The 144,179-nt window shown below is 40.2% G+C and overlaps 5 protein-coding genes and 8 gene segments (V, D, J or C); 5 read left to right on the forward strand and 8 right to left on the reverse strand.

The window, feature by feature from the left end:
- eno2 (enolase 2) overlaps positions 1-8,320 on the forward strand; it is a gene marked incomplete at its 5' end in the record, with an annotated part of 10,390 nt that extends 2,070 nt beyond the window's left edge. Inside the window, 8 exon segments of the mRNA XM_034215117.1 lie at positions 337-470; positions 661-752; positions 900-1,030; positions 1,554-1,751; positions 1,832-2,033; positions 5,163-5,271; positions 5,806-5,864; positions 7,347-8,320. Coding sequence (XP_034071008.1) covers positions 337-470; positions 661-752; positions 900-1,030; positions 1,554-1,751; positions 1,832-2,033; positions 5,163-5,271; positions 5,806-5,864; positions 7,347-7,416 — 995 coding nt within the window.
- Positions 8,321-8,417: 97 nt separating this feature from the next.
- tpi1a (triosephosphate isomerase 1a) lies at positions 8,418-20,003 on the reverse strand. The gene is made up of 7 exons (XM_034215118.1): positions 19,756-20,003; positions 17,280-17,403; positions 17,053-17,152; positions 12,175-12,292; positions 11,123-11,208; positions 10,656-10,743; positions 8,418-9,337 (listed from the first exon to the last, which is right to left on the reverse strand). Exons 1-7 carry the CDS (start codon positions 19,865-19,867, stop codon positions 9,219-9,221), a joined length of 747 nt encoding a protein of 248 aa, XP_034071009.1. The 5' UTR covers positions 19,868-20,003; the 3' UTR covers positions 8,418-9,218.
- A 29,598-nt stretch (positions 20,004-49,601) lies between these two features.
- On the reverse strand, positions 49,602-56,961 carry gnb3b (guanine nucleotide binding protein (G protein), beta polypeptide 3b). Its single transcript, XM_034215116.1, has 8 exons — positions 56,893-56,961; positions 55,880-56,025; positions 54,403-54,466; positions 53,096-53,252; positions 52,926-52,992; positions 52,322-52,523; positions 50,959-51,175; positions 49,602-50,653 (listed from the first exon to the last, which is right to left on the reverse strand). The coding sequence occupies exons 1-8, from the start codon at positions 56,959-56,961 to the stop codon at positions 50,547-50,549; spliced, it is 1,029 nt and encodes a 342-aa protein (XP_034071007.1). The 3' UTR covers positions 49,602-50,546.
- A 12,683-nt stretch (positions 56,962-69,644) lies between these two features.
- On the reverse strand, positions 69,645-93,929 carry LOC117545375 (CD209 antigen-like protein C). 2 transcript variants are annotated; one of them, XM_034215121.1, is made up of 6 exons: positions 93,609-93,929; positions 91,108-91,218; positions 89,031-89,207; positions 88,034-88,209; positions 87,278-87,393; positions 69,645-71,266 (listed from the first exon to the last, which is right to left on the reverse strand). In XM_034215121.1, the coding sequence occupies exons 1-6, from the start codon at positions 93,715-93,717 to the stop codon at positions 71,086-71,088; spliced, it is 870 nt and encodes a 289-aa protein (XP_034071012.1). In that variant the 5' UTR covers positions 93,718-93,929; the 3' UTR covers positions 69,645-71,085. The 2 variants fall into 2 exon arrangements, with proteins under 2 accessions (XP_034071012.1, XP_034071010.1); XM_034215119.1 differs by having other exon boundaries at positions 91,108-91,236; positions 93,609-93,923.
- A 6,176-nt stretch (positions 93,930-100,105) lies between these two features.
- On the forward strand, positions 100,106-101,888 carry LOC117545376. The segment is given in 3 exon segments: positions 100,106-100,114; positions 100,166-100,241; positions 101,410-101,888. Coding segments are annotated over 3 exon segments (414 nt in total).
- Positions 101,889-103,592: 1,704 nt separating this feature from the next.
- On the reverse strand, positions 103,593-104,292 carry LOC117545370. The segment is given in 2 exon segments: positions 103,593-103,919; positions 104,133-104,292. Coding segments are annotated over 2 exon segments (357 nt in total).
- Positions 104,293-106,040: 1,748 nt separating this feature from the next.
- On the forward strand, positions 106,041-107,835 carry LOC117545364. The segment is given in 3 exon segments: positions 106,041-106,049; positions 106,098-106,173; positions 107,351-107,835. Coding segments are annotated over 3 exon segments (420 nt in total).
- Positions 107,836-109,365: 1,530 nt separating this feature from the next.
- Positions 109,366-110,238, reverse strand: LOC117545372. The segment is given in 2 exon segments: positions 109,366-109,864; positions 110,078-110,238. Coding segments are annotated over 2 exon segments (360 nt in total).
- A 1,677-nt stretch (positions 110,239-111,915) lies between these two features.
- On the forward strand, positions 111,916-113,699 carry LOC117545365. The segment is given in 3 exon segments: positions 111,916-111,924; positions 111,973-112,048; positions 113,215-113,699. Coding segments are annotated over 3 exon segments (420 nt in total).
- Positions 113,700-124,555: 10,856 nt separating this feature from the next.
- Positions 124,556-125,285, reverse strand: LOC117545367. The segment is given in 2 exon segments: positions 124,556-124,911; positions 125,125-125,285. Coding segments are annotated over 2 exon segments (360 nt in total).
- Positions 125,286-134,829: 9,544 nt separating this feature from the next.
- Positions 134,830-135,549, reverse strand: LOC117545368. The segment is given in 2 exon segments: positions 134,830-135,189; positions 135,403-135,549. Coding segments are annotated over 2 exon segments (360 nt in total).
- Positions 135,550-137,314: 1,765 nt separating this feature from the next.
- LOC117545366 lies at positions 137,315-139,116 on the forward strand. The segment is given in 3 exon segments: positions 137,315-137,323; positions 137,372-137,447; positions 138,613-139,116. Coding segments are annotated over 3 exon segments (405 nt in total).
- A 2,789-nt stretch (positions 139,117-141,905) lies between these two features.
- The window catches only part of hivep1 (HIVEP zinc finger 1), a 15,315-nt gene continuing 13,041 nt past the window's right edge, over positions 141,906-144,179 (reverse strand). Inside the window, 1 exon segment of the mRNA XM_034215115.1 lies at positions 141,906-143,511. Within this exon segment, the coding sequence (XP_034071006.1) occupies positions 142,456-143,511 (1,056 nt within the window). The 3' untranslated portion in view covers positions 141,906-142,455.

The following is a 144,179-nucleotide window of genomic DNA, read 5'->3' on the forward strand; positions in this document are numbered from 1 at the left end:
CCAATGATACAACCATTTTTTTTCTTTTTCGTGTGATATATGGTACCACAATCTGTTGTCACAATGGTAAAATAATTGAAATCATTCACATGGAAAATGTGTGTCTCTTACTTCAAACTAAAAGATTATTACCAGATGAATGCATTTAGGAAGAAATGATTAAATAATGACTCTTAAATTACATTTATTTTATTAGTCAGAAGAAATACTGCACTTTGGTTGCAAAACTTTAGGTTGTTCATTGGTCAACATTATTTTAAAAAATCACTTTCGTTGAATATACAAAAATATATAACAATACAGAATTCATTTCCTGTTTTCTATCCTGTCAAACAGCTCAATTTGGGGCCAACGCCATCCTGGGGGTGTCTCTAGCCATCTGTAAGGCCGGTGCTGCGGAGAAAGAGGTCCCCCTGTACCGCCACATAGCCGACCTGGCTGGAAACACAGAGCTGGTGCTGCCGGTTCCTGTAAGAAACTTGCTTTTTGATAAAGTTAAAAATGTACTGGACATATGTACAGGTGTTGATATACTTCATAGGGTGCTAAAAATAGTTTATTATTTGCCTTTTTTCTCTGCTCTCATTGTCAACTTGTTTTTTGTTTCCTCCTCTCATCTCCCCTCTTTCCTCATTTCCGCCCATCTCCTCTCCTCTTCAGGCCTTCAATGTGATAAATGGAGGTTCCCATGCAGGTAACAAACTGGCCATGCAGGAGTTTATGGTTCTTCCTGTAGGAGCTGAGTCTTTCAAGTAAGTGTTCGTTTCCAAATCAATTTAATAAAACTTCTTCGATTTCCTCATGATTTCTTTCTCTCCTGCTGATGTTGGTATCCACTGTCATTTCTTTCTACTCTGTCACAATCTCTCTCCTCTTCGCTCCCTCCATCTGTCTCTCAGGGAGGCTTTGAGGATAGGATCGGAGCTGTACCACACGCTGAAGGGGGTGATCCAGGAGAAATACGGCCAGGATGCAACCAATGTGGGAGACGAGGGTGGGTTTGCTCCCAACATCCTGGAGAACAGTGAGGGTAAGGCTCCTCGGTCAATATTAAATATCACTAATAATGCAGTGTGTACAGTGTTTGTTGTGTGATGAAGCTTAATTTACACTTTGGTACCATTTAATCTCAACTAAACATTCTGATATGTTGAGAAAATTGTTGCATGAAAGAAGCTTTGATTTTTTGATCAGTAAAAAGCAGTCATTGCAAAGATGAAAGACAAAGAAAAGGTTTTAAAAAGCATGTCCTTTGCTTGTGAAATTTGGATACATTTTATGGCAACTTTTTGTGAGAATAATGAAATCACGCATTGTCACCCCAAAGCAAATACATATTGTTTTCTGACCCCTCATAAACATGTCGAAGAGTTATCAACCGTTTTTATTCCTCAGTCGTGTCTTCAGATTTGTCTCTAAGGGTGGATTGAGAGGTTCAGAAAACCCTGTTTTTAGAAAATTCATCATTATTATAATTTTGTATTTCCTGCCTTACAATTCCGTCTATCTCCGAACCTACTCCTAACTCTCCGCCTCTTCTTTTAACTACTCAGCTCTGGAACTGCTGCAGACGGCCATAGAGAAAGCTGGCTTCACGGACAAGGTGGTGGTCGGGATGGACGTGGCTGCCTCCGAGTTTTACCGTGATGGCAAATACGACCTGGACTTCAAATCCCCACCAGATCCAGATAGACACATCTCAGGAGAGGAGCTGGCTGACATCTACCAGGGCTTCGTCAACAACTACCCAGGTGGGCTACGTTGCTTGTTTATGTTGATCAGAGACAGAAAATCTTGTCCCCTGTTTTCACCTCTCTTCTTAATTCCCCAGTGGTTTCCATCGAGGACCCGTTCGACCAGGATGACTGGAAAGCCTGGTCCCGTCTGACGGCCCAGGTGGGGATCCAGGTGGTGGGGGACGACCTGACGGTGACCAACCCTAAGAGGATAGAGAAAGCTGCTGAAGAGCGAGCCTGCAACTGCCTGCTGCTCAAAGTCAACCAGATCGGCTCGGTCACTGAGGCCATACAGGCGTACGTCTGCTTTATTGTAATGTTTAAAGGTTAATTAGAGTGGGTGATTGACTACCAAGGCGATCACAAATCATTTGCATTGTTGAACAAACATTGGAATTTAAATATTTTAGTGGTTTATTAAACGTTTTTTTTAGTACCCCTTCTGACATCTTAGCTTAGTCGGTAGAAAGTGCAACCCAGTGATTTGAAAGAATGGTCCCCACCCAACCACAGGACATCCTGCAAAAATCTGAAATGTTTAGAAAATAGTTTTGCCCGACCCTTTGTAAAAAATGACATCATGCATGCGCAATTGACAAAGTACGAGTCAGCGAGTATCACAGAGAAGGTGATTCCAATGCTGATTCATCTGCGTTTTTAGGAGGCTCCACTAACCCAGTCTCACGGCATTTCGTGTGATAGTCACAAAATGTATTTAATCTATTGATTCGTGTTCACCGACACGATTTTCCCCTTTTTTCGTGTCACACAGAATGATTTTAAAAGCAATGTATTTCTATTGGTAGTATGTTTCATGCCGGCACCACGTCTTTTTGTCCGGTCGGGTCTTGGAAGACCGGAAGCTGTGTGGTTCATAAAAACATCTCTTTACTCAATATCAAGCCACGATTATTGTTTTATTTTAAATTGTATAATGTCTGACTTTTTTTGCCGTCCGCGAGGAAAATAAATTGGGCTCAGAGCCTCAAAATACTGAAATCTGTATTTTTTAAATCTTTTTTTCCTTCTAATTTGTTATTATTTGGTGCAGGCACGAAACATACCACCAATAGAAATACATTGCTTCTCAAATCGTTCTGTCAGAATACTGAAATCTGTATTTTTAAACATATTTTTTTCATAATTTGTTATTATTTACATTGCTTTTAAAATCGTTCTGTGTGACACGAAAAAAAAGGGGAAATCGTGTTGGTGAACACGAATCAATAGATTCATTTTGTGACTATAACAAGAACATAAGGCGCTTTCACACCAAGTACTTTGCCGTACTTATGGCGCATTTCCACTACAGCGCGGAGCGCGGTTTAAGCGTGCCGTGCCTGGCCCGTTTTTGGTTGCGATTCCACTAGGTGTAGTTCCGGCTAGCGGGTACTTTTTCACAGTTTTCTGGCTCTCCAAAATCGAGGTTCTTTCCGGGCCAACAACCAGGCTGAGTATGCTAAACTAGTGAGAGAATCGCTGGTAACTACAACAAAATGAACATATATAACCGTGATTTAATTGTAATACACGTTTCAAAATGATGCCGAAGTAACAACATACTGATACCGGCTAGTAAAAACCATGAATTAATGCTTTGACAAGTCTACAGACAGACGGCAGGCGAAAAACCTTTTAAAATGCGTGTTTTCTGAATGGAGATCGGCTAAGCTAACGCAGTATATGCTCTGACCGTCCACACTCACAACAACGGCCTATACAGACATAAATAAACCAGAGACTGTATTCACCATGACACAGGCAGTCTGTGGTTTGTACTTGTTTAACTTTTGTCTAGTTTCTGAACAGATATGAGGAGCTGTGAGCTCTGAGTGCTAACAGCTAACGGCTGATGGATGTTGGTTTTGTGTTTCACATTGAAGATGACGTCACGGCTCCGGCTACACTGCGTTACTATAGTTACTACCCCAGTTCCTAAACTGTAATGGAAACGCAGCATAAAGTGAGCCTGGCCTACCAAGGCCTAACTATACCGTACTAAGCCGTGCGAGGCCCTGCAGTGGAAATGCACCATTAGTTCCTAGTACTTAGTTCATCAGAACTCTTTAGTTCTGATTAACATTAAAGAGCAGATCACGTTCACACCGGAATAAGTCCCTGAGGGAGGATTAGGCAAATGAAGCCGCTGACGTCACTTCTTCTTCTGCCTTGGGTTTACTGGCAGGCCGCAAACAACTTGACGGCGTATACTGCCACCCGAAGTCCCCGGCCGGAAGTCCCCGGAGTTGGGGACTGGCTTCTACTTTTTAGTAGGCCTACCTCTCTAACAGGGACTAAAAAGGGGGTGAAAAGGTTCTCATAAACTAAGTTCTAGTTCCGGTTTTATCAGAACTATACTGGGAAAAGTACTCCGGTGTGAAAGCGCCTATAGATAGCCAGCTGCTCTGCCATCAGTCACACACACACACACACACACACACACACACACACCACACACACACACACACACACACACACACACACACACACACACAGGCACGCAAACACATGTGTTAGTCACATCACTTGTTACCTGTCAGCCATGTTGACCTTGTGCCTTGAGAGGAGGAGCATCACACCGGCCTTTGCGGGAGATAAACGTAGGACAGGAAATGACAACAGGCTGTCAATCAAATGTTTTGATGCAGCTATAGCATTGACTACCCTCTTGTGAATGTGTGTGTGTCATCAATCTCTGACTTAACAAAACGTCACTCAGGGTTATGAAGCTATCAGTCATGACAGTGTAGCTGGATTACTTCAGGAGGAGGAGGAGGAAGAGAGGAGCACGGTGAAATGAAATGGTGCTGATGAAAGGTGATGTATCGTATCCGTCACATAATGTGGTTAATATGATATATTCCTCTAATAGATCAGCAGGATAAGTAGGAACAAGAGCGAGGGCTTGTTCATTTATTAGAACCTCGAATCTGACCCGAGGCACCCAGAGTCCTAATTTTCATGCTAGCAGGTTAAAGTGTCAGACGAGCTGTCGCCACTAATAAATCACAATCTAATAAATTAACCCTAAGATTGATGAACAGAAGTAGAAACTCCCACAATGGTGGTTTCATACACCCATTCACATGATGGCTACTGAATTAAGTATGAAAGAATACAATACTTTGGACGCTTAGAGGACATATGCATTTTTTAGGTTATTTGCTTTAATGTTCAAAAAGCCTGACTATTCTGCAGCACCTATTTTCACCCTCTGTTTGAAACAAGAGCCCAGTTTGCTCTGATTGGTTAGCTGGCTGGCTCTTTTTTTTGATTGGTCAACCACTTAGAGATGTCCCGCCCCCGTACAAAATGTCTTAGGGAGGTCTCTAAGTTGAAATACAAAAGAACATAGAGAGTGTAAGTGCTTTAGAATTGTACTTAATGACAGTTATTGAGTAAAGTATCCTTCTGTGTGTCTCTCAGGTGTAAACTGGCTCAGGCTAATGGCTGGGGTGTGATGGTCAGCCATCGTTCAGGAGAGACAGAGGACACGTTCATCGCTGACCTAGTGGTGGGACTCTGCACTGGACAGGTAAACACACACACACACGCACGCACAAACACACACTCACACAAATAATACGACTACATTTCACAGGTTCATATTTTCTTTTAGAGTACAGGTTTTTAATTGCTAACAAGCAACTGTCAATACTGATGCCACATTTTTATTTACCAACACACAACTTGCCGTGACATTTCATCTCACTTCGAAAACTAACTGATTCCTCAATACACGTCTTAAAATGACTAACTAAAGTCTTTCTCATAAAACACTTACCTAAAGAACTCTGACAGCATGGAGCATTACATAAATGGCAGACTTTTATCTTTGAAGTTTTAATGATTTTTCACATATTTAGAATAATATAACGAATCAGAAATAAGGAATGTGCTTCAATATCCTTTTATTGTTCTACGTCCTTGCATGTAATAACTCACTTTTCAATAAAAAAAAACATTATTCATGAAATGTTTCCTTCTCTTCATTAGACTACACACACTTCAGTTTGGATGCAATTGATACAGCCTTATTAATTTATATTTGCCTTTTTTTGTCATGCAGATTAAGACCGGTGCCCCTTGCAGATCTGAGAGGCTGGCCAAGTACAACCAACTCATGAGGTAATCTCAAAATGTCTCTCCTGCAACACACAAATGTTTCTGATTTATTCAAATTCATCTCTTCAAATCCTCTCTCTCTCTAAGCACATTTGAGTTCTCCTGATTTGGAAAATGTTTAATACCCAATTAGTACATTCTTTATTGTTATGTCGCAGATTAGTTTTGTTCCCCTCGTAACAAGACTTTAGTCGAGCTAAAACATTCTCAGGATCTAGACTAACATATACAAATCTTAATTTAATCAATGATACATTGTGAAATTGGAAGTTTAAATATTGCATGTTCTCAGCATTTCTTTTACAGGCAGAATTGCTGCTTCAGTTAATATTTCATTCTCAGTATCTTCTTGTGGCTCCAAATTTGGCGGTGGCCCTGCTTCTGTATAACACTGCTCCTCAGGTTCACGCTTTGTCTTAGCGCTTAGCATCACAGATCTAATTGACGTGACAGGTGACAGCAGCGCCAGTGTCAGCCCATGTGTCCGAGCCAGTCAGCAGCAGAGGGAGGAGGGAGGAGGGAGGAGGGAGGAGGGAGGAGGAGGAGGAGGAGGAGGGATTGGCTCAGTGTTGTAATCCCATCGGACCGCTGACGAGATACAAGAAGGTGGAGGGTTGAAAGATTTACAGAGGCATTAACCAGCGATAAAAGCTAATCAGTGCAGTGAAGTATGCACAAACACACACTAAAGTGTACAGACACACAAGAAAGAAATGAATCATTTATACTGTGACAAATTGTCACACATAGGGAGACATGTTTTTTAACAGAGTAATCCAGTGATTTAGTATTGAAATTCCATACATTTGAAGGAGCGTCAAAGTCAAAAGCAGGAGGGGTGACAGCCTGACTTTTACTCCCTTGTTAGCAACAAATAAAACTGGATCTTGCCTTTCAACCATGACAAGTGAACTGATCTGTGCTCCTTTAATCCTTAACAGGGATGGAGTTATTGGATTTGCCAAAAACAAAGCAGGAGTAAACTGGTTAAGCTTTGTTGTAAGCCCTACTATTCCACTGATCAGCAGTTGTTTAAATAGCAAGAAAACGTCTTTATTTGTATGTATTGCCAAGGATGGGTAGTCAGAAATTACGGAGAGATGACATCACACGTTTTAAAGGGGCTCATTTTCAGGTTCATATTTGTATTTTGTGCCTCTACTGTGACATGTTTACCTGCTTTAATATTCAAAAAAGCTCTTTATTTGGCTCATACTGCAGCACCTCTTTTCACCCTCTGTCTGAAACCAGAGCCCATTCTGCTCTGATTGGTTAGCTGGCCGGCTCTGTTGTGATTAATGAGCAGTTTGGAGATGTCCCGCCCCTTAATCACGTACAATGTGTTGGAGCGCTATCCAAAAGAAGCGCAACAAAGTAGTCCAATCGAGATAAGCTCTTTTTTGAGACATTTGTTATTAAAAAATGCTTTTAAGAACTATAAATAATTCTCTCAACTCTTTCCTCGTTGTTTTTCATTCTCTGCAGGATTGAGGAAGAGTTGGGCGACCAGGCTCGCTTCGCAGGCCATAACTTCAGGAACCCCAGCGCCCTGTGAAACTGACAGACAGGAATGACTCACACACACACACACGTACACAAACACACACAACTAACATTGAGCCATGTACAATGAAAGATCATGAAGATTCATGAAAACACACAAGCAAAAGAGACAAGCAAAAAAAAAAACCCCATAAAATGAATTATGCACTGGACTTTGGATAGTTAAGGATGGGATGTGTATGCATACACACTCATAGAGTAAGCAGATGCAGCAAACGCTCACGCACATGCAGGGGAATACCATAGAAATATCTAATTTATAAGCCAGACATGCACTGTTACTGTAGTTTTAAAGGAATTGTTCATGTACAGCCAGAGGATAGACCTGCAAAAATAAAGATTATTGTTGTAAAAACAGAGAGATAAATAAGTACAAATACAATAAGTAGAAATATAATAGAACTATGTAGACTGAAACGCAACTGAAAGAGATGAACAAAAATACAACTTTCAGCACCAAAAGAGGACGATACACCCGCAGAAAGAAACAGCAGTTTCAGGGACTGACTGAAAAAAGAAGAAAACTACACAAACACGAGAACACTTACACACTCAGCTGCGTCACACTCTCACCTGGACACTGAAGTACCTGCACTCCACCCACTTCTGTCCTCATCCCCTCTTTGTCTCCTTTATCTCCTCGTCGTGTCTGTTTCTCAGTTTCTAAATCCCTTTTTCTTCCCGTCCAGATGTGATTCTGATTATTTGTCTTTATGCTTGAAACAAGAAAAGAAAATCTAAACCCCTGAATCCCTTCGTTCCTTCTGTTTCTCCTGAATGTCTATAGAATAGATGTGTTGAAAAAGAAGAAAGAAAATTAAAAAAAGAACGCTTGTCATTGAAAATAATGTGAAAATATGTTAAATAAAATATGGTAATTTACAATTTCAATCACAGTTTTAAGGTTTTTGTCTTTTTTTGTGTCTGTGTTGCTTATTCAGCTCACTTTTTTGTGACTTTTAGCTATCTGAAATAGCAGGGATGCATACACAATCACATGAACCTTCCTTTATTTATCTGAACAGAATGCACACAATTTCTTAAAGAGGCTCTATTATGCAAATGTTCAGGTTCATATTAGTATGTTGTGCCTCTACTGCGACATGTTTACATGCTTTAATGTTCAAAAAGGTCTTTATTTTCTTCCAGACCATTAACATGCACAAAAACCTATAGAACTAACTACAGGAAAAGGTAAACTCCAGAAAGCATAATAAGCAGAGCAAACAATTCAAAACAAGGTAACATATTTTCGTGTTTCACATTTGATTAATTTATTCTTCCAGTTCCTATGATAAACACGGAACACAAAATCACAAAGTGATTACTACATCAATCTTTGGTGCCTATTGGTAACAACTTCACGATATAAGTCTTGACGACTCAAAGCTGAGTACTCGATTTTCAGGTTTATATAGCTTTATAAATCTATATAGTATATAGATATATAAACAGTACAGTCTGTGAAAAGCTTTTATTGTCAAGGGCCCTGAAGTAACAGTTAGTGCATATGGGTGAGAGTGCATCGTTAATACAACATTTAAACAGAGTTTAAGACACAATTGAGAACATCAAAATACTCCGGGGCAATACATTAAAGAGGAAAATACAACATATGACAACCAAAGACCACAAAATATAAAGATATTTACTTTAAATTAATTCTATACCTCTTTCATAACATATATTTAGCAAAATAAAACTTTATTTTCGGACCTGCTGATCAGTCAGCCCAGTTTACAGAGACATGTTGTCAATCTGAAGGGCTGGCTGATGGAGCCAAAGTTGCGTCCGTTAAGCACGTGCATTGATGATTTCAATAAACTCTGGTTTCAGAGAGGCTCCACCCACCAGGAAGCCGTCCACGTCGTTCTGTGACGCCAGCTCTCTGCAGTTACCTGCCGTTACTGAACCTGGTGGACACAGAGAGAGAAATAAAGGGGATTATGTGGGAAATTATCAAATTAGCAAGGGTGCCACCTTCTGTGCAAAACATGAGAAAACAATAGTTCCACTAAATGAATTGAGTACTATATAATTTACATGGAACCACCCGTCTATGTGTGAAGGCCTTTAAGACCCCATTTACACGCAAACTCAAACGCATACGAAACGCAAACGAACCGAATACGATATCAAAAAAGTCTTCCATTCACACGAGACTGCTCGGGAGCGCTGGAGACGCTGTAGTACATATGCCGGGCCTGTAAGTGGCGCTCTGCTTTCGCCACATAATACACTAAAAGCAGCGAAGAAGACCCCCGAGCATGGTTGCCATGGTTGCCCTTTTGCGAAACACAATAGCCAGCATGTGTAGTTCTGGGGGGTGGGGGGTGGGGCTGGACCCGTCCAAGTCCAGTTTTGGATAGTCTGCCGTGGTTACATTCTATTTCAAAGAGCTGTTTGACGCTCGGTGTAACCTTGTCGCACTGCCACTCCAACATCCAATCACAGAGCTTGAGGACTAATCACGGGGTTTGTAAAGGAAAGCGGATGTTGTAGTCCCAAATGATAGCTGAGGATTCTGGGTAGTGTAGTGTCTTCGGAAACTCTGTAGTGTCTAAACTCCGAAAAAACTATTTGTTTCTCCGAATCGAAGGTTAAAAACACAAAAGCATTGTACACAATTTAAACCAATCAATATTGTGTAATTAACAAGGATAAACTGATGTTTTCTAGTGGATGAGTAATGCAGATATCACTGTGTAATCATTTGACAGTGAGGGGAATACTTCCGGTTTTATTATGAAAACTTCGAGACCAGAAATGTTTACATGGACGCCAACTTTACATGGACGCTACGGAAAGACGTAGTATACTACACGTTCTCCTGGCGAGACCTCAAATCATCTTCGTAATATCTATCAAACTGATCCTACACATCCACTGGACGTAGATTCTAAAAGTACAAAATACACTTCTCGCTAGAAATCGAATCAAAAAGCATTTTAATGGCCAAACTATTCCATAATTTAGGATTTTCCAGAGAGGGTTATTTGTGAATAAACGACCCTCCGGAGCGTTTGCAATCAACGGGAGCTTGTTGTTTCTTACACGACCACTAGAGTTGCGACATATTAAAACGTGACTATGGGTCGTAATAAGCTGCTGAACAATCGACCTATATGGTCGTTTTTTGTAGGAGGACAGGCTGGCAAATACACACATCGCTAAGACCATCCAAACAGGGCCTAGGTTAAACTGACATAAACAAAAAAGAATATTACTGACCTCCGTAGATGATGCGCACAGAGTCGGCCACATCGTCTGACACGTTGGATCTGAGCCACGCCCTCAACTTCTCATGGACCTCCTGAGCCTGGACACACATACCACACAAAATTGCACATTAAAATGTGAACCTTAGACAAGGAAATTACAGTTTAATTCCTGTTTAACGGGAAAAAATGTACCAAAATCTAAAACCTTTAATTAATTAACCTTCATTATTCCAGTTCGTTAGTTTATCTGGAACATGGACAACTTTTAGTTTTTACATAAATATTAATTCCATAAGAAATCAAAGATATTTCTTTGGAGCTGACACTGGCTAAATGTCAGCCCTCAGATGTGAGTATACAGTATTGGGGTTTGTTGTGAAGAAATAACTGGCAGTCAGTTTGAATAATAGCATTTTTATTTGTTAAATGGCCAGAAAGAATTAGAAAACAATAAAAAAATAACCTTAAGAATGTTACCTGTTCAGGTGAGGCTGTCTTGCCTGTCCCAATGGCCCACACAGGTTCATACGCCAGCACCACTTTCCCCCAATCGCTCACATTCTCTGGAAAACAGAAACCAATATTGTAAGTATTTCCTGATATTAAAAAAAAGGTAAAATACCCCAAAACACTGAGCCATCTTACACAGAACAGAAGATAATGCTTGTACTGAACAGCTGAATATTCTGAAGTCTATTCAGAGTTGTTTCCCAGTCCCCATTTTCAGAAGGGAAACAATGTAACACAAACAAGGTACATATATTTCAAAATAAGAAACATCCTAAAGGCAAAGCAGCGCAGCAAACATTCATCAAAATCTCACATTACCAGAGGAACAAGACAAATGTGTCTCAAGATATTCCTCTACTACGAGACTACTGACCTACTGTATTTGCATTTTAAATCAGCGTGTAGCCCACTTTGACTGCAGAAGTCGGCTGCATGAAGATAGAGAGCTGACCAGGGAAAGATCATCAATAAAATACTATAAATCGGTCGTAAGAACCTATATGCAGACACATGAGGATTATGTAGACCGGCCACAAAATTGACATTATTTATGGTCAATGTTCAGCGATGCCTTGGATACATACATAAGGGTAAATAATAAATCAGTTAATTCTCTCCGTAGAGGCAAATCAGCAGGCAAATAGTTCCAGCAGAAAATATCCAAAGGAACAACAATGTAATATTGCATACAAATAAATGATAATAATATCCACTAGCATGAATGAAAAAAAAAAGTAATGACATATAAGAAAGTGCCACGAAAAAAAAAAAAAAAAGAGATACTCAAATGTTATTGTAAATTAATGAACATGTTTGTTATTTGCATTTATAAGCATTTGACATGTAGCTTTATCCTATTGCTTTTTGGAAATGAAATGTTAATTTATTTTGCTTATAGAAAGTCTGTTGTATATGTTCGTTCTTATTTATTAAACATTTTTAATAAATGTATATATTTCTTTTTCATTTTTGTAAATCTTTTGAAATTAACTATATTCAGTTCAATTTCCTGTATTTACCTGAAATGACCTGCGTCTGAGCGTAGACGACTTCTTCGGTGGTGCCGGCCTCCCGCTCCTCCAGCTTCTCCCCGATGCAAGCGATCACACTCAGGTCACTCTCCAGAGCGTGGGCCACCTGGGGATCAACCACAGCCTTTACCTGACGTGTTTGCACCATTTAACAACAGGCCGGATTTAACTCACTTAAAAAGATTTGTTGTGGCTCCTATACATCTGGGCAAACAGGTGCAAGTAAACAGCTGTAGAGTCTGACTAATCTGTAGATTATCTTATTTTATTAACTTTAAATAAAAAATAGTCAAATTAAAGCTAAATTAAAGAGTATCTAATATTTTACATCCTTAAAAGGTCACCTATTGTGCAAAATCCACGTTTCATTTATTTTATACATAAACATGTGTCCCCTCTGTGTAAAGAGATTCTGAAAGTTTCAGGAAATAATATTCTCTCTTTTTGTCTTGATCCATTTATATAAAAACCTGTCTGCAAATGAGCAGATTAGATTTTGGCCACTTATATGTTGCAGTGTGCAACTCGATTTTGACAGGAAAGCTACTGGAGACTTCTAGAATTGCGTGAGTAACATTGTGTTTTTAGACTTCTCTGTTTCAGTGTGTGTACTCTGTATCAATGCTCTGTAGTTGATCTGACTGGAATTGTGATTTTAAAACTCAAAACCGCTACAGTATCTGTCAGGCAGAAACTTGGGACAAGTCATTTGACTGAAACCTTAAACGTGAACTAACTGACTGCTAGGGTTAACTTTGATTTAAACATTTGTAGAATACTAAGAGCTTTATTGAGTAGGTGTAACTGTATTAAGGGTTAAACTCATAACTTTATAACTTAGGGTTTAATGTAATTGACTTAAAAGACAATAAGAAATCAGGAGGAAGCCAGTCTAGATTGAGACCCATCAGCTGTGATCTGAGGCCACTCCCCCAACAGAAACTGTATTTAAATCTCATCCTAATCACTGACCTGCCAGTGTGCAACTCGATTTTGACAGGAAAGCTACTGGAGACTTCTAGAATTGTCTGTGAGAACTCAGCAATCAGGTGTCCATTTTAGGTAGCACTTTCCTGGAGTGTCAGCTTCAGCGGCAGACAGGCTAAGACTGGCAAAGACATTAGAGTCCTGCGGGAGTCACGAGGGAGGCAAAGAGCAGGCAAATCCTACTTTGATTGAGCTAAGTATCGCTGGTGTTTTATTTTATTTGGTTGTTTAGCCCCTCAGGCTATAATCATGTGTATTTTCTCCATTCCTGTTCATGTGTCTTCTCGCAATTATCACTGGCCCCGTGTATCTCGCAATCGATATAACCGGCCTGCTCTCATCTATCCCACATGCTCCACTGAGATCCAACATCTAGTTTCAGGTGGCCTGTGGAATTGCCAGTCAGCTGTTCCTAAGGCTGACTTCATCTCTGGCTACGCCTCCCTGCAGTCTCTGGATTTCCTTGCTCTCACTGAGACGTGGATTACTCCATCCAACACATCCACCCCAGCAGCTCTCTCCACTGCATATTCCTTCTCCCATACACCCAGACCAACTGGCAGAGGAGGTGGCACTGGTCTCCTGCTCTCTCCCAAATGGAGCTTTTCCCTCTTCAAACTACCTAACTTCACTCCTTCCACCTTTGAATTCCATGTCGTCACAGTAACCCATCCTATACAGTTAACCATTGTTGTTCTCTACCGTCCACCAGGCGCCTTGGGGGACTTCTTGGAGGAATTAGATAATCTCCTCTCACACATCCCTGAAACTGGCCCTCCCGCTGTACTTCTCGGAGACTTCAACCTCCAGACGGGGAAGATAGATGAACTAACATCTCTGTTAACCGCCTTTGCTTTCTCACTGTCTCCGTCCCCACCGACTCATAAAGCTGGCAATGTCCTTGATCTCATATTCTCAAGGAACTGTGCTACTTCTAACCTCTCTGTAAACCCGCTCCACACATCCGATCACTTCTTCATTTCATTCTCTCTACCCCTTTCCAAACATAACAAACTAATCTCTTCTCATCCTGCACTTGTCCGCCGTAACCTTCGCTCCCTCTCCCCCTCTACCTTTGCCTCATCGGTGCTCTCAGCCCTCCCTTCCTCTGACTCGTTCCAACTCCTGCCTCCAAACTCTGCTGCAGAAACTCTCCTCTCTACTCTCTCATCCACTCTGGACTCTCTCTGTCCTCTCACATCTCGGCAGGCTCGTCAGTCCCCTCCTGCTCCCTGGCTAAATGATGCACTGCGTGCTAATAGAACCGTCCTTAGGGCAGCAGAGCGGAAACGGTGGAAATCCAAACACCGTGACGACCTCCTAACCTATCAGGCTCTCCTCTCCTCTTTCTCTGCTTCGATCTCTCAGGCAAAAAGCACTTTCTTTCAAGATAAGATCCAATCTTCCTATTCCAATCCTAAAAACTATTTTCCATCTTCTCCACCCTCTTGGACCCTCCAAAAGCCCCTCCCCCCTCCTCACTTCTGTCAAGCGACTTTGTTACCCACTTTGAAAAAAAGGTTGATGATATTCGCTCTTCTTTTTCTGACTCACCTTTACTCACCGCTGGGTCACCAGACCCTCCTTCCACCAACACACTAACCTCCTTTTCCCCTCTCTCTCCAAGTGAGGTTCTTACCCTCATTACCTCTGCCCTACCACCTGTCCTCTGGACCCTATCCCTTCAAACCTCCTTCAGACTATCGCTCCTGATATTCTACCGTTTCTCACCCATTTCATCAACACTTCTCTAACTTCTGGTCACTTTCCAAACAGTCTCAAGAAGGCAAGAGTAAACCCTCTCCTAAAGAAACCCACTCTCAACCCGTCTGATGTTATAAACTACAGGCCTGTCTCTCTCCTCCCGTTCCTGTCTAAATCACTTGAACGCGCTGTCTTTAAACAACTCTCCTGTTATCTCAATCAGAACAACCTTCTGGATCCGCACCAGTCTGGTTTCAAGGCAGGTCACTCCACAGAAACTGCTCTCATTGCTGTCACGGAGGAACTGCACACTGCCAAAACTGCATCCCTCTCCTCTGTCATCATCCTGTTGGACCTGTCTGCTGCATTCGACACGGTGAATCATCAGATCCTCCTTCGCACTCTCCAAAAGCTTGGAGTTTCAGGCTCTGCACTTTCCCTCCTCACCTCATACCTGAAAGACCGTACCTACAGGGTGACTTGGAGAGGGTCTGAGTCCGACCCTTGTCAATTAACTACAGGGGTCCCTCGGGGCTCTGTTCTTGGTCCCCTCCTCTTCTCCCTGTACACAAACTTGCTCGGATCAGTCATTAGCCCGCATGTTTTTTCTTACCACTGCTACGCTGACGACACCCAATTAATTATGTCCTTTCCCCGCTCAGAGACCCAGGTCGTCGCACGCATCTCTGCTTGTCTAGCTGACATCTCTCAGTGGATGTCTGCTCATCACCTCAAGCTCAACCTTGACAAGACTGAGCTGCTCTTCCTTCCGGGAAAAGATTGTCCCACTCTTGACCTAACAATCAACATCGGCACCTCAGTTGTTTCCCCGACTCAGACTGCAAGGAATCTGGGTGTGACCCTAGATAACAACCTGTCCTTCACTGCAAACATCGCTGCTACAACCCGTTGCTGCAGATACACGCTTTACAACATCAGGAAGATACGTCCCCAGCTGACACAGAAAGCGACTCAGGTTCTGGTCCAGGCTCTCGTCATCTCACGCCTAGACTACTGCAACTCCCTCCTGGCTGGTCTACCTGCATGTGCCATCCGACCTCTGCAGCTCATCCAGAATGCAGCGGCTCGTCTGGTCTTCAACCTTCCTAATTTTCCCACACCACTCCGCTCCTCCGCTCCCTTCACTGGCTTCCGGTAACTGCTAGAATCCACTTCAAGACACTGGTACTTGCTTAACATGCTGCGAATGGATCTGGCCCTTCGTACATCCAGGACATGGTTAAACCGTACACCCCAGCGCGTGCACTACGCTCTGCATCAGCCAAACGACTCGCTGCACCCTCGCTGCGAGGGGGACCCAAGTTCCCATCGGCGAAAACACGTGGGTTTGCTGTCCTGGCTCCAGGATGGTGGAATGAGCTCCCCATTGACATCAGGACGGCAGATAGCTTACACATCTTCCGGCGGAAACTGAAAACTCATCTCTTTCGACTCCACTTCGAGCGTTAGAACTATTAACGAAGCACTTTTATACTAATAAAAGACTGGCTTACCTAAAGCCAGTTGAGTAGCACTTGAAATGTTTGGCTCTATGAAACCTGATGTACTTATATGATTCTGTTTTCTTCAAGGTTGTGTCTTCCTGGTCGAATGTACTTATTGTAAGTCGCTTTGGATAAAAGCGTCAGCTAAATGCAATGTAATGTAATGTAATGTTATATTTACTTATATGATATCATAACGTTTTGTTGTCTTGTGTAACCATTAGCCAATAACCAACCAAGGTAACCCCCCCCCCCCCCCCCCCCCCCCCCCCCCCCCCACCTTATCACCTGAATCTCCTCCCAGAGCACCATTGTGTTATTTTTAACCAAATATCTCTCAGAGGGGTGTGGGGAGGGGCTCCTTATTTTCATCTAAAGTAACAGACAGAGAATCAGCACTTTTGAAACAGGGCTGAAACAGAGGGGATTATAGGATGCTACAATGATCTGTTTGGTGTTTGGAGCCAAACACTTCAGAGACATGTTTTGTATATATCTGAGACCTATAATATATTGATGAAAAACAGTACAATGGGGGACCTTTAAATCTGACAGGTGTAGCTTATTTTCTTCCCTACACACTTGCCAGTATTTATATTATTATTTTTATATATACTATACAGCGTCCACCTTCACACATTTCCTACAGCAGCAGGAGGAAGAGGCCCACCTTCTGACCAATCAGCTCGTCACTTTCCCCAAAAACATGGCGGCGCTCAGAGTGTCCCAGTATCACCCATTCTGCCCCGCAGTCCTTTATCATGGCCGGACTGTAAGGAGAACAAACATGTGACTTCATGTGATCATTTATTTAAAAAGGCATCAGCCTGCAGTATTATTAATAGATTGGATGCATTGTGATTCATTCATATTGCATTCATCCAGTGGGTGAGATACCTGATCTCCCCCGTGAACGCTCCCTTGGCCACATTGTAACAGTTCTGGGCTGCGACTCCGATCCTGAGATCCAGCATGCAGCGGGCGAAGTCCAGGTAGATGGAGGGGGCTCCACACACCACCTCTGAAAAATTGAGTTAATCGTGACTTTAATTTCATCCTCATCTGTGACTTCTTATATTTCCACTAGTCTCACGTTGATGCCAACATGTGCCTTAGGCCCTGGACTGATAAGGTTAATACAATTACATTTAATTCGGTTACATTTATTTTCAGGGGACTTCCATCACTTATAGCAGCAGAGTGGAAGTAAAACCTACTCCTGTTAAGGCCCTGTCACACTGTCCCGAAATTGACACCCGATGGACACACGATAAAGGAAATGTTCAAATTCGGCTGTGATCGTAGCAACATCGGGCCATTCGTGAGGGCATCTTAAGCCATCGTATGACCGCCGGTGGAGTTTCTCAGGCTCCGGCAGCAACTTCGTGAGCGGCAACTTCGTAAGGCATCGTGAGGGCATCTTGTCAAATCGTGTCATCTTCGTGTTATCATCGGTGCATTCACCCTCACTCTGATCGGGGCGAATGCCCGATGGCACCGATGATAACAAGATGCCCTCACGATGGCCTTACGAAGGGCACAATTGACACACGAATTCAACACGAAAATGAACCTTCGCAAGGTCCTTCGGCAATTTTTTGGCATGCCAAAGATGTTGCCACCGCTCACGAAGTTGCTGCCGGAGCCTGAGAAACTCCACCGGCGGTCATACGAAGGCTTAAGATGCCCTCACGAATGGCCCGATGTTGCTACGATCACAGCCGAATTTGAACATTTCCTTTATCGTGTGTCCATCGGGTTGTTTTATTGCACAACAAAATCATGTAAATATAATATGTAAATAACCCAATTTGTGTTCTGTGAAACTAAAAAGGATATAATATATTATTTTGAAGGACAGTTGACAGGAAGTTGTTGTTGTTATGGAAACAACATTACGGAGAAAACGTAATATTTTCTACATATAACGACGGATAAAGTAAAGAACAAAGTCTGAAGATATCAGTACAGTATCATAGTACTGTAACATAATTGTTTTTGGTACTTTCATTGCAGTTGTATGTCTTAAATGTAATGTAAATGTTGCCTTCGTGTGTGGTTCGGGGCCATCTTCGTGCGAAATTCACAATTCCATATTCGTGTGTCCATCGGGTGTCAATTTCGGGACAGTGTGACAGGGCCTTTAGAGCACTGCACACAGATTTGGGTTATTTTCCCTGTGATAAGTTTCAAATACACTTGTTATTGAAACTATGATGGTGTTGTCACTTTGGTTTTCTACTCTGAATACATATTCTTACACTATTAGTTATGGATGTCCATGTCCACTAGTACAATGAGAATGAGAAGTTCTCTAAAATAATGACTTCAAAATATATCTTATTTATCACCAAATTATTGACCTGTTTATCTCAATACAACAACTTGGTATTTCAAATAAATGACATAATATATCAAAAAGGTGCTCAATACCTACAAATATTGAATCAATATCTTTCAAATATTGACGTAAACTTAAAAAAAATATTTGAGTTTGTAAAAACATACTGTATATGGCCTTGTTCAAAGCATTTACCCAAAATCTGCACACGGTATCGGCAAATATCTCAAAAGAATCTCAGAAATATTGGCTTAATATCTCAAAAATAATGACCGAGCATCCCAAAATAATACTCAGTAGCTTAGGAATATTGATATAAAAATAATAAGAACCTTTATTGATATTTTGACTAAGGTATGATGTATCATTGTGAGCTTCTAAATTATTACTTTAAGATTGTTTCTCATCATCATGATTTACAGGGTCTTTCTATTAGTTTCCAAACTCAATACAACAAGAACAACAAGAACATATAAAATGCAGTGGTGCCAAAATTACATTACATTACATTGCATTTAGCTGACGCTTTTATCGAAAGTGACTTACAATAAGTGCGTTCGACCAACAAGATACAAGCTTGAAGAAAACAGAATCATATAAGTCCATCAGGTTTCATAGAGCTAAAACATTTCAAGTGCTACTCAACTGGCTTTAGGTAAGCCAGTCCTTTATTAGTATATAAGTGCTCTGTTAGTAATTATATCGCTCGAAGTGGAGTCGAAAGACACTATTATAATATTGTACCTTGAGATGTAGTGGAATAAAAGTACAACATGGCAAAAAGTACAGTCAATTGATACTTAAAGATATCAGCTACTTGAGTACATTGACTTAGTACTTTCCAGCCCTGAGGATAAGACATAAACGTCAGAGGCCCTTATGCAACTCATCCTGATCACATGACTCTCATCCGAGCAGCAGTATAGATCTAATTGTCATTCTTTATAGATTTGCATTATCTCTGCACCCTATAACCTGCAGTTAATGTGCAGCAGATAGAATAAACCCACAGACACATGATCCGTTACTTACCGGTCTGGTCGTGAAGGCTGGCGGTGTTCAGGATGGAGATCAGCTCCTCCAGGCTCTCCTTGTTCCCGTTCATCTTCCAGTTCCCTCCCACGAAGAAGTTTCTCTGCGCCATGGCCGGCTGAAGGTGTCTGATACCCGGGGAGGAGAGGAGGTGCAGTCCGGAGGATCACTTCAGCTGCTGGTGGGTATGTAAGGGGCTGTAGGAAATATCACAACTCAACTCCGGGACGGCTAAAACATCCCCTTTCTTCTTGTTCGCTGCACGGTGAATTACCGCCACCTGTTGTTACAAGGAAGTACTGTGGACTTACTAACTAACAAAAGAAAAGGCAACAAAAAAGATAAAAATAATGAAAACACCCCAAACGTGTACATTTAAAAAATATATATTTGTCAAACACAAATGTGGTTTGGTTTCCTTTTTATTACTAATGTTCATTATATAATATGTGTTTATATTCTAGGGAAAAGGTTGTTACATTTGAATGCGAAATTTGCCCATAAATACAATTAATTGTAATAACTAATAATTGAATGTAATATAAATGGTATCTTTCCTTTATATTATCTACATCTACAGAATAATATACATTATAATCTAATGCATGTGTACTGTAGGCAATATGTCATTTTGCAATTGTTCTGTAGCATAGCTTTTCTTAAACATGTAAAATATTTTTAAGCATGCTGTATTCAATGTACAGTAGACTGCAATTCCAATTACCATTTTCAATAACAATAAAAACCTAAATAACCCTGTGCCTACTGTGGGGGAAACTTCTGAAGCAATTGGATCAGGACTCAAAGAGAGACACGATGGAGAGCTGGAGCTTTGATGGCAAACACTGACGGTTTATCTTGGAGCTTCGGCCGGAGAATTCACAAGACATGTCACGGGCCACGAGTTGACCACACGGTTGAGATGCCACAATCAATTCTGAAAAACTCTTCCTCTCGTATGATGTTTTTTTTTTTCATACATAACATCAATAGAACATACATGGAGATGCTTACATCACTGCAGCTGTTGTACACCAGGATTAATCATACATACCCTCCTTGGGCACCAAAAGGACATACAGTTTCTTAGTTTTATCAATTTCTATATTGTGCAAACATTATCAACATATTACAGATATTATCACTCTCCCTCATCGGAAACATGATCGCACAATACCTGAACCATTATGATAGTAAGAGCCAGTGCTTTACCATCCAGATGAAACAAGTACAAGTGCAGTGAATAAAATAAATGAAAAATAAATAAATAAGTAAAGAGGTGCTGCTAGAGATCTGGTGATGCTTGTATTAATGGAGACCATTTTTCTTCGAATTTGTCAGTTTTCAGCTGTCGTCTTGCTGTGATTTTCTCCATTAAATAAACATTTGTTACCCTGTTTCTCCAGTGGACTATACTGGGGGGCTGCGGGACCATTATCATTTTTTTCGCAATTAGAAGAAGAATTCTTAGTAAGAAAGCTACATTTCTGTCCATATCACTGGGCAGTATATCCAGTATATAAAATGCTGGGTCCAAAGTAAAGGTAATGCCCAGCACCCGTTTAATCTCCTTTTGAACATCTTTCCAGAAGCCCTGAATGGTTGGACAGTCCCAAAATATATGTGTGAAGTCTCCCACCCGTCCACAGCCCCTCCAGCACAAATTAGAGGTATTGCTGTATTATGAAGTGATAGATGGGGTGTTAAAATATCTCATGTTCACCTTCCAATCAAATTCCCTCCATGTTGGACTGTTTGTTAATGTATGTCCCACCTTGAATGATTCTTCCCAATCCTCGTCGCATATTATAATATTCGCTTCCAACTCCCATTTTTCTTTGACACCCTTATTGTTGCTGTTACATTCATAATGTAGTACCTTGTAAAGTTTTGATATAGCCCCTTTTTTTGTCTCGTCCCCTGTATATGTCATTAACAGTTCCTCTCGTTTAGATGGGGCTTTGCGAATGTTTTCCCATGTGTCCCAATGTCTCAGTTGCAGGAATCTATAAAAGTCACAGGATGGTAGGTTAAATTCCTGTTTCAGTTGTTCAAATGATTTAATGGTTTGTCCAGTAAAGAGTTGTGTAATATATATTAACCCCTTATTTCCCCATGTTTTAAATCCTGAGTCCATAATAGATGGTAAAAAGTCTGGGTTTGTAGCTATTTTAGTGGCCCTGCTAATAGAGTTTGACAGCTTTAATTCCTTTCGTACCTCTGACCATATCTTCATCGTAGCCCTGATCCACTCATTGCAAGTCCCCAACCCTTTCTGTGCCGTTTCTGTCAAAAATGGAAGTGCTCCCACAGGTACATTATTACATGATTTTTGTTCCATATCAACCCAAATTGTTTCCGTGTCTTCAGTTATCCACATAATTATTGCTCTAATTTGTGCTGCCCAATAGTAATATTTTAAATTAGGTAGATTCAACCCTCCATTCTCTTTTGTACATAGAAGTGTCTTATATTTCATTCTCGGTTTTTTATGTTGCCACAGGAATTTTGATATTATTTTGTCCAGTAATTTAAAAATAGATTTAGGGATCACAATAGGCAATGACTGGAACAGGAATAAAAGTCTTGGTAGTATATTCATCCTAACCGTTTCTATTCTTCCCGTTAGATTAAGAGGTAGAATTCCCCACCTGTCAACATCTTTTTTTATCTCATTTATCAGTTTCCCATAGTTTGCCTCAAATAGCTGAGATGTGACAGGAGTAATATTAATACCCAAATATTTGAATCCTTTTGTGGCCCATTTAAATTTAACCTGACCCTCCTGGACGGTCACCTGAGATCATCATAGCTACAGATTTAGCTTCATTGGTCAAATAACCTGATATCTCCCCGTATTCATTAAGATTGTTCAACAAAGCTGGAATAGATGAGGAAGGCTCACTTATATATGTTAATATATAATGAAATGTTGTGTTCTTCTCCCCCCTTGTCTCTTATTCCTTTTATGTCTTTATTTTGTCTAATTAATTCGACCAACGGTTCGATACTTGCGGCAAATAGTAACGGACTTAAACAATCTCCTTACCTAACTCCTCTTTTAAGGTTAAAAAAATCTGAGCAACAACCATTTACTCTAATACGTGATTTTGGACAGCTGTACACCATTTTTATCCAATCTATGAAGGTCGATTGAAACCCAAAAGCATCCAGTGTGTTGTACAAAAGCTCCACTTGACCCGATCAAAAGTTTTTTGTGCATCTAAGCTTAGTAACATGGTTGGCTGAGGATTGTTTTTAGTACATGATATGAGATTTAATGTTCTACTAATATTATTAGCCCCTTGCCTACATGGGATAAAAACCTGTTTGATCCGGTTTGATAAGTTTGGTTATACATCTTTGCATTCTCCGAGCCAATATATTCGTCAATATTTTGAGATCGTTACAAAGCAAGCTAATTGGCCTATATCCCTCACATAAAGTCGGATCTTTGCCCTCCTTATGTAGGACAGATATAATGGCTTCAGACCAAGTTTTCGGTGGATTACCTGAAGATAGAGCATAATTAAAAACTTTAAATAATATTGGTGTAATCTCTTCTTTTAGACATTTATAAAATTCACCCTGAAACCCGTCTGTACCAGGGGATTTGTTATTTTTAAAAGTTTTTATAGTGTCAGATAGTTCCTGCAATGAAATTGGCTGTATCATTTTAGATGCCTCCTCCTTTGTTAATGATGGTAAATGTAATCTATGAAGAAATTGTTGTGTTTTGGATTCTGTAAACTTAGAGTCTGAGTCATCATATAGCTTTTCATAATAATCTGCAAATGCTCCTGCTATCTCTGATGGGTTTGCCAACATTTGTTTAGAATTAGGGTGTCTTATTTTAGAAATTATCCTATTTGTCTGGGCCTTTCTGAGTTGGAATGCAAGAAGGCGACTTGCTCTGTTGCCCATTTCATAGTATCTCTGTTTTGTAAAACGTAGAGCTCCTTCTGCTTTGTATGTCAGAAGTTCATCCAATGTACATCTGTTTCTTTTTAGTTCAAGTAAGGTGCTATTGTTGGATGCTCTTTTATGTTCTCCCTCCAATTCTCTAATTTTACTCTCCAAACTGTTTTGCTGTTCCAGACGAGCCTTTCTCAGCCTAGATGTTATTTAAATTATTTTCCCTCTAATAACTGCTTTTCCAGCCTCCCACAAAGTTGATGGTGATACCTCTCCATTATCATTAATTTGAAAGTATTCCATTAGATTTTGTTTTATCTCCTTCACCACTTTCTGGTCCGATAGAATTGACACATTAAGCCGCCAATATTTGAAAAAAGATTCTCTTCCCATGTCTATAGTCAATGTTATAGGAGCATGGTCACTTAGGGTTATAGTCTCTATGTCACAATTCAAGACTTTGTGTATATGTTGTTGTGACACACAAAAAAAGTCTATCCTTGAATAGCTACCATGTGGGTTAGAATAGAAAGTAAAATCCTTCCCTCTGGTGTTGTTGTTGTTTCTCCATGGATCTATGAGACCCAGCTCTTTAACAACATTGTTCAACACCTTAGATTTTTTGGAAGTTGGTCCTTGTTATGGTGGCAACCTGTCTAATTTGCCACTCTGTACAGTATTAAAATCCCCTCCAACTATTATCATGCCTTTTCCATTAGTAGTAATAATCTTAGCTATGTTTAAAAAGAAATCCTCGTTCTCTTCATTTGGGGCGTACACGTTCAGTATGGAAATAGCCATGTCTCCAAAAGAGCCAATTACCATTACAAATCTTCCCATGTGATCTTTTATCACTTTCTCTGCTGAAAATGGCAAAGATCTATTAATTAGTATGGCCACGCCCCTTCTCTTGCCATATGAAGCATGAAATACTCTCTTTTTAGCTTTTGGCTTTCAACCTCGACAAGATGGGTTTCTTGAAGCAACGCAATTGAACATTTTAGTTTCTTTAGTTGGCTCATTATCTTTTTCCTTTTTATTGGGTGATTTAAACCGTGGACATTATAGGATACAATATTAAACCGACTCATATTGATTTATGTTGAAACCCCTCAGTTTTGCACCTCATGTAAATCAAAACAACTGTGCAAAACGACACACAGCGAAAAAGGTAAACAATATACATCTCCATCAGAACACATAAACAATGACAAAACAACATGACTCCCAAAAGTCCCCTAACCAGAGAGGTGTGGCGAATTCTCCCTGGGGAAATAGCACTATGTGCACTTGCAACTTCCAGCTGTTATGTAAAGTTGCTACTTACTCTAAGTGAGTTGTGAATTTGCTCTATATTACCAACATTTTCAGTAGTTTGCACAGGTAGTGTATTACTCTAAAAATATCTGCTTGTGTTATGGTTTTATGTGGCATATCTCTAATTGTCTCACGATGTTTCAGGACCTTCTCCTGGTTTTGTATATATTTGTTCTAGTCCTTTTTCTCGTCCTTACCATAGTGATCATGACCGTGAGTTTATTCTGTGACGGCCTGTGGGTCTGGCCCTGTGGTGTGAGGCTGACTCCTCTTCTCCTTCTGTCTCGTCACCATTGTTCAACTGCTTTGTGTTCTCAGCCTCTGTAGTTCATCCCTCTCCTCCTCCTGTACATGGATCCCCATGTCCCTCAGCATAGGCGCAGCCTCCGTTAATGTAGTGAATATCTTAGTCCCTGATGCCAGGAACACTTTTAGCTGTGCAGGATATGGGGACTGTGCCTTGACATGCTTGTCCTTTCACTTTTTTATTACGTCCCGCACCTGCTTTCTCTTTTTCTGAACCTCATTCATGTAATCTTATTTGAAGTAGATGGTCCGTCCCTCATATGTGGTCTTTTGTTTCCATGCCTGCTGTATGACCTGCTCTTACGGCCCGTCTACACTACAGGCATACAAAAATCTTGAAGCTGGGCGTGTCTGAGAATTGGCGATTTCTCGCGCCCAAGGCGACCAACAACCAATCAGGAATATCCCGCCCGCCCCCGGCATACAAAGCAATAGCAATGTTAAAACGAAGTAAACTGGATATCAAATCCCCAAACAGGCGAAAACCTACCAGTTTCACCCACTGTCTCTGCCACCTCCCTCCATGCCTCGCTCCTCCGGTTTGTATCCCGGTAGATGAACAGAGACTGATCATACAGCCAGGGCCGCCCCTCCCTACAGGCCAATCACGCAGGCTGCATGGGGCCCCGCCTTGCGCAGGGGGCCCCGCCCAGAGGGCCTCAGCTGCTGTGCGCAGTTCTCCGCTCAGTTCTCCGCTCAGTTCTCCGCTCAGTTCTCCGCTCAGTTCTCCGCTCAGTTCTCCGCTCAGTTCTCCGCTCAGTTCTCCGCTCAGTTCTCCGCTCAGTTCTCCGCTCAGTTCTCCGCTCAGTTCTCCGCTCAGTTCTCCGCTCAGTTCTCCGCTCAGTTCTCCGCTCAGTTCTCCGCTCAGTTCTCCGCGCACCCCCCGCGAGAGTGAAAGGTGACAAGGGGAGCACGTCTGTAACCCGACACCGTTGCAATTAATCGACATCTGACCAATCACGGCTTTGATACGGCCACTAGTGCAGGTGAAGAGATGTCGGTGAAAAGACAGTTTCAGTCCGGGGCAAGCAAGAGGGGAAACAAAACATGAAGAAACTAGGGCATCACTCGAAGGTGGGTTATTGTATGAGTCAAATGTACAACTTGTGAATGTTGTATAAGTCAAATTGCCAATTGCCATATTAAAACATCAGCTGCAATTCACGACATGAAGAAGGCAGTCTCTGCATAGCATACAGGCTAATGGAGATGCAGTTATTTCCAGCATTCTTTATTTACCATTCATTCAAGTCTTATGCCTTTGATCTGCTAATGTACAGGAGGAAGAGTGATACACTGTCTGTCTAGTTGGCTTACATAACAGTTAAAGTTTGCAGCCTAAAAAACATGGAGCATTTTTTCCCCTTTTATTAATTTTTATGTCAATTTGCACATTTCATGGTGACGCTCAGCCTCTCCCCTTAAGGCAAGGCACGTTTATTTATATAGCACCTTTCAACACAAGGCAATTCAAGGTGCTTTACAAAATGAAAGACATTCAGACAAAGGCATTTAAAAACAGTAAAAGATAATAAAAGAAACATTAAAAGAAAAAATACATGAATAAAAAGTAAACTTTAACTCCTAACAGTCATCATCATGTCAACCACAACACAGAGAAATACTGATAGAAATGTGTGTGTAGTTGTTGATACATTGCTGACAGAGGGAACTACATTTGAATACAGATTTAAGAAATATCAGTTTTTGAGCATGTCATAAGCATGTTTTGTCTTGACTATATTACAACTATATTATAATAAAATAATATATTTATATTATTGAATTGATTATGATTATTATTATTATTAGTAGAAGTAGTTTATTTGCATTAATTATATTTTAATCTTTTTGAGGCTAGTATTTGGCAGGAAATGCAGACGTACCTGTAAACGCATACTGAACGACATACATGCACATTTACCATTTACCTCACTGTATAAAAAAGTAACTGTGTTGATAATAATAATAAACAGGAATTATATTTGCAAAGTAGCCTACTTTGTTTCCAAAAACAACTGTCGGTTGGGGGGGGGCCTCATCTCACAATGTCGCTTGGGGCCCCAAGTTGGCCAGGGGCGGCCCTGCATACAGCACCGGGTGATTCACTACCGCTATAATGAATTTTCCCTCCATTTTTTTGAATATGAGGAAATTACCTGCGTAGTCTCTCCCAGCATACACGCGGTTTGATTGGCTAGCGCTTGTAGCCTATACTGTCAGATTTGCATACGCGGGATTTGATTGGCTGATGCCAAGCATCGAGCCTAAAGATGATGCTCGTGCCGATAGATGCTCGTGATGCTTGCAAAGCCATGCCATGCTCCCCACAATGCAGTTCGGCGAAGTTTTAAAATCTCCTACGTCACCCCATTCAAATGAATGGGCAAAGCGTTGAAAGCATTTTTCGATGCCTGTAGTGTAGACGGGCCGTTACACCCTGTAGTCTAGAAAGCGAACAATTATCGCCCTCGGAGGAGCCGTGTTCTCCTTCGGTTTGGCGAGCAGCGAGCGGTGCGCTCTTTCGATGCGAATATCCCAACCCAGTCTCATGGCATTTCGTGTTCACCAACACGATTTTTAATCTATTGATTCGTGTTCACCAACACGATTTTCCCCTTTTTTTCGTGTTGCACAGCACGATTTTAAAAGCAATGTATTTCTACTGGTAATGACGCTCATGGAAGCACGGCATTCGTTTGTATTATGGAGGTTATTCCCTATCTTTATTCAAGAGCGTGGTGTTTAAATTTGAGAGCATACTTTATGTATTTATTTCCCTCAAACCCTGTCCTCACACTCAAATAGTGCCTGCTTGCACTTAGATGTGCTCTGCTTGTGCTCAAACTGTACGCTTGCACTCAGATATATTGCTGCTTACAGATTTGTTCTGCTCTCAGATTTATTCTGTGCGCGCTCGAAATTTTTGTGCAACAATCCTGTCAAAATCCCTCAACCAATAGGAGGCCAGGTGTCCTTGCGGGTGCGTTCGCTTTACTTATTACAGCGTCCCGTAAGGGCGGTTACTCTTTGGTTTATAAATTCCCGCCCTCCACGGCTTTATAACATAACATGTACTTCACTTCGCTTTACAACTTCTTTTTTTTTTGTGGGGGGGGGTAAGCACACTTAGTATATGTTTATAAAACGGACAAGTCAAATCAAGCAATCTGATGTTTCTTAGCCGTGATATAATGAGCGTATCTCCCGGGTATAATTGTAGTTACTTTTCACAAATCAGTATCCCTCCGCGTCGTCCGTTATGAAACTAACTAACTAGGCTAACTAACAAAGCTTAAGATGGAAACATTTAAGGTTAACTTCGACCTCCGAGTGGCCTTACTATGGAGGAGTGGATTGAGAAGTGCCTATCTCCACAAAAAAAAGCACCTAAACGACGTCTAATATGTTCTCTAGCTGTTATTGTTGTTGCATAGCAACCACCTCGCACTATGTTCTGTGCAGAAGGCAACGGAGGGACTATTTTATTTTGAACATCATTATTTAATAATAAAAACTATTTAAATTGGAGTGTGTATTTTTCTTTCACATTGTCAGCCACACGTGGTAACCGTTTTATAAATGCAATAGCTCACTTCAGGCCATAATATACGAATATCTATACAATATGGAGTTGTCGACACTCCGCTTCGCGTCGGGCCGAACCAAACCGTAGCACAACAGTGCTGGAGCAGAACAACAGTCTGGAGGAAGAAGTGGGCCGGTCGGAAAATTCACTAGCAATCCCCCGTTGACAATTTACTAGCAATAACGAGGGCCGGTCGAGATTCCCGGGCTGATTTTTAGTCCCAGTACGCCACTGAACGTAGCTATTATGTAAGGTGCTGGTATATTTATACTAACTGTGCTTCCCCCCCCCCCCAAAAAAAAGTTGTAAATCAAACAAGTGAAGTACATGCTATGTTATAAAGCCGTGGAGGGCGGGAGTTTATAAACCAAAGAGTAACCGCCCTTACGGGACGCTGTAATAAGTAAAGCGAACGCACCCGCAAGAACACCTGGCCTCCTATTGGTTGAGGGATTTTGACAGGATTGTTGCACAAAAGTTTCGAGCGCGCACAGAATAAATCTGAGAGCAGAACAAATCTGTAAGCAGCAATATATCTGAGTGCAAGCGTACAGTTTGAGCACAAGCAGAGCACATCTAAGTGCAAGCAGGCACTATTTGAGTGTGAGGACAGGGTTTGAGGGAAATAAATACATAAAGTAGCTCTCAAATTTAAATACCACGCTCTTGAATAAAGATAGGGAATAACCCCCATATTGTATCGGCTGCCCTTAAAGGCAATGTGAGCGTCCATTCTCATTAGATAACGGAGAATTGTACACCCGGAAATAAGTATTCCCCTTACTGTCGATTGATTTTACAGTGATATCTGCACTACTCATCGACTAAAAAACACCAGATTATCCTTGTTAATTACACAACATTGATTGGTTTAAATTGTGTGCAATGCTTTTGTATTTTTCCCCTTTGATTCGGAGAAACAAATATTTTTTCGGAGTAAAGGATGGCAGAAGACACTACACTACCCAGAAACCCCAGCTATCGTTTGGACTACACCATGTGCTCTGTTTGACAAACCCCATTTTTTTTCACCATTCATTCCAATGGCTGGCGTCTATGTCACGTGATCTTCAAATTTCTCCCTGCAGAAAAAAAAAACATGGCCGAACTTCGTTTTATTCTCGGTGGAAAATGCCTATTTTAAAGTTAGTTTGGCCATTAAAATGCGTTTTGATGTCATTTGATGCGAGAAATATGAGTTGTTATTTCAGATTATGTGTGCAGTGGATGTACATGATCTTTAGTTTGCTAGTTATTACGAAGATTACTTCAGGAAGTTTTCATTGTTACCAAGGTGGTTGCTAGGGACGCTGCTATCGATATTATTTCTGTTATGTTGTGTAACTGTTTAATGGTGTTATCTTTATTGCTACCCCCTTCCCCGTCAATGTATAGTGTTGGTCCACAGCGCAAACGTATTAGTTTAACAAAATCCGCATCTAAAGATACGTTATTTTCCCCTGTGCAATTCCAGTCTCACATCTCACAGCACATCGTCATTAACAAATACCGGAAACAGACCGAAAACATTTATAAAAAAAAAATAATACTTTATTCCGAGTGTGCTTGCTTTTCTCTTTGAAAGTCATCACATAACGGCATTGTAATACACGGTTCGGCTGCATTAAATATTACATATCTGCCGTAGTTCTGTATTTATAGAGCCCTGATGAGAAGACTTCTAGACAAACATGAGGAACTGAAAACGTGACGTGGATCATAAATATATCAGCCATTAAACAACATCTTACATTTCTTTTCACACAATACGTCTCCTTGCAGTATCAACACTAATTCGGCTGACTTTTATATTTGATCCAATTGGTAGATAGACTGTATTTACACCATAAAGGTGCACAGCTGATATACATTTGGGACACCTAGTGGTTAAAGCATGTTATTGAATTTCATTCTTTTTATTATTAGATATGAATAGGATCACTATAAAGTATATTCATTACTCGTTATTCTCTACTAATAGTTAATTAAAGACTGTATATAATGACTATTTTGCACATCCATTTCAAGATTTCAAGATTTTCTAAGGTTTATTGACATATCATATAGGCCTACACAACTATGGTGTAGTTATGCATTGAATGAAAAACTTGGGTCGCAGGTTCCTCAATAGTGCATTACAAGACATCTATCAATATTTGTGCATACCTCCAGCAATGTTAACTATGTTGAAGCACTTATTTTAACTGATATTATACATAATGTATTATACTCTTATAAGATGTATGTAGATATTTCATCTCCGACCTTGTCAGGTATTGAACAATCAATAAATAAAGAACACAGAATTGTTAAATATAAAACACAGAATTTGTGTGATTATACTAAATGATTTACAAATAAACACCACTGCATACAACTGTTACACATGCTGATGTAACGCAAATGTTCCAACTTGGGATCAATAAAGTATATCTTAAGCTGATCGATGGCTACTGCCATATTTGCCTCTGAACCTTGACAAGTGCATGTTTCAGGCTTATCAATGTCATGTAATGTTATCAATTAATAACAGGGGTCACAAACATAAGACCAGCTGTTAAATAAAGCTCTTCTGACCTTAGCTGGCATGTGTGTATATATATTAATGCTGCCCATTATGGGCACAAGCCATTTTCACCCATTTATTAATTATATGTTTTAAATTTGAGTGTTTCCTATCCCCTAAACCTCCAGGGATGTACACAGTTTATTACTGGCAACTTCTTATTATGGGAAATACGAAAATGTCTTTTAAAACTACAACTCCCAGTAGAGACGTGCCATAGATAAAGAACATGTTGCGAAACAGAATAGCCAGCATGTGTAGTTCTGGGGACGGGGAGGGGGGGGGACGCGGTGGACCCGTTCAAATCCAGTTTTGGACAGTCTGCCGTGGTTCCATCCCATTTCAAGTGCTGTTCGAGGCTCGGTAACCTTCGGAGCACACTCTCCAATCACAGAGCTTGAGGACTATCACGGGGTTTGTCAAACAGAGCACATGGTGTAGTCCAAACGATAGCTGGGGATTCTGGGTAGTGTAGTGTCTTCTGCTATCCTTTACTCTGAAAAAATATTTGTTTCTCCGAATCGAAGGGGAAAAATACAAAAGCATTGCACACAATTTAAACCAATCAATGTTGTGTAATTAACAAGGATAATCTGGTGTTTTTTAGTCGGTGAGTAGTGCAGATATCACTGTAAAATCAATAGACAGTAAGGGGAACAGGGTCGGCTCTAGAACAAATCGAATGGGGGGGCAATCATTTACCAAGGGGGGGCACACACTGCCGTCAACAACCAACACACAAACACCAACGCAACTTCAATTTAAAAAAACATGCTGTAAAGTCTATTGTCTTTCACACACATTGCAGGGGTGTAGTGCTATTGTATAGCGCACCTATGACTTGTGCATACATGCACGGTTTTGGCACGACCACCAAAACAGAAACATATAAGGACAGAGGGTGTCGTTTTCTCATACTGATATTCTGCACAAACTGTGCTGTTGTATTTGTTGTAAAGTGTCTTTACTGTAGGTTATTTTTTATTATATGTACAGCACTTTGGCTCGACCAAAAATCGTTGAAAGATTTGCTATTGTGGTGACCACCTATTAATACACTGGGACATAATTCATACATGGAACTAAAGTTGGGGCTATTGTTCCCACACGGACATGTTATGTGTTTACTATATATGTTGTGTGCCCTCCTGACTTCACTCTCTTGTCGACCCGGGCTGCGACCCGACAACATGTCCTTTGCATCTTGTGAATAAATCTCTATTCTTGCACCTTCCTTGCACCGCCTCTGACTGCATATCTCTCGGCACTACACTGGTGACCCTGATACGTCTTGAGACGTTTCCGGGACGGAGCCGAACACGGCAAAAGGAACTCGAGTTCCTTTCTCGAAATTCCGGGGTTTGATTGGAGACGTCCGTGGCTGCCACCGGCACGTGGACTGAGGCTCGGTGCGCGCTCCGCAGAAGGCTGGAGACGTTGCTCGCCGTTCCCGCACCGGCTTTCTATCCAACGGGGGGACGATGCACGACCTGCTGGGTCGACCAGCAACCCCATTGCTACCTCATGGGTTTGTTCTTCGGGGCGTGCGGCTGCACGTCCCGGCTGCTAACCACGTGGGGCTAACGACGGCTGGCAGCTACCCATGGCTGGCAGATAGCGGCTAACCACGTGGGGCTAACGACGGCTAGTGCTAACGGCTATCAGCCCTTTTGAGTATTTTTTTTTTTCTTTTTTTTTTCTGGTGCCGGAGAGGAGGTTCGACCAGCCGGTTGACCTCATGTGGACACTCTCACATTTTTCACCACCTCCACGGCTGTTCCAGACGCCACTCACGTTTTCATCGACGCCTGGGTGGTGCACTCCTGGACCCCGTCTCGCCTCGACGGTTTTGGACGTCGCCCATGCTGCCATCGGCCCGTGGGTGGCGCGCTCCGGAGCCTGTCTGGCCTCTCCTGCCTTCCGGGGATATCCAGACGCCACTCACGTTCATCGGCGCCTGGGTGGCGCACTCCTGGACCCCCTCTCGCCTCGACAGTTCCGGACGTCGCCCATGCTCCATCGGCCCATGGGTGGCGTGCTCCGGGACCCTGTCTGGCCTCTCCTGCTTCCTGGGGATGCCTCAGCGCCTGCTGAGGACTTCATGCCCGCCGCCGCGGCACGTCTGCCTGCGGCCGGGTTGCTCTCCTGCTTCCCGGGGATACCTCGACACCTGCCGATGACTTCGTGCCCGCCGCCGTTGCACGTCTGCCTGCGGCCGGGTTGCGCTCCTTCCTCCCGGGGGGACTGCTCCTCTCTTCCGGGGATACCTCGACGCCTGCCGAGGACTTCGTGCCCGCCGCCGTTGTGCGTCTGCCTGCGGCTGGGTTGCGCTCTTTCCTGCTGGGTTCTCCGCGACACCTACTGCGGCCCCCTTACGACGGCCCGCCCCCGGTGTGGGTGCCCTCGCCCTCGTTAGGGCCCCTGCCCTCTCCTGCAGCCCCCTTTCGTGGCCCGTTCCATGGCCCGGTCCTCACCTACTGCCCCACCCTCCTCGGCCCCTGTGGTGCTTCCTCCACGGATGCAAGGATTTTTTTTTTTTTTTTTGCCATGTTTGAATTCTGGGGGGGCTTGTGTGGTGACCACCTATTAATACACTGGGACATAATTCATACATGGAACTACAGTTGGGGCTATTGTTCCCACACGGACATGTTATGTGTTTACTATATATGTTGTGTGCCCTCCTGACTTCACTCTCTTGTCGACCCGGGCTGCGACCCGACAACATGTCCTTTGCAGCTTGTGAATAAATCTCTATTCTTGCACCTTCCTTGCACCGCCTCTGACTCCATATCTCTCGGCACTACACTATATAAATAAAACTTGATTTGATTTGATATGGACATAGGCCACCATATAAAAAGTGTGCAAATTTATTTAGTATCCTATCCATGTGAACATGTTTTAGGTGGGAGTGGACCTAACCTCTAGGAGGGTCTGGGGGCATGCTCCCCCGGGAAGATTATTTTTAAAATATTGAAGTTAAATGCATCAATCTGGTGCACTTTGAGAGCAAAATGAAGAGATCTATGAATAGCCTACACCTCTCAGCATCCATATGAAACAGAACTGTACACAGATTTACTTTTTCTTTATGGATATTTTACTAATCATTCCCCTTTTAAACTGTATTCTTGTGTTACTGTCCAATAGTATTTCATACCCGTTTTTCATGTATTCTCTCTTTAACAACTATAATGATCATATAAAGGTATTCCTCGAAAATACTTACATAAATGGTGACCAAACCGTTTGAGACCCACTGAGATAACTTAACCTACACTAAAGTGAACTATCTAAACACTGAGAGAGTCCTTACCTCACTGAGCTGACGTTATAAGATCCTCTCAGTCTGACAGGAGAGGACTCTCCTCCACCTTGGTGTAGAAACAGCCCTTTATATCCGTTAGCATAGCTAGCTAACCAGATGCTAAAAACATTCCACGTTACCACTCGCGCACTCACAAAATGCGCTCGTGCCACACAGAGCCGAGCTTGAATGAAACACAGAGACCCATGTACTTGTACTGTACTGTATATCATATTATTTTCGATGGCTTTACTGTATAATCAGTATAACAGATGGACAGATCGCCACTGGGCTTTCATCTAAACACACAGCCACGAAATGATAACAAAAAAAAGGTCGGGGGTCATTGGTCAAGCAACACACCAATCAGAGAGCAGCAACACACCGCAGGCTGTGTTTTATATTTGTATTCTTTATTTCTGATGTATTTCACACAAAAAAACTTTAGTAGAAACGTTTTCACTTATATGATTAAAAAAAGAAAAAAACGGCAAAGTGGCAAGACTTGCCAACCCTGCGTTGGGGGGGCACATGTGACTCATTTGGGGGGGCATGGCCCGCGAATGACCCCCCATGAAGCCGACCCTGAAGGGGAATACTTACTTCCGGGTGTACAATTATCCGTTATCCAATGAGAATGGACGCTCACATTGCCTTTAAGGGCAGCCAACACAAACGAATGCCGTGCTTCCATGAGCGTCATTACCAGTAGAAATACATTGCCTTTAAAATCGTGCTGTGCAACCAAGCGGCAAACTGTGGGGTAGAGCCGGGAAGCCAATACGGAAGTGCCACACACTGCAGTTCATATATTGGCCGATAGGCGATGGCTGCAGAAAGGAGCAATTTCCATAGACCCCCATGTTAAAATGCCCAACTTTACAGCAGAAAAAAACATGTTTCTACCCCTGGCTCCATACATTTTATTATCGATATAGTTAGATTCCACCTTCATGATTATGGATCTATGAGTGAATTGTTTTCTAACGCGATCCTTTTATTTATATTAGGTCTTAAAGTTTGTGCATAAATTAGGGCGTGGTCACATTGAGTGACGGCTCTGTGAAGTGACTGCCGCTGTTAGCTTCTTGTCTCTCTGCTACCTGCTCCGTGAAGCTAGCTACATGGACTCTGCCTGCTCAGCTCATCCAGGAAACACAACTTGTAGCCGGCCGTGGTTGTTTGTTCTTCATGCTTATATATCGGACTATTGTGACTCGCTCTGCGGTTAAAACAGACGTTGCATGAATGCGGTAAGTGAAATTTGAGTGCTTTATTTATGTGTTAATGATTTTAATCAGCTACGTAATGAATGGTAAGGCTTGGGTTAGCATGTAAGCTAGTGGTAGCTACATCCGTGCTGCTAACGATGCTAATCGTAGCCTCCAAGTTAAAATCATAGACTGTATATATAAAGGTTAAAATGAAAGAGACAAGTGTTAAGCGTTAAGTGGGATAATACTGTTGAACAAACGGCTTCGGTTTGAGGTTGATACAATAAGGTTACATCCTTGTAACTTGATGATTACTTAGATATTACAATATGGTTGGTTGAGCTGGAGTTCATTATTGAGCTTACATGTTAACGTCAGTCATCTGAAGAACGAACCCAAACCTTGTTGTTTTTATTAATTGCATTACCAAATGGGTATCAAATAAACAGTAAGCATTGTAGAGGAAACTTCTGTGTAGCTATGCAGTGGGAGTCACCGACTCGGGAAGGAGACACGGGAAGAGCAGTAGCTTTGATGTCAAACACATGATGGTTTATTTGGAGTTAACGGCCGGAGGATTCACATCACAAGTCCAAGAGTCAGAGGTTCTGACTTCACGGTAGAGTTGCCACGTCAATTCTGGAGAGCCTCTCTCTTGCCAGCCCATCTAACTGGTTTCGCAGAGAGTAAACAACATATTTGAGGAGATAGCCTAAACAGTGTGGGAACACAGAGCTAATCGCCTCGGACACTTATGACCTCGAAGATTTTACCTTGGAGTCCACAAATACAGAGAAGGAAGTGTCCCAGTGTACCCACAACACAGACCATCTGTATCCCAGTATTGACCGGTCACAGAATGGGAACAATAACATTATTGGCTAAGCAGCCTGTGTCCTTAAAGAAGGTAAACAGACATCGAGGTTTGTCCTGTATGTTACAAATTGGCGTCTTATGATAATTATTTCCACAACAGTCCTCTCTTTTTATCATTTATGATAACCTAAAAACATTAGTCTAATAATAATTTGGTCAATAATTAACTCAATAGGCGTCTCCAGATTCGAGTGTGGTCTCACCTTACATTAATTATATCACAAAGTGGAATAAGATTGAAACATTCAATCACAATGATTGATACAGCCAATCATAATAGGAAAAATCATCTCTCATCAGTGTTTGATCATCTTTTGTCAAAAGCATAATAATGAACACACATAAAACACAGGTGCACAATGGCTAAATATTTGTTTTTAAACTAATATATTTGATCATTTACCATTAGTTAATTTCATTCATCAAACTATAAAATCAAAACCAGCTTGCCGCTTTAAAGATTTACTTCAAGGCAATCACTAGTCAGAAGCATGTTAAAACTCAGGATCGTAAGAGATCCAGCTACAAATGTACAGTTAGAGTATAGAATTCACAATGGTGATTTGATCAATCTGTAATCTGCAAAAGTGCAGTGTCCTCAATTTTAGGATTACTTTTACGTTTACTTAAATACGCTTTAGTCAAGAGTAAGGCACTTAGTGAAATCAATACATTCATTTTAGTCAAGTACATTGTTCAAAATCTGAAAAGGAAAAGTTAGGCAAATATTCAAAGACTTTTGTAAAAACCTGGAAAGGAAGGATTAAACATTTTTAAACCTTGAATTATTACATTTGTAAATGCTACCACTGATCTGTACCAAATTAAGTATATCAAGTATTCCTATTAGCCATACTTACCTGAGCTACTTATGGTACTTGGAAAGGATTCTTCTGTGTTTATCTAATGTTGAGAATATCAATTTCTTTAAATTATACTTCTCTAATTTGAGGATCAAATATGCTACATAATTGTTATATGAAATATTATAAATATTTGTTTTGGGCCAAAACTGAAATTAATCCAGAACTTGAAACATCATTGTAGGTCTTTCTATGCATGGATAATACATTAAAGAGTAGTGTTGTTAAGCCTGATTGCTGGATTCAAATCCACTAGAGTGCATGTACCTATCCAGAGGGGAGCCAGAACTTGATAGAGCTTGTCGCCGCACAACCAAACGTAATCTTGTGGCGAGCTAAACCCCACATCACTGGGCCAGGCCAGTTGTATTGCTCACGGTTGCGTTGTCCCAGGCGAGCCCTCATCACGAGGTGGGAATGCTCCATGGGGTGTGTGTGTGTATTCCTTCGGTCGATTTTGTGACACGGACAGTCAGACTCCGCACACCGGTAACACAAACGAGGAACCAGAGGGCATATGGAACCGCTCAGCTGGCACTCGCTCGTGATACCTTGTGTGTAGTGTGTTTTGGTGTATGTAGTGCAAGTGTGGTGCAAGTTGGTGATTAGGACACATCACTTGTTGTCATCTACTTTTGTTGGTGACTAGGACCTTGCAGTGGCTGGCGTGGACCCACGTAGCTCTCTCTCTCTGACCCTTGGCCTTCAGAGCTGTCCTACTGTAGTTATTGGGTTAACACTTGATAGGGATGTTTTCCTGAGTGCAGACAACTCAAGGTAATGGATTAGCACATTATCATTTAAATACAAAAATAGGATAGGCCCCTCAGAATTATTTGGGAGCCTTCCTGAGACATGCACATTATAAATGTAAGGTTTGTGTTAGTCATTTAACATGCAAGAATCATAAACTCATCAGTCCAAAGTAGAGAAATGTTATTGTAATTTAAAGGTGAGCTAGTCCCTGCGGATATCACCCCTTCTCAATGATTCTAAATGTTATATTAATTCACCATTTACCGTTTGATAACATATTAGTTTATCAGAAATATTTTCCTCTTCCATAAAACAGGTTTGAGAAATAAATGTTCCAATATGAAATCAATTACTCAATATAATTGACTCTTCCCCTCCCTTTTCTTACATATGTCTCATATGAAATAATAACTTAGGAGTCTATTTAAGCATGGTGTAGTTTATAATCTATTAATCGAGAAGACTCAGTATCACCTGTGTGCAGCTTACAAACAAAACAATTGTGAGAAACATATATTATGCAGGAAATGCATACCTTTGTTAAAAAAACAAAGCATATCTGATTTGGGAGGAAAAGCTTGATCCCCCTTAACATCTGAGTCACTACTGAAGGCATAGCATAAATGATAGTGGGTGTCTGAGGGTGTTATTACTGAGAAATGTCAAACACATTCAAAACCTTACATTTGAAAACAGGTTTGCATTCCTTCTCTTAAAATGACGTTATCATTGGAAACAATAAACGCTAATTGTTTTGATGTAGAATCTATCAATTGAATCGTTAGAGCAGAACAGAATGGTCGTATTGTAGCCTGAGTACCGTGCAGCCTTCAGTTTCACCAGGTGGAAACATTGTCCATATAATGTGAATACATGTAGAACTAGACATTAAGAGGCCTATTTTAAAAATAGTAGGGGCTTTTAACAGCTTGCCAACCTACAGGCATCCTCTGCATAGCAGTATGAATATCCTTAAAAAACAACCCACTCTGCGGTAACGAGAGTCATATTTCTGAACCAAATGCCCTAAGTTAAGCCGTTAGTCCCATCTGACTGACCCAAGGGTTGGTGCTGGTGTGACCGGGAGGCTTCCAGGTGTTCAGATGTCAAGCTTTCAGTTCATGGCTTGGTGGGGGGAGTGGCCCACGTGAGACAGTATTGTTCAGTTTGAGGAGCGGCATTGTCTCTGGAAGCAGGTAATGGTGTCCATTCTCAGACCAGACCATTAATGTCATTTCATGTAGAGCAGCCATAGCATCTCTGTGACTGCACTCAGAACGGCTGTCAGAACTGGGTGACTTCTTAGTGAAGTCGTCCAAGGCCATAGACAGAATGGAACCACGTACCAACAAAAGGGACACAAGGTCATCAATGTCTCTCTTTACCATTGGCCTAATTGCACAACAAATTAGTGGGAAAAATGTGGATCACTAATCCATCATGTGAAATGTTGAGTTAATCTAAATAATTCCTTATGGGTTGAAATCAAATTAACATTAACATAGAACTAAAGTCAGTCATAATTGGACTTTGCACGGATCCGAATCTAAGCAATACACCATTTTCCCCAGCTCTGTAATGAAAAGGATAACAAGATTAGGTACATTACAGGAGTGTTCAAACACCCAAACATGCACACTTATCTTATTCTAGTAGAGATTAGAGGACAAGGTCTAATGTTGTGAACAAAATGATCAATTCAAAGTTATTTTGTTTATTATTATGTACCTAATTTAATTTAGTAATTAATCTTGAATTACTAATAACTTTAAAGAAGGCAACAATTTACAATTTGGATGAAGTGATTACTCATCCAAAGTGTGTGTGTGTGTGTGTGTGTGTGCCCAAGGTTTAAAACATTTGGGACAGCACAAGCAGTGAAATGTTATGAGAACTAATATGTTGCTTACACTAAACTCGAAGGAAACATTTTAACTAAATCAAAACACTTGCACATTAATTAAATACATTTCACATTTAGCTCGAGCTGGGTTCAATACTTTTCTTTATGGTATTTAAAATTGGGCTCGAGTAGAACCCCTGGATTTGGCTTGCAACACAAAGTGATACTGATCTCTGTAGGACTTGGAAGTGTTATGATTCAAAGTGGCCTGTGAAAGAGAGGCCCTTGGAAAACAACATCTATTTTTTTAACTGTGATTACTTATTTTAAAGAAATTGCAACATTATACTTTTAAAGAATTGCTCAATTAATTTAACACATTTATTATGCAAACAATAAAAACTTCAACAAATATATTGATCCTGGCTTAACCAGCAACCTTTACTCTATTGTTCATAAGCTCGGTTTCAGAAAACTTGTCAGTAGTTTAACAACTATTTTAATTTGAGTATTGTCTATGGAGAAGCAGTTTAATAAAGAATGTTAAACAATTTTTAAAACTGTAATTGAACTTCAACTTATATTAATTACCTGATTCCAGTGGCCAGTTGGAACAGAATAATTAACACAGTTTCCATTTTGCTGCAACAGCGCAAAAGGTTTTCAACAACAATTAGTATTATGTCTGAGTCTTGTTCTGCTTATCTGCTTTGTTTCGGAATGTGTTCAATACATTACGTTTTTATTCATTATTACTATACAATACATAGATTAAGAATAAATGAAACAAATAATACAACATTGACCTAAAACCAAATTTTGCAACTCTGATCTCCTCAGGCAAGTCTCTGAGGGTCTCGGGGCGCAGGACGGGCATAGGGTTTATACAAGGTCACAAAGATATCTTAACATACCAGCAATACCATTTAAGAATGGATTCTTAAAGCAATATAATCTTATTTTCTTCTTACACCTACAGCGCACACCCTGAACAGTGGGCTTCTTGTTTACATGTTCCCCTGCACTCAGAGGCAGGACATAAAAACACTTTTTATTTTTCTCAGGTCATTTACTTTTGGTGAGATAACTAAAGTTTAGTTCATTTTACCCTGTCTATGGACTGATTCATTATTGTTACAAAACATACACAAGACGGCGGGACAAACCAATATAGACCCCCCATACAAACAATCAGACAAACAAAACATGAACTCTTAATAAACACCAGCGCGACAGCAAAGCTCTTCAGCTCAATTTAGTCCGGATTTTAGAGATCTTAGAGGGGGTGGGGAATTATCTCCAGTGCGGCGTCTTCTCACGCCTCACCCTTGCATACAAGTGATTTATCGGTGCCTGAAAGCCGTCCAAGAACGATAACTAGCTTATCCTCTTGCGACAACCACTAGGCTATTTGTTTCTAGTGGCGCTGTGCCCCCCCGATCGGAGCCCACAGACTTTTCCCCTGCCCTTTCTCTCCAAACAACAGCTCAGTTGACTGTAGTCCGTACGACCAGCCTATTGCTATCGAGTTCACCTCAAGGTGAAACACAGTTTGCCTATGCTTGCTTGCCACTACACACCTCTGATCAATTAGCCTATAATTGTATGTATGCACTCCTGACCGCCACCTACTCCAGAGAGCCGTAGCGCATCGGGGGATGCACGCACTTCGCGCTGGCCCGTCTAACCATGAGAAAAGCGGTCCTAAACAACGAGTGCTTTTAGACCGTCCCGTTTGAAGGACGGCGGTGCCGTGAGTTAAAACCTATAGGCAATAAGCTGTGACTTTCTCCCTCTCAGCCTGCACTGCTCCAGCCCCACACACACACGGTGAGGTTTTACACACACACACGCAAGGCTGCAACTGGAGCCGTGTTTTTACAGAGAGGTGATAGCAGCAAATATCTTTGGCTGCTTATTTTCAACTGCTGTGCTTAGCCACTAAGACCCCCAAAATCCGGCGATTTGTCCAATACAAATCTTTTACATTGCTTTCAATTCACACAGAAGCTCCACTTCACTGATGCCCTTTCCTTAAGGTATCTCTAAACATGAGCTGTGTATGCTTGTATGGCACTTCCGTCCCGAGCAGCACACACAGAGGAAATCAGCCAGGACTGAGTCCCCAGACACTGATTCCCTGGGTTTATCATCCCCAAATGTTCATTAACCAAAAGGAAACGCAGCCGATCAGTTTCACAGGTAATTTTAGGATACCGTCAATCACAGATTCTGATAAGGCAATGTCCAAAGTAGATTTGAAAATCACACTTACCAGAATCTGAAGATCTGTTGGCATCCTGCCGACAACGCCAATTTGTAGAGGAAACTTCTGTGTAGCTATGCAGTGGGAGTCACCGACTCAGGAAGGAGACACGGGAAGAGCAGTAGCTTTGATGTCAAACACATGATGGTTTATTTGGAGTTAACGGCCGGAGGATTCACATCACAAGTCCAAGAGTCAGAGGTTCTGACTTCACGGTAGAGTTGCCACGTCAATTCTGGAGAGCCTCTCTCTTGCCAGCCCATCTAACTGGTTTCGCAGAGAGTAAACAACATATTTGAGGAGATAGCCTAAACAGTGTGGGAACACAGAGCTACTCGCCTCGGACACTTATGACCTCGAAGATTTTACCTTGGAGTCCACAAATACAGAGAAGGAAGTGTCCCAGTGTACCCACAACACAGACCATCTGTATCCCAGTATTGACCGGTCACAGAATGGGAACAATAACATTATTGGCTAAGCCGCCTGTGTCCTTAAAGAAGGTAAACAGACATCGAGGTTTGTCCTGTATGTTACTAATTGGCGTCTTATGATAATTATTTCCACAACAAGCATTGGTAACACAACTTCCAAAGTTACAGTAAAATAAAAAGGACCCTGACTCGGACAATACACAATCCAACATGTTCAACAGAAGATAATCAGTTATATTGTTTGTACAAATGGTACTTTACATATATATATATCTGTTTGTTTAAGGTGTCCAGGTGATGCAGACAGGCTGGACCAGAGAGTGAGAGACAGAACTGGACTCCTCACAGCAGTGAACTTCAGCTCAGGTACAAAGACTCTTTTTTCATACTGTACAAAGAATCAAGAAAGATATTGGTTTAAATGAATGAAGTATTGACTTGAATACACTGATATACATTCCATTAAACAATACTAAATACTAGATCACCTACACATCAGTGAAGTTGAGGGGTTTTTCCATGCAAAAAGTTACATTTAGATATTTAGCAATATGACTTTGTCAGCTTTCTAATTTAATGTATTGAAGGCAAAGATATTTAACACATAGTGAGAACTGCTACTATTTATCTCTCAATATTGTCTGTAAAAAACGTGGTAAAAGTTATTTTTTCAGTGAGACAACAGAGCAAGCTTCTGCAGTTGCACTACGTTTTGATAACAGTTAAATATTATTTTGATAATAACATATATTTCAATGTTGATGAACTTCATACTGTTCATTCATAATCTGATTGTCTTTGTAGCTCACTGTTAAAATAAAAATAAAAACATTACAATTACAAAATAATTATATCTACAGCCCCTAAACACACCGCTTTCATAAATAACACACTTGTTCTGCAATAATATGTTTTATGTTTCCTGTCATTTTTGTTAGGAAAGGACATGCCTGAAAGACAGGACATTTTCTCCTTCTCTGAGGGTCAAGAAGAACATCCAAGAGGAACATTAAAAGCTGATGTTATGAGATTTTAAGACCAGTAGGCTACAGGACATTCACTAAGAAACTACTTTTATTGTAAAAACAGTCAGCTGATCGAATGCAGCTATTTCCACATTTACACTCCATCCGCTGATTATTTCTATTTACCTCACTTTATGAGCTTCACATCACTTGTGCCTTGTACCGCAGAGTTTGCAACGTCACAAATAAATGGGGCCAATCTTCAGTCAGATGTGAATGTGTAATCTAACATTTTCAGTAAGAATAATGGACAAAAGGAGTGCAAATACAAATACAATTTATTGAAATGTGAACCAAAAGTTAATCAAATGTTTTAAATATAATGCACATATGGACAGAAGGTGTAAACCTATTAAATGTATAAGTAAACACATTTAGTCAAATAAAGTGACAGACTAGGCCTGTGCAGTTGGTATCAGCTTTGCCCAGCATGGGCTCCTTCATCAGCCCTGGTCCTCCTCGCAGAGGAAAGACCCTCAGTCCTCTCCAAACCAACAGACAGGACGTCCATCACACGGAGGTTTCTCCCTGAAGTCTCTGCTGCTCTCTGGACACCATGCTGTCTCAATCCGTCCACACTGAATATGAGAGGGGGAAAATGAAAATAATAAATGCTTTAGACAATAAGAAACATAAAGTTGACTGTTGAGTTGCTCAGTTTTTTTAGATTGTCAATACTATTACTGTATAACTAATATCTCAGGTTAAGAGGCACATTCAAATAAAGATTGGTCTTTAAATACATGTTGTCTTTTGAATTGTTTGTCTAAAGTCAAGGATCAAGAACTAGTACTTAGTTTTAATGATAGAGTCTGGTTATTATGCTGTTTGGAGGAGGCCTCAAAGGTAAGAGCACTAACTAGCTACCATCACATGTACCTTAGCTTGACTTAAATGTATTAAACGTATAGTTAAGTGATATCAAAATATAAATAACTAATGTCATGCAAACATATAAATATTTGCTTGATTCCAGTGTTGAATTTAGCACAATTGCATACAAACGTTAAGGGGTTTTAAGATTCTGAAGTATTATGCTAAAAACTCAATAACTTAGATTATTATTTATAGTTTTGCTGAATAGTTTCATGTCCGCTTACCTTAGAAACGTAAAATGTGACGGCAGCGTGCAGATGGGGAGCATGTTAGCTTAGCTTGGTAGCTTCAGCTAGCTCTGGAACTTCCAGCTCGGTGGCAGGAGGTCCCACCTAGGCTCCGCCTCTTTGCCCTTATTTGGAGAAGGCGGGAGTTGAACTCTGACGTCACTGTTGAGCCGTTAGTGGCCGACTCCGCCTACTAAGGGCTTCACTGCAACTCTGCAGAATCCTATGGGTGACGTCACGGACCCTACGTCCATTTATATATACAGTCTATGTGTGCAACACGTAAAAAAGGGGAAAATCGTGTTGGTGAACACGAATCAATAGATTAAAAATCGTGTTGGTGAACACGAAATGCCATGAGACTGGGTTGAATATCCACCTCCGCCGGGATTTGCAGTGATGAACGAATAAAGCCAGATATAAACCCTATTGTTTCATTTTTCTCAGAGCCCTCTGATATGCCATGTATCTGCACATTGTTGCGTCTCGACCTTGATTCCAAATCGTCACACTTGGCAGCTAACTTTGCCTCTTGGTGAAGCAGGAAGGCAACCGAACGTTCCAGCCGCGCCATCCTGTCTTCCGTGTCCCCTAGCCTCTCTTCAGTCTTCACCATTCGCTGCTCTAACAAGGCTGTTCTTTCCACCATGTCTTTAAGGACATTGTCTAGTCGTGTCAGAGCCTCTTTCGTGTCGTTAGCCGCTTCTGTGTGCTCGTTTCTCAGCTTGCGTATCTCCGCCAGTATCACCGAGTCCTCCTCTCCGCTCACACGCTTAATCTCCGGCCTCGTTGTGTCAGTGTGTCGCTCACTCGCAATATTTTTCTTACCAGGTTTCAGTTTTTTATCCATCCTTTTAAAAATTACTTGTAACCGTCAAGTTTTGTCTTAGGTTAAGTTACTACCTTAAATATTGTTTTAAAGAGCTTGTTTTCGTTGGTTTTTGGACAAGCTAGTTTCCACCCTGTCTCCTACCTCATGGCGCCACCGGAAGTCTCGTATGATGTTTTAACTAGTTTCGCTAAGTGTGAAGGACCAGGGTACGCACAAATCAGGAATGCATGAGGTGAAAAAATAAGGATTTTATTTACCCAATATAATATATGTTGTGGTGCCACGTGATAGGACATAATTCACCGTGTGTTTGGTGTGTGTTGCAACCCGGACCCATTAGTGAGGGCACCGGGGTTGTTGTTCATTTTGGCTAGCATGACATGCAGTAGCAGCAAGTGTACTCATCTCTTGTGATCCAATGTATAATAAAGTGTGGAGTTCCATACTTAACACACCGCCTCCGACTCCCATTCATCGGCTCTACAATGTACAGTTTTAAGATGGGTAATAAAATCAATTAGGTTTAAACAAAAATGTGTAGATATAAACAGACACAATCTAGCATTTAACGCAAACAAAACGTCACAAAAATTGGTGACATCCTGTGTGCTCTTCTGCCCAAGAGCAACTCACCCCCCCTCATCCCCACACTGCAGGAATTTATAGCACTTCTGGCCAGTCCATTGTTGCGTGCAGGGGAAAAAGGCTCTAAAAAGGGGTGGCTTAAATGGAGTGGCCTCTTTAAACACCCCTCAGGGTTTGAGAGGAATGGCGTAGTCCAATTAGCTGACATATCTATAAAGGCAGCCTTGCAGGAGCAAGGTGAGCTGTAAGACACTGACAATAGGATTACACACAACACAATTAACAATAGATGGCTCGGGGTCATCTCTGGGTCATCTCTGGGTCATCTACACCCCGAGAAGGATGTGTTCCAGGTGTCCCATAACAATGACTATCTCTGACCGAAGTTGACACACACTGTTATTTACTCAACAATAACACACAATTATCCTTGTTTTTATTTATTTTTTTAATTCTATAATCTCTGGCTTTGTTGGTGTCCGTCAGGAACTGAATTTCAAAATAAAATAACTGGAAACAGACGTAGGCCTATAAGGGACATTTCGACACCCACTGACCGATTACCCAAGATCCTCAGCTATGGTTTACAGTAAACTCGGTGATTGGATTATTTAGCCGCAATGCACATTTGGATATGGTGTTAAAGGTAGGGTAGGTAAGAATGGAGAAACCAGCTTGAGTGCGCTAGCATTTGAAAGTACGCAGCCGAAAACAATCTGCCCCTTCCTTCAGACTTCCTTACAGAGCCCCTCCTCCAACACACACGAACGCGCACATGACCAATGAGGGCACGAGATGAGTTTGTGCACAAGATGGAAGGCTGACAGGCAGGTAGGCCATCCAGTTATTTTAGCCGGGCCGGCTCAGATGATTGGTCGTGCTTTGCTATCGGGATGTTAAGAGCATTCCATGGAATATAACAAGTGTTTCTGAAGTGAATTACCTACCCCACCTTTAATGCGATATGAAATCCGAAAAACATTTAAAAAAAAAAAAAAAATAGTACTTGCTTTTCTCTTCATCACATAATGGCATTGTAATACACGGTTCGGCTGCATTAAATATTACATATCTGCCGTAGTTCTCTATTTATAAAGCCCGGATGAGAAGACTTCTGGACAAACATGAGGAACTGCCACCGAAACTGAATATGTGACGTGGATCATAAATATATCAGCATTTAAACAACAACTTCAATTTCTCTTCACAAAATACGTCTCCTTGTAGTATCAATAGTTAATTCGGCTGACTTTTATATTTGATCCAATTCGTAGATAGGTTATATTTACACCATAACGGTGCACAGCTGATAGAAAATGACTTATTGTTTTTAATTACTTACTTTCTTTGAATATAAGAATGTAAATACTGAGTTGAGTCAGGGGTTTTGGGTGATGGGAGACACACCTATGGATTCAGAATTTCAATAGCTTATTAAATGACAGATATATACCTTTCTGTCTGTGATGTTTTACAAATCAGATATTAATGTGTGGAAGTAAAACATGTGAAATAATACAGCAATATCCTGTAAAATTATGTGAAAACATGAATAAAACTACACATCTTCAGATGTTATACATACATAAGTGTCCTACACTAATAATACAAAGTTATTATGGTATGCTGGGTGTACCTTGTGTGCACCTCCTAGTGGTTAGAGCACGTTATTGAATTATTTTTGTAATATTTGATGAAAAAAATATTAAGAGTAGAAGGTCAATGATAGAAATATAGAATATAAAAAATCAAGAAGATACTGTAAGTGATCTCTACAATAAAACAGTTTAGTGCCGGATGTACAAAGATATTAATAGGAGGATATGCAAAACAGAAAAACTAATTAACCTTTATTTAAACATTAAAGAATACTTTAGGTTAAGGTCTTCTTTTAAATAAGAAAAAAGCTTTGGGGGTATCTACAGATAAATATTAAGCCTGACAAATTACTTAACGTCTAATATATTGCTTTCCTGCAATGTTAACTATGTTGAAGCACTTATTTTAACTGATATTATACACATTAATTATACTCTTATGTATGTAGATAGTATAAGAAATGTGCAGAATATGACAGTTTAATGGTGGAGGTATACACACATATTGATAGATGTCTTCTTGATAGAACCAAGTTTTTCATTCATTGCATAACTTCAACGTAGTTGTGTATATGATATGTCAATAAACCTTAGAACATCTTGAAATCTTGAAAGGGACGTGCAAAATAGCCATTATACAGTCTTTAATTAAGTATTAGTAGAGGATAACGAGTAATGAATATACTTTATAGAGATCTGCAGATAAATGTTTAGTCTTCTCAAGCACCACCTATCAAATATCTCTCCTGATTGTTGGCACTTGACAATCACCTTCCCTGAATTTTACTCAGGTGTAACTAAAGTCGGATTTAAGGGTTGTTTATTTTTCACATTATTAATCAGAATCTGCAAAGTAACTAAAAGAAATGTAGTGGAGTAAAAATACCAGGATAACCTCTGAATTGTAGTGGAGTAGAATTACAAAGAAATAATGAGCTGTCATGTGGGTATATATTAATGCTGCCCATTATGGATATAAGCGATTTTCACCCATTTATTAATTATATGTTTTAAATTATAACACCAATGTGTTTAATACTGGCAACTTCTAATTGTGGGGAAAACTAAAACGTTCCTAGTCTCAGATGTTCAGTCAAATCGGTTTGCTCTGGGACGGAGATGACATTGTCTTATGGTCATGGTGTTGGTATTATTACAGTTAAATCTATTCTGCTGCATTGCTGTATAGCCATGCATTAACATTTGCATGTCCACCCTGCTGCAGTCTTCAGCTGTGAGTCACGCTGCTGCTGTGTGTTGACCTGGCAAATGAAACTTCCCTGGAGACTAATTTGTCCACCAGAGCTCGAGAGCTGCACCTGCAGGGGAAAAACCCCCACCATTTCCTATGTGTACGTGTAGATAACAATTAATAATCAGTGTAATTTCACCCCATATTTAAGATCATCCCACAGCCATTAGCAAGCACAAACACACCGACTCGGACATAGTGTTAACGCAGAATTCTATGTTTATTAGAAAGATCTTCAACAAACATTTCGTCTTTTGTGTAAAAGTACTACAAAATGCAGCTGAACCCAGGGGAGTAAAATGAAGTTTACGGGGTCTTTACAGAATGTTTTCACAGGTCGGACCGTCTCACAGCCTGCTAGCCTGGCTCCACCTTGGAAGCTTCATTTCTCTGGGTGCCTCATTGGATTTTCCGTGGTGAAACAGGGAAACAGCAGCGGCCATGTTTGATCAAAGTCTGCCGGTGGTTGGCAGGAGGAAAATGGCAGCTCTTTCGTACATACTCCGGATATGTGCAGCCCAAAACCAAAATAAAGTACAGAAAAAATAAAGACACTGTACATAGACTCTCCATCCTATGTGTCAAACTATAAAATACAAATAAATGTACATATCAATATTGTATCTAAATAAGTGCAGGGCTCTTTTACAGGTCACCGACAATAATAAAAATAAATCTGTATGCCTACAGTCTTATTTTCAAGTGTTCCTTCTTTTTTATTGTCAAAAATCGATATGCGTTTAATTGATTCTCAATAGGAACTTCTGCTCTGTAATCCTTTTTGATTAATGTGCTCTTTTATTTGTTTACATTATCAGTGTTAGAATAGTCCCGCCAACAATACAACTCTCTTGTACATACAGCGGGATGCATCGCGCACTGTTTACCTGATGCCATTTATACAACGTGACACACTCGCAACCTCTCATATTTTGCATACATGTATAAGGAAGAAGCAGAGAGGGAGAGAGAAAGAAAGAAAGATCTGTGCTCAAACATCTGCGTCCTCTAACCTCACTCGTCTCCTAGTTTACTTTCCTCTCCTCTCCTCCTCCCTATCTCCACACTTTTACTCTCCCTGCCCTCATCTTCCTCTCCTCCTCCTCCTACTCTCTCTCGTCCGGTGTTTTTCCGAGGCGCTTTAGTTCCACAGTTTGAGGAAGCTGTCCCAGGATCCTGTGCAGACACCCATACCGTCAGCAGGGACACCGGTGCAGCTCACCCTGTTGTCGTGGCCGGACAGCACACCTGGAGGAGAAAGAGAAGAGGAATCGAGGGTATTAAAAAAAAGCAAAGGAACGGAAAGGGGAGATGGTATGCAAAGAAACAAGAGAGTAGGAGAGAAAATCAAAGGAAATAAAGTGAAGAAAGAAGATCAAAGAAAGGGAAAAAGGGGGAATGGAAAGGAAAGTAGAGGAAAGGAAAGACAGTCATTGTTTGTCCCTTCCGTTCAACCTCTACTCTAAACCTCCACAGGACATTTCTCAGTCTAAAAGAAGATATAGACCTTTTTCAGGGACAGGGAAAATCCCCCAAAAATCCGGCCTACTCACCAACTTTCTCTCCCTTCAGTGAGTCCCAGATGTGGCAGTTGAAGTCATCGTAGCCGGCAAAGATAAGGCGGCCAGAGTTGGAGAGAGTCAAAGACGTGACGCCTGCGTTCAGGCTTGCGTCCTGGTAAGTGATCACTTCCTGGTCGGAGCGCAGGTCGTACATCTTGCAGGAGCAGTCGTCGGAGCCTGTGACGAAGGCGTTTCCATTGGGGAAGAACTGCCGGCAGGGAGAGAAGAAGAGAATGTGAATGGGAGCTCAAAATGCCTTTTCAACGCCTTTTATACAATACCTAACTTTCTGAAAATCCAAACATCAATTTAGTTGAGTTTGTGCTTTAAAGTAGTTATCACACGTTAGATAGCTCATGTTAATGCACAAGAATGCATAGGTTACATCAGGGTTTGAAATTAGCACCAGACAAATCCAATATGCAAACTTCTGATGGACACATTCATATTTGCTTATTGTATGTTGGATTTACTTTACTCTAATGTACTAATTCAGACTTTTACCTTTAAAATAAAAAAATAAATAAAACCATTATCATTTACAATAATTTGGTGGACCCCTGCAGGAATGCTGAGGATCCCTTGAGGGTCAAGGACCCCCTGTTTTAGACAATGATTCCAATCTTTGTAAAGAATATTTTTTCACCCCATTAAACTTCCTTATCCTAGGAGGTGTTGTAAAACGATCGTTTTTTCGACTTTGGTAATCAATACCTGTGAACTTTCTTAATTCCTTAAAGTTTTAACTTTTGATTTTTTTTCATTGCCTTTAATTCGGGGCCAGGACAAAACCTTCAAGGCAATTCTAAATGACTGTCATAAACCAAAAGCTGGTTCGTCACAGGCACAGGTTCAGGTATTACAATCCCAGAACTAACATTCAGGTTAGTGATAGATATGTGTGCACAAAATATAACAGGTATAAAAGTGATATTATTTCAGGTGCCATGCTTCTTGGGTCCCTCACATTGATGGCGTCAGGGACGTGCACAGACATTTTGGGGGCAGGTGCTCAAGTGAGAAAAAGGGCACTTCCCATAATCATTTATAAAAAAAAATGTTAAAAAAAAAGTTAAATATAGTTGCACATCTCTGACTTACTGACCAATTTATTTGAATACCCTCACACTCACGCAATTCACGAGCTACGGAACTTCACAGTCTAATCTCCCGACCTGATATTTTAATTTTGCATTCAATCAATATATTTTTGGACAGGGAAACTGTGCGCAAACAGCAGTAGATATATATTCATTTATAAAAAATAAAAAAAGGGGGGAAAAAGGCCACTTTCTCTGGAGGAAGAACAAGGGCAAGGGCTGAAGCCCACTTTGATTTCTATGTGTGCACGTGCCTGGATGGCGTTGATGTCGCTGGTGTGTCCGGAGAAGGTCTGCTTGCAGGTCCCTTCCCTCAGGTCCCACAGCTTGGCCAGAGAGTCACAAGCTCCGGAGACAAAGGTGTTCTCGTCGTTGGAGAGGGCCAGAGACATGCAGTCTCCAATGTGGTTGGTGAAGATGATCTTCTGCTTGCCAGTCTCCAAGTCCCACAGACAGCTGGAGAGGGGAGAGAGGAAAAGTCAGGGAAAGAAAGAAAAGATCGATCACATTTTCAACAATCAAACAAATGTGATCATGTGTCCACTACGCATTAACAATGTCTGCCATGCCAATGATAGAACACTGACATTACTGTCTCATGCTAGATTGAATGGCTATATGGAAAATAATTGTGTATTCTACATAGACGGATACCCAAATTATATATCATCAAAATATAAATCTACTCTTCTTGTTTCCGATCTTTTCCTTAAATGGGGACACAGGACAATTGTTTTATGTTGGCCATTAATAAGTAATAGCCTGAGCCAATGAAGACATGTCATTTTGTAGATGTTTCCAATGCGTTTAATTTAACTAACCATAATATATTTTGTGATATGATGATAATTTACTCACCAGGTAGTGTCACCGGAGGCTGTCAAGATCTCATTGTCACTAAGGAAACGGCAGCAAGACAGGTAACCTGGGTGGGAAGATGACGTGATGAACGACTCATTTCTTTGTATGCTTTTTAATAACAAGTTGAGATTCTGTGAAAATGAGGCCGGCGAGAGTTGTATCCTCACCTGTGTGTGCGTCCAGCTCCCTGAGGGTCTTTGGGCTGGCAGCCTTGATGTTGTACACTGTGCACATGTTATCCAGACCACCGCTGGCCACCAGGTTTCCAGAGGGGGCGAAGGCGACGCTCATCACCCAAGCTGACTTTAGTGGGACAGCAACCAACTGAGGAGTGGAAATGTAGTTTAGTTGTTTTGAAAACTCCCTTAAATATCAGTGTTGCATGGGCTGCTTCAAATCACTGTAGACACAATTTGAACCAAATCTATGGAGGATAATTAGTGACGGGCAAAAGATTATTCTCAATATTTCAACTTTGAATCCAAATTATATTATAGAAATACATTAAAACGTTCACTATTTAATTAATGGCTGGCATTTATACTAAAAGTTTGTCTTTATTCTCGATAATTTGAATATATTTAATATAGAGAACATCTTTCATTTTTCCCATTATGCCTGACCATAATACTCAAGCGTAAAAATGTATCAATCTTCCTATCACGACTTTATTTCTGACAAGGTTGAAGCTGAAGTTAAACCATCCCTGACGTTATTTATCTCACCACTGAAATCCAGACTAATCAAATTATTTGAGGATTAGAAGCTCCTACAGGAAGGGCAAAGTAACCCGACCAATCACAGGCTCAGATCAACTCCTTTACCTTAAACACTGATATTCAAAAAACATGATCAAAGAATAACTTCCCTTCCTTAGCAAAGAACCACGAAACACAGGACTAAGCCTATCAAGAACATCAAGACGACTAAGCCGTACACAAATACAATAAGACATATGGGAGGCTCCCAAAATAAACAAAATATTGTTTGTATGTAACATTTGTGAAAAACAAATGTACAATCTGATTTGAATTTGAATTGAGGGTACTTCAATTCCACAAACGTATCTGCTTCAAATTATTTTTGTTTGCCACAACATTAAATATGACATTTTACAAGGGCAGCTGAGTCGATTGTACTTACATTTTACATTTGACTGTTTACCTACTCAAGTAACATTTGTTACACCACAACAGTGTTTTTAAAGTGTATTATCATATATATTTAGTTTACATAAGCATAGCATCTGAGTACACTGAATTAGTTGAGCTAATTAAATGTATTATGTCAAGATTACACATATAATTGTATTATGTTAGTTGAAAGCAATGATATTAGGTTGAACCTAATGTTTTATAAACTTAATATTATTGCTTTCAACTAACCTAATTTCTTCAGTGTACTTCCTCTACCACTGGATGTCAGTGTTTCAGCATATTTGTCATACAGACTTAATATAACATCGTAATCGTACCTTGTTCCCTGTATGGGTGTCCCAGACAAGAAGCTTGCCATCCTGTGATGCACTGACCATTGACCTGTGGGAGAGACGAGACAGTAGTAAAATATTATAGAGCAGTAATTTAAAAAAAACTCTAATCATGAAATGTACTACTTTATGACATAATCTGTGTCTTTTTTATAAATGATCTGATAGGTGGACAAATTCCTTGGTAGCATAGCATCTGTTCAGAAATGTTGGCTTTCTGAATCTTCCATATTTAGACGACCACATCTAGTCTGTAACTTTTGAATAAATAAAGATAATACCTAAGTCAAGTTTCAGTGTCCTGGTACTTTGCATGCTAGCTCACTGTCACTCTGTCTTGCATAATAAAAGTTATTTGTTAGGCCTAAGCTTTCCTAAAGTTGACCAGTGGAAACTGGAGACTTTAAAGGGGAACACAACCTAAGCTCAGTTTTTTTAGTATGTTGTTATGGTATGAATGTTTTGTGTTAACATGAGCTCCTTTCTCTTAAAGTGGACCTATCATGCAAAATGCACTTTTTGATGTCTTTTATACATAAATATGTGTCCCCGGTGTGTCGGGGAACTCACGCAGCGTCAGAAAATAAAACCCTCTCTCTTTTCCTCCGTACCCAAATCTCTAAAAACTGAGGTACAACGGAGCTGATCCAGATTTGCGTCCGATATGACGTAATATCGGAAACGTTGCTATCAGAAACAATGCCCGACTGTTTTGGACGTAATATGGTCGGTGTTTACATTAGCATCGCATCTAGGATTGCCTTAGACCAGGGGTGTCAAACTGAAATACACAGTGGGCCAACATTTAAAAATGGGTACTAGTCGAGGGCCGGACTGGTTCAATGTTTATTGCAAAACTTATTGAAATGAACTTATTGCACATATTAAACCTGGAACTAACAAAGCTTAAATGATTGCCTATAAAAACAACATGAAACATTACATAATCAGTTGCATTCATTTCTTATGGCTCTATCTGCAGCTTTTCCAGAGTCATTTCTTATGATTACATTTTTCTACAGGCCAACAACAGCTTCAAAAAAACGATTCCCCTCAAAGAAAAAACCAAACATGCCCTGTTGTCTCAAGAAACAAAGTGCAGAAGGAAACATCCATTGAAACTCAGTGTGCTGCTCTGTGATGCACACTAAGCCAGATACTTGGCATCTCATCTTGGGTGCAAGTTCATCAATGTTTGGGCTCAGGCTCTGAGCTGAGGAAACCCTCAGGATGGAGTGACGGTGTGCGTGCAATATACCGGAGGGCCAGATCTAATAGTAATTACAAATGATCCTGCGGGCCGAAATTAAATCCACCAAGGGCCTGATTTGGCCCCCGGGCCTTGAGTTTGACACATGTGCCTTAGACCATGGGAATAATCTATGAGTTTCCAAAATGGGGGTGGTTCCCCCGCAATGTGTGATGGTGGAGAGGCTCCTGTTCCCCTCCTCCTCCTCCTCACCTGGAGTCAGAAGACCAGTGCATGGAATAGATTTTAGCCAGGTGACCTTTGAGGGATTTCCTGAGCTTCAGCTGCACACGGCCTACATCGGTTGCTGATCCTGCTGCTGATGACATGTTGCCGTCATTCACAGCTTTACGGGCCGCCTGGTGGTCAAACAGGGAATTACATGTTAGGGTGAATCGTCAGACACAGTATCAAACAACTAAATGATCATTAACAAAGATAATCATATTATAAAAATGGCCATTGTAGCATTAGTTTGTGTAATATTAACTAACTTTATTGTGCCATAGCTGAGGAACGAAAGCTAAATGGTAGAGCAACTACATCCTGATAACATTAGTAAACCAATCATTCAGTTAGGGTTAGGGTTAGGGTTAGCAAACATTACAACATTTTAGGCATACTTTATTAAGGATTTCTTTATGGTAACCAAATCCTGTGTATAACATCTTCTAACATTACATAGACAGATAACCTTTACCCTAATCTTTTTTCAAAGAGACAAACTTTTAACCATCTAAATAAAGTTTAAAGATGCGAACAAAAGTTCCATTTAACAGGTTTATAAACTACAATTTCTTAAAAGTTTACAACTCATTTAGTATTCATCAATAACTACTTCAAATAATATGGACAATTTTTACCACAGTTGGTGTTAAAATTGCATACATACATAGCATTACTACCAATTAAACATGTATTAATAATAGTTATGGCGAGTAAGGGTATTAGCTAACAAGATTGCCTTTTCTTTGCCTATTTTCGTATGTCCAATGGAAACCCTGTGTCTGAAATGTGGATGATTTTGAACTTTTCATGTAAACCCCGAGATGAACTGTGTCTTTATCCGTTGAAATGTTGGTTTAAACTAGATAAACCCTTTTAAAACGGATATTGTAAAAATACATTGTAACAAATGAGAAAAAATAAGGATTTTGTTAGGACATACGTTGTTTTCACATGACATATCGGAATAAACTTCTACAGGAAGTATGAAAGCTGCTCACCTCAATCTGTGTACGGAGGCCATCGCACTCCTTTTTCAGTGCATCAATTTCAGCTTTCTCTGCAGCCATGGCGACGGTTGCTTGGGGATATTACTGACGGAGAAATGAAACTGTCACTCTGAAACAGGAAAGAGGGACAGAAGAAGAGGATGGGAATGAAGAACGGAAAACAAATCAAGTTAATAAAGAATCAACCAACAAAAAGTATTTTCAAACTCCTGCAGCACATCACATTTCAGATATGCAGAGATGCAGTGAGCAGGCAGTGCATCACCTGATTCTTTGATCTGGATCACTTAGGTCGCTGTTACACCACCAAGTCTCAACAAAGATTAGACACATACCTGACTGGTTTAATCCCTCCCTAAACCAAAGTTGTAATACTGTTAGCTCCTGTTCTTGTCCAGCTATGGTGGTTTGAGTGTGAAGGGAGGGAAAGATGAGGAAAAAGAAGACATGGGAAGATTTAAGGACAGATATGATGTTCATTAGGGAAGAAAGGAAGGAAAGAGAAGGCCTAAAACAGAACGATAGCTTCAAGGGAGGAAACAAAGCACAAAGAAGGAAAGGAAGGAAGTAAAGGAGGACATTTAAGAACTAAAACCTAATCATTTTTTACAACAAATGCAGTGATGTTAAAACAGTGATGTAAAAGTATTCTCTGAACTGTATCAGTCTATTTCTGAGTTATACAGTGAAAATGTTCAAGCAAACATCTCTAGAATTTCCCCAAACTCCCCTTTAAATTGTGCTTACTGACATTACTTTGAGTATTTTCACTCATGGAATTTATGACCCATTCATATTAAGGCGGTGCTTTAGGATTTATTTTGAGGTATCTAAAAAAAAACGTTGTCTATAATTCTACAGAAACAATTAAACTTTTGTAATCAGCTTTCTTGTTTTGCAGATGTGTAAGGTCATCTCTTTGAAGGGCTTGTTAGCTCAGGCTCCAAGCATGTACATGGACTTCAACATTAATATATTGAAGGTCACTCCTGCTTTTTATTGTCCTCACTGTGTTTTCTAACTGGCTGGTTCCTTTACGACATCATCATTTTCATCTCCAGCCCTTCGTGCAGAAGTTGGATGGATGTGCCTAATGCTCAGTAATAAGAAACTGACGCATGACTTATTTAACCCCAATTAACTGCATATTGGCAACGAAACTCTCTCGAAACTTTAAACTTATTATACTTTATTTACTGTTTAATAGGGAAAATCTCAAGTAGGCTATGTATACATGACATGTTACAAAACATATTAATTGAATACAACTACTTTTCAACCTTTTTTTGTTATTTGTATGCATTGTATTACTTTGTTAAAAATGTGATTCAACACTTAAGTGTGTGGGGAAACAAGCCAGTAAAAAAAGAAAGTTATAGAAAAAATAAAAAATTAACAAAATATGAAGTTTATATAAATAGATCATGCAGGAATACAAAAAATTGCCAAATTCCAGCTTCTCAAATATGAGGTGTAGTTTGCAAATGTATGTCATTACACATTTGATATCTCTATGCTTTCAAATATGTAATTGACACCCCAATAATATTTGAGATGTCACCTTGTCAAAGTGACAGCAAAAGTTGAATCCTAAGAATATTGGAGCATGGGAAGTTGCAGTCCAATCAAATTGTGTCTTGCACAAATAAATAAATCAAAATCAAATCAGTTTAACGGTAAAGTTAAAGGTTCAGGGTGAGGCCTACGTACAGTGGTGTGGTGGAGGATTTGGGAGGGTCAGTGGTGCTGCTGCTGGGCGGAGTTGGGCTGGGAGGCTACAGGGCTTTAAATCCCAGCAGGAGATCTTAAGGGAAGCTTTACTGCTAAAATCTCCTGTCATCCGATTACTGACTGCTCTTTACCTCGGGATCAGAGAGAGAAGGAGGGAGGGTGCTGTGGACGGTGGGTGATGTGGAGGGTCTGTTGTAGTCAAACATCAACGGCTCCTCCACTACTGTCCCCTTCTCTTACTTAACACACATGATGGTGCATTTGTGCTCTCACACTCTCAAGGAAAACCATTTTCTAAAGCTAACAGCAAATTGAAAAAGTGCACCAGTAAAACAGAAAAGCCCTGTTTGCACTAGCATCCCAAGCAAAATCACCTGCAGCATCGAAATCTGCCGACTAAGTGAGCTGGATGAGGTTTGGCCTTGTGCGAAAGATCAGGCAGCAGCTTACTGCTGCCACACCTGAGGCACCAATCCTCTTTGCTAGCGTCCCTACAATCCAAAGATCACCTTCAAAGGGTTTAAGGAACCATTACTTTGGATGCAATTGTACCCAAGGACTAAATATATGACTTTCAAAAAGCTTTAACATAGGCTTACGAATATAAGAATGGAGTAGACTTCATGCATTAGGAAATGGCTACTGAATTCAAACATTCCATAATTCAACATTGTAGGAAAGCGAATGCTTCTTTAAAATCACTGCATATGCACAATAAGCGCTGCAGCTACATTACATTGTTTGCCATGTGCAGATAGAGCATCCCCATACTATACCAGTTTCCCATTTGTTTCCTGTGTTGCACACCGATGCTTTAGTCCCCTTCCTGTTTGTTGAACTTTTTATAAAATATCACAGAGTAAGATGATGCAGCTCCAAACATTGTCCAGGAAGCACCTGAAGAGAGTGCATTTACAGAAGCAGAGAAGAAGAAAACTCACCTTTCGTACACACAATGTGGTTCCCTTCTCTTCTTGTGCACCTGTGCAGCTCCTGGTCCCAGATACCTCCGGCTCTACCTTCCCCTTTGAGCTCTTTTAGATTCCACAATCCCAGGGTGCACAACCTGCTCGCTGGCTCCTCTGACGCTCTCCCCCGTTAGACTGATAGCAGCTTACTTGTGAGAAACTCTCTCTTTCTGTGTCCCTTCCTCCACAGTGAAGAACAGATGAGGATTGTAGGGGATGAAGGAGATAAGGGATGAAGGGATAAAGCTCAAAGATGGAAATAGAGAGGGAAGGAGAGGGAGAGAGAGAGGGAGGTAAGGAGAGGGAGAGTGGCGAGAGGAGCTATAGGTAAACCGATTGGAAGGAGAAAATCAGGTTATGAGGTCAAAAAACAAGAGCAGGTGAAGAAATGAAAGAAGAAGGTGTCAGGGAAATGCAACAGGTGGTGATGAAATGTGAGAATATGAGAGAAGAGAAAAAAAGATTGTGGAGGTTTGCAAAAATCTGTTGCACCGAAAAATCTGACCCATAGGGGAGCACTGACAAATCAGCTGCGCACAACATACATTTTAAAAAATGTGCTGTTGTTTTTAGCTAACACTACTGTGCATGTTGTAGGTGCAATGACAGCAAAATAGAAGCCAGAACCAAGTAACAAATCTAACTTTTTAATCAAACTAAGGACGCACGTTTAAACGTTTGCAACCTTTCATTCATTAATGTGAGAAATGATTGTCACTTCTTTGGTACATTTCATTTCAGGACATGTCTCCAGTGTCCTGGGATAACAGAGGTGATATTGCACTCTGATTTCTGGCATTGCAGTGCATGTTTACCGTCATGCAGGAGCGGGGTTGGATGCATGGGGCGGAGGTGGACATGGGTGAATTGGTTTGTCAGAGCTAATGAGCTAAACCTGGTTAATCAGGGTCTAATGGGATATCCGGGGACGGGCAATCTCGTTAGGGAATTAGAACAGGACAAGCTAAACGTGCGTCACACCTGACACACAGCGAAGACAAGTGGATCAAGAGTCAGACGTTTCGCCTTCAAAATAAGACAATAATTGTTTGACAAAATGTGGTTGCTGCTATTTTAACTATTCTTCAAAATGCAGGGACTATTTTTTTCCAAGAACATTTATTTACACCATACAGACAGGAGGGAGGTTGGGGATCAAGCCGTGACAGGAAGTAAAGCAGTTATTGGTCTACAATGGGAGATGATCTCATTTGGTCCGCCCCTTTCTGACGTCCTGTATTCAGACTTGTGTCTTAAGGTGAGATTTCCCCCTTTTTTTCCTCTTCTTGGAAAAGTGGGATATATTCTGTGTGATATTAATTACATGTCCACAGAAAGTGTTATTTGCCCTCATCCTTACTCATCCATTGAGGAGGTCAGAGGTCAGGACTAGCTACTCAGATAAGATAAGATGGTACTTTATTGATCCCAATTTGGGAAATGTTTTGCTACAGCAGCATAAGAAGACAAGGCAATGCACAATACAATACAATACACATTACAAGACTAGAAATAACCAAGAAAGTACAAAATATACATGTTGAATTAAACAAGGTATTATATATACAAATATATATATACATAAATACATGACGGAAGGAATATTAATATTAAATATTGAACAGATTATTGAACTCTAGATATAAGTCACATGTGTGTCCACCTGATGAGTAGAAGTCAATTGTTCTCTTGCATTTAGCTCTGTTTTGTTCTCCACCACCTCCTGAGGGTAAAATCTGTCTCTCTAGCTGCTAAATGTTTGACTTTGTTCACCAACTGTTCTAGAAATATGTCCATCCAAGCAGGTATTGTTCAGTGTTCATCAGGGATTTTTACCTGCTCAATGCTTCTGCAAATAACATTAATGACAGCGGTGAAAGTGAACCAAAGTTTGAAAGCTGTTGATCTGAGAACCAGAACAAATATCGGAAAGACACGACAATGCTCATTGGAGTTAGGAAAAATTGTCGTCAGGTGTCAGGTGGTGATTTCCCGTGGTCTTCAGCTCTCACAATAGCACAAATACGGCACTAAATTCGAGGGGGAGAGGTTTTATTTCCTGCCTCAGTCAAAGAGTGTCATGTCACAGCTCACATGCCAGTCCCTACTTCATTGGTTTGGCAGAGGATTAGGGAAGATGCTCAGTAAGCATTTCATCTAGATCTAGAGCAGTGGTGTCCAAACTTTTTTCACAGAGGGCCACATACAGAAAAAGATACCAAGGGCTGGGCCACTCACTAGAGGTGAGGTTTATTGTCTCATAAGTTAAGTTATAGGTTAGGAAAATTAATCAAATGTATAGGTCAATTATGCTTGATACTTGAAAATGCCTTAAGAACAAAAAACAGCTCTCCATAAGGTTTCATGTATTGTGTTGGAAGCTCATTCCTCAAAACAAAAGCCTCAGTTTGCTTATAATAAGGGGAAACATGAAGGGTCTATTTCAAGCTTATTAGCTAAATAAGTTATTGGTTCCTTTTTTCTTATCAACTAAGATTTGTTAGAACATTTTCCCAACTTTAATTGACTGAATTCATTTGAAAAGTGGGCTTATTAACACATGAATACTATTGTGTAATATATGTATAGTATATAAGTACAATATAAGACAAGCACAAGTTTCATTTGTGGGCCAAATTAGATTATACTTTTTTGAATTAGCTGAGGGCCGATTCAAACTGGTCTGCGGCTGCATTTGGCCCCCGGGCCGTAGTTTGGACACCCCTGATCTACAGTATAGTGATGGAGCAGACACACAAACAAATTATGAATGAAAATGTATTTCCAACCTTATTCTGAATGTGATCAGGAAGATATCAAGCTGGGTTTTCATTTCTAATTCCAAGCACAACATGTTTCTACATTATTTCTACAGATGCTTTTTCTTAGTCACCCTTGTATTTTTGTTATGACAGGACTGCATTGAAAGACAGATCAGAGGCCTTAATGTGATGACATATGATGAAAAATCACTGACAATGTCAAGGTCAAGCGATGCAAAGAATGCGTTGCATCAGTTTTTATGCCCAACGGGACACTAAAACCTCCAAAGTGATATTCAGACACTATTTGACCTTTCAAAGAGATATCTGACAATGTGCCAATTGGCTGTTTGTCCTCTCAAGATGTGCGACCACTTGGGAAATGTTAACCCCTCTGCTCAGCCTCAGGTAGTTTAGCCTACTTACTACACTGCAGCTCCACAGGTCTTCTCCTCATTGGCTGAATATCCTGATAATCCTGCGTTTGCCCTCATGCATCACGCTGAGATCATCAGTGAAGTTTGATGGGCTCCTCTAATGGGGACTTTTAGAATAAGCCTCACCTTGCACCATTTCTTTTTTTAGTAATTGATTCAGGCTGTTAGCTCGGGCCTGGTGACGCCATATTGCGATATCACTGTTAGTCGCCCTGCTTGGCTCTGTGCTTCTTTCCATAAACCAAAAGGCTGCAAGGTCCTTTAAGGACCATGTGTTCTGTCATTTTAGTATATAGTATATTTAAGTCATGTTACGCAATTCCCATAAATATAGTGCACACATGCCATATTTGTGCTTCCTTACTGTGAGGACATTTATGTCTATGATTGTAAAGAGACACATTCCACACTTCTTCTATGAAATGTCATGCACAGATACTATAACTTTGCGCGATACATTACATACATATAACAAAGTGTTAGTATTATTGTTATAATATTTTACGCATGCACAATGGTTTGTCTTATGTAGCCTATTTACTGCAATGCAATTTGGGATTTTATTATTATTATTATCATTTTAGCTTTATTTAATCAGTTTCAACCTTTTAGATTTGACTTTAAACACAGATCTACAGTACGTAGATCTATAGTCTTGTAAAAGTAGAAGTACCATAGGAATACTCTGTTATAAGTAAAAGTCCTGCAATCAAAATGTTACTCAAGTTAAAGTGAAAAATAATTAGCATCAAAATACACTTAAAGTACCAAAAGTAAAAGTACTCATTCTGCAGATTGGTCCATTTCACAATAATATATGTCATATGCGTTGATTATAATTATTGATGATTAAAGTATTATCAAAGCTGGTAAAGGTGCAGCTAGATTGAATGACTTTGTATACGGCAGGGTAGCTTGTGAATTTACTCCAGGTGGAACTAAAGTATGATTTAAGAGTTGATTATATTTCACATCATTAATCCAAATCTTTAAAGTAACTAAAGGTACAAAATACATTTTGTGGAGTAAAAGTACACACTTTACCTCTGAATTGTAGTGGGTTAGAAGTACAAAGAAGCATTAGGCTGAAATACTTAAGTTAAGTACAACATTGTACTTAACTACTGTACTTGAGTAAATGCACTTAGTTACTTTACGCCATTGCTTTCGAACAAGCCTTTCTTCAATCCTTTTTGTGTCATTAAATTAAAATGATTTTGTCCCCATCTATTTCTTTAAGGAGAATATCCTATAAAGGCCGGCGAACAGGAGGAATGATGGAAGTAAAATATCGGTGAGTCACATCTTTTAGTCGTTATTATGAGTTTGCATAATTGAGAATTTGAATCACAACAACAACAAACTTTCTTTCTTACTTGAATCTTGAAATAAAGAGTGCACAATTCTTTCTACATCATGATTAAAAACATTTGTTTATTTAATTTCAGACAAGGGATATTTACTGGAGACAGTATCGCTGATTTTACGTTGTTTTTAAGTTGTGACCACTTGGGGATTTTGTCAATTGTTGTCGCCTTCTCTGTTGATTATACTTCTGATGGAGATGTCTTGTTTAAGGATTCCTAAAACACTGTTTGATTTGCTGATTGGACATAATATGTGACCTGCTCTATCGAAATCAGTCGCATTGACCCGAAGACACATTTTGAGTTGTATACACTGCTGGAAAGAGGATATTCCTAGCTTTCTAATGATATCAGGATTGTTTTTGTACTCCAAATATTAAGCAAAATATGTCACATTATATAATGACTGTCACCGAGTCATCATTTTGAGAGAAAGGCCTTCAAAGTTTTCTCTTCTCTGGAATCCATCGATCTGATTGATTATTAGCGGAGCAAATTATCAAAATACTATGGAGGGAAGATATTTTCGTTTGGATTACTGGTCTGGGGGGAGCTCGCGAGTTTGTGTGTGTATACGTGTGTGTTTGTGTAATTTTGCGTTTGTGTGTATTGCGTTTGTTTCCCGGGGAAAACCCCCACGAGAAACACCGGCTGTTGTTATGCCTGCTGTGACGTTAAATTACTCCGTTCTCCACTTGTAATTATGCCGTTACAAGCTTCAAAGCTGTATTTATCATCTGAATTTGCCGAAACAAGTTTAATATTCTGAAAGCCAAGACTTTGTTTAATGGAAATCAGATGAAAACAAACTGTAACGGACCCTGCCGTGTTATTTATGATTACTCTACACTTACATTCATAATGTCAGCCGGAGGGAGGGGGGGTAAAAGTTTTATATTGTTTTTTACGCAAATCCACGTTTATTTTTAAATGAGCCGTTGCGACTTCCTACTGATTTCGATGGAGCGGGTCACATATTACACAGAGTGAGAGGGGGGCCTGAGGGCTCCTCCTTCCCCTCGCGCTCGCACTAAGTGCCGGGCCTGTAATCCGGGCTAATGAAGTGTGACAGAAGAGGGCTTGCTGACTTCCCGATTACTCCCTGTGGTAACGAGCTCAGGGGGAAGGAGTACAAACCGCACACAAAACAAACCCCTCTACACATCCATTCAACTTCTTGGCCCACTTTCCTTTCATAGGAGAAGAAGTGGACGAGAAGACATGGAAATCAGAATGTAGGTCTTCCAGCCAAAAAGAGAAAAAAATGTAGGGGGGTGATGAAGTAATGAGTCCTAAAACCCGAAACAGCCTCAGCATTTCATCACTTCTGATTCCCTTGTCTCAAAGTCAACGTTTTTTTTAAACTTGTTTGTGGCTAATGGCGCATCTCCACTACAGCGCGGAGCTCGCTTTAAACTTGCCATGTCCGGCCCGTTTTTGGTTGCGTAGTTCCGGCTAGCGGGTACCATTTCACAGTTTTTCTGGCGCCATAAAATCGAGGTTCTTAGCGGGCCAACAACCAGGCTGAGTCGGGCTGAGTATGCTCAACCCAGTCTCACGGCATTTCGTGTTATAGTCACAAAATTAATTTAATCTATTGATTCGTGTTGACCAACACGATTTTTGCATTTTTTTCGTGTCACACAGAACGATTTTAAAAGCAATGTATTTCTATTGGTAGTATGTTTCGTGTCTGCTCCACGTCTTTTTGTCCGGTCGGGTCTTGGAAGACCAGAAGCTGTGTGGTTCATTAAAACATGTTCTTATTCAATATCTTACCCTAAGCCTAACCCTATCCCTTTTATTTTAAATTGTATAATGTCGGAGTTTTTTTTGCTGTTCGCAAGGAAAATAAATGGGGCTCAGAGCCTCAGAATCCTGAAATCTGTATTTTTTTTTTATCCGTTTTTCCTTCTAGTTTGTTATTATTTACATTGCTTTTAAAATCGTTCTGTGTGACACGAAAAAAATTGCGAAATCGTGTTGGTGAACACAAATCAATAGATTAATTTCGTGACTATAACACGAAATGCCGTGAGACTGTGTTGGTATGCTAAACTAGAGAGAGAATCGCTGTACAACTACAACAAAATGAACATATTTGACCGTGATTTAATTGTAATACACGTTTCAAAATGATGCCGAAGTAACAACATACTGATACCGGTTAGTAAAAACCATGAATTAATGCTTTGACAAGTCTGCAGATAGACGGCAGGCGAAAAACCCTTTTAAAATGCGTGTTTTCTAAATGGAGCTTGGCTAAGCTAACGTTGTATAGCTCCGACCGTCCAAACTCACAACAACGGCCTACAGACAGAAATAAACCAGCGACTGTATTCTCCATGACACAGGCAGTCTGTGGTTTGTACTTGTTTAACTTTTGTCTAGTTTCTGAACAGACATGAGGAGCTGTGAGCTTGTCTGATGTTGTTTTTCTGTGGTTCTCATTGAAGATGACGTCACGGCTCCGCCTACACTGCGTTACTATAGTTACTGCCCCAGTTCCTAAACTGTAATGGAAACGCAGCATAAAGTGAGTCAGTCCTAACAAGGCCTAACGAGGCCTAGCCATACCGAGCGAGGCAGAGCGAGGCCCTGTAGTGGAAATGCGCCATAAAAGCCTGAAATAAGGTCTGTGGTTAACACAAGCTGAAGAGATTTGCACGTTTTGTTCTCCGACACAAAATAAAAGTAAAAACTCCACTTATGAATCCCTGAAGCGCAGCCATGTGACTGTAATATAGTTTGTTTATAGAATTACGTTAGCTTCTTATTGCTGCCAGTTGCACTTATGGTTAAATCTAAAATGTGTGTTAATATGTGGAGATTATCCTGCTGTAGAAAACATGTTAACATAAACGTGCGTTGGCCCAAGCTTATTTTCTTCCAAATACGGAATCCAATAAGATTGCTTTTTGTCACGGGAACCATGACGATGCTAACCTCTGGGTTTGTCCTGCAAACACAAGTCATCACTGCACCCCTTTTTTTAGACTTGTTTTAACAAAGTGCATTGACATAAAATACATTATAAAGCTGTTCTAATTTACAAAAGGGAAACACACCAAATAAATATTTGAGAAATAATACCACATACGTATAGAAAAGCTGAACATCCTCAAATACAATATTTTGGGTATGTGTGGACGTTTTTTTTCTTTTTCTGTATACCTTTAAAATAATAAAGTTGCAATTGTTCTTCTTAAAAAAGGTTTAAGAAGAACAATCTAATAACCTGAGGGGGACTATGTAGCTTTCCAAGGTAGAACAGGTCAATGTTTTCCCATACGTTTTGTTCTAAGAAAAAATCCCTTCTATATTTGTATGTACAATAATTTTCTTCTTGTACATTAGCCGGATTGGAGTTAATCATAACATCAAATGAATAGATGTATTTCCTTTTATTTCCTTAATTCTTACAAGAAGGACTTTCAAATGCAGTAGCCTGATTTGGTTCCAAAACACAACAATAATAGCTGAAAGCCTGTTGACCCTGTATATGTCTGTGTGATCTGCAAATACATTATCTATTTTTGTTCTATTTAAGCACTAACACTTTCTCATTTAAATATTCAATTGGCTGAAAAACATCTAACTCATTTATCATGAAGAATGTAATTGTTTCCTTCTCTTCCATTGTGCTGTCTTTAAATGTGACCTGCAGGCTCCCATGTATTTAACAGTTTGACTGCCACATGAAAGCTTTAGCGCAAGTTCAATAAGGAAGACCTAACTCGAGTCACTCACACGTCACTCTATGGCTCCCTTCCCCCCTCATTAAATATGAGGGCGTCACGCCTCAGCAGCCAATCGCTGCACATGCTAAATGCCTTAAATACCTGCTCTTCCTCCCTGTCAGTTGTCATTGCAGATGATCACACGCAACCCGCCTCCACCCCTCTCGCCTCCCGTCTCCTTCAGGACAAAGCTAAACCTTCCTCCTTCAGACTGGTCTCACCTACTCATCACCACCACCAGTGTCTAGACCCCGGGGATTTCATCGGAGCGGTGCTTTCCCTCCTGAATGATTATCCTGCAAACTGGGGGCCTAATCGCCAAACACCATTACATTCTCCTGTTGTACTATCATGGCAATCATTTCATTCATATGACGTGTAAACAATAAATATGTAATTCTTACATCACGTCTCTCCGGTTTGAACTACTGCTGGGCAACAACAAGAACAAGAACAACAAGAACAACAATCACACCAAGGAAACATTAGAGGAGACTTTACACACCCTCAAATCATGTTTCATGAAGATGAGTTGTTTTATTCATTTATCAAATTAAGTCCCACTTCACAATCATACCCGTTAGTAATCATTGCATAATCCTCAAATGTGTTTTTTTAAAGTATTGGCTACAGAGGTGGGAAGTTACTAAGTACATTTACTCAAGTACTGTACTTAAGTACACGTTTGAGATACTTGTACTTTACTTGAGTATTTAAATTTGCTGCTACTTTATACTACTCTACTACAATTCAGAGGTAAATGGTAAATTACTTGACAGATGTGGATGAATGATGTGAAATATGATCAACCGTTAAATCAGACTTTAGTTCCACCTGGAGTAAATCCACCAGCTACCCTGCAGTACACAAAGTCATTCAAACTAGCTGCACCTTCACCAGCTTTGAGAACACTTTCATGATCAATCATTATAAAACATATCATATATATTATTCTGAAAGGGATCAATCTGCACAATGACTGTTGGTACTTTAAGTATATTTTGATGCAAATACTGTTGTACTTTTATTTGAGTAAAATGTTGAATGCAGGAGTTTTACTTGTAACAGTTACTGCACTCTGGTACTTCTACTTTTACTCAAGTACAATATTTGAGTACTTCTCCCACCTCAGATTGGCTGTTTAGGAGTTTCAAGAAATCATCAAAATAATTACTAATGAAAGCTTTTGGACATCTTTGGAATTACTGAAAAGGAAGTATCAATCAGCTTTTTGTAGGAGTTTGTGTCATGCTAATATATATTTATACACAACTGAATAACTGTGTGTATTTTCCCAAAGTTCAACAAGTGCTCCAGTCCAAGCTGTGTCCATGTTGTAGTTGTGTTTTTAGCTTCTTGCAGAGTTGTCTATTTACAGTGTCTTTTGTAAACGCTGCTCATGTTTCTTCAAATTGGTGAAGATGTTTCTTCATTTGCATGTGTTATGGCACATTTGTTTTGTTTTAGAAACTGCAGCACGTTTCTCCTAATGGAGTAAACATGTTGAATATGAATTTAACAACCTCTGTATTCCTCCTTTTTTCTCCGAAGGTTCGCACATTAAAGATTGACTACTTAATTTCACTATTACAGCAGTTTAGTGCAAACAAATGAAGATTAGGAAAGATAAAGAACAGTAATACAATTATTCAGTACTTAAATAATAATAACATAGTATTACAATAGTAACATTTTGAACAACATGTAATGCAAATGATACTGAGAAAAAAAATCCATAGCAAAGTAAAGTTTTTTTAATCAACATACATTTGTGTTTTTCATGATGAGAATTGCACAAGTTATACAATCTGAGAAATTAAGATACAAAACAATTATCTTTCATATTTATTTACAAGATCCACAGGACACTCTTCTGCATAATGTCAAATATTTGATTAACAATTAAAACGTTTCCATCAACAAAGCAGCTTACATGTTTTGACCCTTCCACTTCTAAAATGAAAGCGAACACATCGCATCACACAATCGTACTGATTCACAATCAACGTCATGACACTCGCACTATGTACAGCAAATATAAATCTATTATAAACAGTATGTATTGCTAATAAAACCCATTGCAAATATAAGGAAAAATCAATCTTGAATCCCTGATCTATAGAAAAAAGTAATATAAGAATATAATATGATTTAAGTGGTATTAGGCACTGATACATAAGTAACACCTTTGGTAGTATAAGTCATGGCAGCACCACAGTTCTGCTCCGAGGCTTCAGAAACAGCCACTGACTTCCAGCTTAGCATTTCCACTTTTTAATACATTCTAGATGATTAGAATGTATTAAAAGATGATTTAATATCAGGAGAACATTTACATTATAATCTGATACTCCTGATACTGGTTGACAGATCAATTGGCAGTACAATATTGCAGCAGAAAGCATTTTCTCTTGTTGCCTCTAAAATACATTCTAGTTCACAGTTATAATCAAAAGGTTTTCAATCATAACTGGATGTATTAGCTGACCTGATGTCAGGTCCTACAATCTATTGTATACAATCCATTAGTTCTGTTTTGTTTATTTCCTTCGCCAAGGATGTCTTTTGTGAGTTTGTTTTTATTTGTTTGTCTGTTGATCAGCAGGAAGAAACCACTTGCCTGATTGTCATAAAGCTTGGTGTAGCATCGGCCAAGGAATAACCTGTTACATTTCTGAGCTGATCAGATTTTTTCTTACCAATGGAAATGACCTTGGCAGAGGTCAGCTCTCTCTCAGCTTTCTAGTTTATTTGAGTTCTACAGACCTAAAAAGTAATAAGCCTATAATAATCACATTTACATTCTTTTAAATTATGTATTGTATCGACCAGAAAAATCATGGATTATGTAAAGATTCAAATTAGTATGAAAAAAAAAGCTTTAAGGTAACTGCAACAGATCACAGCTGCTTTTCATTTTCTTCGTACTACTGTAAACCCATTTCAAGGACACTTTTAAGGGCTATTTCGTACAGATAGGACCACCCTTGCCTATATTTCAAATTAAGAAGTTAAAAAAACAAGACATTTCATTGCTCTCATGTTTCTCCTGTAAACATGTGTTAAAATATCCGACTTGATTGTGTCAGAACTAATAAGGGTTTAAGATGCAAAGGGTGCAGTTGAGAAACTCAAAATGGTCAACTTGTTTCCCGGACGATCAGAGTGGTGTTGTCGTGTCAGTGTGGCATAGCGGTACTGGCGCCTGCGACCATCTCTTTCTCACAGATGAACGGCCAGTACATGGTGCAGGGAGCGTCGTACCAGCTGCGGATCGCTACCCGTTCCATCACTTGTGTTTTCACAATGTAGCCACAGTCCTCGTTGATGTGGTTGTTGGGCTCGCCATCCTCCCAAAAACTAGTATGTAGAAAGAAAACAAGACAAAAATCACTCTGGTCAACGATATATTAAAAGGAATCCATAAACACAACCAGTTAAACGGCTCTGCTCTGACGCTACCATTGTATTTCTACGGAGAGAGCGGCAAACTCGATTGGATCAGAGGACAGCCGTCTTTAGCGGCGCAAGTTAGCAGGAAGGTAACCATAAAACAAAACCATCTAGCTGTTTTCATCACACGGCTCTGTGCACAACTTTACAGAATACATGAATGCAGCGGAAGTTGTTAAATTGCTGTTTAAAAGTCATTTGTCTTTTTTAAAGCAATGTTGAAAGAAGAGATGTGGAAATGTGCAGTACTTCATTGTTCCCGTCAGGCAGTGCCCATGAAGAAAAAAACACATAGTAATTCCACAGAATTTAACACAAATCTATCCAGAAAAGCTGTCAGCAGAAAAACATAAAAGCGGCAGACGCATGAAAAGTGGCTCAAGATTGAAGGAAAAAGGTTATATATTACACAGATTCGAGCCAGAAAAACACGAGGAAGAAAAAAGAAACATCTCAGCAGGAAAGGAGGATGTTAGGGGCCGAAAGAGGTATGATAAAAGGTTAGTCATTTTCAAAATGAGGAAGAGAAATCAGATGATTATTAAAAAACATGTTGAGTTGGCACAAAGAAAATCAACACTGGTCCAAGACATAATAGAAGATTAAGATGGCTTTGCATTTTAAAGCAAAATGGTTTCCTTCCACACTCTGACAGATTTGTTTTCCATTGAACAGTCAGAGGTCAGGGTCACATGCAGTGCAGCCCCCTGCAGCAGTTACATAACGCTCCTCAGAGCTGCTGTTTGCAGTCAGCAGGCGGACACGATCCTGGCCTCCCTACAGCTGCTACCTCACTTCGGACATTAAGAACCTTTAAGACTGCACCACACTGTTACATCGGAATTATGTCAAGAGTCAGTAAAGATAATAGATAAATACCTAAAATAATGTTGGGAGAGAAACACCTTCTTGCATGGACTTTGGGATTGTAGTCATTGCAGACCATTTACATGCACAAAAACGAACAAAACACAATACAGGAAAGAGAAAACCCCCAAAAGCATAATAGGGCCCCTTTAGAAAGAAAAAAGAAATACAATGTGCATTTCCATGGGAATCTTCCAGTACTATTTTCCCCAACAAACTGACATTTTAAAAAGAATAAACTGGTATCTGCATGAATTTAAGGCACAATGACTAGGGTTTGTCCTTTATTAAGAAAAGTTAGAAGTTATGTAACTAACTTTGTTTTCCAAACTTTTTTTGGAGTCCAGGAACTTTACTTCCTTTTTTAGAATATTTTCCCTCCCAAAATGTCCTGACCCTGAAGGGATGATTTTCAAGTGAAACAGGAAAATCTTCTACTTCCCCTTTCCTGTCCACCATAACAACCACAGTAACTGTGCAGATTGCAGGCCACACAAACTGCTCCAAAGTGCGTAGGCATGCGAGAGGTCAGTGCTCAGCAGAGGTCCAATGGTCCGTTAATCTGATTGTGGTTGTTTGTCTTAGTTTGTGTGTATCACAGACTGTGGATCCAGAAGGAGAACTCAAAGGTTGGGCTCTGATCAACTGCTAATCATGCCTCCATGTATCCACTACTGGGTATATGCAGGAATCCTGAAGTCAAATGTAATACCTTGTAAGACCTTCTTTAAGACCCTTTCCATATATTTTAAGACCTCATCGCCACTTAGAGTTTTAACCGGTTACATTGGCGACACACTTTACCTCACATTGACTATATACAGTATTGATCGTCCTTCCTCCTTATCTTCCAACCATTTGGACGCAGACTTGCATTGCATTGTTTAACAACCGGCGTAAACTGACCATCGCGCTATCAAGCAGTGAGCGTGCGATGTCCTGTTCAGATGACGTCAAATCCAACGGGATGCCATACATAAACTACACAGAATCACACTACACATCTATGCAATGATTACATTCAGGCAGACTGTAGAATACAACCTCTTTGGACAATTGATATACTTATTGAAAACTTTTAATACTTTTGAAGACCCCGCGGACACCCTACAGAGCCTCAATCTTCAACATGTGTCAAGGCTACATATCACATCCTGCCACGTCTTTTATAACAACTCTTCAACTTTGAATTACGCTTTTGTGTATTTTGCACACTTAATTTGAAATGTATTTTATTTTTTACGTCATGCTTATTCAACTCCTTATGTCCCTCTAGTAAAGCGGATAAGCACAACAATTGTGCATTTTATGAGAAAAGCATGAAATTTCTAGCATAGTTAGTGCAAGGTTTATTTTCAGATGTGGAGGGAAGTCAGATTTGACCTGTGAGGACCGTGAGAGGTCAAATCCAAGATGGCCGCCAGTCTCTCGGGTCAAATGTTCAAACACGCTTAATTTTGGAACCAAACATTGTAGAAAAACATTTAAGGTGTCATATCCAACTAAATTAGGGATGCCCAATCATTTGGCGATACTTTTGAGATTGCCAGAATTCATGAAAATGCATTTAGGTGAAGATAAAGGTAGAAATTGACCAAAAATAAGCTGTCAAAATTGCAAATTATTTATCGTGTGTGTGTGCTGGTGGCAGATGTGGCGCAGTTATGTATTGTGTATATCCATGCTTCAACTAACTGGATATAGATGCATTCTCTGTATAGTTCTATGTTTTCTTGAGCCATACAGGTAAATCAATCCTGGATAATTATATGTAGCTTATGGTCCCGCCTTACCAATGATATCAACTTATCATCAGCTAGATAAATGACATCAAAGTAACAGTCAAATCCAAGATGTCCGCCAGTCCGCTGTGTTTAATGTCCACGTCTTTTTTAATTTTGGAACCAAACGATGTAGAAAATAATTGAAGGTGTCATTTCCAACTGAATTGGACAAGGACAAGGTAGACATTTAACAAAAATAAGCTCAGGTCAGGGTGGCTCTTCCACCAAGTAAGTGACACCTCTGCCATCAGCCTACACAATTGTGCCACCAGCAGCCCTAAAGACAAAGGTCTTCAGTGCGCCGGCTGTATAAGGTCCTGTGAGACCTCCCAACCTCCTGACTGCTGCAGCTGCCAAAGAAGGTATGCATGGCTCAGCAAAGTCAAGACAGCTGTTGAAAGGTCTACCATGGATGGCTGGATATCGTGGTCTGCCTACCATGCTGATGCGCACCAAGCTGTCATCCCACCTGCAGCAATAACCGCACTATTGCCTCTGTTTCTTGACAATGCACACTCAGTGGCAATGATATGTCACTCCATGGACATCGTCAAGGCAGCAGTTCAGCATGTGAACCCAGGTCAGATTCCTGTCCTTGCAGCTGACCAACCACTGTATGCTCTTGCTAAGGAAGTCCAGTGGACCTGACCAGCCACTTATGGAGAGGATCACTTTGTGATCAAGTTCGGTGGTCTACACATTGAGATAGCCATGTTGAAGTGGCTGGGAGACTGTCTGGAAGACAGTGGCAGGACGAACACCCTGGTACAGGCTGACATTGCAAGTTCCGGAACAGCAAATTCCTTCATACATGCCAGCCATGTCACCAAGACCCGCCATGCGCACCAGCTCACAGCTGCAAGCCTTTACAGTGAAGACTGCACACCTGATGACTCTAATGCCATGCAACCTGATAGTCCGCCTTTTGAGGAGTGGTGCATACAGCGAGCAAAGGCCAGTGTCCACTTTGACTACTGGATAAAGACCCTGTCATTGGAGCTTCTCTTGCTGCGGTACATCAGGTCACTTCGTAAAGGTAACTTCCAGCTGTACGTGGAATCCCTGACACAGATCATGCCCTGGATGTTTGCCCTAGATCACACACACTACTCCAGATGGCTTTCCGTACACATCCGTGACATGATGACTCTCGCTGAAAAACATCCACATGTCCTAGCAGAATTCAAGTCTGGACATTTTGTGTTGCACAAAACCAGCAACAAGTTCTCTGCCATGGCACTCGACCAGTGCCATGAGCAGAACAATGCAATGGTGAAAGGTTCGGGTGGGGCTATTGGACTGACTGGCAATCCAGGAGCACTTAGACGCTGGATGGTAGCAGGGCCAGAAATGTCCAGGATCACTACAGAGTTTGAGAAACAGCATAGTGCTAGTGACACTGGGCACCGTCATCACGACCAGCAACCTGGTGTACAAGCAGCATTTCTGAAGGAAGTTAAAGCACTGGTGACAGTGCTGGAAGAGATGGGAAATCCATTCCTAGAACACAGCCAAGATTTACTAGTCATTGACACAAGGGACATCATGGACATCAAAGTGGCTGAAACTGTGAGAAGGATCGAGACCCTTGGTGAGGAGCAGTACACCATGTTTGTGAAAGAGAGGCTAGAACAGTGTACAACACCTGTCACACAAACACTTCCAAAGAACAAGTTGCCACTGTTCAGTAGGCCGCCGGTCAAGATTAAGTTGAAACAAAAGGCACAGCTTGCAGCACTGAAGAGTGACTGTGGTCTCTTTTTGAGTCTGTACATCTCCTGGCAAACACGAGATGGAGACATCGATAATTTATTCTCCCATGAAAACCAGGGATCCCCACCAGCTCTGTCAACTGGAGGCAAAATTCGGATTGAGGTTAAAGCAGATCTACTTCGCTGCCTAGAATCAGATCGTTACGTACTCCCCTCCTTGTTTTCTTTCTGCTGCGCAGGTGCATCGAAGTGACGGAGCGGCTCTACCTGTTGCTGCCTGCGATCTACGGAGGCCTGCTCGTCGCGAAGAGACGGAGCGGCTCCACCTGTTTGCTGCCTGCGATCTGCGATCTACGTAGGCCTGCTCCCACCTGTAGAGTACGGCTGCACTGGAGAGGTTTTTACCCCGGAGTCGTCGCGGAGAGACGGAGTGGATCCACGCTTCGGGCTTGGCCTGCTTCCACCGGGCGTGTGCTGCTGTGCGGAGGAGGATTTTACCACGGCTGGGGCCTGCTTTCCACCTGTCCTGGTTCTGCTGTTGCAGAGGCCTGCTTTCACCCCGGGGATACCACGCTGCTGCTTTCGCCTGTCCTTTGCTGCTGTGCTGATTTTGCTCCAGGAACATCGCGGATACTGTGTGCTGGTCTGGGAAAATGGCCCATATCGGGATTCTGCTGTGCCTGTTAACTGTTTTGGACTATGAGAAGATCTCTAGTCATTCTGAGGAGTCTACTGGATTCAGGTCTGTTCTGCCACCCGCAGTGGGCATCCCCTGCAAAGGTTCGGATGTGTTACACAAACAATTACCGGTTGCCTTGTCACAGTCAATCTGCTCGACAAAATATGTTTGTCTTTTTTGTTTTCCTGCGATGATGGTTCTTCAGGACTGCTTCTTAATCTCTAATCACACTCTCGCAGACTTTTCCGGTGATTCTAAAGTAGATAACAATGTATGTGTGTCGCTTAAGAGGAAAAGATGCCTGGTTTTGTTGTTGTTATTACTGTCAGGAAATGTACAACCTAACCCTGGTCCGCCCAGTAGTAGTAGTCAGATCGCTACTCCTGCTGATTTTAAAGCTAGATCTGGGTTGGGTTTCATCCACTTGAATGTGCGCAGTCTGTTAGGTAAACTAGATTTTATCCGCATTTGGGCAAGCTCGACTGACGCTGACGTCATTGTTTTATCAGAAACATGGCTAAACAAATCTATTTTGGCCTCTGACATTGCCTTAAATGGTTATAATGTGTATCGTACCGACCGGCCTAATAAAGGTGGTGGCGTTGCCATTTATGTTAAGAATAAGTTCAGTGTAACCGCAGTAGTTTCCAAATCTATCAGTAAGCAATTTGAATTTTTAGCCTTAAATATAGAAGTGGCAAAGGGTCAACAGGTCATAGTCGTGGGCTGTTACAGACCCCCCTCAGCTGTCAAAGACTCCTTGTCTTCGCTAGAAAATCTTTTATCGCAACTAGACTACAAGGAAATAGTGCTACTTGGAGATTTTAACTGGGACTGGTTAACTACAGTGTCAGAGGATTTTAAAAACCTTTGTATCTCTTTAAATGTTACTCAGATTGTTGACAGTCCTACTCGCCCTAATATTAAGTCCCCAAATAAATCCTCCCTAATTGATCTCATTCTAACTAATATTCCCTATAAATACTCAGCTGTGGGAGTATTTGCGAATGATCCGAGTGACCACTGTGTTGTAGCCACAATTAGGGACACTAAGGTTCAAAAGGTTACACCTCGTATTATCATCAAGAGAGACAAAAAACATTTTGTGGAGCAGGGTTTTGTACATGATCTGTTTGGGTTTGATTGGGGAAAAATCGGTGTCAGGACATAAAGGTGTTTTTATGTAACAATGACATCCTGTCTAAACATCAGTCAGGCTTCAGAAAGCAACATAGCACCATCACTGCCACAATGAAAGTGATAAATGATATTACGAGTATTTTAGATAATAAGCAGAGTTGTGCAGCTCTATTTGTTGACCTATCCAAAGCTTTTGATACCGTCGATCATCGCATTTTGAAGCAGAGGCTGGTCAGTATTGGCATATCCAGCCATGCAGTTGGGTGGTTTGTAAACTACCTCTCTGAAAGGTCCCAATGTGTTCAGTTTGATGGGCTGTCTTCTGAGTGGTTAAACATCACTAATGGTGTTCCACAAGGTTCAGTTTTAGGTCCGCTATTATTCTCTATCTATATTAATAGTTTAGGTGAAAATGTCGAAGGAGCAACTTTAAATTTGTATGCGGACGATACCGTTATGTACTGTGCAGGTCCCTCGATTAAATTACAGGCTGTTTTTAACATTATTCAGGCTGTTTTTAACATTATTCAGGCTCAGCTCTCTGAGCTTAAGCTTCTTTTAAATGTGGATAAAACCAAGGTAATGCTCTTTTCTAAAGCTAAAGCTAAAAATACACCAGAGACTGCTTTGGATATTGTAACTACGCAAGGAATACAACTTGAAGTGGTTACCGGTTACAAATACTTGGGTATCTGGCTTGATGACTGTCTCACTTTTAAATTTCATGTAAATAACCTGCTTAAAAAGCTGAAGGTTAGGCTAGGTTTCTTTTACAGAAATAAGTTCTGCTTCTCGCTTGAGGCCAGGAAAAGGTTAGTCACTGTGACCTTTTTACCTGTGCTGGACTATGGGGATTTGTTATATATGAATGCACCTGCCAATTACCTGAGCAAGTTAGATGCTGCGTATCACAGTGCACTAGGGGTGTAACGGTTCACAAACATTTCGGTTCGGTACGTACCTCGGTTTTTTGGTCACGGTTCGGTTCGGTACGTTTTCGGTACAGCAGAATTTTTTTTCACAAAACAAAACATATATATATATTTTTTTATTATTATTATTAACCTGTGAATAATGTATTCACTCAAATAAATACAAAATATAATAAAATAAACATTAAGGTGCAGCATTTCGATGAACTGAAATAATCTGTATTTGAACTTTACTGTACTAGTACTCACAAAACATAAACTATTAGTTTTGGGTTTTTAATTATTATTAAACTGTGAATATTCACTCAAATAAATACAACATATAATAAAATGAACATTAAGGTGCAGCATGTCGATGAACTGAAATAATCTGTATTTGAACTGAACTGTACTAGCACCTAAGCAGCCAGTTTGACATTAGGACTTGCTTGTCATTGTATTTTCATGTTGTTTAAAGAAAAATTAACTTGTCCACATTGCTGCCGAAAGGGCAGATCTGCTGGCACTACCAATGTCTCCTGCTGTGGAGAACACCCTCTCTAGGGACAGAGGTAGCAGATACAGCCAGGTAGCGCTTTGCTAACATGGCAACATAAGGATATTTGGCGTTTGTAATAGCTTTGGCTCGGTCTGAACTTTCTGCGAGTGATGGAGGCTTAAATGCTAGTGGGAGTTGGGTTTGCACTTCAGTCATTTTTGACTGAAGTGCTCAACTGAGCTCAACTGTATCTGCGTTCGCCATTTCGACAGTTCCTCAAATTACTGACTACATTTGAACGCATCCCTCTGACCAGCTCTCATAGTATGCCTCTCATCCAATGAAATGACTTGCTCGCTCTATGACGCGTTGAACCCAATGTGAGCAAATTACTCTGAATGCTGCGACGCAGCACCTGAGATTACTTCCAAAAAGTTGTTCACGTTCTCAATTTTTTACGTTTAACGTTATATTCGTTCGGTACACTTCGGTACACACCTGTACCGAACCGAAGGGCCCGTACCGAATAATTTCGGTACGGGTACGTGTACCGTTACACCCCTACAGTGCACTGAGATTTTTGACAAATTGTAAAGCACTTACGCATCACTGTACACTGTATACCAAGGCGGTTTTGCCATCACTTACTGTACGGAGGCTCAGTCACTGTTACTTTTTCATTTACAAAGCCATGTTGGATAAACTACCATCTTATATCTGCTCCCTGATCTCTCGGCGAATTGAAAGTACTTATTGCCTGAGATCGCATGTTGTGGTTTTATTAAATGTGCCAAGTGCTAGGACTGTCTTAGGGAAGAAAGATTTTAGATGTGCAGCTCCACTAACATGGAACAGTCTGCAAAAATAATGGAAAATTACCAAGCTAGTACCACTACATGTTTTTAAAGCTCGGTTGGATGCTACAAAATCAGATGCTGTTGGTACCTGTACATGTGATTATATATGTAAATTGTAATCCCTGTACATTTTGCTGTATGATGTCCTTTTGTTGTTCTGTTGTTTATGTTTTTATTAGGGCCGGGACTCGATTAAAAAAATTAATCTAATTAATTAGAGGCTTTGTAATTAATTAATCGAAATTAATCGCATTTTTAATCGCATATACATATTTGACCTAAGAACAGTGAGAAGCAATTTTTTTTCACATGGATTTTAGTATACCATTAGGCGCATTCACACCGCAGTACTTTTCCCACAAAGGTTCATGAGAATTTAGTTCATGAGAACTCTTTGAACCTGGGGGAGGATTAGGCAAATGAAGCCGCTGACGTCACTTCTTCTTCTTCTGCTTTGGGTTTACTGGCAGGCCGCAAACCACTTCACGGCGTATACTGCCGCCCAAAGTCCCCGGCCGGAAGTCCCCGGAGTTGGGGACTGGCTTCAGTAGAAGCTGCTGGGAGTCCCAGCAGCCTTCCGAGTAAATCGCCAGAACGCCGACACCTCCTCATCTCCACCGCTCCCATGTTTTATTTTGTGTTGCCATAAGTTAGTCTCTCTGCGTTTCTGCGCTGGGCTAATGCTAATAATGCTAATGCGAGGATAATAAAATGGCGGCTTCACAAAACTTTTTGGGAGTTTTACGGGGCGTGGTTTGCAATCCGCCCAGCCAATCAGAAATATAGCTCTTTTCTCACAAGAGAGCCGCACGAAAGTCCCTGCTCTCTAGCAGCTCTCTGCTCTCTAGCAGGGACTTTCGTGGGGGTAAAAAGGTTCTCATGAACTAATTTTAGTACCGGCTCTTTTTGGTGTGAACGCGATAAAAGAGGCTAACGTCCACGCTAGCTTCCACGCTAGCTGCTATATGTTTTTGCATTGAGGTGATACTTGAGGCTTGATGTGCTGCGGTGATATGCGAATTACTTTTTGCATAATTTGCACACAACCGTGCTCTTATCGACGCTTCCATCCGTCCGTTTTTTAAAACAACATTTCCCACTGTTGTTCACTGTGGTTTGTTGTTGTCTGAAGTCATGAACGTTAGTTGGTGCTCCAGTATAATCGGTACGCCTGAAACTCATCCAGTGAGAAACGTTCCGCGGTGCAAAAATAAGTGCGATTAAAATGCGTTAATTTTTTTAACGCGTTAATTTTTGTGTAATTAATTAATCTTAATTAACGCGTTAAAGTCCCGGCCCTAGTTTTTATGTCTTCTTGTGGAACCTACTGCTGCAGGTCTCCCTTGAAAAAGAGATCATTGATCTCAATGGGATTTTACCTGGATAAATAAAGGTTTTGAATTGAATTGAGATCTGCTTGAAAACAGTAGTGTACCTATGGCTGATGCAACAATTTTCGATGGTGCAGCTGTGGTTCAAATGTTAAATCCTGGAACATCAAGAACATTTCAAGAGTATGGAGATAGAGTGTTTGCACCATACATCTCTGCTCAACCTGAGAAAAGCAGCCGCATTGACCTTGTCTGGGATGTATACCTACCTGCCAGCCTGAAATCCTCAACCAGACAAAAGAGGGGAAAGGGCATCAGGAAAAGGGTGGCTCCTTCTACTGTGATGCCAAAGAACTGGAAGGACTTTCTTCGATGCGATGAGAAGAAAACCGACTTGTTTGCTTTCCTGTCTCGCAGAGTTGTTCATCTTCTTCTCGCAGAGGGCAAGGAACTGTATGCAACAGATGGAAGTGGAGTCCTCTGCTCTCCTGCTGAGTCTTACTTAGCCTGCCTTGCCCCGTGTTCTCAAGAGGAGGCAGACACTCGTCTACTTCTGCATGTGGCAGATGCTGTGCAAAAGGGGTGTAAGAAGGTGACCATACGTACAGTTGATACCGATGTGGTGGTACTGGCTGTGGCTTCATTCAGCAAAATAGCTCCAGATGAGCTGTGGGTTGCCTTTGGTGTTGGATCAAGCTTTCACTACATAGCTGTTCATGAAATTGTTGCCACAATGAATCCACCAAAGTGTCTGACTCTCCCAGTCCTTCACCCTTTCACCGGGTGTGACACCGTCTCTGCCTTCGCTGGCAGAGGGAAGAAGACTGCCTGGGAAACGTGGAAGTCTTTCCCAGAGGTGACTGGTGCTTTCAATTAACTCCTATGCATGCCAAGTGAGGTCAGTGAATGATCAATGTTACTGCTGGAGCGATTTGTGGTGCTGATGTACGACCGAACCAGTGAGAGCATGGAGGTGAATGATGCCAGGAAACAGCTCTTCACACAGAAGTCTAGATCTCTAGAGAACATTCCTCCAACCCAGGCAGCACTGAAGCAGCACATCAAGCACACTTGCTACCAGGCCAACTGTTGGAACCAGGCATTGGTCCTGGATCCAGAGATGCCAGAGCCGTCTGACTGGGGCTGGACAGAGGAAACAACTGGGTGGCAGCCACTTTGGACCACTCTACCTGAAGCATCAAAATCGTGCCATGAATTGATCCACTGTCGCTGCCAGAAAGGGTGCACTGGACGATGAAGTGCACTGCACTGTGTTTCTGTTCTGGAGACTGTTAGATTTAGATCTGTATTATTATCATCATTAAAAAAGACTAGCACCATGGGTCTAATATTTTGTATTATTATCCCTATAGTTTCAAAATTGAAGCACATTTCACTATATTGCATAGGTCGAATCCAAAAGTTTTTAATGTAATTTGACCTTGTCCTTGATCTAAATTAATTGTCTTTAATTCTGGCGATCTCAAAAGTATCATCAGATGAATGGGCATCCCCAATTTAGGTGGAAATGACACATTAAATGACACATTATTTTCTACATCGTTTGGTTCCAAGATTTAGAAAAACGTGGACATTAAACTCAGAAGACTGGCGGCCATCTTGGATTTGACTGTTACTTTGATGTCATGTATCTAGCTCAGGGGAGATTCCCAGTTGATCGTGAGATGTGTCTAAAAATAGAACAACAATATTCTGTTTTATCGTTAATGTCCTATAACATAATCTTCCTGTGCCAGAATAATGCACTTGAACACATCAAAGCTTTGTGATTGGCCGGCGTGACCCCATGTGTCGGGGCGTGGCTGGTGGGCAGTGGGCAGTGCACTAGTTCGCTAACGTTGTCCGTGTCAACAGGAGTGACAGTCCGCACACACACAAGACCGCAATTATGGCAGAAGCAAAACATATATCATTTTCACTCCGAGTGGGGGGATGATTATTTTTGTATCTATTCCAATTCAAAGTCCATCTGTCTCATCTGCAATGCGAGCGTGGCTTTATCGAAGAAGGGTAATTTAGGAGCGGCATTTCAAAACAGTGCACAAACGCTACGAGACGGAATTCCCTCCTAATTCTGCCCTACGCTCCCAAAAGGGGAGGAGCCTGAAAGGACAGCTAAATGCACAGCAGTCAATTTCCACCAGGCCCAACAACAAGAGCAAGGCTGCTACCAGAGCATCTTATCGTGTCAGTCACGTTCTTGCGAAACACATGAAGTCTTTCAAAGATGGCGAAGTTGTGAAAGAAGCATTCCTGGAGGCTGCCGACGCGTAATAAAAATAACAGTAGCATTTCAACAGGTTTTTGATATGATAAAAACTCAAGTTAGATACCGTTATTAATCAGCTGTAAGTTTGAGTTTGTTTGAACTTATTCATTATAATTATTGTACAAAATGGTATACGAATGCAAACTTAAATTGATTATAGTCTATTATCAATTATTATTACTAGTGTTGCTTGCATCCTATTTTAAAAAAGGCATTTATTTTTATAATCTACTAAAATGCAACAAAAAAAGGGTTTGATTCTATTAATTTTGTCTTTTTTATTGCACTTTGGCAGCAGATTCCTGTGTAGCTTCAGATCTGAGTTGTCTTATTAGTAAGCCTAATTTATACTTTTGTAGCAACACTATTTTTATATAATGGCAAAGAAAGGGTTCAGAGTATTTTCTTTTTTTCCTGTGTCATATGTGGCAGCACTGTTCAATGTTTCTTGAAAACATTACCCACTGTAGTGTGACGTGTAAATAAACTCCAACTCTGTATCCACAACACTGTTGTGTAACTTCAGTTAAATACTTGTATGTGTGTAGATTAGAAAGAGGTAAGATAAAGGATCTGCAGTATTTTATGAAGTATTAATCGTACAAAGATCAGTTTAATACAAGTAGAAGTGTGTATTTACCTGGTTGTCAGTAGGCTGTCAGTAATGGCTACGCCTCTCTATTTGGACTGGTAGATCTCGGCAGACTGGTAACTTTAAAAGTAACTCTCGGTTCAAAAAAGGTTGGGCACCCCTGACACACACACACACACACACACACACACACACACACACACACACACACACACACACACACACACACACACACACACACACACACACACACACACACACACACACACACACACACACACACACACACACACACACACACACACACACACACACACACACACACACACACACACACACACACACACACACACACACACACACACACACACACACACACACACACACACACACACACACACACACACACACACACACACACACACACACCAATTTTCAACAGCTTATTTTTTTTTTTTAATTCTGGTAACCTCAAAAGTATCACTAAATGATTGGGCATCCCTAATTTAGTTGGATATGACACCTTAAATGTTTTTCTACATCGTTTGGTTCCAAAATTAAAAAAGACGTGGACATTAAACACAGCGGACTGGCGGCCAGCTTGGATTTTACTGTTACTTTGATGTCATTTATCTAGCTGATGATACGTTGATATCATTGGTAAGGCGGGACTATAAGCTACATATAATTATCCAGGATTGATTTACCTGTATGGCTCAAGAAAACATAGAACTCTACAGAGAATGCATCTATACCCAGTTAGTTGAAGCATGGATATACACAATACATAACTGCGCCACATCTGCCACCAGCACACACACACGATAAATAATTTGCAATTTTGCAAATTTCAACTGATTGACAGCTTATTTTTGGTCAATTTCTACCTTTATCTTCACCTAAATGCATTTTCTTGAATTCTGGCGATCTCAAAAGTATCACCAAATGATTGGGCATCCCTAATTTAGTTGGATATGACACCTTAAATGTTTGTCTACAATGTTTGGTTCCAAAATGAAGCGTGTTTGAACATTTGACCCGAGAGACTGGCGGCCATCTTGGATTTGACCTCTCACGGTCCTCACGGGTCAAATCTGACTTCCCTCCACATCTGAAAATAAACCTTATGGTATGCACTAACTATGCTAGAAATGTCATGCTTTTCTCATAAAATGCACAATTGTTATAATATGAGATTATCCGCTGTACTACTCATGCTATATTAAAGTATAAACACTGACCAATTGATTAATATATGATATCTGTATTCACAGCATGTACTTTGACTATTGTTTAGAAATCTACCAACAAGAAGGTTTAAAGATGTTTTGTTTTTTATTCAATGCGTAGCGATGTTTCCAGATGTTCGTGAAGGCTGAGTCTAGATTACAAGGGTGTCCAAACTACGGCCCGGGGCCCAACTGCAGCTAATTCTAAAAGTATAATGGAAGATGGCCCATACAAGAAACTTGTGCTTGTCTTATATTGTACTAGATATATATGTACAAATATATTACACAGTAGTTATCAAAGACCACTTTTCAAATAAATTCAGTAAATCAAAAGACAAAAAACATGTTCAAACAAATCTTATAAAAAAGCTTAATAACTTATTTACATAACAAGCTTGAAATATATCCTTCATATTTCCCCTTATTGTAAAAAATCTGAGGCTTCTGTTTTGAGGAATGGGCTGTCAACACTTTTTGTAAAAAATAAATGAAACCGTCTGGAGAGCTGTGTTCAAGTATCAAGCATGCATCACCTACATTTGATTGATTTGACCAACTTATAACTTAATTTATGAGGAAATATACCTCACCTCGAGTGAGGGGCAAGCCCTTGGAATATTTTTCTGTATGTGGCTGTTACGGTGTGTGCAGGAAGCAGGACCCAAATGCAGATTAAAGTGTCAAAAATATCTCCTTTATTTCAAGGCTATACTAGAAACAAAGACAGAACAGAACACTCACCGAAGACCAAGTCATAACACAAGACGAACCGACAAAGACAGACAGAAAAACTAGAACTTAAATACACACAAGACTAATTATACAAACAAGACACAGGTGAGGAGGGAGGAGAAAACACAGGGACACCAGGTGCACACAATCGGGTAATAAGACACACCAGGGAAACTAACGACAGGGAACCACAGACAGATCTAAAGACAAAACACAACGCAGACAGAAAACCAAAAACAGATCGAGACAAGACAAAACACAACACAGACAGAAACAGGCAAGACAGGAGGTGAAGACCTTTCAAAATAAAACATGAAACAAAAGACAGAAAAAGACAAGACAAAATACAATAAAGACAGATCTTGACAGTGGCCCTCAGTGAAAAAAGTTTCGACACCCCTGGTCTAGAATTTAAAACCAGATTATTAACGGGAAAAAAACCAAGAACTCTGCATTTAATCTAATGGCGCATTTCCACTACAGCGCGGAGCTCGCTTTAAGCGTGCCGTGCCCGGCTCGTTTTTGGTTGCGTTTCCACCGTTTAGTAAAAACCATGAATTAATGCTTTGACAAGTCTGCAGACAGACGGCAGGCGAAAAACCTTTTTTAAATGCGTGTTTTCTAAATGGAGATCGGCTAAGCTAACGCAGTTTATGCTCTGACTCACAACAACGGCCTATACAGACATAAATAAACCAGCGACTGTATTCGCCATGACACAGACAGTCTGTGGTTTGTACTTGTTTAACTTTTGTCTAGTTTCTGAACAGATATGAAGAACTGTGAGCTCTGAGGGCTAACAGCTAACGGCTTATGTTGTTTTTCTGGGGCTCTCATTGAAGATGACGTCACGGCTCCGCCTACACTGCGTTACTATAGTTACTGCCCCAGCTACTAAACTGTAATGGAAACGCAGCATAAAGTGAGCCTGGCCTAATAAGGCTTAACGAGGCCTAGCCATACCGAACGAGGCAGAGCGAGGCCCTGTAGTGGAAATACATCAGAGTAAATGAGCGTGACATTGAGTTTAAACATGTATCCATGAAAGAGGACTAAACACTGACGTTTTTAGACAGTAGAGATGAATACTAGAAAGTGGCAAAATTACTTTAGAAGAGAGCTTTCAGGAATTGATGGATATGTGGGGGAGTACCTCTGCTGCAGCACTGGTCACCTTAACAGAAGCTAGTCCTTTGCACGATTGATGATTTTACTGACACTTACAATCACTGTAGTGGAGCTAATTTATCTCAAGTAAACCCCAGGAACCAATGAAAAAGGTTTTGACCTACCCTCCGACCAGCTGGGTGCCATCCACCCATTTCCATGTATCCTCCGTGTGCTCGTCACTGATCCCAAACCAGAAGGCATTCCAATGACCTCTGGGAAGAAGACTCCACAGAAACGTCTGAGAAGAAACACACACAAGGAGATGTTGAAATAGTTCCCACACCAAGGGTTCAGATGAGGTGCCGGTCCCTTCTTCAAGATCAACACTGTTTATATATGTACAATTATATTCAAGGAACACATTCCTTTATTGTGTTTCTATGTTAGAGAGACAACTCATCCATATCTTTAATATATCACCAGACAGGATGTTGATAGAGGAGGTGTTTTTTTAGACTTGTGATATTATAGTATATTTATCGTATCGCAACATATCCCAAAAAAGAAATGCAAAATACTTGTAAGAGCATCAAATGTGAATTTATACGCCCCCCTAAAAATATGAATGAAAATAGTCCCAAACAAATGTACTAAAGTTTTAGTAATTTAAGAAACCTTAAGAAAATAAAAAAATACATTTGTGAAGAGTTTGAATTAACATTGTTGGAAACATCGAGCTTGGAGCTGAGAGCCACAGACAGAAAGTCAAAAAGTTCTTAGAGACCGGTTAACACATTGATGTTTTTTTGGGGGGATTGTAAGATATGTAAAGATTAACACGATCCTTTAACCTTCAATGCCATGGTGTTTTATCCCGTAAGCAAAATGTAATGGCGTTCCTCAGGACCCTTGGCAGTGTTGTGACCGTGCAGCTCTACCTGCTCCTCTGCTGTGTGGATGATGGCCAGGTGAGCTCCTTTGCTCTGGCAGAATGACTGGCTCTCGGGCCAATCCCTTGTGGTTCTCGAGATGAAGTAACAGCTGCTGTTGAAGAGATGCCAGTCCACGGGGCAGACGAAAGGGGCCTTTGTTGTCGGTTGGATCACCTCAGGAGCTGATGAGAAAGAGAGAGATTAGGTATCAAGGAAGCAGAACAAATGCACACTTCTATAATAGTAATCCGATAGAATGTGCCAAAGTTTTACAGGAATGAGACTTATTGACACCTATGGAGCCATATGAAGCACAGCACAAGTTCTTTCAGGAAGACTGGGTATATATTCATTCACCCCGCAGCTGTCAGCTCATCACGGGTGTTCTCTTTAACCTATTGCATTTCACCTCAATCTCCAGCAGTGTTGGGGTCGTTACTCAAAAAAAAGAATGTATTACTCATTACTTTAAAAAAAAAAAAAGTAATATAGTACTTTACTTCTTTACTCTCTTCATATAGTTACATTCATCTTTACATTACTTTTGCGTTACTCAGCAACAGCCTATAGCTAAAACTTAAAACTTAGGCCTACATGTGAATACATAACACAAGTTAATAACGGTGAAAATTCTAGTTCGGAGTCAAAACTTTAAAATGGTTTTCCACTCTCCTGCAGTCAGCTGTGATTTTAGGTGTTCATGCTGCCGCCTCCACCTCATCCACCTCCTTTCATTGCATCCAGTGCCAGGAGAGCTAATCTAAAGACCTCATCACACCTCCTCTTCATCCCTTCTCCTCATCAAATCCAGATCTTCAACATCCCCACAAGTGTCTAGACCAAGTGTCTAGACCCGGGGTTCCTATATGCTCACGGCTGAATTTCCCCCTTTAGATATACGATTTCATGATCGGGGTCTATGACTTTTAACATTTATCATATGTCACATGTGTCAATAAATGTTCTTTAAACCAAAAAATGAAGTCTTTCCTGATGGAACTACCTTTAGTGTACGTCTTGGTAACCAGTTTGGCCAGCAGCTCGTCCTTCTCTTTCTGCAGCTGGTTTTTCTCCTGCTCCAGTTTGCTGATGGAGGCGGTGAGAGCCGACACGTTTGCGCCCTGCGTCTGCTTCTGCACCTCTGAGGTCGCCTCATCCCCGCCCTGCAGCTTGTTCTTATCTGTGGAACATATGGAATGATGGACTGTTGGTTCATACGTATAGTTCATGTAATCAATTCACTTTAAGGAAGGATTTTAGAAGAAAGTTCACACCCAACAAGACTACGGATGTATGTTCCTAATTGGGGTGTTTAAGGCCAGCCACCAGGAATTATGGGTAGGTGGACAATCTTTTCTAAATATGGCCATTATTCAACGTTCAAGAACACTGTCCAGATAAATGATTTCTACTGTACCAAAAGTGTAAAAAGTCAACAACTATTGTAAATATATAATACTAGTAACAGTTAGTCCTTTTACTTTGTCAATGTCCTCTGAAAGCTATTGAAAAAACACACACACTATTTAATTGATAAATGAGTGCATTTAAAAAAATTATAATATTTACTTTTATTAAAAAATATCTTAGCATTTGTAGTTTATATTAAAAGCTACTTGGAGCTAGTATTAGGGTGTTTATCAGGATTACAATGACCTCTCGAATACATATGTTATATTGCTGTGAAAACATCTCCTTCAACAGCTGTATTGGTTTAAGTTTCTTGACAAAAAGCTTTATTTTTGCAAGATTGCAAGCATTGAATCCTATCTTGATGAAGTTATCTATTCTTAGTTATACTCTTTTTTACTAAATATAGATTGAAAGCATCATAGAGTATTTTAATCATATGCAACCTCCGTTAACGTCTGGTTTTTAGCGGGACTATGAAGCCGCAGACAGCTAACACTAACTGAGTTATACTTTCCCTTAAACTTTCTACCTAATGGATGAGAAAAAATGAAGTTAAAGTGAAGTTAAAATGTGTTTTCTTTATCCCCTGAAATGCGTTTTTCACCAAAAAGTCTTACATTTTAATTGTATATTCTTAGAAAATGTACTCTCAAATCGGGAAAATTATCCAAATAAAAAAGTAATCTATGTATTTGATCTAGTATAATTGTTTTAATTCATCTACAGCACTTGTATCACTTTGAAAATGTCCACTTCAGACTTCTTATCACTTCACCCTGAAGTCTCACTCTGGCCTTCTGACTATTTCAACATAACAAGCAAACACGCACACACGCTTTACTGTATGTGTAAAAACAAATCAGGGATACATTGGGCAAATGTTCCTGAAAAATCAATGTTGCAAGGCTCCAACCACTGGATCCTCTTTTATCTTTCCTGAAACTGCTCATTCTGCAATTTTTAACTCACTGCTTCTGCTTTGTTTTCATCACAAGCGTGTCACAAAATTGTATTTTGTATTATCTTCCTGACTAGTATCCTGAAATGTTTGCTGGTGCTGTTAGATTGTCAACAGTTATCAAACAACTGTGTTGACAGTTAATGTGGTAGAAGTATAGGAGTATACCCTCAACATTATTACATTAAATAAATATGACGTTAATACAAAGGAACTAAAATGGTGTTTCCTTGGTAAAAGGAATGCAGAAAAAGCGAAATAAATTTTTTTTACTCCTCATAGCTCTCAAATTAGTAAACAAACGTATTCTTGCTTACTAGATTAGCATGAATACTTACTAGCGTATACAAATATGTGGAAATGATCATAGTTGAGAGATATAAAACACAACATGACATAAATATGAAACAAATATTTGTAGGCTTTGAACAGAAAAGGGATCACAAAACGATGTATGTTCTTTTCCTAACCAGCATTAAGATGGCATTTGCTACCACATAAAAACGTTTGCCTATTTTAAAGTTTTCAAACGTGCATCACTTTTTTTCTGTGTTTAATTAGCACTTGGATATCTTTAATGGCACATTACAGCTTCTAAATGTTGAAGTCTCCTCTGTGTTCAGCAAAAATCTCCACAGGGTTTCTTTCTAATGTATTGTTTTAACTTTAATACACACAGCAATAACATAAATAGTGTGTGTGTACTCACAGTGTGCCGTGACGGCTATGATGGAGATGAGTAGGATGGCACACAGCGTGGCCAGGCACATGGTGGCGAGGCGGTAGGGCACGGGGCCGCTCGGCCTGGGGAGTACTCTGACTGGGGACACTGGGTGAGCTGGGAAAACACATTGGGAAAAAAGAAAACAATAACTTTCCATTCATGTTAAGGATAGGGAGTTAAAGAGGTCACACTTCTACATGTTTCATAAATGATTTCAAGTCCTTTTTGCTGTCCCTTAGAAAAATACAATCTTGTAACCTGTCTATAAAGATTTACAATGATATTTCCAAATGGTTATTATTTTAAGTAAGCTTAATGTCTCTTAAAGGTTTTTGTGCCTTTATGCTTTTTCTTTCCCCCTGGCTCTTATTGGATGTATTATTTATGTTTTTTGTCTTATTGTGAATTAATGTCATTTTAATGTATTTTTTTCTTTGCACTTATGTTGATAACTTGACGATATCCTCACCGAGCTTTTGTATGTTCTATATATGTTCAATAAAATAAAAAAAAATAAAAAAAACAGGTCATAATTAACTTTGGAGTTTTGATTTTATATTAAAACATCTCCTTCAAACAACTGTATCCCTTCAAGTTTCTCTCCAAAAAGTACATTTTAGAGCATGAAAGCACTTTAGTGTAAGTTGTATGACACTTCTGGCTGCTAACGCTAATAGCTCTTCTCCTGCAGAATTCAAAACAAATGTGTTGTTCACAATGTAGCATATCAAGGAAAAAGGAGGGGGTGCAATAATGAGTTTAGGAGTTTACTGCATCCCAAACATATTTTCCATAACTCTTAGGACGCTGTTAGTCACTAGCTCTGACAGTCGTATGGTACTCGTTATACAACTTTTAAATCCAACCAGGCTCTGTGAATATAACTAAAATCTCAATGCATTGTCAGTAAAACTATTGTACAGTCAATTTACATTTCTGCACTTGATTCCAAAAAGATACAGTCCCTATCATTATATCTGCAGCTGAACACTGTTAATCAATGCACATTACACTTTACCAATTATGCCCCCAACTTCACTCCCAGTATCACAAATGTTAGATGGACTTCTTAAGTGACAAAACTAAATATCTCATAATGTTTATTTGTAAAAAAATTATGAAACCATCAAATATATATGTTGTAATCTTTGCAGCAATGTTTAAAACACAATATCTCCGGGATAACACATCAACCCTTCACTACATACAGCTCTGAAAAAACTTAAGAGACCACTGCAGCATTATCAGTTTCTCTGGTTTTACTTTTTATAAGTATGTGTTTGAGTACAATGAAACATGTTTTATTTTATTTTATAAACTGCTGACAAATGTCTCTGTGTTCGAATTCAACAGACACTGGAATGGAATGGTCTCTTAATTTTTTCCAGAGCCGTATGACTGTGTTGTTGCACTAAGAGCTCGTACAGCTGTAGCACATTAAATCAACTATACACAATCCAACAAAAAATGCTTCTTTCGCTTTTTCATATCAACTAACGCTCAAAATAATGTATTCAAACGAATTGTATTACACAGAGGAATTCCCGCATGCTCTGTTCAGACTTGTCAAAAACAAACATGTCAGAACGTTTTCCAAGATGTTGCAAAACTGGCTGAACTCAAATAAACAAATCAAGCAAACAGCAGTGAGGGAAATAAAGCCCCAGGTGGATTGATTTATTCCCACACTGATTCAAGGGTGTGTCCTTATAGCTAATGCTGCTAGGATGTCACTTACAGCAATGCATCAATTGAAATTCATGATATTTAGTAAATTCAGAAAAAGCAAGCATTTTTGTATATATCCATGTTGAATTTCTACCATGAGCATTCGTTTGGCCTTTCACCAAAGAACCCTTCTTTGTTTTAGATATTGATTTATTTTAACTATTTTTAATGCCAGGGAACTTACAAGGAAAAGCTTACAACCAAATGCTGAAGAGGTTTATTATTCAACAAGTTCAACATCTCAATTAAGCATGTTATAATATAAATGTCGGAATAATAATAATAATAATAATACATTGCATTTCAAAGCGCTTTGAAATGCAATGTATTATTATTATTATTATAAGCAGTGAAACACTGAAACTAAATGACCGCTAGAGGAAAAGTCAATGACTGTCAGAGCAGAGGGTTCATCCTCCAGGGATCATAAATATGACGATGAATAGGATTCTTCTACATTTTTATAATCTAAATCTTGTTTTTAGCCTGTTTTGTTGAGTTAAGGTTTAATTTGACACCGTTGCGTATGCTTGGTATACTTTCATGTTATACAATTGTAATTCTTGCTCTTGTTTTGTAAAGCAACTTTTGTATTCTTAAGTCTTTACAGATGAGTGAACAACTGAGTTTTAGCACTGTGTTTTGATTTGTTAGGTGATCCAGTATGTTCTTCCTTAGCAGCAAGCAATAACTGTGAGAAAGCTCCTTTATAGTGAAAACACATCAGTTAGATTAAACAATGAAAGTTTCATCCTTACCACCGAGTTCCACATCTGGCCTGCGGTTCAGATCGTCGTAAGCCCCGTCATCGTCTATCAGTTTGGAGTACATCCCCTCACGGGCCAGGGAGATCCCGGCAGTCGACATTATATTTACGTTTTCAATTAAAAACTACAACGTTTCAATGTGGGGTTTAAAAAAAACAGGCTCTGAGTCAGTGATCTCCTCTCCTCTCTCTGTTTCAATTGTTTTTAAAACTGTCCCTGGCGTCTCACTGGAGTGAAGCCATGAGTCAAGCACCGCAGCTCAGACGATTTCCGGTCATCCATTTCAAAATAAAAGCCCAGATGATTCAAAAGCGCTGAGGTTTTTGAAACATTTTACTAATGTTAAAGGTGGGGTAGGTAAGTTTCAGAAACCGGCTCGAGATACACTTTTTGTTATATTCCATGGAATGCTCTTAACATCCCGATAGCAATGAATATCTTAAGTGCTTTGACAAAAAATCCATTAAAAATGTCATCTGTGGAAGCCGTAATACTGTAAAAAGCACGACCAATCCGTTTAGCCGGCCCGGCTAAACGGATTGGATTGCCGCCCTGTCTGTCAGCCTTCCATCTCGTGCACGCACAAATGTATCTCGTGCCGTCATTCGGCGTGCATTGCAGCAGTACTTCAATGACTCGCCAGCAACAGGCGGCCACTTTCACCAGTCTGCTGACGTCATGTGCGCGTTCATGTGTGTTGGAGGAGGTGCTCTGTAAGGAAGTCTGAAGAAAGGGGCGGATTCTTTTCGGCTGTGTACTTTCAAATTTTAGTGCACTCGAGCCGGTTTCTGAAACTTACCTACCCCACCTTTAAAGGAATGCTCCACTCATTAGATAATTAATCAAAACTTCAGTATTTACCATACCCTGAAGAAATCAGCGATATTCCCCGGTAAATAATGATTTTATAGCTCTTTTTTATCAAAACCTGTATATTCCGTCAGGCCGCTGCCATTTTGCCCATTTTCGGTAGTCACGTGATGGTCGTGACGTCATCCATGCGTTCACTTTGTAAACACACGAAAACATGGCATAGTATTTGAGTTCGGACTAGTCAGCCGAGGAAGAAGTTTTGAGCAATATGAAGAGATTGGATGGGGGAATTCAGCCATACAGGTTCGAGCCTACTTAGTACTACTTAGTAGATACAATTATTTTGATTACTAGATATGTATGCATGTAGTACCACCCTTGCTAGCGATTCCCTCTCTAGTTTAGCATACTCAGCCTCGTTGTCCCTGGCCCTAGAACCACGATTTGATGGGGCCGGAAAAACTGGGGGGAAATACCCACTAGCCGGTACTACGCTATATGGAAAGGCCACCAAAAACTGGCCTGGCCTGGACGATAAAGGACGTTTAAACGGGGCTACCCGCTGCAATGGAAATGCGCCATAACATACCTTATTCTTACTCCGAGCACTACTTCTGGTCCTCCGTCGCTTCACACTTGCAGAGGGCGATTTCTCAACTGGCCGAACTGGTGTCCTGGTCGGTGATGACACCAGAAAGACCGATGGTACTGCATCTCCATTAAGTAATGGTTGTTCAATAAATCCCATGTTATGTTTTATCATACTCTCAGAGTAGTCGTCCGGAAACTTGAAATGTTCGCTGCATACATGCGCCTGTGGATCTTTCGGTTCGGGCCGGCCACATTTCGCTAGCCACTGCCTCCGAACGTACTTCCTACGCTTACCTTTTGGCAACAGATGGAACCGAGCATTCCGTGGATTGTTCCTATCAGAATTGTGACAATGTTTCGCGATACAATGAGGCATATTTGAAGAGAGTAACTACAGTAAATAACATGAACATCAACGTGTCCTCGAAACCAAACACATGGTTTACGTCACGTCCGGTTAAATGGCGCCGCCCACAGTGTTGATGTTATTTCGGTAATTAATCAGTTTAAAATCACTGATAATGTCATCGGATTAAAAAAAAAAGACTGGCAGAGACTGGTCTGTTTTATCGGATGATAATTATTTAAAAATGAGTGTCATGAGCATACTATTCCTTTAAGTAGGTCAATTGCAATGTAAAACTTTGATACAATGGTGTTTTAATTTTACGAGGCCATATTAGTTGTATTATTACTGGATTTATGTCAAATGATAGCTATGCTCTATACTTTGTGTTACTTGGTATTTTCTGGTACACTTTTCTAAAAATAATACGTTTGTAATGTATTGTTGTCTGGTAGACCATTGTCTTCCCAAACTTTTAGTAGGAAACTTAATTTGTTATTAACTTAGAACATAGTATATATATTCAAATAATTGAACATTTAATCTACTATAACAACTGTTTATTTATGACCTAATGATAATTATAAAAGCACTTGATTGTTCACATTTTTCACATGTTGGGAACTGAGAAACTCAGGTTCCCATTATTTATGACTAAATACAATTTCTAACTGCGGACATGATGCATTATTAAAAAGGGAAAGACACATGAGCATGTTGAAGCAATGAAATACTTCCAGAAACCCTTCATAAGGGATGCCCTGTCAGAAAATAAGAAAAAGGTCTGCTGGCAAACTCAAACAAAAAAGATCAAATTCATTGTGTTTTGTGCTTGTGGACTAAAGGACAGATCCAATGAATGCAGATGATGAGGAACTGTATTGAGCAATAGTGCAGAGCCTCTGCTTAGAGATGCCCTCCATCAGCGTGTAGTGGCACTCATCCACCACCTGAGGGTGCATCAGAACAAACTATGTCAGACAGAGAATTTCATCTGTGTGTTGATGAAGAAACGAACATTTAAACCTGGAGATGATCTTTGACCTCCATGAGAGCAGAATAATTCATACTTGATAAATAGTTTTAGTTAAATGTTCAGGCAAAGCTTGACTCTTGCAGAATGGAGTCAGTACTTGTGGGTAGATGGAGGCAGACTTAATGCATCTGACTGAACACTAAATCTGTTGTTTCTGGGACAAAGCTTGCAGTAAATAGATGTAAAGTTTTGGATATGGACGGAAATGTTGATTTTATTCAATACTTACTTGTGCAAAGTGATTAAAAAGCAGTATATTTAAAAATGTCATGTTTGGAGGCAGAGCAGAGTGGATGTTTGAATTAGTTTTTGGTTGTTCAAAGCATACATCTTGTTCTAACTGACATTTTTAAAGTCATGTTTTTTCTCTTTATCATCAAGGCTCACTCAGATCTGCTTTACTACTCAATTAATTATTATTTTAAAAATAATTTTAAATGAATCTTCGAACTTATGCAACATTTCTAAATTGTGTAATATACTGTCTCAAATGTTTTAAACATGTAATTTAAATACACATCAAGCAATTGATTGCTGACAGCTCATCCCATGCATTTTTTCATGTATAAAATAAGTACTTTAATTACAATTTTTGATTTTAATAACATAGTTTGGACATGTGTCTTTTGGTGGTCTGATATATTTCAACAACTACTTAAAATGTGTCCTAATGTTGTACTTTATTTCCAGTGTAGTCTGACATATTTCAGGTGATTCTGTATGAAGTGTCTCTGTGCTGATTTGCATGAGAGGCTTCTTAAAAGGAAGTGAAACAAATAGCCTCATCCCAATACCCCTCCTCGACTCCTCTCTTCCCCTCCTCCGGGACTTGACCCGGAAATCGATCAAGACACGCCATTTTGAAGGACGTCACAATAGCTGAAATGCACACGGAGGAGTCGAGGAGGGGTGAGGGAGGAGGGGTGCGGGAGGAGACGAAAGGGAGGATACACGCGAGCAGACTACGCGGAAGTGTTTTCACTACTCGCAAAAGCCCCGCCCCCACCTTCACAGCTGGTCGATTTCAACAGAGGAAAACCGACAACTGGAAGATGAGTGGAAAAGCGTCACATAAATGTATAAGTGCTCACAGCTCCGTGGGAATTAGTATGTGCAATTAATTTCTAAAAGGCTTTCACATTACTATAATTATATTTTTATTTAAATGTGGGCTACATTTTACACCAAAACGGAACACAAAAGCAGGACCAACCATCATACATTGAATTCCTTGACTAACAAGAGAAAGATTCATTCATTTAAATACATATTTAACAACAAATGGGCCGGTTCTAAGGGGTTATTCAGTTAAGCCCGATGAGAGAGGATACAGCTGTGCACATGTCATCATTAACAGACGTCGTTTATAAGTGACGTTTGAGTGAACGAGGACATCCCAATTAATACCTGAGGACTCCTCTGTCCTCGTGTCTCTCGCTCGCATCTTACGGAGGCGGAGCTAAGATGCAAGGAAGGGACGCGAGTGAGGGAAAGGAGGAGTCGAGGAGGGGTATTGGGATTAGGCTAATGTGTGAGTGAGAGACTGATGGAGCAGAACCAACATCTGACAGAAACTCCATAAAGGCGGCAGAGGTTCAACATGGACTCAAGGATACTCTGCAACTTCTACAGGTGCACCATAGAGAGGATCCAGACCTTCAGGTGCACCATAGAGAGCATCCTGACCTTCTACAGGTGCACCATAGAGAGCATCCTGACCTTCTACAGGTGCACCATAGAGAGGATCCTGACCTTCTACAGGTGCACCATAGAGAGGATCCTGACCTTCTACAGGTGCACCTGTCACGGTGTGTGAAGCAGGCAGGACCCAAATGCAGATTAAAGTGACAATTCCTTTATTTCAAGGCTAAGTGATAACAAAGACGTAACAGAACACGCACCGACGAACTAGTCATGACACAAGACGAACCGACAAAGACAGACAGAAAAACCATAACTTACATACACACAAGACTAATCACACAAACAAGACACAGGTGAGGAGGGAGGAGAAAACACAGGGGCCACAGGTGAACACAATCGGGTGGGTGGAGGGGGTCCGGAGGACGGGACTGAGCTGACCGCCCAGGAGCACAGCAGAGGACCAGGAAGGGATCTCGGGCGGACGGCCCGGGGGCAAGGCAGAGTTGAAGGAGGGGTTCTCGGGCGGACGGCCCGGGGGCAAGGCAGAGTCCAAGGTGGGGGTTATGGAGGGGCGAAGGCCATCGCGGGCGAACTCAGGGGGCTGAGCATGAGGGCGAGGACCGCGGCCGGGAAAGTCAGGGGGCCGGGCTCGAGGGCGAAGGCCGTGGCTCTCAGGGGGCCGGGATCGAGGGTGAAGACTGCGGCTCTCAGAGGGCCGGGCTCTCAGAGGGCCGGGCTCGAGGGCGAAGACCAGACAGCTCCGGAGGCCGGGCAGGAACCGGTGTCGGAGCTGGTGGGACAGGCCTCGGCAGGATCCCCCACGGAAAAGGACCAGGAAACGGGATTGGCAGGACCCCCGGCAGGAGAGCAGTCGGCGGGACCTCCAACGGGACAGGACATAGGGTTGGCAGGACCCCCGGCCTCCAACGGCACAGGACATAGGATTGGCAGGACCCCCGGCAGGAGAGTAGACGGCGGGACCTCCAACGAGACAGGACAAAGGGTTGGCAGGACCCCCGGCAGGAGAGTAGACGGCGGGACCTCCAACGGGACAGGACAAAGGGTTGGCAGGACCCCCGGCAGAAGAGTAGACGGCGGGACCTCCAACGGGACAGGACAAAGGGTTGGCAGGACCCCCGGCAGGAGAGTAGTCGGCGGGGCCTCCAACGGGACAGGACAAAGGGTTGGCAGGACCCCCGGCAGGAGAGTAGTCGGCGGGGCCTCCAACGGCACAGGACATAGGATTGGCAGGACCCCCGGCAGAGGAGTAGTCGACGGGGCCTCCAACGGGACAGTACATGGAGTTGGCAGGACCCCCAGCGGAACCTCCAACGGACCAGGACATTGGGTAGGGACTTGAGACGGGACTCGAGAGGGGACTCGAGACGGGACTCGAGAGGGGACTCGAGAGGAGACTCGAGAGGGGAACCAAGGGGGATCTCGAGAGGGGACTCGAGAGGAGAACTAGAGAGGGGACTAGAGGAGGGACTAGAGGAGGGACTAAAGGAGGGGACTAAAGGAGGGAACTCGAGAGGGAACTGGAGAGGGAACTCGAGAGGGGACTCGGGTAGGAACTTGAGAGGTGACTAGAGAGGGGACTCGAGAAGGGACTTGAGAAGGGACCTGAGAGGGAACTGGAGAGGGAACTGGAGAGGAGACTTGAGAGGGGACTCGAGAAGGGACTTGAGAGGGGACCTGAGAGGGAACTGGAGAGGGAACTGGAGAGGAGACTTGAGAGGGGACTGGAGAAGGGACTCGAGAGGAGACTGGAGAGGGGACTGGAGAGGGGACTCGAGAGGGGACTCGAGAGGGAACTGGAGAGGGGACTCGAGAGGGGACCCGAGAGGGAACTCGAGAGGGGACTCGGGTAGGAACTTGAGAGGGGACTTGTGTCTTGAGTCTTAAGAAATAACGTGATTATATGTACTTAATTAAATATTTGTATTTTGCTTTTTAAATGTATAACAGCTCACAAAAAAAGATTCAATACTTTTCCATATCTTGTGAATTTGTTTTAAAAAATGTAAGCAGTTATTATATAAACTGGGTAAACTGTGGATGTGTTTGGTGAGTTTGTTTGTGTCAAAGTCAGAGAGCCGTGTCTCTCTACAGTGAGAGGTTTTTGTACGGCGGCTCAATGACTTTGTATCACTGTGGTACACGTTCGGTGGAGGAACCAGACTGGATGTTGGAAGTAAGTCAAATGTTAATTTATAAGAGAAATGTCTCTTTTGTTGTACTTTTTATTTAGCAAACTAAGAGAAATAGTTGCCTCTCCATGTCATTGAATAAATTCTTCTCAGATATATTGTGCACTGAGAGGCTAACTTTACTCCAGCAAAAGACGTTTAAATGTTTTCATGAGAGTTAAACATTGAACAGAAAATACATCATTAATTCCACCTTTAATGGTGAAGTAGCATCTTGAGGGCTGGTAGGTTTAGTTCAGTGTGTCAAAGTCAGAGAGCCGTGTCTCTCTACAGTGGGAGGTTTTTGTACGGCGGCTCAATGACTTTGTATCACTGTGGTTGACTTTTGGTGGAGGAACCAGACTGGATGTTGGAAGTAAGTTTCTGCACACAAACTAAATATGATTTTGTTAAGAGACGTTTTAATTCTGTGTTAGAGTGTTTGAGAGATGGATTTATATTATTTTAATTGTAACTTTTAAGTAGTCTTAGTATTCACTTTAGTATTTCTCTTCATCATGGAGCAAAGTCGGAGAAGCTTTTCTTGAAATGTCTTTATACATTCACAACAAACTGTCATTTAAACAGCTTGGAATGTGAAAAGATGAAACTGCTGATTTTTCCTTAACTTATTCTTATTTGTTCATCTCGTTTCTCCTTCTGTTCTCAAATAAATTGCGAATACAGTTTTTTATAAACAGTTGAACAGAGTAAAGATAACGATGGATATTAAAAAAATTGTTGAATTATTTCAGACATTATTCTAAAGTTTGTAAAACTGTGATTGAGATTCACATTGAGCACAATTGATTGCTCCATTTCCTGTATTTGTTCATTTATCCACTAAATAATTTAATAATTGTTTGTAGAGTTCAGGTTTTGGATGATTTGAACAACAACTACTTAAAATGTGTCCTGATGTTGTACTTTATTTCCAGTGTAGTCTGACATATTTCAGGTGATTCTGTGTGAAGTGTCTCTCTGCTGATTTGCATGAGAGGCTTCTTAAAGGGAAGTGAAACAATGTGTGAGTGAGAGACTGATGGAGCAGAACCAACATCTGACAGAAACTCCTTAAAGGAGAAACGCTCTCTCAGTAAAGGTGTCCCAGTGTCTGCTGATTGATTGACAGCTGTGTGCTCCCTGTCCTCTAATCTGATTGGTGTCTCCTAGGTGATGTCCGTCCCACCCTGACAGTGCTGCCCCCTTCCAGAGAAGAGCTGCAGCAAGGGAAGGCCACGCTCATGTGCCTGGCCAACAAGGGCTTCCCCTCAGACTGGAGTCTGACCTGGAAGGTGGACGGCAGCAGCAGCAGCAGCAGCTGGGAGGAGAGCAGGAGCCCCGGGGTGCTGGAGAAGGACGCCCACTACAGCTGGAGCAGCACCCTGAGGCTCCCTGCAGACCAGTGGAGGAAGGTGGGCTCTGTGACCTGTGAGGCCACCCAGGGCACCCAGATTCCGCTCTCAGAGACACTGAGGAGAGACCAGTGTTCCCAGTCCTGAGCTGACTCACTGGGACTCTGCTTTCTCTCTCACACTGCTCTCAGTCTGCTCTCTGGCTCTCAGGACATGTTTCAACATCAACCTGTTTTTGCTTTGTCAATGGTTTCAACATTTTAAATAATAAAGATGAATGTGTGTATTTTAAAAGTGGTATGACTTCTGATTCCCTTTCTCTAAAATATTATATAAAAGGAACCTCATTCACTTTAATTCACAAAAGATTCATCCTAGTTTTATTTTTGTTAATCAAGATTGGTACCAATAACCATAGCATGAACATTTTAATGGTAAACCGCAGAGCTCTCTCTTATCACTAATGTTAAAGTAAATCCATGTGTGATGTTCATGTGTTGTTAAACTTTACCTTGAATATATTCTCAAAATCTGAATCAAAAATATTTCCAGGATTATAAAAAGCAGTAAATCATCCGCATAAAGTTAAATAACATGAATCTAAATTGATATTTTACCTATATAGATGAAACATTACATACAGTACTACAGTCTCTGTCTTTTAGCAGAATTTAAACATTGATTTTTCGGTACTTGAATTGAAACTAATATTATACTAAAACAAAGCTCCTATCGTCTTGTCCTAACCACTACTCCATGACGTCTGAGGGAAACGTCACAGAGTTAATGAATAGTGGTTTTTATGGTGTTGTTTTATGATTTATGAACCTGGACAACAGTGAAAAATATATTATTCATTAGGTTGGAATTGAAATATAAACGTAAATTGAAACGTATTGTTGCTCACATGTATTAATCCACATGAATCCCAATACGTATGATTGTATGAAAATATTTTAAAGTAAATACAATTTTGATTTATTATAAACTTGTTAGACCTCAACCTATCACTGTGTATATCACCAATCAAACGTGTTTGATCAAGTTTAAGAAACCTCAACTCAGTAAAGACTGAGCAAAGTTGACTTTATTTGATAATTTTACAGTTAAAAAGCAACATTCATATTTTGTCTTTTGATTATTATAGTGTTGAACGTTCAAAACCAATCCCTTTGTTAAGTTACAATATAACTTGTAAAATGTTTAATAAGCACCGTAACTTTCATGATATTTAGTTCTCGGTCTCGGTCGGTTGTTTCCGTGAACGGCCGAATGTTGTGTCCAGGTTAATGTCGCGGCCGCAAGGTATTGTGGGACAACCTTTTCTGCTTTCCTTTCCGAAAGGAGTGTTTCCTAATCAAAGGAATGTTTCCTAAAGCTAAAGCCTTATGTTGTTAAATTAATGTACAATGAACTGTAAAACAACTTACCACTATGTACCTCTGTCAAGGATCTGATTAGAAGGATTGACTATACAGTGACGCGTCCTAAAACCCGGAAGTAAACTCCTTCCGGTTCCTTCGACAAAAAGCAATGCAATTTCTCCATAGGATTTTGGAAAATAGCTCGAAATAAGTTCTGTGGTTGACACACATTTAAGAGACGGATCACTCAGCCGGATAATATCCACATGTCTACCATACTTTTATAATTTTCTAATCATAAATCTATCGATTAGATTTCAAGCAAACATGAAACATTACAAATGAAGCATTCACTAAATATTTCTAAATGAATCTATATTAATGTATTGATTATCGGTTCAAATGTTACTTAGAATATACATTTGAAAGGGACGACATTAAAGAGTGGTAATTAAAGCTTTTTGCAAACTTATATTTACTCACAAACAACAACAAAACATTACCTTAATAATAGCAATTGTTTGCATGCTGAAAGTGTTATTTTGTTATTAGTTTAAAATGGTATATTAATCAAACATATCTATATTTTTTTATTTCTATGCAGCTGTTCATTCAGATCACTTCCTCTTTATTTGAGGAGGTTTTTGTACGACGTTGTATCACTGTGTGAACGGCCAGCTGTTACCCTGCTGACAATAATAATCTCCTGCATCTACAGTCTGAACTCCAGTGACGGTCAGAGTGAAGACAGTCCCAGATCCACTTCCACTGAAACGATTTGAAACTCCAGTCTGAAGAGTTGTAGCAGAATAAACCAAGAGTTTAGGAGCTTCTCCAGGTTTCTGAAGGTACCAGTGAAGGTAACTAACACTTGTACTGGCTGTACATTTGATAGAAAGAGTCTGTCCTGGAACAACAGACAGAGATCCAGGAGACTGAGTCAGGAGTGTTTCTCCTGATGAACCTGGAAAACATGAAAACAGCAGAAGGGTTATTGAGACAAACAGCGTGCAGAAAGATGATCAACACCCAAACAGAAGAGCATCCTCTCTTTAACATGGAGAACAGATGGAAGAAGGTGCATGCTGCTTGTCTCAGTGCTTCTCCATCATAGCAGATCATCATGTTGGGGAACCTGGTTGCATCCTGAAGCAAAGTTTTCAGAAGAGAGTCTCACCCTGAACAAGGAGCCCCAGGGTGGCCAGCAGTAGAGTCAGTGACATCATCATTGTGCTGCCGGCGTGTCAGTGGCTCTGAAAGGTCTGGACAGCCGCTGATCACCTCTGGCCTCTTAACGTCTGGGAGCAGAGAGGCAGGACACATATGCAAACACACAGAGTCAGTGAAGTGTAGCTGTCCTCAAACAGCATGGTGTTCCCCCTCAGTGCTGACAGCATTCACTGTTTCATGTTTCACTCCATAAAGGGCTCTCAAAGATTACTATGTCGAACACAAGAGAAGACGGTTATTGATACAGATTGTTAAAAGGTTTCACACCAGAATACAAATCCAGCGATGCAAGTTTTCTTATCCAGTAGCTACTTTAATTTACATGATTCATTTTGACAAAAATGTAAAGTTCGATGTCAGCAATTCATCCTTTTTGTAAATCTAAAAGGAGAGTGGCATTAGACAGAATAATGTCTTTAACAGCTGATCACATTATGGTCATTAAGATGAAACAAGGCAGTTTTATATGATGTAAAGATGAATATCATTGGTGGGGAATATAATCGTATGATGAATATACTCAGAGAAGATACCTGAGATGCTGATGCTTTTCTTTCATCTCCATAAAGTTGTATTATTAAAATTCTCAGATGCTCCTTTTTCCTCATCTGTTCAAATGTACTGTCTGAAATAGGGCGAACACTTTAGATCAGACATTGACTGTTGAGCAGCATGAAGTGTTGGATTCACATCTGTTGTTTACCGTTTACATTATTTGTTAAGTTGAATCCCAATGTGCTTCAAGCTAAGCTGGAGATGATCATTTACAGATTCATTCGTCCATTTAAACTGTGTCACTCCATTTCTTCTTTACTTTCACAGCCATCACTCACTGAAATGTCCAAAGGACTGTTACATGAACTTTGACCGGCTCTTTGAAAAGATCTCATGTAACAGCTTGATTTGTATTCATGGCTCCACATTAAATAAAGAATACAGTTTAAGATACTTGTGATCCCTTTTAGAGCTCTGCATGGTCACACAGCCTCCTTTATCTCTGACCTTCTAAAGGGCTGTATCACTAGGAGGTCAGGAACGTCTCATGATCAGGGCTTGCTGGATTTACCTCACTACAGACTTTAAAGTGAAGGTGACGTTTGATTTGAAGTCTGGACTTTTGATCTTTGGGAGTCGCTCCAGTTAGACAGAAGTGAACACTGTTCAAAAAGAAGCTCCCAGAGCACTGGAGCATGGTGCTGCTGATGCAAAGTGTCTCTCTATGGAAAAGCTCTGACTGACTCCAACAGGGACCTGGATTATTGATCACGAGGAAGAAGATAAAGAAGATGGACCTCCCCTGGGGAAAATTCTGTTTCCTCTCTGATTTCTACACACACACACACACACACACACAACACACACACACACACACACACACACACACACACACACACACACACACACACACACACACACACACACACACCACACACACACACACACACACCACACACATTACAAGTACATAGGAACATACAGGAACATGTGCCAGGGAGCACATGGGGGTTCGGTGCCCTGCTCAAGGGCACTGCCGTCCGGAATGGGTCAGGGCTCACTTGTTCTTTCCAAAAAGTATTTTTTCAATTTCATAATTCACTCTCACACAAATCAATGCTCTCTTCCTCCACAACAATCTAAAATAAAGCTTTATAAAATGACAATGATTTACATTTTGCCCGATTGATTAGAGAGTTGTTCTTAAGAAATTGCGTAATTATATGTACTTAATTAAATATTTCTGTTTTGCTTTTTAAATGTATAACAGCTCACAAAAAAAGATTCAATACTTTTCCATATCTTGTGAATTTGTTTTAAAAAATGTAAGCAGTTATTATATAAACTGGGTAAACTGTGGATGTGTTTGGTGAGTTTGTTTGTGTCAAAGTCAGAGAGCCGTGTCTCTCAGTGAGAGGTTTTTGTACGGCGGCTCAATGACTTTGTATCACTGTGGTACACGTTCGGTGGAGGAACCAGACTGGATGTTGGAAGTAAGTCAAATGTTAATTTATAAGAGAAATTTCTCTTTTGTTGTACTTTTTATTTAGCAAACTAAGAGAAATAGTTGCCTCTCCATGTCATTGAATAAATTCTTCTCAGATATATTTTGCACTGAGAGGCTGACTTTACTCCAGCAAAAGACGTTTAAATGTTTTCATGAGAGTTAAACTGTGAACAGAAAATAAATAATTATTTCTACCTTTAATGGTGAAGTAGCATCTTGAGGGCTGGTAGGTTTAGTTCAGTGTGTCAAAGTCAGAGAGCCGTGTCTCTCTACAGTGGGAGGTTTTTGTACGGCGGCTCAATGACTTTGTATCACTGTGGTTGACTTTTGGTGGAGGAACCAGACTGGATGTTGGAAGTAAGTTTCTGCACAAAAACTAAATATGATTTTGTTAAGAGACGTTTTAATTCTGTGTTGAAATATTTGAGAGATAGATTTATATTATTTTAATTGTAACTTTTAAGTAGTATTAATATTCACTTTTTTATTTCTCTTCATCATGGAGCAAAGTCGGAGAAGCTTTTCTTGAAATGTCTTTATACATTCACAACAAACTGTCATTTAAACAGCTTCAAATGTGAAAGGATAAAACTGCAAATGTTCAAATAATTTTTCCTTAAACTTATTTTGAATTTTCTATCTCGGTTCTCCCTTCTGTTTTTGAATAAATTAAGAATACAGTTTTTAAATACAGATGAACAGTAAAGATATCAATGGATATTAAAAATGTGTTGAATTATTTCAGACATTATGTTAAAGTTTGTAAAACTGTGATTGAGATTCACATTGAGCACAATTGATTGCTCCATTTCCTGCATTTGTTCACTTATCCACTAAATAATTTAATAATTGTTTGTAGAGTTCAGGTTTTGGATGATTTGAACAACAACTACTTAAAATGTGTCCTAATGTTGTACTTTATTTCCAGTGTAGTCTGACATATTTCAGGTGATTCTGTGTGAAGTGTCTCTGTGCTGATTTGCATGAGAGGCTTCTTAAAGGGAAGTGAAACAATGTGTGAGTGAGAGACTGATGGAGCAGAACCAACATCTGACAGAAACTCCTTAAAGGAGAAACGCTCTCTCAGTAAAGGTGTCCCAGTGTCTGCTGATTGATTGACAGCTGTGTGCTCCCTGTCCTCTAATCTGATTGGTGTCTCCTAGGTGATGTCCGTCCCACCCTGACAGTGCTGCCCCCCTCCAGAGAAGAGCTGCAGCAAGGGAAGGCCACGCTCATGTGCCTGGCCAACAAGGGCTTCCCCTCAGACTGGAGTCTGACCTGGAAGGTGGACGGCAGCAGCAGCAGCAGCAGCAGCAGCTGGGAGGAGAGCAGGAGCCCCGGGGTGCTGGAGAAGGACGCCCACTACAGCTGGAGCAGCACCCTGAGGCTCCCTGCAGACCAGTGGAGGAAGGTGGGCTCTGTGACCTGTGAGGCCACCCAGGGCTCCCAGACTCCGCTCTCAGAGACACTGAGGAGAGACCAGTGTTCCCAGTCCTGAGCTGACTCACTGGGACTCTGCTTTCTCTCTCACACTGCTCTCAGTCTGCTCTCTGGCTCTCAGGACATGTTTCAACATCAACCTGTTTTTGCTTTGTCAATGGTTTCAACATTTTAAATAATAAAGATGAATGTGTGTATTTTAAAAGTGGTATGTCTTCTGATTCCCTTTCTCTAAAATATTATATAAAAGGAACCTCATTCACTTTAATTCACAAAAGATTCATCCTAGTTTTATTTTTGTTAATCAAGATTGGTACCAATAACCATAGCATGAACATTTAATGGTAAACTGCAGAGCTCTCTCTTATCACTAATGTTAAAGTAAATGTGTGATGTTCATGTGTTGTTAAACTTTACCTTGAATATATTCTCAAAATCTGAATCAAAAATATTTCCAGGATTATAAAAAGCAGTAAATCATCTGCATAAAGTTAAATAACATGAATCTAAATTGATATTTTACCTATCTAGATGAAACATTACATACAGTACTACAGTCTCTGTCTTTTAGCAGAATTTAAACATTGATTGTTCGGTACTCGAATCGAAACTAATATTATACTAAAACAAAGCTCCTATCGTCTTGTCCTAACCACTACTCCATGACGTCTGAGGGAAACGTCACAGAGTTAATGAATAGTGGTTTTTATGGTGTTGTTTTATGATTTATGAACCTGGACAACAGTGAAAAATATATTATTCATTAGGTTGGAATTTAAATATAAACGTAAATTGAAACTTATTGTTGCTCACATGTATTAATCCACATGAATCCCAATACGTATGATTGTATGAAAATATTTTAAAGTAAATACAATTTTGATTTATTATAAACTTGTTAGACCTCAACCTATCACTGTGTATATCACCAATCAAACGTGTTTGATCAAGTTTAAGAAACCTCAACTCAGTAAAGACTGAGCAAAGTTAACTTTATTTGATAATTTTACAGTTAAAAAGTAACATTCATATGTTGTCTTTTGATTATTATAGTGTTGAATGTTCAAAACCAATCCCTTTGTTAAGTTACAATATAACTTGTAAAAGGTTTAATAAGCACCGTAACTTTCATGATATTTAGTTCTCGGTCTCGGTCGGTTGTTTCCGTGAACGGCCGAATGTTGTGTCTAGGTTAATGTCGCGGCTGCAAGGTATTGTGGGACAACCTTTTCTGCTTTCCTTTCCTAAAGGAGTGTTTCCTAATCAAAGGAATGTTTCCTAAAGCTAAAGCCTTATGTTGTTAAATTAATGTACACTGAACTGTAAAACAACTTACCACTATGTACCTCTGTCAAGGATCTGATTAGAAGGATTGACTATACAGTGACGCGTCCTAAAACCCGGAAGTAAACTCCTTCCGGTTCCTTCGACAAAAAGCAATGCAATTTCTCCATAGGATTTTGGAAAACAGCTCGAAATAAGTTCTGTGGTTGACACACATTTAAGAGACGGATCACTCAGCCGGATAATATCCACATGTCTACCATACTTTTATAATTTTATAATCATAAATCTATCGATTAGATTTCAAGCAAACATGAAAAATTACAAATGAAGCATTCACTAAATATTTCTAAATGAATCTATATTAATGTATTGATTATCGGTTCAAATGTTACTTAGAATATAAAGTTGTAAGGGACGATATTAAAGAGTGGTAATTAAAGCTTTTAGCAAACTTATATTTACTCACAAACAACAACAAAACATTACCTTAATAATAGCAATTGTTTGCATGCTGAAAGTGTTATTTTGTTATTAGTTTAAAATGGTATATTAATCAAACATATATATATTTTTTTATTTCTATGCAGCTGTTCATTCAGATCACTTCCTCTTTATTGGAGGAGGTTTTTGTACGACGTTGTATCACTGTGTGAACGGGAAACTGTTACTCTGCTGACAATAATAATCTCCTGCATCTTCAGTCTGAACTCCAGTGACGGTCAGGGTGAAGACAGTCCCAGATCCACTTCCACTGAAACGATTTGAAACTCCAGTCTGAAGATTTGTAGCATAATAAACCAAGAGTTTAGGAGCTTCTCCAGGTTTCTGAAGGTACCAGTGAAGGTATGTACTAACACTTGTACTGGCTGTACATTTGATAGAAAGAGTCTGTCCTGGAACAACAGACAGAGATCCAGGAGACTGAGTCAGGAGTGTTTCTCCTGATGAACCTGGAAAACATGAAAACAGCAGAAGGGTTATTGAGACAAACAGCGTGGAGAAAGATGATCAACACCCAAACAGAAGAGCATCCTCTCTTTAACATGGAGAACAGATGGAAGAAGGTGCATGCTGCTTGTCTCAGTGCTTCTCCATCCTAGCAGATCATCATGTTGGGGAACCTGGTTGCATCCTGAAGCAAAGTTTTCAGAAGAGAGTCTCACCCTGAACAAGGAGCCCCAGGGTGGCCAGCAGTAGAGTCAGTGACATCATCATTGTGCTGCCGGCGTGTCAGTGGCTCTGAAAGGTCTGGACAGCCGCTGATCACCTCTGGCCTCTTAACGTCTGGGAGCAGAGAGGCAGGACACATATGCAAACACACAGAGTCAGTGAAGTGTAGCTGTCCTCAAACAGCATGGTGTTCCCCCTCAGTGCTGACAGCATTCACTGTTTCATGTTTCACTCCATAATGGGCTCTCAAAGATTACTATGTCGAACACAAGAGAAGACGGTTATTGATACAGATTGTTAAAAGGTTTCACACCAGAATACAAATCCAGCGTTGCAAGTTTTCTTATCCAGTAGCTACTTTAATTTACATGATTCATTTTGACAAAAATGTAAAGTCTGAAGTCGGCAATTCATCCTTTTAGTAAATCTAAAAGGAGAGTGGCATTAGACAGAATAATGTCTTTAACAGCTGATCACATTATGGTCATTAAGATGAAACAAGGCAGTTTTATATGATGTAAAGATGAATATCATTGGTGGGGAATATAATCGTATGATGAATATACTCAGAGAAGATACCTGAGATGCTGATGCTTTTCTTTCATCTCCATAAAGTTGTATTATTAAAATTCTCAGATGCTCCTTTTTCCTCATCTGTTCAAATGTACTGTCTGAAATAGGGCGAACACTTTAGATCAGACATTGACTGTTGAGCAGCATGAAGTGTTGGATTCACATCTGTTGTTTACCGTTTACATTATTTGTTAAGTTGAATCCCAATGTGCTTCAAGCTAAACTGGAGATGATCATTTACAGATTCATTCGTCCATTTAAACTGTGTCACTCCATTTCTTCTTTACTTTCACAGCCATCACTCACTGAAATGTCCAAAGGACTGTTAAATGAACTTTGACCGGCTCTTTGAAAAGATCTCATGTAACAGCTTGGTTTGTATTCATGGCTCCACATTAAATAAAGAATCCAGTTTAAGATACTTGTGATCCCTTTTAGAGCTCTGCATGGTCAGACAGCCTCCTTTATCTCTGACCTTCTACAGGGCTGTATCACTAGGAGGTCAGGAACGTCTCATGATCAGGGCTTGCTGGATTTACCTCACTACAGACTTTAAAGTGAAGGTGACGTTTGATTTGAAGTCTGGTCTTTTGATCTTTGGGAGTCGCTCCAGTTAGACAGAAGTGAACACTGTTCAAAAAGAAGCTCCCAGAGCACTGGAGCATGGTGCTGCTGATGCAAAGTGTCTCTCTATGGAAATGCTCTGACTGACTCCAACAGGGACCTGGATTATTGATCACGAGGAAGAAGATAAAGAAGATGGACCTCCCCTGGGGAAAATTCTGTTTCCTCTCTGATTTCTGTATATACACACACACACACACACACACACACACACACACACACACACACACACACATTACAAGTACATAGGAACATAAAGGAACATGTGCCAGGGATCACATGGGGGTTCAGTGCCCTGCTCAAGGGCACTGCCGTCCGGAAAGGGTCAGGGCTCACTTGTTCTTTCCAAAAAGTATTTTTCAATTTCATAATTCACTCTCACACAAATCAATGCTCTCTTCCTCCACAACAATCTAAAATAAAGCTTTATAAAATGACAATGATTTACATTTTGCCCGATTGATTAGAGAGTTTTTCTTAAGAAATTGCTTAATTATATGTACTTAATTCAATATTTCTGTTTTGCTTTTTAAATGTATAACAGCTCACAAAAAAAGATTCAATACTTTTCCATATCTTGTGAATTTGTTTTAAAAAATGTAAGCAGTTATTATATAAACTGGGTAAACTGTGGATGTGTTTGGTGAGTTTGTTTGTGTCAAAGTCAGAGAGCCGTGTCTCTCATTGAGAGGTTTTTGTACGGCGGCTCAATGACTTTGTATCACTGTGGTACACGTTCGGTGGAGGAACCAGACTGGATGTTGGAAGTAAGTCAAATGTTAATTTATAAGAGAAATGTCTCTTTTGTTGTACTTTTTATTTAGCAAACTTTGAGAAATAGTTGCCTCTCCATGTCATTGAATAAATTCTTCTCATATATTGTGCACTGAGAGGCTAACTTTACTCCAGCAAAAGACGTTTAAATGTTTTCATGAGAGTTAAACTGTGAACAGAAAATACATCATTAATTCCACCTTTAATGGTGAAGTAGCATCTTGAGGGCTGGTAGGTTTAGTTCAGTGTGTCAAAGTCAGAGAGCCGTGTCTCTCTACAGTGGGAGGTTTTTGTACGGCGGCTCAATGACTTTGTATCACTGTGGTGGACTTTTGGTGGAGGAACCAGACTGGATGTTGGAAGTAAGTTTCTGCACAAAAACTAAATATGATTTTGTTAAGAGACGTTTTAATTATGTGTTAGAGTGTTTGAGAGATAGATTCTTATTATTTTAATTGTAACTTTTAAGTAGTATTAGTATTCACTTTAGTATTTCTCTTCATCATTGAGCAAAGTCAGAGAAGCTTTTCTTGAAATGTCTTTATACATTCACAACAAACTGTCATTTAAACAGCTTCAAATGTGAAAGGATAAAACTGCAAATGTTCAAATAATTTTTTCTTAAACTTATTTAGAATTTTCTATCTCGGTTCTCCCTTCTGTTTTCGAATAAATTAAGAATACAGTTTTTAAATACAGATGAACAGTAAAGATATTGACGGATATTAAAAAATTGTTGAATTATTTCAGACATTATTTTAAAGTTTGTAAAACTGTGATTGAGATTCACATTGAGCACAATTGATTGCTCCATTTCCTGTATTTGTTCATTTATCCACTAAATAATTTAATAATGGTTTGTAGAGTTCAGGTTTTGGATGATTTGAACAACAACTACTTAAAATGTGTTCTAATGTTGTACTTTATTTCCAGTGTAGTGTGACATATTTCAGGTGATTCTGTGTGAAGTGTCTCTCTGCTGATTTGCATGAGAGGCTTCTTAAAGGGAAGTGAAACAATGTGTGAGTGAGAGACTGATGGAGCAGAACCAACATCTGACAGAAACTCCTTAAAGGAGAAACGCTCTCACAGTAAAGGTGTCCCTGGTTGATTGACAGCTGTGTGCTCCCTGTCCTCTAATCTGATTGGTGTCTCCTAGGTGATGTCCGTCCCACCCTGATGGTGCTGCCCCCCTCCAGAGAAGAGCTGCAGCAGGGGAAGGCCACACTCATGTGCCTGGCCAACAAGGGCTTCCCCTCAGACTGGAGTCTGGCCTGGAAGGTGGACGGCAGCAGCAGCAGCAGCAGCAGCAGCTGGGAGGAGAGCAGGAGCCCCGGGGTGCTGGAGAAGGACGCCCACTACAGCTGGAGCAGCACCCTGAGGCTCCCTGCAGACCAGTGGAGGAAGGTGGGCTCTGTGACCTGTGAGGCCACCCAGGGCACCCAGATTCCGCTCTCAGAGACACTGAGGAGAGACCAGTGTTCCCAGTCCTGAGCTGACTCACTGGGACTCTGCTTTCTCTCTCACACTGCTCTCAGTCTGCTCTCTGGCTCTCAGGACATGTTTCAACATCAACCTGTTTTTGCTTTGTCAATGGTTTCAACATTTTAAATAATAAAGATGAATGTGTGTATTTTAAAAGTGGTATGTCTTCTGATTCCCTTTCTCTAAAATATTATATAAAAGGAACCTCATTCACTTTAATTCACAAAAGATTCATCCTAGTTTTATTTTTGTTAATCAAGATTGGTACCAATAACCATAGCATGAACATTTTAATGGTAAACCGCAGAGCTCTCTCTTATCACTAATGTTAAAGTAAATCCATGTGTGATGTTCATGTGTTGTTAAACTTTACCTTGAATATATTCTCAAAATCTGAATCAAAAATATTTCCAGGATTATAAAAAGCAGTAAATGATCTGCATAAAGTTAAATAACATGAATCTAAATTGATATTTTACCTATCTAGATGAAACATTACATACAGTACTACAGTCTCTGTCTTTTAGCAGAATTTAAACGTTGATTTTTCAGTACTTGAATTGAAACTAATATTATACTAAAACAAAGCTCCTATCGTCTTTTCCTAACCACTACTCCATGACGTCTGAGGGAAACGTCACCGAGTTAATGAATAGTGGTTTTTATGGTGTTGTTTTATGATTTATGAACCTGGACAACAGTGAAAAATATATTATTCATTAGGTTGGAATTGAAATATAAACGTAAATTGAAACTTATTGTTGCTCACATGTATTAATCCACATGAATCCCAATACGTATGATTGTATGAAAATATTTTAAAGTAAATACAATTTTGATTTATTATAAACTTGTTAGACCTCAACCTATCACTGTGTATATCACCAATCAAACGTGTTTGATAAAGTTTAAGAAACCTCAACTCAGTAAAGACTGAGCAAAGTTGACTTTATTTGATAATTTTAGTTAAAAAGTAACATTCATATTTTGTCTTTTGATTATTATAGTGTTGAACGTTCAAAACCAATCCCTTTGGCAAGTTACAATGTAACTTGTATGAAGTTAAAACTTCTTTGCAGCAATGTTGAGCCAATCATGAAATGAGTGAAACTGGATTCGCCTGTCAATACACTGATATTTATTGAGAGACAGACGGCCGGAGAGAATCACAGTATATTACAGTTCCCCTGTAAGATACCAGCCAACTCTGAAGACCAAAAGCGCCAAGCACACATCTATACATGAAGAAGAGGAGGGCCCTAAAACACGCGGGTTTTACTTTAATGCATGCCAGATGTCGAGACAAAGACTCGTTGCATTGCAAACCCACATGAGCCAAGTTTCTCCCCCCACAGGATATCAGATGACCTCTTGACCTGTGTCTTCCTGAGAAGCTATGGATCACATTACAGGCAGGAATACACTTTAACCATTAAACAGATTCCCGAGGACAAGTCACTAAACTCTATATACTTTAACAAGACTAAAATATTCCTTTACAGATCCACCCTTTTATCAATTTATGATAATCAATTAACATTAGTCTAAAGAATATTTCAGTCAATAGCTAAGTCAATAAGCGTCTTCAGAGTTGTGTGGGCTCACTCACATTAATTACATCAAAAGTAGAACAAGATTGAAAACACTTCAATCACCATGATTGAATACAGTCAATCATAATAAAATCATCTCTCTTCAGTGTTTGGCATCATTTGTCAAAAAGCACAATAATAAACACGTGAAATACAACAATATTATAGCAAAATATATGTTTCAAAAATAAGATCTTTTATCATTTATCACTCAGTTAATCTCATTCATCAAACACAAATCCTAAATCAGCTTACATCTCAAAGATTTACTTCAAGGCAATTACTTATTAAAACACAATTAGAATTTAGGATTTATAATAAATCCAATTGAGGTATAAATCAGAATCATGAGAGATCCAGCTAAGGTTCCTAGTTAAGGTATAAATTCACAGTGATGAATCGATCAATCTGTAATCTGTAAAATTACAGTGTCCTCAATCTTTAACATTACTTTACGTTTACTTCATTACGCTTTATTCAAGAGTAAGGCATGATATTTAATTAATTACATTACTTCAACTATCAATCATTATGTCATCTCAAAATCTGAAGGGAAAACTAAACAATTCTCAAAATGTTTAACAATCTGAAGAATCAAACATTTTATTGTATAACGACCTGAAAAAGAAAAATCAAAACATCTGTTCTTTATTCAGAGCATCAACTGTAATCAATATCAAAACATCTGTTCTTACCTGGTAATGATTAAGGATAGTAACATTGTCTGTTATAATATTAGAAATATCTTATTGTTCAATACCTTATAAATCTGAAAATATCAATTAATTAATTAGTTTAGTGTGAAAGTGTAATCTGATAAAATATATTTATCACCACTATTTAACACATATCTGTTCATTGGGAATACAAAAACAATCATTAATTGTACATCTGTAATCATCTGATCATTCAATTCAAATGTTATCTTTGTATCAGAGCTAGAAGAACATGTTTTCCTCCTCTCTTTATGACACAGAATGTCTGGTGTGTAAAGGCATCCTGATACTGTAGATTAGCACTGAGGTGCTGATTGGCTCAAAACTCTTCTTCATCAGAGCGCCATATCTCAATCCCCCCCAATTGCTCTGCTTTTGTGGCTCAATTCAGTGAGCACTTTATGATCTCCCAGTGAAACAGAGGCTCATCTGCCTGTATTCTTTCTGCTATCTGCTTGAGAGCAGTGCACCTGCCTATTCCAAGTGGCACATCCAGATGCCCCCCCCGTGATGGGAGAGGTTATGAAAACATCTGCTCCTCCAAGAAACATGGAACCTTGTATGAAGCCTCTGAAGCCATCGCTCGTCCTGCAGAGTTGTCTGCCTGAGCCCACCGAGCAGAAAGATGAAGAAGCATCCCATCTCATCAGAAAGTTGAAGATTAGAATCCTCTCATCTCGAACGACCTCCTTGCCCGTGGATAAGTTGCTCTCTGCAGCCGCAGAGTGTGCTTCTCTCTCTGACCCTTCGCCTTCAGAGCTGTTTAAACACTTGATAGGGATGTTTTCCTGAGTGCAGACAACTCAAAGTAATGGATTAGCACATTATCATTCAATTACAAAAATAGGATAGGCCCCCTCAGAATTATTTGGGAGCCTTCCTGAGACATGCACATTATAAATGTAAGGTTTGTGTTAGTCATTTAACATGCAAGAATCATATACTCATCAGTCCAAAGCAGAGAAATTTTATTTTAAGTTAAATGTGAGCTAGTCCCTGTGGAATAACCCTTTCTCAATGATTCTAAATGTTATATTAATTCACCATTTACCGTTTGATCAAGGATTAGTTTATCAGAAGTACATTTCCTCTTCCATAAAACATAGGTTTGAGAAATGAATGTTCCAATATGAAATCAATTGCTCAATATAATTTGACTCTTCCCTCTCTTTTCTTACATATTGTCACATATGAAATAATAACTTAGGAGTCTATTTAAGCATGGCATTGTCTATATAAGCTATTAATCGAGAAAACTCAGAGTCAGTATGCAACTCGCAAATATCTCTCCTCCTTCCTATCCCTCTTTACTCACTTTCCCATCTCTTTCTCTCTTATTTCTGTTAGATATGAAGGAAAAACATACAAGTCCATGTAAGCATCTGAGTTACCACCGTTACCAAACGGTGTGCCGTGAGGCAAGTCAGGGTGTGCCGTGGGATTTTGTAACAACCATACATTATTTTTGCAATATACAACTACACAAAAATAATCATTTATTTTTTAATTTACTATATCAGTACTTTGTAGGTTTATATGTACGTAATCTGCGCGACTTGCGCGTCCACATCTCCACGTGCAGTGCTGCATAAACATGGCTGAGTCAGCGATAACTATCGAGGGGTGGAGGTATGCCCATTATTTTTATATCACGCAGTCTATTCTTCTTCTCTGTCTTCCGGTTGTTGCCTGTATTAAATGACAAATACACACTACCGCCATGGATTTGATATGAACGAGGCGGCAGTTAGCAGCTAGCGGCTAGCTAGTAATGATCTAGTGATATCGGTAATATTAACTCCATTTAATACAACATTTACGGTACAAGATTCAATCATACAGCCCATGTAGTATGACAATGAATTACAGCAAACATGTGCAATATATCCATTATTACAGCTCCGTGGGATGGCAGTAAGACGATATGGATCCGTTCCCATTGTGCATCCATGGGTAAAGATAAACGCAACTCACATTGGTTCCTCATACAGCATCTCTGTAAACTACGTGTATTCACTGAATTTCACTCTCTGCCTTTAACGCTCGTTGTAGCTCCAAAAGCTCCAGCCAGAGCCTGGCTCCAGCACCCTCCCTGTGAGCACAGTGTGCTCTGATTGGTCGGGACACGTAACATGAATGTGCCGGGCTGCGCGGTCCCGTGGATTAGATGCGCGTTCATAATGCAGAGGGAAATAACTCTCAGAATAACGTTATTAGCAAATGTTTTACAACTTGAGGAACGAATGTTTTTAATAAGGGCTATACAAGTGTTCATACTGGGTAGTTTATTTAGTTAAAAAAATTATCCAACGAGTTACAGACCACTCTTTCCCCATGTAAGTCAATGGGAAAAGTGTTTCCGGGCCTGGAAACCAAACGGAAGTGTAGTAGCGCCGTTTGGCCAGCACGAATATTTTCATCTGAGTCCGGCGCACTTCCTGGGGGCTTGACTACCGCCGCCTGCTGGTAAGGAAAGTTATTGCCACTCACGCATGCGCAGTTTGTACGTGCTCGGCGAGGAAAGTAATGAGTAAAGTAACGAGTTACTTTATGTAGATAGTAACGAAGTAGTGTAATATATTACATTTTTTAAAGTAATACATTTATAATTTGTAGTTCCGGACCATGGACAATGCAGCTTCCTTGCATTGACAGTTGTCTGTGCTGAATTTCTGCTGAGTTTCTTTTGCCTCATTTTCTATTTTGTGACCTGTCTGGTGTAAATGAGTGTGTTGCTGCTTTGATGAAGCCTAATTTGATAACGTTTCAAATTAATTTCGGAAATATTTCGTAATATAGTTGTCTTTGTCACATTTTATTTGGCATTAGTAAATAATTATGCACATTTACAGATACTTTACATGATATGAGTGATAACACGTGTTATAAGGGCTATTTTTTCACAATAGGTGTGCCTTGAGATTTTTGTTTTTTTTTACTTGTCCTTTGGTGTGCCTTGGGCACAACAAAGTTTGGGAACCACTGGCATAAATGATAGTGGGAGTCTGAGGGTGTCATTACTGAGAAATGTCAAAGAAATTCAAAATCTTACATTTTAAAACAGGTTTGCATTCCTCCACCTAAGGTGACGTTATCATTGGAAACAATAAAAACGAACTATTTTGATGTAGAATCTATACATTGAATCGTTAGAGCAGAACAAAATGGTTGTATTGTAGCCTGAGTTCCGTGCAGCCATAGTTTCAACAGGTGGAAACATGGTCCATGTAATGTGAATACATGCAGAAGTAGACAGTAAGAGGCCCCTGATATTAGGCCTATTTGTTAAAATTGTAGGGGCTCTTCACTCTGCATAGCAGTATGAATAGCCTTAAAAAACAAACAACCCACTCCGTGGTAACGAGAGTCATATTTCTGACCCATATGCCCTAAGTGAAGCCGTTAGTCTCATCTAACTGACCCAAGGGTTGGTGCTGGTGTGACAGTTCCAAGTGTTCAGAGCAGACATCAAGCTTCCAGTTCATGGCTCGGTGGGGGGGGAGCAGACCCACGTGAGACAGTGTCAATGGCTGTATTGTTCAGTGTGAGGAGCGTCATTCTCTCTGGGAGCAGGAAATGGTGTCCATTCTCGGACCAAACCATTAATGTCATGTAGAGCAGCCATAGTATCTCTGTGGCTGCACTCAGCCGGACTGTAGTAGGGTAGAACTGGGTGACTCTTAGTGAAGCTGTCCAACGCCATTAGACAAAATGGAACCACGTGCTAACAAAAGACACAGGGTCATCAATGTCTCTCTTTACCATTGGCCTAATCATAAACAAATTAGTGGGAAAAATGTGGAACACTAATCCATCATGTGGAATGTTGAGTTAATTTAAATAATTACTTATGGGTTGAAATCAAATTAACATTAACATTTGAACTAAAGTCAGTTAACAAATTGGACATGCACAGATCAGTAATCAATACACCATTTTGCCAGCTCTGTGATGAAAACGATAACAAGCAGGGATGCAAACTTGTCATCTTTTGGGGAAATTTGCCGTTTTGAATCCAAAATAGGTCGTTTGTGTGATTCATGTTGATCTGCAATAAAATATTATTGGGGTATGGACAGGGTTGCTAACTTTGGGTACCTGGCTGGAGTGAGATTTTGATATCATGGGTTTAATTACACACATGCGCACGAAGTGACTGCTATCGTGTCCGTAGCGGGACCTTAGCATATATTTAGGATATATATATACAAATACACAATATTGGACACAGACTATAAAGGGCACACAGTTTCATTCACTAATGAAAGTCAAACACATGTTTGTTTCCACTGTTTTATTGTGTGCCTGTCGCGATAAGCAACTAATTGACTTATCGGCTCCCGAGTATTTGTGTTGGATAATCTATGGTAGGGCTAACCCATACAGTGGTGGGGCTCAAATCAGTATTTGAAATGTAATTACATACACGCTATATCGCCCCCTTGTCAGTGAAAACGCCACGCGTGAGGTTTAGATTATTTCCCTGTCTCAATCCAAATTGAACTGTATGAAATAAAAATAAAAATAAAAACATTTGTCTTGTAGTAAATAAAAAGGCGACCTGGAGCCAATCCTGCCATTTCCTCACAAGTGAAAGAGTTGACATGTTGAAAACCCAACCCCCGCTTGGGGTCTGGGGGGATTCTCCCCCAGGAGATTTTTTGAAATACTAACATAAAATACACATTCTCTCTTGAGAGGAAAAAAATTAATCCATCTATTACTACGCGACATATTTAAATGAAGCTGAACCTGCTGCTCGTCGGGAAGAGGCTGTGTGAATTACTTTACATTACCCCATTGTTCTTTGTGTCAAAATGGAAGGTTTCTGGCTAACGTTAGCTTAGGTACTCAGATCTTGTTCTTGAGTACAAGTAGAAGTACCAGAGTGTAGGAATACTAAGTTACAGTAAAAGTACTGCATTCAAAATGTTACTCAAGTAAAAGTATAAAAGTATTGTCATCCAAATATAGTGAAAATAGCAACAGTAAAAGTAGTCACTGTGCAGATTGGTTTATTTCAGAATAATAAAAATAATAATAATAACTTGGATTTCTATAGCGCCTTTCATAATACCCAAGGTCGCTTTACAAGGAAGAACAGGAGTATAAACAAACATAACATACATATGATATGTTTTATAATGATTGATCATGAAAGTGTTCTCAAAGCTGGTGAAGGTGCAGCTAGTTTGAATGACTTTGTATACTGCAGGGTATCTGGCGGACCCACTCCAGGTGGAACCAAAGTCCGACTCAACACCTGATTATATTTCACATCATTCATCCACATCTGAAAGCAACCAAAAGAATATTAAATACATGTAGTGGAGTAGAAATACACCATGTACCACTGAACTGTAGTAGAGTCGAAAAATAAAGTAGCAACACATTTAAATACTCAAATAAAGCACCAGTATCTCAAAATTGTGCCCAAGTACAGTACTCGTTGAGTCCATGAACCCAGCCACTTTACACCAGTGGCTATACAGATAGAAAGACTAAGCCTTGCACAGAGGCATGAAAATACATTTTCAAAATGCTCAAAAGTTCTGCCAATAAAAAAACCGACTGCTGAAACGAGATGTTCCCTTGTGCTCAAGCTCATAAAAACCCCCAACGCACAGCGCTGTGGTCTGCTTCAAATTATCTTCTCCTTCCAGAGGTCACGCCTGTCTCTGACCCCGTGTCTTGCGTTTTATTTTATTTTCTTCTTCTGCAGCACCAAGCAGAGTAGAGAAAATTAGGGGATTTTGACTAGAAATAATTTGAAACAGTTAAATAAAGAATGTTGAACTATATCCAAAACTGTAATTGAACTTCAACTTATATCCATTATCTGATTCCAGTGGCCAGTTGGAAACAGATAATGACAAAGTTTTCATTTTGCATCAATCGTGCAAAAAGGTTTAATCACCATTATGTCTGAGTCTTGTCTTATCTGCTTTGTTTCGGAATGTGTTCAATACATTAGGTTTTTTTTTATTTTCATTATTACCATACAATACATAGATTAAGAATAAATGAAACAAATAATACAACATTGATCTATTTGAGCAGACAGATGACCCGCAGTGATGCCTCTGAGGTTCCCGGGTGTAAAACAGAGGCTTTTTTGCTATTTATTTTCCTTTTGCGTAAATTTAGATTACAATGTATAATTTTGCTCTACATCTACATCATGCATTTTATTTTTCTTTCAAGTAATTTACTTTTGGTGAGATAACTAAAGTTTAGTTCATTTTACCTTGGCTGTGGACTGATTCATTATTAGTTTACAAAGCATGCACAAGACGGCGGGTAGACAAACAAACACGAAACAATTATACAAACAAACATGAACCCGCAACAAATATCAGGTGACAGCTAAACTCATCCAGCTTTATTTTAATCCGAATTAGGGAAACTTCAGCGGGGGCACTGAAATATCTGTTTAATATGGGCTCTTCTCAGCCATATTTAATAGTAATCTGTTAATGAGCAATAAACTACCTTATTCTCAATCAAAACCACTATGCAAATGTAGTGGTAAAACTGCTCAACCGACCGAGAGCAGAGATATTAATTAATTTAATTAATTCAGTACTTTTTATTTATTTATTTTTTTTATTTTAAACAACATCCAATTCAATAATCCGTTAGTTTATTAAACACAGTGTGAATGTAATATTCTGCCACCACCCTTCCCATTTAATAGCCCAATTTAGTTCTTGAGCTTATGGTGTGATTAACAGAAAATACAAGTCTGTGTTCTTAAACATTCCTCGTGTGCCATTCACCACAGGGGGGAGGGAAATATCGTTTTTAATATGAGTGCCTTCTTCCTCATACTCGTACAAGTGCTAAGAACGGAATATGTTGAAAAGTAATAACTACATTATTCTCAATCAACAACCACTATGCTAATTTAGTAGTGCTCTGCCCTCTCCGATCCGGAGAGCAGAGACTTTTAATTAATTCAGTACCCTTTATTTTAACAACAGCCAAATTCAACAACCCCTCAGATTATGAAACACAGCGTGACGTAATATTTCGTATCACGTTTCCCGTTAATAATAGTTCTGTTTAGTTCCAAAACTCATAATGGTGCGATTTAAGAAGATACGACACTGTGCTTTGTTTCTCCTCGTGTGCAGCTCTCCACAGGGGGGGAGGGGAATTACCCACACCCTCCCTGCAGCAGCGAGTTGATTTAACTAGTTAAACCGTTGAAATCTCCAGAATTCGGCGATTCGTTTCAGTACAAATCTTTACATTGCTTTTAAACCGAAGTTCCACATTACTGATGCCCTCTTTAAGGTCTCTCCGAATATTTGCCGTGCACACACACAGAGGAAACCAAAAATATTGCATCTATCTGTTCCACAGGTAATTTTATACCGTCAATCACAGAGTCTGGCGAGGCAATGTCAAAATATAGATTTGAAATTACACTCACCAGCTCGACGATTTGTTGGTAACTGTTCGCGACGCCAATTGTGAAGTTAAAACTTCTTTGCAGCAATGTTGAGCCAATCATGAAATGAGTGAAACTGGATTCGCCTGTCAATACACTGATATTTATTGAGAGACAGACGGCCGGAGAGAATCACAGTATATTACAGTTCCCCTGTAAGATACCAGCCAACTCTGAAGACCAAAAGCGCCAAGCACACATCTATACATGAAGAAGAGGAGGGCCCTAAAACACGCGGGTTTTACTTTAATGCATGCCAGATGTCGAGACAAAGACTCGTTGCATTGCAAACCCACATGAGCCAAGTTTCTCCCCCCACAGGATATCAGATGACCTCTTGACCTGTGTCTTCCTGAGAAGCTATGGATCACATTACAGGCAGGAATACACTTTAACCATTAAACAGATTCCCGAGGACAAGTCACTAAACTCTATATACTTTAACAAGACTAAAATATTCCTTTACAACTTGTAAAAGGTTTAATAAGCACCGTAACTTTCATGATATTTAGTTCTCGGTCTCGGTCGGTTGTTTCCGTGAACGGCCGAATGTTGTGTCTAGGTTAATGTCGCGGCCGCAAGGTATTGTGGGACAACCTTTTCTGCTTTCCTTTCCTAAAGGAGTGTTTCCTAATCAAAGGAATGTTTCCTAAAGCTAAAGCCTTAAGTTGTTAAATTAATGTACAATGAACTGTAAAACAACTTACCACTATGTACCTCTGTCAAGGATCTGATTAGAAGGATTGACTATACAGTGACGCGTCCTAAAACCCGGAAGTAAACTCCTTCCGGTTCCTTCGACAAAAAGCAATGCAATTTCTCCATAGGATTTTGGAAAATAGCTCGAAATAAGTTCTGTGGTTGACACACATTTAAGAGACGGATCACTCAGCCGGATAATATCCACATGTCTACCATACTTTTATAATTTTCTAATCATAAATCTATCGATTAGATTTCAAGCAAACATGAAACATTACAAATGAAGCATTCACTAAATATTTCTAAATGAATCTATATTAATGTATTGATTATCGGTTCAAATGTTACTTAGAATATAAAGTTGTAAGGGACGATATTAAAGAGTGGTAATTAAAGCTTTTAGCAAACTTATAATTACTCACAAACAACAACAAAACATTAACTTAATAATAGCAATTGTTTGTATGCTGAAAGTGTTATTTTGTTATTAGTTTAAAATGGTATCTTAATCAAAGATATATTTTTTTCTTTTTTCTATGCAGCAGTTCATTCAGATCACTTCCTCTTTATTGGAGGAGGTTTTTGTACGACGTTGTATCACTGTGTGAACGGCCAGCTGTTACTCTGCTGACAATAATAATCTCCTGCATCTTCAGTCTGAACTCCAGTGACGGTCAGAGTGAAGACAGTCCCAGATCCACTTCCACTGAAACGATTTGAAACTCCAGACTGAAGAGTTGTAGCATAATAAACCAAGAGTTTAGGAGATTCTCCAGGTTTCTGAAGGTACCAGTGAAGGTTAGTACTAACACTTGTACTGGCTGTACATTTGATAGAAAGAGTCTGTCCTGGAACAACAGACAGAGATCCAGGAGACTGAGTCAGGAGGATTTCTCCTGATGAACCTGGAAAACATGAAAACAGCAGAAGGGTTATTGAGACAAACAGCGTGCAGAAAGATGATCAACACCCAAACAGAAGAGCATCCTCTCTTTAACATGGAGAACAGATGGAAGAAGGTGCATGCTGCTTGTCTCAGTGCTTCTCCATCATAGCAGATCATCATGTTGGGGAACCTGGTTGCATCCTGAAGCAAAGTTTTCAGAAGAGAGTCTCACCCTGAACAAGGAGCCCCAGGGTGGCCAGCAGTAGAGTCAGTGACATCATCATTGTGCTGCCGGCGTGTCAGTGGCTCTGAAAGGTCTGGACAGCCGCTGATCACCTCTGGCCTCTTAACGTCTGGGAGCAGAGAGGCAGGACACATATGCAAACACACAGAGTCAGTGAAGTGTAGCTGTCCTCAAACAGCATGGTGTTCCCCCTCAGTGCTGACAGCATTCACTGTTTCATGTTTCACTCCATAATGGGCTCTCAAAGATTACTATGTCGAACACAAGTTCATTTGGTTCACACAAAGCAGCAAGTTGAGCCTGTTGGTGAGAATATTTTAAAGTGTAGAAATATATGTTGTTTAACACACGTGAAAGAAAAAAAGGTTATTGATACAGATTGTTAAGTAGGCACCCTTACCTACCGGACATGATAGCTAAGTACCTGGAAGAATGTGTAATTTGCTTAACCCACAACATCAGAGCTACTGTAAAACCACACCAGGGAAAGTTCCCTTTACCTAAGATGGCAGGAGAAGAAATCATCATTGATTACACTGACATGATTGACAAAGTAAGAGGGTTCAGGTACTTACTAGTTGTGGTAGATGCATACACAGGTTGGCCAGAAGCTATGCCATGCAGGAGAGAGGATGCAGACTCAGTGATCAAATTCCTAGTCACACATTACATTCCACTACATGGGTTTCCTAGGAAAGTGAGGTCAGACAATGGCAGCCATTTCAAGAACCATGACCTACGCACAGTAGAACAGTCCTTAGGACTGAGACACAGTTTTGGAGCAGTCTACCATCCACAGTCACAGGGAAAGGTAGAAAGAATGAACCAGAACATCAAACAGAAACTCAGCAAAGCATGTGAAGAGACAGGCATGAACTGGCTAGATGCCTTGCCTCTAGCCCTCATGTCAATCAGAAGCTCCATTAACAGAGGGACAGGTTTCTCCCCATTTGAGCTGACACATGGCCATCAATTCCCGGGCCCTGGAGCCTTGAGCGTAGGAAAGGAAGTAGAGGTCATGTGTTCAAAACCATACTACCGGCAACTTAAGGGCTTGGTATCAGGTTTCTCCACACAGGTTACGGACGCCAAAGGGGGACCCGAGAAGCATGAGGCCAACACAGCAGAGTTCGTCTGGCTGAAAGTCATCAGGCCTAAGTGGCTCAACCCCAGGTTTTCCGGCCCCTACCGAGTGACCCAGAGGACATCCCATGCCGTCCGCCTAGAAGGAAAGGGGGACAACTGGTACCACTGGAGCCAGTGTGCGGTCGGGAAAACACCTGCGAGGACCCCAGACGACATCGGGACGGAGCATCGGGAGGACGTCATCAACGGGCCGGAGCATCGGGAGGACGTCATCAACGGGCCGGAGCATCGGGAGGACGTCATCGGCGGGCCGGAGCATCGGGAGGACGTCATCAGCGGGACGGAGCATCGGGAAGACATCTCTCCAGCATCGACCCGGAAGCCATCATCAGCGGGCCGGAGGAGGAGGAAGACATCGCTCTAGCAGGCAGCCCAGAAGCCGCCGTCAGCGGATCGGGGGGGACAAAGACACGGCAAGCCAGGGGATTCGACTCTCTGCTGAAACAGGTTGATATAGCCATTGGAGTTTGTTTTAATATCCCATTTTTTGAGGAGTTTGTTTGAATATCCCATTTTTTGAGGAGTTTGTTTCACTATCCCATATTTTGAGGAACTCTGCTTCACTATCCCATTTTTTGAGGAACTCTGCTTCACTATCCCATTTTTTGAGGAACTCTGCTTCACTATCCCATTTTTTGAGGAACTCTGCTTCACTATCCCATTTTTTGAGGAACTCTGCTTCACTATCCCATTTTTTGAGGAACTCTGTTTCACTATCCCATTTTTTGAGGAACTCTGTTTTAATATCCCATTTTTTGAGGGACTTTGTTTAATAACCCATATTTTGAGGAACTCTGTTTTAATATCCCATTTTTTGAGGGACTTTGTTTAATAACCCATTATTTGAGGGACTTTGTTTTAATATCCCATTATTTGAGGGACTTTGTTTAATAACCCATTATTTGAGGGACTTGATTTATCCCATAATTTAAGGGATTTGTGTATTTTTTAGCCCATTGTTTAGGGTTTTGGTACATCTGGGTCTCAATCTCCCTCAGGGGGCACATTTTGTATTTTGGGGAGCCAAGGTACGATCGCATTGACCATTGGTAGTATACGGTTTAAAGATACCAGAAGAAGTGGAGCTAACAGCATAATTATGGACGGGCACTGGAGAATGCTAGCAGGCCTGGGCCTCCTTTTTACCATTATGGTAACGACAATTTTCATTGTCTGTGAAACTAATGATGTTCTTTTTCCAACACCCGCCCCTGAGGAAGAGATAGTAAGGACCAAAAGAGGGACTAGAGTAACCAGCCTTATGTCCCCAAAAATAACAGTCACTCTCCAAGAAGGTAGTGGACATAGATCTGTGCGCGATCGCCCCATGTTCCAACTCTGACAAATCATACTCAAGTCTCGCTAAATATGTCTGCCTCACCCCAACAGTATGCAATATATTCACCGACCGAAGGTCCACAGGTGCAAGTTATGCCTCTGATTCTCCCTTTAACAGGGAAGATAAGGGATCTATTACTCACACCCGAGGATGTAAATGCGAATCCTGGTCTTATGTACTAGTTAACTCTGGTCCCACAGACTGGGGATATACGCCTAAATTCAAATCAGCAAGGATTGTTGCGTCACTAAAACGTAGAATGAAAGTCATTAGAAAGAACCCTACCTCTCCCTGTTCTACAGGAAGATGCAACCCCGTCTTAATTATCTTAAAAAGGGTTGAGATCAGCGATGCAGGTCTATATATTTTGGCAGCACATGCAGGAAACAAGTCACCCCAAGGTCTGTTTAAGATAGTTGTCACTCCAAAACCAGCAGTAACTCGCCCAACTATAACCGAGGTACACTATCTGTCCAAAATCATCTGCGGACATCAATGTACTAGCGAAATTGGCTAAGTTGAACCACTAGACATAATTCAAATGGCCACGGGTTTTACTGATGATAACCTATGGTTAAAATGGGTGGCTGGGACTGCTCACGAACAAATGGCAGGTGATTGTTTAGCTTGCGCGACCGCTCGTCCCCACTTGATAACTGACCCAGCTCCTCTCTTCCCTTCAGATACCTGGGGTTACAACTGTATGTTAAAACTTACCCAAATGGCTAGCCCATCAAACTGTACAACCTTAGCCAGCCTTTTCCCACCGATTAATAATAACACGAAAACATGACCCTTTAATCCAAGAAAAGGCAGAGGGGGATACACTTGTTTCAAATTAACCAGCGCCTCCCCTAAATGTAATCTGGGTAATGTTTCCTCTGACTGGTGCAACAGCACTCTAGCAGGTAATATGGTAGGCCATTGGGCCAGGGGTGGACTTTACTATTATTGTGGCGGCCGACGGTTGTATACCAGAATTCCGGAAGCATCAATAGGACTTTGTGCAATGACCCGCCTCCATGCCCCTTTGACATTATTAGGTGATAGGTTAATTCCCCTCGATGCGAAACACGTCTCGAACGGTCAGTTAGCTAACCGACGGCGAAGACACGTTTTAAACAAAAGAGACGCAGGGGTCAACTTTGACCTTTCCAGTAACTCCCCTACTTACATTGACTCCATAGGAGTCCCTCGGGGGGTCCCTAATGAGTACAAATTAGCTGACCAGATCGCGGCAGGGTTCGAAAATATTCCTATAATTTCAGCTATTATTCCCATTACCCCTAACAAAAATGTAGACAGGATTAACTTTGTACATTACAATGTCCTCCGTTTAGCAAACCTCACTAGGGACGCAGTAGAAGGCCTAGCTGAGCAGTTAGAGCCTACCTCCCTTATGGCTATACAAAATAGAATGGCGTTGGATATGCTTCTGGCAGAGAAAGGGGGTGTTTGCGCAATGTTCGGTGATATGTGCTGCACGTTTATTCCCAACAACACGGCGCCTGACGGCTCCGTGACTAAAGCCTTAGGGGGTCTACGCGCCCTATCTAAAACCATGCATGAACAATCAGGGATCAACAATCCTATGGAGGAATGGATGACAAACATGTTTGGTAAATGGAAAAGTTTAATAATGTCTCTTCTAATGTCTGTGGCTACTTTTATTGCCATTTTGGTGACATGTGGTTGTTGTTGTGTTCCTTGCATCCGCTCATTGTGTGTTAGACTCATCAGTTCCACCATTGAAGGAAAAGCTGCCTCTTCCCCTTCGTACCAAATACCCTTGTTGGCTTACGCGTCGGAGGGGGAAGAGCACGATGACTCAGCCGACAAGGACGAGTTTTTTTAACATATTTTGGTCTCCCTCCACTGTGATTAAAAGTTGTTATGATGGACTGTTTCTAAAGGTTTAAAAGTGCTCTAAATCCCAGCTTCTGATGGATTTATATAAATGTTGGGGAACAGACAGTAGGTTATGTTTCAAATGCTGTGTATAAATTGATCTCTGAAGGTGAGATCAAAAGAGGGGTTAAAGCACCCAGATATTGTTCTAAACTGTATTAAAGTAAACAGGTATTATCTTGAACTGTATTGAAGTGAACATGTATTATTTGGGACTGTTTAAAGTAATCCTATATATCTAAACCTTCTTACTTACACTCCATGACCCAGAGTCCCTGACACACACACATACACCTCCTCCTGTCTTCATGCAGCACACACACATAAACTCCTTAACCCAGATATCAGCAACACACACACATATGCCTCTGCTTATCAGCATGCACACACACATACACTTTCCCTCACTAACACACACACATGTCCTTTTTCCAAGGATTCTTGCTGGGGCGAATAATCCCAAGCACCAATATATCGGTGTACAATGTTTGATACCAATATATCTGTGTACAATGTTTGATTGTTTTAAAATAATAGTTTGTGTGAAACCTTCCCTGGGAAATTAAAGGAGTTAACCCAGGTATAAGATAAAAAGTGATTCTGACCTTGTATAGTTCCGATGCTGTCATGCTCTGTTCAGAAGAAAGATACTTTTTACCAGAACTCTAATTCGTTTAGGAGTAAAATGGGACGGAAGAGCCGACACATCTCCACCTCCAAATATGTCCATATATACTGTTGTTTCTTCATGCAAAGGGCCCCCTGTTTCTGACTGGCTGGTCCCGATACCTGTATCGCACAGCAGAACTGGGAGTCCGGAGTACTCTGTAAACTTGTATTGGTGTTTTTTACCATTAAAATCAGATTATTGTTATAACTTTATGCCGGTGTGTTGAACTCCCTCTTTTATCAATCTGACCAGGCTCATCTAATGGACGGCGCGGAGCACAGGTGGGCTTTGAGCCACCACTATTGTGTCTGCTCCTACAGAGCTCTGCATGGTCAGACAGCCTCCTTTATCTCTGACCTTCTACAGGGCTGTATCACTAGGAGGTCAGGAACGTCTCATGATCAGGGCTTGCTGGATTTACCTCACTACAGACTTTAAAGTGAAGGTGACGTTTGATTTGAAGTCTGGACTTTTGATCTTTGGGAGTCGCTCCAGTTAGACAGAAGTGAACACTGTTCAAAAAGAAGCTCCCAGAGCACTGGAGCATGGTGCTGCTGATGCAAAGTGTCTCTCTATGGAAAAGCTCTGACTGACTCCAACAGGGACCTGGATTATTGATCACGAGGAAGAAGATAAAGAAGATGGACCTCCCCTGGGGAAAATTCTGTTTCCTCTCTGTTTTCCACACACACACATACACACACACACACACACACACACACACACACACACACACACACACACACACACACACACACACACACACACACGCACATTACAAATACATAGGAACATACAGGAACATGTGCCAGGGAGCACATGGGGGTTCGGTGCCCTGCTCAAGGGCACTGCCGCCCAGAAAGGGTCAGGGCTCACTTGTTCTTTCCAAAAAGTATTTTTCAATTTCATATAATTCACTCTCACACAAATCAATGCTCTCTTCCTCCACAACAATCTAAAATAAAGCTTTATAAAATGACAATGATTTACATTTTGCCCGATTGATTAGAGAGTTTTTCTTAAGAAATTGCTTAATTATATGTACTTAATTAAATATTTCTGTTTTTTAAATGTATAACAGCTCACAAAAAAAGATTCAATACTTTTCCATATCTTGTGAATTTGTTTTAAAAAATGTAAGCAGTTATTATATAAACTGGGTAAACTGTGGATGTGTTTGGTGAGTTTGTTTGTGTCAAAGTCAGAGAGCCGTGTCTCTCATTGAGAGGTTTTTGTACGGCGGCTCAATGACTTTGTATCACTGTGGTACACGTTCGGTGGAGGAACCAGACTGGATGTTGGAAGTAAGTCAAATGTTAATTTATAAGAGAAATGTCTCTTTTGTTGTACTTTTTATTTAGCAAACTTTGAGAAATAGTTGCCTCTCCATGTCATTGAATAAATTCTTCTCATATATTGTGCACTGAGAGGCTAACTTTACTCCAGCAAAAGACGTTTAAATGTTTTCATGAGAGTTAAACTGTGAACAGAAAATACATCATTAATTCCACCTTTAATGGTGAAGTAGCATCTTGAGGGCTGGTAGGTTTAGTTCAGTGTGTCAAAGTCAGAGAGCCGTGTCTCTCTACAGTGGGAGGTTTTTGTACGGCGGCTCAATGACTTTGTATCACTGTGGTGGACTTTTGGTGGAGGAACCAGACTGGATGTTGGAAGTAAGTTTCTGCACAAAAACTAAATATGATTTTGTTAAGAGACGTTTTAATTATGTGTTAGAGTGTTTGAGAGATAGATTCTTATTATTTTAATTGTAACTTTTAAGTAGTATTAGTATTCACTTTAGTATTTCTCTTCATCATTGAGCAAAGTCAGAGAAGCTTTTCTTGAAATGTCTTTATACATTCACAACAAACTGTCATTTAAACAGCTTCAAATGTGAAAGGATAAAACTGCAAATGTTCAAATAATTTTTTCTTAAACTTATTTAGAATTTTCTATCTCGGTTCTCCCTTCTGTTTTCGAATAAATTAAGAATACAGTTTTTAAATACAGATGAACAGTAAAGATATTGACGGATATTAAAAAATTGTTGAATTATTTCAGACATTATTTTAAAGTTTGTAAAACTGTGATTGAGATTCACATTGAGCACAATTGATTGCTCCATTTCCTGTATTTGTTCATTTATCCACTAAATAATTTAATAATGGTTTGTAGAGTTCAGGTTTTGGATGATTTGAACAACAACTACTTAAAATGTGTTCTAATGTTGTACTTTATTTCCAGTGTAGTGTGACATATTTCAGGTGATTCTGTGTGAAGTGTCTCTCTGCTGATTTGCATGAGAGGCTTCTTAAAGGGAAGTGAAACAATGTGTGAGTGAGAGACTGATGGAGCAGAACCAACATCTGACAGAAACTCCTTAAAGGAGAAACGCTCTCACAGTAAAGGTGTCCCTGGTTGATTGACAGCTGTGTGCTCCCTGTCCTCTAATCTGATTGGTGTCTCCTAGGTGATGTCCGTCCCACCCTGATGGTGCTGCCCCCCCTCCAGAGAAGAGCTGCAGCAGGGGAAGGCCACACTCATGTGCCTGGCCAACAAGGGCTTCCCCTCAGACTGGAGTCTGGCCTGGAAGGTGGACGGCAGCAGCAGCAGCAGCAGCAGCAGCTGGGAGGAGAGCAGGAGCCCCGGGGTGCTGGAGAAGGACGCCCACTACAGCTGGAGCAGCACCCTGAGGCTCCCTGCAGACCAGTGGAGGAAGGTGGGCTCTGTGACCTGTGAGGCCACCCAGGGCACCCAGATTCCGCTCTCAGAGACACTGAGGAGAGACCAGTGTTCCCAGTCCTGAGCTGACTCACTGGGACTCTGCTTTCTCTCTCACACTGCTCTCAGTCTGCTCTCTGGCTCTCAGGACATGTTTCAACATCAACCTGTTTTTGCTTTGTCAATGGTTTCAACATTTTAAATAATAAAGATGAATGTGTGTATTTTAAAAGTGGTATGTCTTCTGATTCCCTTTCTCTAAAATATTATATAAAAGGAACCTCATTCACTTTAATTCACAAAAGATTCATCCTAGTTTTATTTTTGTTAATCAAGATTGGTACCAATAACCATAGCATGAACATTTTAATGGTAAACCGCAGAGCTCTCTCTTATCACTAATGTTAAAGTAAATCCATGTGTGATGTTCATGTGTTGTTAAACTTTACCTTGAATATATTCTCAAAATCTGAATCAAAAATATTTCCAGGATTATAAAAAGCAGTAAATGATCTGCATAAAGTTAAATAACATGAATCTAAATTGATATTTTACCTATCTAGATGAAACATTACATACAGTACTACAGTCTCTGTCTTTTAGCAGAATTTAAACGTTGATTTTTCAGTACTTGAATTGAAACTAATATTATACTAAAACAAAGCTCCTATCGTCTTTTCCTAACCACTACTCCATGACGTCTGAGGGAAACGTCACCGAGTTAATGAATAGTGGTTTTTATGGTGTTGTTTTATGATTTATGAACCTGGACAACAGTGAAAAATATATTATTCATTAGGTTGGAATTGAAATATAAACGTAAATTGAAACTTATTGTTGCTCACATGTATTAATCCACATGAATCCCAATACGTATGATTGTATGAAAATATTTTAAAGTAAATACAATTTTGATTTATTATAAACTTGTTAGACCTCAACCTATCACTGTGTATATCACCAATCAAACGTGTTTGATCAAGTTTAAGAAACCTCAACTCAGTAAAGACTGAGCAAAGTTGACTTTATTTGATAATTTTACAGTTAAAAAGTAACATTCATATTTTGTCTTTTGATTATTATAGTGTTGAACGTTCAAAGCCAATCCCTTTGGCAAGTTACAATATAACTTGTAAAATGTTTAATAAGCACCGTAACTTTCATGATATTTAGTTCTCGGTCTCGGTCGGTTGTTTCCGTGAACGGCCGAATGTTGTGTCTAGGTTAATGTCGCGGCCGCAAGGTATTGTGGGACAACCTTTTCTGCTTTCCTTTCCTAAAGGAGTGTTTCCTAATCAAAGGAATGTTTCCTAAAGCTAAAGCCTTATGTTGTTAAATTAATGTACAATGAACTGTAAAACAACTTACCACTATGTACCTCTGTCAAGGATCTGATTAGAAGGATTGACTATACAGTGACGGGTCCTAAAACCCGGAAGTAAACTCCTTCCGGTTCCTTCGACAAAAAGCAATGCAATTTCTCCATAGGATTTTGGAAAATAGCTCGAAATAAGTTCTGTGGTTGACACACATTTAAGAGACGGATCACTCAGCCGGATAATATCCACATGTCTACCATACTTTTATAATTTTATAATCATAAATCTATCGATTAGATTTCAAGCAAACATGAAACATTACAAATGAAGCATTCACTAAATATTTCTAAATGAATCTATATTAATGTATTGATTATCGGTTCAAATGTTACTTAGAATATACATTTGAAAGGGACGATATTAAAGAGTGGTAATTAAAGCTTTTTGCAAACTTATATTTACTCACAAACAACAACAAAACATTACCTTAATAATAGCAATTGTTTGCATGCTGAAAGTGTTATTTTGTTATTAGTTTAAAATTGTATATTAATCAAACATATATATATATTTTTATTTCTATGCAGCTGTTCATTCGGATCACTTCCTCTTTATTGGAGGAGGTTTTTGTACGACGTTGTATCACTGTGTGAACGGGACGCTGTTACCCTGCTGACAATAATAATCTCCTGCATCTACAGTCTGAACTCCAGTGACGGTCAGAGTGAAGACAGTCCCAGATCCACTTCCACTGAAACGATTTGAAACTCCAGTCTGAAGAGTTGTAGCAGAATAAACCAAGAGTTTAGGAGCTTCTCCAGGTTTCTGAAGGTACCAGTGAAGGTGAGTACTAACACTTGTACTGGCTGTACATTTGATAGAAAGAGTCTGTCCTGGAACAACAGACAGAGATCCAGGAGACTGAGTCAGGAGTGTTTCTCCTGATGAACCTGGAAAACATGAAAACAGCAGAAGGGTTATTGAGACAAACAGCGTGCAGAAAGATGATCAACACCCAAACAGAAGAGCATCCTCTCTTTAACATGGAGAACAGATGGAAGAAGGTGCATGCTGCTTGTCTCAGTGCTTCTCCATCATAGCAGATCATCATGTTGGGGAACCTGGTTGCATCCTGAAGCAAAGTTTTCAGAAGAGAGTCTCACCCTGAACAAGGAGCCCCAGGGTGGCCAGCAGTAGAGTCAGTGACATCATCATTGTGCTGCCGGCGTGTCAGTGGCTCTGAAAGGTCTGGACAGCCGCTGATCACCTCTGGCCTCTTAACGTCTGGGAGCAGAGAGGCAGGACACATATGCAAACACACAGAGTCAGTGAAGTGTAGCTGTCCTCAAACAGCATGGTGTTCCCCCCTCAGTGCTGACAGCATTCACTGTTTCATGTTTCACTCCATAATGGGCTCTCAAAGATTACTATGTCGAACACAAGAGAAGACGGTTATTGATACAGATTGTTAAAAGGTTTCACACCAGAATACAAATCCAGCGATGCAAGTTTTCTTATCCAGTAGCTACTTTAATTTACATGATTCATTTTCACAAAAATGTAAAGTCTGAAGTCGGCAATTCATCCTTTTAGTAAATCTAAAAGGAGAGTGGCATTAGACAGAATAATGTCTTTAACAGCTGATCACATTATGGTCATTAAGATGAAACAAGGCAGTTTTATATGATGTAAAGATGAATATCATTGGTGGGGAATATAATCGTATGATGAATATACTCAGAGAAGATACCTGAGATGCTGATGCTTTTCTTTCATCTCCATAAAGTTGTATTATTAAAATTCTCAGATGCTCCTTTTTCCTCATCTGTTCAAATGTACTGTCTGAAATAGGGCGAACACTTTAGATCAGACATTGACTGTTGAGCAGCATGAAGTGTTGTATTCACATCTGTTGTTTACCGTTTACATTATTTGTTAAGTTGAATCCCAATGTGCTTCAAGCTAAGCTGGAGATGATCATTTACAGATTCATTCGTCCATTTAAACTGTGTCACTCCATTTCTTCTTTACTTTCACAGCCATCACTCACTGAAATGTCCAAAGGACTGTTAAATGAACTTTGACCGGCTCTTTGAAAATATCTCATGTAACAGCTTGATTTGTATTCATGGCTCCACATTAAATAAAGAATCCAGTTTAAGATACTTGTGATCCCTTTTAGAGCTCTGCATGGTCAGACAGCCTCCTTTATCTCTGACCTTCTACAGGGCTGTATCACTAGGAGGTCAGGAACGTCTCATGATCAGGGCTTGCTGGATTTACCTCACTACAGACTTTAAAGTGAAGGTGACGTTTGATTTGAAGTCTGGACTTTTGATCTTTGGGAGTCGCTCCAGTTAGACAGAAGTGAACACTGTTCAAAAAGAAGCTCCAAGAGCACTGGAGCATGGTGCTGCTGATGCAAAGTGTCTCTCTATGGAAAAGCTCTGACTGACTCCAACAGGGACCTGGATTATTGATCACGAGGAAGAAGATAAAGAAGATGGACCTCCCCTGGGGAAAATTCTGTTTCCTCTCTGTTTTCCACACACACACACACACACACACACACACACACACACACACACACACACACACACACACACACACACACACACACACACACACACACACACACACACACACACACACACACACACACACACACACACACACACACACACACACACACACACACACACATTACAAGTACATAGGAACATACAGGAACATGTGCCAGGGAGCACATGGGGGTTCGGTGCCCTGCTCAAGGGCACTGCCGTCCGGAAAGGGTCAGGGCTCACTTGTTCTTTCCAAAAAGTATTTTTCAATTTCATAATTCACTCTCACACAAATCAATGCTCTCTTCCTCCACAACAATCTAAAATAAAGCTTTATAAAATGACAATGATTTACATTTTGCCCGATTGATTAGAGAGTGTACTTAATTAAATATTTCTGTTTTGCTTTTTAAATGTATAACAGCTCACAAAAAAAGATTCAATACTTTTCCATATCTTGTGAATTTGTTTTAAAAAATGTAAGCAGTTATTATATAAACTGGGTAAACTGTGGATGTGTTTGGTGAGTTTGTTTGTGTCAAAGTCAGAGAGCCGTGTCTCTCAGTGAGAGGTTTTTGTACGGCGGCTCAATGACTTTGTATCACTGTGGTACACGTTCGGTGGAGGAACCAGACTGGATGTTGGAAGTAAGTCAAATGCTAATTTATAAGAGAAATGTCTCTTTTGTTGTACTTTTTATTTAGCAAACTAAGAGAAATAGTTGCCTCTCCATGTCATTGTATAAATTCTTCTCAGATATATTTTGCACTGAGAGGCTGACTTTACTCCAGCAAAAGACGTTTAAATGTTTTCATGAGAGTTAAACTGTGAACAGAAAATAAATCATTAATTCCACTTTTAATGGTGAAGTAGCATCTTGAGGGCTGGTAGGTTTAGTTCAGTGTGTCAAAGTCAGAGAGCCGTGTCTCTCTACAGTGGGAGGTTTTTGTACGGCGGCTCAATGACTTTGTATCACTGTGGTTGACTTTTGGTGGAGGAACCAGACTGGATGTTGGAAGTAAGTTTCTGCACAAAAACTAAATATGATTTTGTTAAGAGACTTTTTAATTCTGTGTTAGAGTGTTTGAGAGATAGATTTATATTATTTTAATTGTAACTTTTAAGTAGTATTAATATTCACTTTTGTATTTCTCTTCATCATTGAGCAAAGTCGGAGAAGCTTTTCTTGAAATGTCTTTACACATTCCAAACATAATGTCATTTAAACAGCTTGGAATGTGAAAAGATGAAACTGCTGATTTTTCCTTAACTTATTCTTATTTTTCCATCTCGTTTCTCCTGTTCTCAAATAAATTATGAATACATTTTTTTATAAACAGTTGAACAGAGTAAAGATAACGATGGATATTAAAAAATGTGTTGAATTATTTCAGACATTATTCTAAAGTTTGTAAAACTGTGATTGAGATTCACATTGAGCACAATTGATTGCTCCATTTCCTGTATTTGTTCATTTATCCACTAAATAATTTAATAATTGTTTGTAGAGTTCAGGTTTTGGATGATTTGAACAACAACTACTTAAAATGTGTCCTAATGTTGTACTTTATTTCCAGTGTAGTCTGACATATTTCAGGTGATTCTGTGTGAAGTGTCTCTGTGCTGATTTGCATGAGAGGCTTCTTAAAGGGAAGTGAAACAATGTGTGAGTGAGAGACTGATGGAGCAGAACCAACATCTGACAGAAACTCCTTAAAGGAGAAACGCTCTCTCAGTAAAGGTGTCCCAGTGTCTGCTGATTGATTGACAGCTGTGTGCTCCCTGTCCTCTAATCTGATTGGTGTCTCCTAGGTGATGTCCCTCCCACCCTGACGGTGCTGCCCCCCTCCAGAGAAGAGCTGCAGCAAGGGAAGGCCACGCTCATTTGCCTGGCCAACAAGGGCTTCCCCTCAGACTGGAGTCTGACCTGGAAGGTGGACGGCAGCAGCAGCTGGGAGGAGAGCAGGAGCCCCGGGGTGCTGGAGAAGGACGCCCACTACAGCTGGAGCAGCACCCTGAGGCTCCCTGCAGACCAGTGGAGGAAGGTGGGCTCTGTGACCTGTGAGGCCACCCAGGGCACCCAGATTCCGCTCTCAGAGACACTGAGGAGAGACCAGTGTTCCCAGTCCTGAGCTGACTCACTGGGACTCTGCTTTCTCTCTTACACTGCTCTCAGTCTGCTCTCTGGCCCTAGCTCTCTCTCTTCCTCATTCATGATCAATTTTAATCAAATTGAATGATTGCAATACTTCAATTTTCATTATTGTAATTATGTGTATGCCATTAAAAAAATAAAGCAAATTAAATGTAAAATAATCAATGGACTTTTTTTATAGAAACCTTTGCTTTATCCCACATGTTAGAAATACAAGCTTTTAACAAATGTAGGATCTTACTCGTGGTTTTATTAATCCACTTTTGAATCACATCATCTGTTGCCATTTATCCACCGTTTGAGGCTATTTTCACCCGAGGTAAGCTAAACAACTACATAAATATATTGGTTATAAAATGTTATTCTCTTTTGCAAAACAACATGCTATCTGGCGCCCTCTTCTGGTTAGTAAAACAGTCATAGTATAGTATGTCGAAAATATTGTAAAGTCATTAAAGTACGTTCTAAATGTAATTGATATGATTTATATAAGTATAAGGACAATTCCATGACAAATTTCATAATATGTCATAACAAGTACACATATTTTATTCCATTAAAAACCATTGTTATTGTATGAAATGAAAAGTCACATTTCAAAAGAAATCCAAGTATAGTTCGTCAAAACATTAATATAAAAGTCTACAAAGTGTTTGGATAAATGTGAAAATTATACTATAGTATGTCAAAAATATTTTTAAAAAACATAATCGGAAGTCAATCACAGAGTATAGTTAGTATACCGAAAATATCAGACGAAAAATATGCAAAAAACGACATAGTATAGCCTTTCAAAAATAAGCTTAAAAACAACGTTGTTCAGTTTGTCTAAAATATCATAAAAAAAGGTTATGTCATAAATGTAAACAGTTTTAGAAAAAGTATAGTAATCTGTACATTTGCAGAAAAAAGTTTTAGTTTTAATGTGTCAGAAAATAAGTCATAGTACGTTTGACATTTCAGAGAAAACTACATACATGTTGAAAAAATGCAACATATATACATAGTCGACAGGTTGTACAGCAAAAAGAAATAGATGTAAAAAAGAAAAAATGCATGTCAAAAACGTTGAAAAAACGAAACAGAATAGTATCTAAAAAATATATGTTGAGTATGTCGAACATTTATTATTACAGGTCTCCCTTGAAAAAGAGATCGATGATCTCAATGGGACCACCTGGTTAAATAAAGATTTAATACAATTCGAAAAAAAGTATACATGGTATATAATGTCAAAAGTTTTAGAAAAAACTTTAGTTAGTCGTACATTTGCAGAAAAAAGGTTTAAAAAATGTGATAGTATAGTATGTAAAAAAGTCACACCAGTATGTCTTGAATATCAGAATAAACAACAGTGTGGTGAAGATATTACAAACAATGTCATTGTAAAGTAAGTCAAAATGATCATGAAAAAAAGTCATAGTATATAGAATTTTGAAAGAATAATTTGTCAGAAAACAGTATAATATGATTATCTCATTAAAGTACATTTTTGGGATTGTGGCCATTTACCCTCAGCTGGTTGAACCATGCAGCTGTGACACTGGAGACTCTTGGTTTGCTCTTCACTTCAGCGGCCTGCAGTTTGTTCTGTCAGCACTAGCAGCTGTTGTCCTCTAGGGGTCTCTGTGGGCTTTGCAATAGCTTAAGCCTTACACCCACAGTCAGCCCTGCGGGGGAGGGGTGAAGTGATGGGGGCCTACTGTATCGAGAGGGATGAGTCACCTTCTGAATGCGCTGAACACAGGAGGATATCACGGTAAAGCCTCTTGTGATTAGAGGGAACTTTCCCTCATTAAGGCCAGGTTGCTATGTTTGGTTCTGCTCCTCAGAGAGCGCATTCTCCCTTCTTCAAAAATAAAATAAAACCCCCAAATAGAATCATTCATTAATCTGTGCCTCTTGTTTGAATGGCAGATAGTGATTTTTAATTAAGTGGTATTATTGTGAGGATGAGAGGATCCCGAGGTTGTTCCCTGAAGGATTTAGAGTGAATGATCTTCGCTGTACAGTTAGTCACACTTTATTCCGGCTGCAATTAATATTATAGATGTATCTATAATAGATCTATAAAATGTTACCCAAACCCTGAGATGATGTTCTTAATGTGTAGCTTTGTCCACAACACAAAAGGTATTCCGTTTATGAAACTGAAATATTCACATTTATGAAGCTGTAATATGGTCATTTTGATATTGTTGTTTATTTAAATTTCACTCAAACCTATACATTGATTATCGAACGAGTTGGCTTTTAGTCTAAACGTAGACAACTTATCAATATCTCTTTGCTGCTACCCTTTATAATCATGATGATGATGATGATGATGAATATGCAGAAGTTTGGGGTTTTCAGATTGTACACAGCCGCTGCAGGTGAACAAATATTAGCTATTAATATATCTGATTAAGTGTAGAGTCATCCGTCTTTTAACAAAAACAAATCTTAAAATTCTAACCAAAAATCTATAATCATAAATCGACCCAAATGATGGCTGCTTGGTTGCAGATCTTTTAGTCAAAAACATTTATACTGTATGTATTTATTTCATTAAAACACAAAATATAAAATACTTTACCTTTCATCCTATTTTTTTATTCTGGAAAATATCAGCAATAGTTATGAACAGAGATATTTTCAAATGTGTGTACTCATAATTATAAAAGCAGTAAGAACAATATTTACATTTAAGAAGCTGAAGCCGGTGATTTATTTTGTGCTGATTTTGTTTAAAATATTGGTGAACTTATTTATGATTATTTAAAATGGTTGCCGATACATTTTCTGTAGATATTTCATTGTTGCAGATCCATTTCTGATCAATTTGAAATGAGAAATATGGCCCCCACAATATTAAATGTGAAATGTAATAAACAGCAAAATTGATAAAAAACACTTTATATAAAAACAAATATGGCGAGATGATATGTCAAAAATACAGTGAAGACACTTTAATGTTGTAAACAAATTTTTACTGATACAGTTAAGAATATTGATACAGCAATGTAAAGCTACCATAATGCACATACCTATGGACTTATGAATCACAATGGGCACTAGATGGATTATAATAAATAGTTGAACACAACATCTGTACACAGAAACATTGCCTCATAATCCATAGAAATGTACATATACCAGTACAACATTTATAATTCCATACATTTACAAATGACAAACAAAATTGATATCCTCCATTTTTTGCCTCTCCTTACTTCTATTTTTTGAAATAAACACAAGAAACTACTGAATTTATAAGGAATTATGTACAGGTTCCTAAACAAGAAACTCCATAAAAGGCACAATTGTCTATACAACATTTACAAAAAAAAAAAGATTGGTCATTATTATAATTATATGATTGCACATACAATATGAATGTCAGCATCTGTGCTTTGAAAGGTGATTTGCAACAAAACAAACCCCTGAAAGTGTTTTCAGTCTTACAAAGTGACAAGAATTACAAAAAGAGAACAAGAAGAGCTTTCCATGTTGGGTTTTCAGGTGGCAATGACCAGTCTGTCTTCATCATCACTGGACACCTCATTATAGTCATCGATGACCTTCTGCCAGCTGGTCACTGGCGAAGGTCGTGGAGGTGCAGGATCACTAGCTCCCTCTACGGGCGACTCTTTACCACCTCTGGTCTGAGGAGCTGGTGACCGCTGCTGCCGTGGGGACTTAACCCTTTCTTGCCTCTCGTCAGTCTGTGTGAGCTCTGCTCTGCTGCCGGGGGTCGCCCCTGGACAGCTGCTGCCCTTAAGAGGGGCGGGTTGTGACGCATGCATGCAGCCCCGCTCACCTCGAGATGGCTGTTCTCCCGGAGCTCCGGGGCTGCCCTGCCAGTCTGAGAGCCCAGAGAGAGGACTGAGGCTGGAGAGAGGGCTGAGAGAAGGAATGAGGGCAGGCAGGGCGATGTTAACGAACTGCAGACCTGGGACGTGTGTCTGGGGGCCGGTGCTGCTGTGGGAAGTGGGGTTGGCAGTTAAAACCTGCAGCCCCAGGGTGGCATTGAGGGTGAGCGCTTGCTGGGATATTAGCTGGGTGGATGCCAGGCCTGTGTTGGTCAGCCCCATGAGGTTTAGTGTCTCCAGACCTAAGGGCTGTATGGTTTGAGCCTGCAGGCCGGTGACCTGCCCCAAGGGGAAGCAGGGCAACACACTGCTGATTGGCTGGGTTGACTGGCCCTCTGGATGGGGGGGAGTGATGGGAGCTGGTAACGGGCTTGTGTTTCTGTGAATGACGCTCACTGTGGGGATGGTGAGCTGGACGGGGCCGGCCTGGATTGGTACAAAGGTGGAGTAAGCTGCCAGGCCGGCGGGCACCAGCTGGATCCCCCCAACTGGGACCATGCTGTAAGAGGAGTAGGAGGGCTGTTGGGAGTGCAGGGGCAGGTGGCTGAACAGGTGTGTCTGGGTCTGTGTTCCGTATGTTTGGGATAGACTCTGTGGGCGAAAGTGCATGAGACCTTGAGAGCCATAAGAGGAAGTCTGAGTGCCCCGGTCCACAGGAAAGCCTGATTCACTGGCAACAGCAGGAGGAGCAGAGGAAGCGTCCTGTTCAAAAGAGAGAAAGTTTAATATTTGACTTAATTGTGGCTTAATTGTGGTATAAGTGATTAAAGAATTTGTTTGGATTTTTTCTAAATGTGGTTGTTTGAGGTTCTAATCCATATTCAGTGTATGGCCTACAGTAAATTGTGGTTGACAACCCCGAGTTTGGAGAAACAAACGTAAGTGTAGCTATGCTATATTCCGAAAATGCTCACCGATTTACCTTGCTGTCAGACCACCCTTTCCGACGGGGAGCAAAAGTCGCTACCAACGCTCTATTCAAAGCCACCAAACTCCATTTAAATAACATGAATTTTACCTCGCGGAACAAGGTAACAAGATCAAAGACATTTTCGGTATTTTCTTTTTAATAGGTTTCTTTCTTTGCCAAATTCAGTGTTTTCTTCTTCCTGACACTTGTCAATTGTTCTATTGGATTATGCTTTTTTGTATTCTTTTCAACCTAAAATGATAATTTAATTCAGATGTCTGAACAGAAATGAATGGTATCCTGATATTAGGGCTAATGAACATGTTTACCCTGCTGGTAGTCCTTTTTTCCCAACTCCTCTCAGGATCTACTGTAGGTTATACACTGCCCTTGGACCTCATTAAACCCCACTTTATAAATAAAAAACAGCCCTTTTTTATGAAATTGCATTCCCACCAAA

This window comes from Gymnodraco acuticeps, unplaced genomic scaffold (assembly GCF_902827175.1).
Source record: "Gymnodraco acuticeps unplaced genomic scaffold, fGymAcu1.1, whole genome shotgun sequence".
Classification (NCBI taxonomy): domain Eukaryota; kingdom Metazoa; phylum Chordata; class Actinopteri; order Perciformes; family Bathydraconidae; genus Gymnodraco; species Gymnodraco acuticeps.

What these genes read in the sequence shown, in the direction of transcription:
- tpi1a (XM_034215118.1), bottom strand. Translation starts at nt 19,867, where the DNA reads ATGGCGCAGAGAAACTTCTTCGTGGGAGGGAACTGGAAGATGAACGGG. An exon ending in GCGTTCACGGGGGAGATCAG is followed by an intron (nt 17,153 to 17,279) that starts GTATCTCACCCA and finishes TTCTCCTTACAG; the next exon opens with TCCGGCCATGATAAAGGACT. An exon ending in TCAGACGCAGGTCATTTCAG is followed by an intron (nt 11,209 to 12,174) that starts GTAAATACAGGA and finishes TCTGTTTTCCAG; the next exon opens with AGAATGTGAGCGATTGGGGG.
- LOC117545375 (XM_034215119.1), bottom strand. Translation starts at nt 93,717, where the DNA reads ATGTCGACTGCCGGGATCTCCCTGGCCCGTGAGGGGATGTACTCCAAA. An exon ending in CATAGCCGTCACGGCACACT is followed by an intron (nt 89,208 to 91,107) that starts GTGAGTACACAC and finishes TATGTTCCACAG; the next exon opens with ATAAGAACAAGCTGCAGGGC. An exon ending in TACCAAGACGTACACTAAAG is followed by an intron (nt 88,210 to 89,030) that starts GTAGTTCCATCA and finishes CTTTCTCATCAG; the next exon opens with CTCCTGAGGTGATCCAACCG.
- gnb3b (XM_034215116.1), bottom strand. Translation starts at nt 56,961, where the DNA reads ATGGCTGCAGAGAAAGCTGAAATTGATGCACTGAAAAAGGAGTGCGAT. An exon ending in CACTGGTCTTCTGACTCCAG is followed by an intron (nt 54,467 to 55,879) that starts GTGAGGAGGAGG and finishes TCTCTCCCACAG; the next exon opens with GTCAATGGTCAGTGCATCAC. An exon ending in GCGACATCAACGCCATCCAG is followed by an intron (nt 51,176 to 52,321) that starts GCACGTGCACAC and finishes CCCTGCCGGCAG; the next exon opens with TTCTTCCCCAATGGAAACGC.